This window comes from Ischnura elegans, chromosome X (assembly GCF_921293095.1).
Source record: "Ischnura elegans chromosome X, ioIscEleg1.1, whole genome shotgun sequence".
Taxonomy (NCBI): Eukaryota; Metazoa; Arthropoda; class Insecta; order Odonata; family Coenagrionidae; genus Ischnura; species Ischnura elegans.
The window spans coordinates 79,130,353-79,274,531 of NC_060259.1; the positions used below are offsets into that span (position 1 = coordinate 79,130,353).

The following is a 144,179-nucleotide window of genomic DNA, read 5'->3' on the forward strand; positions in this document are numbered from 1 at the left end:
ATGCATGCATGAGGCACAGAGCTCAGGGAAACATCTCTTAATAATCACCTGTTAAAATTGCCTAAGGTTGGAAAGTTTCCTTCATTTGATTAATAACCCTAATTTAAGCCAAGCTCTACCTGCTAGCAGCCTGCATCATAGTGGCACTCATAGCCTCGCACCAAGGTGGCCTAACACAGTGGCAGCCAGAACCAGAATAACGTCACACAGGCTTTTCCCAGCATTCATACTTAGCCATCGTGTTTTCGCGCACTTGAGAATTTTCACTTTTCGTTTAATCGCAAAAAATAGATATTGTCATTTTAAAATCTAATTAGTGAAATACATACTCCAGGAGTAATAATCTTTCGATTTAGGCAATAAAAAAAATAGGGAACCATCCTATTGCTCTCTGAGCCACTTTGGGCATGTGTGCCTTAGGCAGTAGCAGATTCAGAAAAAAAACTCAAGGGGGGAGGCCTTTACTTTTGTTGTAATAAAAAATAATCAAGTCACACGCAAATTTTAATGAAGTTTTATCTAAACTGATCGTACACATATACAATACAATACCATCTTACAATATAAAAAAAGTTAAAACTGTGGTTCTGCAGTTCTCGGCAATGTGAGTGGCCCCACAAGGGGGGGAGGGCGCACCCCATGAATGTATCCCATATGTATACATATGATTAGAGATGCGTGAAAATCGCAAATGCGATATAGATGCGATGTGCACAAACAAATGCGACATAGATGCAATGACAGGACTTTTATGATATTTTTATGCAAATTTGCCTTTTCGGAGGGAAAATTCGTAGTACATTTTATGCCAAGCACAGTTTAATTGGTCCACCGACACTCACCGCTTAAAGCATGTGAGCGACTGGCCAGCGGCTAGTTGGCTGGGACTCTACGTGGCCACGAATTATGTACAAGTGGGCGAGAGCAAGCTACACCTCCACCTCTACTATGTCTTATTCCCTAATTTATTATTGTTCTACAACATAATTATTTAAAATATTCTGTATTTTGTCATATAACTGTGTTTCACTACATTTTATTGTCATCTACCTCATTATGAAAATAAAAAATAGACGCTACAAAATGCGATAAACTGTTATTGAAAGTTCGATAAAATAAAAATGAAAGTGCGATTTTCACGTATCTCTACATATGATATATCCACCAATGGCCATAGGTTTGCTACCCCTGGCCTACACAACTGGAACATAGGTGGATAGGAAACCAAAAGTTATCAGCCTTGCAATGCTAGTGATGGTAAAAGGGCTAAGCATGCTCTGCTAATGAGTCACATCTCATTTCTTCATTGAAGCTTTCGCGGGACATCCTGCATACTTATTGGGTTTGTTGATGGATGTCTCATGGCCATTGCTGGTCACTTTTCTGAGGGAATTGGGATAGTTTTTTTTGAGGAGGGTTCATAGAGGGAAGGAGGTTGAAAGGGGAGGGTGTGAGGAGTTGTCAATTTATTTTATCCCTCTTATAGTGCCACCGAAATTTAAAAGAGTTTTGTAGCACTTTATGAAAAAACACAACGTGAAGTTACTATTTTAGATATCAATGTTATGTTTTTTTATTTCACTGAAAAGGAATTATTTCTTGATTATAATATTTTAATATATTGGATAAAGGATAAATTTAATTATTACAACAATATTAGTTTGAAAATCCGGTCTATGCTTGAGCCGATATATCGGCTCGTGGAGCAAAAGTCGATAAATCGGCCCGTGGCACTAAGAGGGTTAATACAACTTTAGAGCAGTATTCCACATCATCAACAGTTACATCTCAATTCACTTATGATGAAGATGACTCCTCAACTAATGCACACTATAGCTCTCTCACATGGAGTGTTAACTCAAAGCATTGTATTGGATGGTTAAGGATATAGCTCATCCTACAATCAACCACAGGTGTGTGAATTTCTGATTGTGAAGAGAGGGGCAGTTTCTTTCCGTGGAACAGGGTGCTCAACAGCTCAATCCAGATCCGAACCCAATACCATTTGATAGGTATCACAATGCTCCTCTCACTCGGTCACTGCACTGCTACCATAACTAATTCAAGGCCATAATATTTATGTACCAAACCAGCCCCATTTGAAAATTTTTGAGTCATTTTTATTGATGACCATAATATTACTTGGTAGCAATGGCGGATACACATGGAGGGTGAAGGGGGCCTCACAAGGGGGAGCCACGCTCCCCTTGTGGGACCGCCTGCATTGCCGAACCACAACTGTAACTTTTTTTATATCAAAAGATGGCATTATCTTGTATGAGTGTATAATAAAAGTAAGGGTAGCTCAAGAGATCTTTAGTGCCCCTCCCTTTAATTTTTTCTGTATCCGCCACTGCCTGGTCACAGGGAGAAAGTTATCAAGAAAAGTCGTCAGTGTTCACTCAGAGAAAGTCAAAGGAACTCAGACCAAGATAGCCATATAGTGTCAGTTGAGCATAGACAGCATGTCGACATTGATGGAAGATGGCATTTAGTCAGGCTAACAAATTCTAGGCAAAAGCATGGCTAATTCCAATTCCGAAAATTTCTATTCAGGATGTTGACTGTAGCTCCATGACACTGTTAGATAGATCAACTTTTGGATATCTATAAGGGATAATATACCTGTGATTAAAAATGAGACATTACTAATATTCAAAGCATGCTGAAGAAACTACATATATGAAATCTGTTTGCTTTACATTTATTTTGTGAATTCCTTTCATTATTCACAATTTATACATTACAACACATACACTGATATTTACATGGATTTTATTTTTTCTTGAGACAGCAGTTAAATAGTATTTGCGGACAGGTTTTCCACAAAAGCTTAATAATTTAAGTAAAAATTGCCATTTTTGTAAAACTTTTAAAATTCATAGCGAGATACATAAATATAAATTTTTGCAACAAAAGATCCTCCAATTATACCCTCATGATACACTTCCATTGAGAGTTGAAGTTCTATTTCTTGGGGTCCAAGAATTGGCCTAACTAAGGAAATGACAGCTTGATTTTGAGCGGTCCGGCGGAGTTTGAAGAATTCTTTACTTGCACGAGAAATTCCTGGTTCAGCCCTTGCATTAATCATATCGTAGTGAAATTGAACACTCTTCTTGCTATACAATGAACCAGTCATTGTAAACAAGTCAAGTTGGCCAGAAGAAGGTATAGGTATATTGGAAACAAAGCTGATGAAGTTGTAGACATAAGTACTCGGTAATCTTAGGCATTCAATATCCCCTTCTCGACAATACAGTGCAGCCCTTTTGCAGCGACTGGAAAGTAAAGAAAGTAGCAATGAGCAAGAATGGAATGAATTCAATAACAAGAGAAAATTTTGAGAGTAAAAGGAACTCTTGATATCGTTTGACTATTTCTATTCATGAAGCACAGGAAAAAACTGGTGATAATTCAGAAGTGAGTTCATCAAAATCATGACGAATAAATTTCTTGATTGATTTATTTCTTCGTAAAAGATCAATCAGGAATTCCACCTTGGTGTAACCCTTTCAGTACTGATTTTTTTCATTTTTGCACAAAAGCAATAAATACAATGGGTAAGTCAAAAAACCATTGGACCTTGGGAGAAAACATTGTAAAATTGTTGATTTAGATGTCTGTATTTTAATTCTAAATTACTTGACTTGGTTCGATTCACAATAAAAGCATTGTATGTACTTTAATAGGGTATAGCTTCTTTCATCAAAGATAACGAAAGGCATTGATTGCGATTCGTTACCCACCATTAGTGTATTCATAATATACAAATTATTTGGTTTTAGATATCCCAGGCAATGGTCAATTTTAACCTCATTTGAAAAAGGCCAGATTGGCATCCATGTGATGTCACTCCACGTGACGTCACAGGGACCTAGATTCTATACGAGTAGTCAGGAGTTTTACATCGTCTGAGATTACCAATGCATGAGGCACAGAGCTCACGGAAACATCTCTTAATAATCACCTATTAAAATTACCTAAGGTTGGGAAGTTTCCTTCGTTTGAAAGGGTATTAATAATCCTTTTTTAAGGCAAGCACTACCTGCTAGTAGCCTGCATTGTAGCTGCGCTCGTAGAGTCTCACCAATGTGGCCTCACATGGTGGCAGCCGGATCCAGAATGACCTCACTCGGGCTTTTCCCAGCATTCATGCTTAGCCATCGCATTTTCGCTCGCTTGAAAATTTTTACTTTTCATTTAATCGCAAAAAATAGAGATCGTCATTAAAAAATCTATAAGTGTGAAATACATATACTCTATGAGTAATATAATAATCTTTCGATTTAGGCAATAAAAAAATAATAGGAAACCACCCTATTACTACATCATTAAAGCATGATTAAGTTAAACAATTAGTTTTTAGTGAGCTGATATACTGCCTTGTCACTCACCTAGGCCCTAATACCTAACCTGATATATCACCACCATGTTCACATTGAATTACTAGACATGCAGTGAGTTTCTGTCACTCATTAATTTCTAATATAAGCAGCAATACTTGTCTCAGCCATGCAGAACATCTTCATGATCACCTCAATTAGGTACAGTGACATTTTGCAATATGCACAAATATTTGTGAAAATTGGTAGTAGCCATTTATCAACGTGAAATACTTCTTGGTGGTGGTTAAATTGCTACCCAAAGTCTTACATAAATCCTCATTCATTGAGCCCTCTCAGGCCCCCCTCCATTATACGTATTTTCATTCATATGAATAATGTTGAGTATGAAGGAGTATCACTGCATGCTATGGCCATACCCTTGCACAGATCTCGTTAAAATAATTCAGACTACAATATTTAATTATTTCTTTAATTTCCATGTTTCCGAGGGGGCTCTAACTTCTTTCTTCTTCTCCTCAATATACATGCACCAACCACCAGTGGGGGATAAAATATGAGGGAGCGCACCTCCCCCTCCCAAGTCCGCATCATAGCAGAACTACAATCGTAACTTTTTTATGTCATAAGATGGCATTGTCTTGCATGTGTGTAGTAAGTTTAAACAAAACTTTCTTAGAATTTGCATGTGACTTTATTATTTTTTTATTTCAACAAAAGTAGAGGTAGCTCAAGATCTTTTGCACCCCCTCCTTGAGTTGTATCCGCCACTGCTCATTACTTCAGTCCTAATATCTATATGTATATGACTAATAACTATAATAATTTTAAATCTAGAGCAAATTACTTGAAAGGATAGAATACATACTTTTTATGGTCCCTATCCCTGATATACCCAGGTGGGCAGATTATAGAATTACAGCGGTAGTCACCTCTCGTATCAATGCAAATTTCATCCGGAGCACATGGATTTCCAATGGAACATTCATCAATATCTAAAAAGAGATAATGGTGAGTGAGAAGATCAACAAAAATCCTATTCCATGACACAAAAGTAACAAATAGTATCAAATTTACATAGCATAAAATCATATTTTCATATCGAAGTATATAAGTAAACCTTTTTATAAAATATTGTATATTCTAGCATTGTGTATAGGGCTCAGATACTTTTACTCATGCATATTAAGTCATATGAAGTGTCCTTCAAGTATGGCATGTCAATAATAACAGTTTTAGGTTCACATCTTATCCAGTAATTACCATAAAGTAACTGAATTTGTGCCCACATGTCTGAGAGTAGAAAGAACTATGTACATATGTATTTTGATACGCTTCAGCATTTATGTATAATTACAGGTAAGAGAGATTCCTTTTGATATCTGACCTTGACAAGATCTCCCATCCCCCCCAAGTTTGTATCCACTTGGACAAGTGCAATGGTAGCTTCCTGGATCATTCACACAGTTCCCAATGCAAAGCCTGTTGTGTTTAAATATTTGGCACTCATCTATGTCTCTGCAAGTCCTATAAAAAGAAGAAAAAGAAATGTTGATGGATGAGCAAATTACCTCAGTGTCATGATACCACACATACCTAACCAAAACTTCAAGAAGCATTGGGATAAATTTAAAATTCCAAAAGTCACGTTTTCAATGATAAATTAGTTAATTGGAATTTAACCCAAAAAGCAATTTTGGTGCAAGTTTTTTTTTCCTTGACAAATTACGAAGCTTAATGATTCAACAATAGTAGAATTACTGTAGAGGATAAGGTTAAACTCTCCCCAGAACCCTAAAAATAAATAAATATATTCTAATCACACCAATCCTACTTATTTGAAATGCAGTAATTAAAAATTTTCATTTTAATTTGGCTCACCAATTTATCGAAATTAGTACAGTTGAGGACCTCAAATCCGGAAAGCTTGGGACCAAAGGATTTCTGGTATTCAGCACGCAGAAAAAGTGATACAATTTATTTTTGAGAATTTTAATTCAATAAAACCATAAACCATGGTCTGTCAACCCACATAGCACAAAATATCTTCTAGATATCTAGAAAATATCTATAACGTCTTCAGCTAATGTCTAGAAAATATCTTGTATTATCTTCTAGATATTTTGTAGATATCTGAATGTCCGCTTTTCTAATATCTACAAGATATCTTTGAGAATATATATCAATGAATATTGATTCAGTGTCTTGCATGTATAGGTCTTGAAGAATCCCCGCTCAAAAAGACATATGCTAGACATCTAATACATTTTTATAATAACCACGACGTTGAAGACATTTTCTAGACTTCTGGTATACATATATGTAAAATATCCAAGACATAGAAGATATTTTCTAGATATGTATCTAGTAGATATTTAAAATATCCAAGACATTGAAGATATTTTCTAGATATCTAGTAGATATTTAAAATATCCAAGACATTGAAGATATTTTCTAGACATCTAGAAGATATTTTGTGCTATGTGGGAAACAGCCCCTCAAAGAACATTCATCGCCTTGGATGAATTCAAGTACATTTCATTGAAGGAGGCAAAAAACTTTCCGAATAAGTCGTCAAATCACGACCATAGCTTCCGCAGCATAAACTGTATGCGCTTAGTACTGGATGAGAACGAGCAATAAATACATATTTTTCTTCATGCTTCAAATTGCTGTATTTGAAACTAAATTCTCTCAATTGCTAAGTCACTTTAAATGACCAAGGTTTAATTCTATTGGTAATAATCTATGAACAAAAAATAGGAAGGGGTTATTTAAAAAAATAAATACATGAAAATTACCTGTTATCAGAATGTAAGGTGAATCCAGGATTACAAGTGCATCTGTAAGACCCCCAAGCATTGAGACATTTTTGTTGGCAGACGTTACTATTTTCAGTACATTCATCAACATCTGAAAATTGAATCTGATTAAGTATCTATACTTTCAGGGTAGCATTAATAATATAACAGCCAGCCTTACCTTCACATGTGATCCCATCAGGACCCTCCTTGAAACCTGGTTTGCAGAGGCATTTGTATGAGCCAGGAGTGTTTTGGCAGACAGAATTAATGGAGCACACCTTGGATACAAAATATTTTAATAAATAATAGCCACTAAATTATGTTAATAATATGTATCTGTCAATAATCTTCCCAATAGGTACCTTATCAGCATATCTGGCACATTCATCAATATCCACACACTTTTTACCAGCACCTCTGGTAAATCCTGCAGGACATTGGCAAACGTACCCACCAGCACGGTTTTGGCAAGTTTGCTCTGGAGAACAATCATGAGTACCTCGGGCACATTCATCAATATCTGAAAGTTAAAAAATATATGGCTTGCCTTAATGAATGATCACCAAACCATTGACCCTCCCTTGTCTCACAGATGAAAAAACCACTGAAATTTTCATGGCATTGGTCTATATGCATATAGGTACATGAAAATCAATAGCAAAGATTGAGAATATTTGAATTCAAGTTAGATCTTCTGGTAACCAAAGTCAGCCAAAGCAAGGCAACTCCATGCAATGAAATCATTCCCAACTTACATCGCTGCAATTTTTTAAAATAAAAATTCCTCACAGTTCAGTTTACCAGCTCAGAGTCAAAGTGGCTATACGTATTTGAGAAAATATATTTGGTCAATGAAACAAAAAATATAGCTAAAATTATCCAGTTTTCAGAAAGTTTTGGACATTAGACACTGATCTCAGTCCACAATTTTTCATAACTATGAGGAAGTCGGGAAGATAGGTGCTCCTGACCTAATCGTCTCCAAAGGTAGGCAGTTTCCACAAGGGGAAAAATTTTGGAAATTCATGCATGCGAGCTGGTGACATCATGAGATTTACATTTCATTAACTCATTCAGGGAAAACTGCTAATTGAGGGAAGGAATCGCTCATAAGAGTGTAAACAGAAGATAATAGATGAGGTTGATGCCCAACGCTGAGGAGTATCTGTGAAGCAGTGAACTGCTAAGCAGGAGCACATAACGCCATCGACTTATCTACAAAAGTGCATCCACTTCTCATTGCAATTAGCTCTATTAGTAGGGAACACATCAGAATATGGAAAAATAAAGGTCTATTCATTTTACAACCTCTAAGGCAATCCATGAGAGCATGGTAGCTTAGTGGGAAGAGCACCAGGCTGCTGACTGAAGACTACTGAGTTCAAATCTCAGGTGAATCCTCCAGATTACCCCAAATAAAAATACACCTAGTATGAGGTGGCCCAGGGAAAGGAATTGGCCTATCTACCCCGAATATGTCAAGTTCACATGCCTGTGATTTAATTCAGGGTAAGATCTACCCTCAACTATCCAAGCCAACCTTTGGGTTGAATCACTGAGTGAGTGAGAGTACAATCAACAATGAAAAAAATGGTGATTGAGCCCATTATTTCATCTTGTTGCTTTAAATCCTTCATCAATTTAACTAACAATCCTAACAATAACATCAATGGCTTCTCATGAAGCTATAAGGGAAATAATGATAATACCGAGCAAATAAATACCATACCAACACAATGCGTTCCAGCTTCATTAAGCTCATGCCCACTTCTACAGCTCAGAAAATTAACACACTTGTAAGATCCCAATGTGTTCAAGCAGCGTTGATTGCGCTTGCAAGGATTTCCAAGGGCGCATTCATCAATATCTAGACAAATATTTTTAGGAAAAAAAATCAGGCAGATTAGACAAATAATTGGAAGATATCATTCAAATTGTAAATAATAAATCATTCATTTATAACCAAAGACCATCAACAAATACCCAAATACAAATGAGGTTATTTATAGACAGATAAATAAGGAAAATTTGCTGTTTTCAATTAGGTATAGTTTCTGCAACTGTAAACTGCTTTTTTCCCCTATCATATTTCAAGTGATTCAACAGCAGCAATTTCAGTACGAAAACTTGGAAATATGTATAATCCAGGGGCGCAGCTAGGAGTTAAGGCTAGGGGGCGTTTCAGGCACAACTAATACTGGGGGGCTTGGGGTATTGCATACCCCTTAGGGTAAGCGGGAGGAGCAGATAGGCCCTCCGCCGGAAAAAATTTAGATAAACGGTTCAAAATGGTGTTTTTACGGGCTTCTTAGGGATATTTTATTAATGCTCACACTATTCTATAACCAATATTAATCCAATTAAGTAAAATAGATTTAACTTAAAAAAATCTATGAGCTCTGGGGTGGGTTTTATCCCCCAAAACCCCCCCCTCGCTGCGCCACTGGTATGATCATCATACAATCTAAATTTAAACTTGTTAATACCTCAAGAAGGTGCCCTAAATGAACTTCAATAGTAACATATTACAAGTATTTATATTTCATGTTACCATTGCATTGTCCATCGCTAGCTGCTTGGTATCCTTTAGGGCACTGTACATTTATGCACTGCCCTGAATTAGACAAAATCATGTTAGGACCACATTTTTTTCTGTCACATCGGAAGGACCCAAGGGTGTTTCTGCACTCATAAAGAGGACCAAGAGCGGCACAGTTATCAGTTTTCAGACTGCACTCATCATCATCTGTAATTTGAATTATAAAATTTTAATGAACATGAAAATCATCATCAAGGTTTCATGGTTTTTTTAACCGGTAATGGTATTTCTTGGCACCAACATTTCCACAGTGTAGTCTCCTCTTGTCATCAGGGTTGTAGAGTATTGCCACATCAGAGTGACCCTAATGACCATGGAAGACTATGCCATTGAAATGCTGGAACCCCCGAACACAGTTAGATGTTTGGAAACCTGTTAACACGTTGCGTACCGGGGTATTTAAATTCCTCGGACTGCCAATTTGGAAATATGTGCCTATTAGGGCGTAATGCCGTTGGTTTAAACATGGTTAAAAAGTTAATGTTTAGAATATAACTTTACCCAATCAAATGTTATGATGCATAAATTCATTATGAATAACGAACAACAACGGAAAACGTACTGATGAATACATATTGTACGCTTTAAAATTGTTTAGGTTGACGTCCCTAAATGACAAGAATCTTCGTCATCCGTCCGGAACGTTCTGGAAAAAAATGACGAGAATTCTCGCCTTCCGTACGCAACGTGTTAAACTTACAATATCACAATAAGCCAGGAAAACCTAAAATTTTTCATGAAAATCATCACCTTGATTTGTTTAAATCAATAAAAAAAAACTTGCCTACCTTCACAAAGGCCAGTATGTGCATTAAGAGTATACCCCGTGCCACAGCTTGTAAATCTTATGCACTGAAAGGATCCAATTGTGTTATCACACCTCTGGCTAGAGGTACAGTCATGTGACCCTACCTGGCACTCATTGACATCTGGATAAAAGGAAATTTGTGATTATGCAAATAAGAGATCATACATTTGTTTACAAAAATATTGAATGAAACTAGGACTTACCAGTACAAGCTTGAGTAATGGGGTCCATTTGGAAGCCTCTTTTACACAAACAAATATAACTACCCGGTGTATTTTCACAATCTTGATTGCTGTCACATGGAATTTCACTGGCCTCAAGACATTCATTAATATCTATAAATGAAAATTTTACAATGCATCTTTTAAAATATCAAAACATCTATTAACACCCAGTGAGAAATGGGTGGTGGAATCCACGTGGAACCCACGTGGAGAATTAACGTGGATACCACGTGTTTTTGGTCGTGGAATCAACGTGGAACCCACGTGGAAATTTGGTGGAAAAATTAAAACAGCAGTTGGTGCTGTCCTAAAACCATTAAAACCTCAACCACTCTATATCTAAACCTTCTATATATGTGTCTACGATTTTTCATGTGCTCTCATGGCTGCCTTTCCACGAATTATATAAAAATAGAATGTGCGATACATTTTCACATAACTAGCGTGGTTTCAGGATGATAAATGACGCAATGTCACCAGAGAGTTAAGTTCCTCAAATTAGAAATTCTGTTTAACATTTTATGCTAATCACCACAAATCCACTTGAAATCAACGTGGATTCCACGTGGGTCCAACCACTCAATATCCACCACCACCAAATATCCACCACTCAACGTGGATTCCACGTGGGTTCCACGTGGATTCCACCACCCATTTCTCACTGGGCAGGTATGCAAAATTAACTTTCCACCATAATTACTGTTCAAGTTGAGTCATCACTGAGCTCTTATGAGAATGATTATTGGTGAATCAATTTGAAAACAATTTATCTACATTTACTATGATAAATTATTTTTCCACATGATAATCATTTAAAGTTTACAAAAAATAATGAATGCATGTGGATACATGATTGAACCAATGACTAGCTGACATGCCACCTGCTTTGCACACAGACTCTCCCTAGTGCACTAAGATTCTGTCTGCTAAAATTCCAAAGCTAAGAACAAAATATGAAGACAAAAAATCCACATTGAATGCTCCAAACCTCATAGCAGTTTTAGATGAGTTGTACTGCTTTACTTTTCTTTTTATAGCTCATGTGATAAGTGTCTCTGCCAAAAATCCGTCAATCCCCATATTTGAAATTTTAAGTACATACATACTATATATATCCTGAAATTTAGGCAGAAAATATGTTGGTATGTTTTGTGCACTGTATACATCACAGTTTCACAGAAAAAATTCACTTAATAGATTATGGAACCATAGTAAATTATTAAGTTTTATAAGCTGTGAAATTCTCAGGTTTCATGGTTTTTTTCTTACAAAATTGCTATTTTTTTATTACCTTCTATCTGGTTTTTAAGAGACAGAATAGCAGCAAAATCCATTTCTGTACATGCAATTTCCTTGAATTTTCCACAGGAGATCCCTCACATTACCCAGTAAAGTGGGCCACATTATGAGCCCCAGCCGAGAGCTCCCAATCACCCCAGACTGCCCCCGCTCACAGTACATGTTTAATGGACACGACCCTAGTTTCATAATGAAGTTAAATCTTCCATGGAAGATAGGATTTCATTATGAAACAAACATTTTAATAATAAAGTTTTCAAACAATGTAATACAAATGTAGATTTTTAAAGTCAAAACTCACCTATGCATTCTTCATATGCACCCAATTTCTGGTAACCTGATGGGCATTCACTTTCAGCATCATCTAAATTCTTGGAGGAACACCTATATCCACCAGGCTCATTAATACATATTTCTGTAGATTTGCTACACACATGAATGTTTTCACTGCACTCATCAATGTCTAGAAATAATGATGAAAATTACAAATATTTCAATAGCTTCAGTTACCCATAAATGCACACAAAACCATTTCATTTAATCTGGTTTACAGCAAAGACATAGTCTGCTACTCTAATTGTGGTAGATCAAATTGCAGACTGAAAAATAGACTGTTTTCCCCTCACTTGCCAAAATGGAAATTTTTAATGTTTTTTTGCTAGCTCAACTTCATGAAATATTTACTGAGAGAATTAATAACAAGTGGCAAACTTCTTAATCAATAAGTCACTCTTATCAATCTACCAAATATCTTTTTTTGAGATATAGCCATGATGGTGACCATTTCTTAGGTGCCTGTTGGAATTTGAAAACCCCTAATGGTTCATTTTTGTTTAGACCAAAGTAAAGTAATAGTCAACAGTAATTATTACTCCACATGAAATTACATATCTACTAATTTACTGATTTGAATGGCCCCCCAAAAGTATACTGATCATGAAGATATTTCTCATTTACTTACCCATGCACAACTGCCTGGGCACATTGTATCGAAACCCAGCAGCACATCTATTGCTGGGATCATTGGGTATCACCGGTGGAGAAACATGAGCAAGGCAAGAAAAGCTTCCATTGGTGTTGATACATACTTCTTTAGGGTTACACCTTGGAGGGCTATCCTCACATTCATTTATATCTGATTGGCAAAAGAAAAAAATAACTACCTTAGCATTCTTGGGCAGGCCTTTCCTTAAACATATTTCAAGAATAAGTTTTAAAATAAAATAAGTGAAAATGCAATTCCCTCAAAATTTAAACTTGCTACATGCTAAAGTTCTATATTAAAAGATCAAGGAATTCTGATTTTGAGTCCTTTAAAGGCAAATTCGTAGTTATTTTGGAAAGGAAGTTTTAAAGTTTCACCATAAAATGATATCAGCTGCAAGCTATTAAACCAAAATATTGATGGAGTTGAATTAACAGCACTTGATTTGCCAGCAGATGAGGACAAAAATACTTATGATGCAATTTCAAGTATTGATACTAAATATCACCTGGACCAATATGTGCATGATCAGGTGGCTGTATACACTACCTCTATCACTTACCTTCACAAGACTGCTGCCTTTCATTGAAAATGAAACCAGGATCACATACTGCATCACATTCATATGCACCGGCTGTATTGCGACAGAGTTCAGTTTCAGGAATACATCCATGAATATCCTCCTCACACTCATTGACGTCTGCATGATAGAAAGAGAGTGCAGGAATTAAATTTTAGCACAGGGAGAGATAAATTGACCTATAAATAATTCTGGTGAGGAGTACCATAAATATAGCACAGTATTATTGCTCTCTAAATATGTATGTATTTGCTAACTAAACAGTGTTACAGATAGAATTTTCAGCTTATGCATTAAGTGCTAAAGGTTGATGGGAAATATAGATTTTTTTGGGAAAATTTTCCCATGTAAAAAAGTTATGGGATTGAGGGCAAAAAATTGGGACCCCTAGGTCAACCCTAGACCCTCACACTGTGAACTTCTAGATGGTGGGGGTGTGAAAATTTATAAAGGCGTGATTTAATGATCAGTGTCAGAAGATTTTTCTAAGTTTGAGTCCTAGAGTAAGGACAAAAATTTGGTTCACATGGATATACATATTTGTGACCAATAAGCCACAAATAGACTACATATTTCAAGAGCTAGGGTAGAGGTCCTTAAGAACCAATATTTGCTATAAACATTGCAAGGACAATCGGCATGCTACCCAGTGAAATAAAGTTCTCATTTCACATACATCAGACTCCAAAAAAATCAGGAGGTATGACAAAACATGCCACCATTCCAGAAAAAATATGTAATAGGAAATAAGAAATGAGTGTTCACTGACTACAAAAACATACACACAGAAAAGAAAATTACACAGGGTCTAGTGGATAATATGCAAGGGTCGAATAGAGGCTAATAAGCAGCAAAGGGGCCATAGTTACCCAATAATTCATAACTAAAAAGATGTGCTACTGCAATGAAATGATGCTCATCCTTCCAATTAAAGGTTAAGACTATTCTCAAAGAAAAACTACCATCCCTCAGACTGGGTCTAAGGCAACGGGATGAGAAATTAAGCACAAATTATCGCGCATCCTAATCTCCATATTGACTTCAACTCAATGAGAAACTTGTGACTGAAAGCAATACCTACCTTCACAGTCCTTGGTGGCAGCATTATACTTGTATCCAGCAAGGCATTCAATCCTCTTGTTCATGTCCACACACGTAAATGACCCCTTCATGTTCATACAAAATTGTTGACCTCTACTACAATTGTCTAGCCCTTCTCTGCACTCATCAACGTCTGTAAAAATTAAATAATACATTAATCGAAGGTACTATTGGACAACAAAAAACAATGTGTAGCACAAAACAAGTCAAATTTATCAGCCTTCCGACAATTCATGAGCAATATTTTATGTGCCAAGCCCTTAGGTCAATTAGATGGGACTGTTCCATCATCTACTTGTAGAAATAATGCAGTTTTCAATTTTTTCAAACTTGCCAAGACTAAAATGGTACAGCATTTCAAAACTAGTCATCTCAATAAATTATTTATAAAGAAGTGGAAACTTGCATTTCATTCACCTTTGGATATGAGAAATATCTTAATTTAAATAGGTACATCTGAAGGGCTTAACTAGAGATAAAACCACCTATTTGAGGAAATAAATTGAATTCAGCAATTTTATTGATCAAATCATGAGATAAATAAAATATGTACTTATATTGCCCAATCATTTGAATTTAACCTTTAATTTCTGTTCCACTCAAAAACTTATCAATTTCCCTAGAATTCAATGGCATCACTAGTCCCAAATAATTAATTAGAGTGAAAAAAATTAGACACAAAGTAAATCTTGAAATGTCTTCCAGAAAGTCAAATTTTACAGCATGAGGAATTTTTCTCTGGTTCATCCATGCAACACGATGCCATCCAGCATTTTTTTATGACCCCTTCCAAGCCGGAAAAAGTCTTCCTCATACATTTCTGGAAGTGCACTCCAGCCCACAAAATATCCATGTTTATTCAAGGCAGTTGAAAGCATACTGCCCATGAGGGGTGATGATGGTAGCCTTTATATCTAACAACACCTGGAACATTTTATCCCATATAATCCCCTATGGGTTTCAAGAATTGAAAGCCATTCAGCCCACAGCTTTCCAAGGCTTCTCCAACAGTAGTCGTCACATAAATCAATTCCTTAATTAATCAATTAAGCTGGGTGAAATCAATGCGCAAAGTCAAGGGTATAACCAAATAAACTGTGATCATAATCTGGAGACACATTGTCCAGGGCTTCATATGATTCATAGGTTAATTCTTACCAAAGTTTTAAAACAATTTGACTATTCATCACCTTGACATGACATTCTGAATAACTTAAGAAGTCCTGCAAGCAATGAGATGCTTATTAGGGTGGGCCAAAAAATGAATTCTTATTTTTAGTATCAAATTTGCTCTCCCCGGGAAAGTTGACTACTTATATCAGGGTCTCAAATCTGAAATTTGTCATAATTGGATTATAGTAACCACTGTTGTCCGAGCCCGAAAGTTTAAAATTTTGTGAAATTCAGGTGGAATTAGGAGACAAATACCTAAGGAGAAGAAATTACAGCAAAAAGCAACACAGAATTTTATGCTTTTGACCTCTCAGTCTTCCACTGGAATCAATGGAGGCCTCTTGTTGTAGAGTCTTGAAAACTTGACGAGTTTTTGAATGGATATTGAAATAATTATGGAGTCTTTTGGATGACAGCCAATACCTACCTTTGATTCCAATCATTAGTAGAGGTGAAAATACCAGTATTTTTTCAGTACCAAGAATCAAATACAAATATGGTTATAACTCTTACCGATGCACGATCCACCCAATACATCATATGTATATCCAGGCGGACAGCTTTCAAAAGGTGTTCTTATGCATTTAAAGGAACCTATAGTATTTTGACAAATGTTATTTTCAGGGCAGCCATCTTTATTCCATTCACATTCATTTATGTCTGAAATTAAAAATGCAAGACTTTTTATCAATCAGTACTTGCATCAGTTTTGTTTCAGTGAATCATAACATATGAAATCGGGGCTTCTCATAACTTTGAGCTCGATAACAGTAAAATATTTCTTTATATCTCCCTTTATTATATGCATATGCCTGATCGAAGTTATCCGCTTCATTTAATACTAATTGAAAATTACAGCTTAGATAAGCTCTCAGAAAATAATTCAACGAAACACTTTCAATTAAGCAGAACTTTGAAAATATGCTACATGAGCTTAATACCCAAAGTGAAAAGGAATTACTTTCGCCAAAAATAATCATTTGAGAGAACAGTTATGTAGCAATATATAGCTATGTGTTGCATTTAAATGACATTCATGAGAAGTTGAAGATGGAATATAATTGAGAATTAGAATTAACTTATTTGCGGGTATTACTGAGAATTATGAATAGATTCTCATGATACAGGTTTTAACCTTATCCCTGTAATCAAGGAATTGAATACAATTTCATTTATTATCAAATGACCCTTAGCGAAAAAACTGTTGGATTTTAACAGTTATTGTTGGATTTTAACAGTTACTGTTGGATTTTAAGTTACTGTTGGATTTTCTACAGTAACTGTTGGATTTTAACAGTTACTGTTGGATTTTCAAGGTTACTGTTGGGTTCCATCAGTCACTGTTGGATTTTCTATGGTTACTGTTGAGTTACAACAGTTACGGTTGAATTTTCTACAGTTACTGTTGGATTCAACAGTTGTCCCAATTAACTGTTGAAATTTTCAACAGTTTTTTCGCTAAGGGGAGGCTAAAAGATTTTTTTACGTGGTAGATCTGGCAAGTATAAAATTGGTCACCAATCAATGAAAGCAGGTGCTATATGCATGTAACATCAACATATACAAATAGAAAAAATTCTTATTAATTCTGATGAATCTCTCTATGGAAACCCAAAGATTTCTGACCACAGCAGATAAAAATGGTATATAAATGACCAACATTGAAACTTTACCACAGTTTGCTTTTGAACTTACTTGAGCCCTTTAATTGATACTATACTGGCTGAACACATAAAAAGAAGGAACAACTTTGTTTCTGGGATACATGTTGAACTCAACAGATGCCTAATAACTAATATCACTCAGGTTTGAGGTGATTCCAGAACTGTTTTCACTGGAACTGATAAAAAATTGCTATTCCCTTACTCCTCATCCTTCATTTTTCCCTTTCTTTTACATGAGCACGCTGTTACTCTATCAACTGATTACATCTTTCGTAATCCACATTTCTGGCATTCAAGTTTTTTTGTGAATCTGCATTACCACAAAAGGTCTCTGCCAGCTGAGTGTAAATATATGCCAAAATCTAGAGTGATAGCTTCCCATTCAACTCCAATAACAAATATATTTCTCATCGCATTCTACGATCAGAATATAGATTTTATGCTTGATTGATATGAATCAGGCACTGTCACTATTATTTCCTACTTCGTAATTTGATTCAAAGGCAGAGACCATTGTGCTCCCTGTCTGTCTCTTCTACACTGAAGCATCATGGCATTTGGAGCGAGGAAAAATTGAATGAATACACTTTCAATTTGGAGCCAAACCCAATACTGCAGAGGTGAGTGAAATTGATGTCTTAGTCAATACAGCAGTCAAAGCATAGGCATACCCAGAGGGGGGCAACTCCCCCCCTAAAATCAAAAATATATTCAGTTCAAAACCAAAGTTATGAACAAATTTTCATTTTGAAGACAAATGATATTAGTACAAGACGTGGAACTAAAATAAAAATCATAATTTTTTCAAGCAAATAATTATAAAACTAATAAATTGCTGTCATAATTTCCTCAAAATTTTGGTTTCACCCCCCCCCCCCCTATTTTTGATTCTGGGTGCGCCTATTAGTCAAAGATAACTTTATTACATGTGTGGTGACTTGCGTTGGTTGTAATGTCACTCTCTGACATTATAGTTATGGTATAATATTTGGGAGTGGCAGCCGACAGCTGAGGTCATTTACATCATGATGTAAGGGTAGGGAGAGATGGGTGGAGAGAAACCCAGAATATGTATTAGCCTGCGCTCAACGAAAGGTGCCACGGGGACTACCGTTTAACGTCCCATTCAACGCATGCAGTGCTTTACTTCAAGTGCCCTCCACAATGCAATCAAATAGGGATCGAGGCAGTCCATGAAAAATCTCTAACATACCAATCGGACCAAAGTTAGAGGCCAAAATATATTTCCTTGACCAATTACACTTATTGTATTTTATAAACAATTAATTTTATCCAATAAACTGTTTGTTAGTATGGATGAATACTGCCCGCCTCTGCTCATCTACATTACAATTTTTCAATCCAGAGGTATTCTATGAGAGAGTCCAATTGGCAATCTAAGAAAAGATGCATGTGCAAAACCAAATGTGCTGGAAGTGAGGTAATGTGATCTACTTAAAAAATATTAGAAAATTTGAGCAAAGATTCTTGGTAGGTCACTTGAAATAATAGCCTCAAAGTTTTCAATGCAAAAGTTTTGGAAAAATAAATCTTTTTACACATGGACAGCTGCCAGTAAAACCAAATTAAATTGACAAGAATATGGCAACATCAAATGACAGACCAGTTGATAAACAAAGGCATCAGTACTTACCATCACAAACTTGAGAATCTGGGTTATAAATGAAACCAGGTGGGCATTTAAGGGGCTTGATTTCACTTGGCTGAGGCTGTGCATCTTGTTTAATCTCTGTAAATAAAAGCAGACGGGGGAACATGAATTGAAAGGAAAACAGAAATCCATTTAGTAAATACAAGTTTAATAATCGTTTTCAAGTGCCCAGAAATGCCGCACTTAAGTAGACCTTTGCTTTACGATCTTAATCCCTTTGAGATGACCGATTGTAAAAAGAATTCCATTTTGCTATGTTACAAAATATTCTGTACAAAAATAAGGTCTAGAATTACATAACTGATGACATAATGTGCAAGTTGTAGCTGGAAACTGTAAAATTTGAATACCAATTTAAAAAGGGCACAAAAAACAGCTCATACTACAGCTAAGTCGAATAAATTGTTAGTCAACCTCATCATAAAATAGGGATCAGCTATACTAAATATGTAGTTTTCAATCTTCTAACAAGAGACTTAAGTTATGGGTAAAAAGTGGAAGAAAAGTGAATTCCTTTAAAACCGCAAGAAGAGGACGGGGCAACTTAATAGGCCACATAACGAGGCATGAGTGCCTATTGAAGACAATCATAGAAGGACAAGTGGATGCAAAGAAAGGCAAAGGAAGGCCCAGAATAAGTTACAATTTGATGATTGATTTTATTTAAACTGTTTGACACTAAAAGATACACATTTCTAGCTTGTTTTGAAAATAGACTTCAAAAGTACAATCATAAATGATTTTGCACAAAAGCAATTCAATTTTTGAAATATCCATGAACAAGCTCACCAATGCAGCTACGTTCATCTGGACCCAATTGGTATCCAGGGTTGCAGGAGCATTCAATTGCAATCCCAGTATCGAAACATCTATGAGCACATGGACTATTAGTTTTGCACCTGAAAGCAAAATAAAAAGGTGGATGTAAATATTGATGAGGCCTTCTACAGTTTGGAGTGGTCGGTAAAAATGAATTTCCAGAAAGAAATTGTGTCAAAGTATGTTAACTGTGAATGAATGACTCCTATATGAAAAGAGGTTAATATCTATTTCTCACACTAGGGAGAAACCACTATGCCTAAACCTCCGAGAAGAAAGTACATACAGCTTCTTGCTCTCCAATATCTAAACCTCCATAACCTGGACCTTTTGTAAAAATCAAACCCATCTCGAAAAACTTATAATCTAGCAGGCCAGAATTGGACTCTTCCTTCAAAATTTTGGTCAACCTTACATGTTCCTGGAGTTTCTGATCTTATCTTTTAACATACATGACCTCCTGACTTACTACTAATTGATTGAAATGCAAAATGTCATTTTAGAAGATGTTAATCATTGTTAGAAGACCATTACACAATGGCTGACATAAAGCCTCAATAAACTTATCTTTAACCAATGATCCTTCTATAATTGAAGTTTCAATGACATACCTATCAGGGTAATCATTCTGCTCGCATGATTTTCCGTCTGCCATCAAAGTAAAACCATTTCTGCATTCACAAATGTAGGACCCTCGAGTTGGCTTGCAAATGTGTGCACAAAGCTGCCCAGGAAAACTGTCACACAAATTTATAAGGACTGCAAATTAAGAATACTATTTTAGGAAATGGAAACAAAGGCTAGAAGCAAAATTACATACCAGCATTAGTCACATTATATTAGAACAATAACAGCAAAAGATGTTCCACACTTGCCATATCAGCAATGTAAATGGAGAAAAATTGGTAGATCGAGATGAAATAAATTATCGAGGAATGACAGAAACTTCACGATTGAAAACTGAAAACTGTATAATCATGTAATCATTCTCCCAATATTGAGTGGAATCGCAGACTTAAAGGCAACTTTCAGTGATTTTGACAAACCTGCCACGATTAGACCACAAATTGATCACTAAGAACTAGTAGCTGCCTCGGCATGGGCACCTTCAACACAGATAGGCAGTAGATTTAATATATTGTTTATAAGCTTTATTATGTAATTTATACCTAAATTATATCCTTGGAGGATGGGCGTGAGGAGGGAAAAATGCATGGCTGGCATATGTAATATTAAATAACTACACACTACGATATATTACATTTAAAATAAATGTGAAATCACAGGATTGTACTGGTAGATAGATAGGAAGTACAATATGTACAGAATCTAGCTGCAGACAGCAGATGGCTTTAACACTAAAATTTTTCAAGTTAGGGGAGGGGGGGATCCGAACACCAGGGGCGCAGCCAGGAATTAAGGCTGGGGGGGGTTTAGGTGCACTAATACCGGTGTGTGTGGTGGTGTGGAATACCCACCAGGATAAGCGATAGGTGCGAGATTATTTAATTGCGGAATTTTAAGATAAACGGTTCAAAATGGTGAGTTTTACGGCTTTCCGAGGGAATTTTATTAATCCTTACACTATTCTATTCTGTTAGTAATATCAATTCAATTAAGTAAAATGGCCTAAACTTAAAAAAATTTCTGAGCTCTGGGAGGGGTTTTAACTCCCAAAACCATGTAAAAATGGATGTGCTCTCCAGGATTTGGAGTTTTGCCGAGGGCTATACATAATATATTTTTGGCTTAAAAAAGTTTTTTGAGGAAAGAAAAAGCAGATTTTGCCATACAAATCTAATCGTCGATATTCATCCTCAATTTTCACCATTTGTCAATGGCCACACCAAGGCATTTCAATTCTCATTTTGCGGCATATTAGCTTTTGGCTTATTGATACCTGCTCCGCCATTCTTTACTAACGCCGATGCTAGATGGTCAGATAGGCTGATGTGTTCGTATCTACAGATATTTTCCATTGCTTCTGGAGGGGTGGCTTGAGATCGCTGTTTTGAGGTGTCGATACATCACTTTCCGCGGCGCCTTGGAGGTATGCAATACCTATTCGTGATAATTCGACTAAGGCCCGATAAACTGAGACATAGGGCTCATAGATATCCATAATTAATTTTTAAATATTGTTTTTTTTCAGTTGCTATAAAAACTTTCATTGAAGAGATATATTAGATATTACCATATATGATATGTTTTCAACTTTCCTGAAGTTACGAGGGGGCGGCCACCCCAGACCTAATCCTCCACTGAGTTCCTGATACTGAGCGCAGGGGCGCAGCTAGGAATTAATGCTAGGGGGGGTTTCAGGCGCAACTAAATCTGGTGGGCCTGGGGGTATTGCATACCCACCAAGGTAAGCGGGAGGTGCAGGGGAATACCCACCAGGATAAGCGATAGGTGCGAGATTATTAAATTGCGGAATTAAGATAAATGGTTCAAAATAGTGAGTTTTACGGCCTTCTGAGGGATATTTTCTTAATCCTAACACTATTCTACAAGTGATATTGATGCAATTAAGTAAAATAGATTAAAATAAAAAATTTCTCTGAGCTCTGGGGAGGTTTTATTCCCCAAAACCCTCCCCTCGCTGCGCCACTGACTGAGCAAGGAGGCTTATCAAGGTCTTAATTTTTCTGGTAGCGAATTATGGGTAAAAAGTGGTAATCACAAATGCAAATACATTTAACCCTTAACCGGTGACGAGCAGTCTGAGAGACCGCTGCGTTTCTAAAATTATGAATATTTTCAAAATTAAGATTTCAAAATATCTATAATTCTCGTTAGATTCATATTTTTGCATAACATGGACATCCCACTCTTAAAATTTAACGTTCCTTTTATTAATTTCTGTAAATTTGCAATTGAACTCTATTAGTGGTCTGTGAGACCGCACGTCACTTACTAATTATGCATCAAGAAAAGGAATAAGCGGGATAAATTTCATGGCTACTCACTCCTTAGCCTTCCAACTTTAACATTTAAGGCCTTTTTTGAATCTAGCAAAATATTGATACATAAATATAATAATTATAATTCAAGTGTTTTTGGCATCAGTTTTTTGATCCTGCTTCAAATCACAATTTTTTATGACAAATTGGTTCGTATTGGGAGTGTAAAAATTTTAATATAAGTTTTAAAATATATAAGCATTCAAAGAAAAATTAAACAAAACAATAAAAATGGCGTAGCAATATTTTATGAGTTTTTGATTTATTGCGGTCTCCCAGACCGCACGTCACTGGTAGTGTAACAAGAATTGCACGTCACTGGTTAAGGGTTAACAAATGTGAAATTAAAAAAAGAAGGACGATTTAACCGGTAAATAGATAGAAAGTATCATACAGCTCCCACCTGCGAACAGCAAACAGCTTTAACACTAAAATTTACACTTCGGAGGAAGGATGCCTCCGAACTTTGCTTGCAACTCTATTAACGAGACATATATCGACTCTGCTTCTGTCTCAGGTAGCTTTCGCTTTCTTGTCAACCTATTCGTGGCGAAATATCGGGGGAGTTTCGCAGATAAGTTGATGACGTCACGAACTCCTACTGAGCGGATCACCCCCTCTCCGCTACTCCTCGGTCTCGTGTATCGGTCCACCATGGTTCGAAGTTGTTTATACTCTCGTCAGCGGTTATTTAACTAACAGGTTTCAATGCATGGAAGGATTAGGATGTCGGACGTGAAGAGGTTGCACAGAGTAGGGGATAGGATGGAGTCTTGAGGCATGCTGCCGAGGATGGGTAACGTGGGAGAAACGGAATGGTATCGTTCGACAGTTTTTCCATTATTGTCGACAGTCAGTTACGTCATTGCAAAATTAGCAGTGCTGGAACGCAATTTCGTTAACTTTCTTCGTAAGTGAAATATTACTTAGCGTTTTTCTTATTACAGTTCATTATTTACATTTTATTAATAATTTTTGTTTGGCTACGAATGCATAAATTAGAAACTTTGAGGCAAAAAAATTGATAAAAGTGTTGTTCGACTATTATGTCTTTCGTTATTCAGTGCGAGAACGGCGTTCCGGCTCCATGACACCACTGTCGACAGTGATAACGTTTAAAAAATAAATGGTTAAAAAAAGAGATTGAAAAACAACCTTTTTCCAAAAATTGATGACTAGGTTTGCTAGAAATGAGAGTAAAAGAGCCTGATAGATAGTAAGGATTGGCAACCACACTTCATTCTCCGAGTGTTAAAAAGCGTATGTTTTACAAGTGCCCAGTGAGAAATGGGTGGTGGAATCCACGTGGAACCCACGTGGAATCCACGTTGAGTGGTGGATATTTGGTGGTGGTGGATATTGAGTGGTTGGACCCACATGGAATCCACGTTGATTTCAAGTGGATTTGTGGTGAATATCATAAAATGTTAAACAGAATTTCTAATTTGTGGAACTTAACGCTCTGGTGACATTGCGTCATTTATCATCCTGAAACCACGCTAGTTATGTGAAAATGTATCGCACATTCTATTTTTATATAATTCGTGGAAAGGCAGCCATGAGAGCACATGAAAAATCGTAGACACATATATAGAAGGTTTAGATATAGAGTGGTTGAGGTTTTAATGGTTTTAGGACAGCACCTACTGCTGTTTTAATTTTTCCACCAAATTTCCACGTGGGTTCCACGTTGATTCCACGACCAAAAACACGTGGTATCCACGTTTATTCTCCACGTGGGTTCCACGTGGATTCCACCACCCATTTCTCACTGGGATGAGGCCTACTAGAGAAAGTGAGACCTGAGGCAACCAAAAATTTCCTCACATAAACTGCGAAATAGCTAATCCTATAGCGATGGCGCACAGGAATCGATGAGCCCCCTCCACCCAAAAAAAACAACCTTAATCTCGACCCCTGGAATGGACGGGAAAGGCTGGATGAGCTTCACTAGGCAGTGGCGCAGCGAGGGGGGGGGGGTTTGGGGGATAAACCCCCCCCCCCCCAGAGCTCAAGAGAAATTTTTAAGTTAAATCTATTTTACTTAATTGAATTAATATTACTAAAAGAATAGTGTAAATATTAATAAAATATCCCTCCGAAAGCCGTAAAACTCACCATTTTGAACCATTTATCTTAATTTTTTCTGGGGAGGGACTCCGCACCTCCCGCATACCCTGGCGAGTATGCAATACCCCCAGGCCCCCAATTATTAGTTGCGCCTGGAACCCCCCTAGCCTTACTTCCTAGCTGCGCCCCTGTCATTAGGTATGCAAGTAGGGTTATGTTCGCTAATTTGCGAAGGAGGCCTTTCTGCCAGTGGCGATCCAACGCCTTCTCCACGTCGAGTACCTCCGTAGCTTCACCTCTCTTTGCAAGGGGACTGCATAGAAGAAGGTCCAGTTCCACCCTCTAGAAGGCTGACTTCTTCAGTCGCATTTTAATTTGCTTTCAACAATGCTCGCGGCGCGGTGATGAGTGCAATGCGATCCACTTTCATAAAATATTTTGTAGTATAAAGTTTGCCTTTGCGAGAAATATCATTGAAAAAAGTAATGAACTTGATAGATCAGACTACCATGTGTATAAAATTCCGTCAATACCCCTAATTATACCTTACTTCCTCGTGAAACTCAGATGAATTTGTCCGTCAGCGACGCGAGTGGCGACTTTTGAAAACCCATTTAAATGCGTGTTGGGCGACAACACAATGTGAGGCCGACTTGAGGATCCTCTATTGTAATATTCGTGGTTCTTTATAATCCCTGCTCTACACTCCAACAAGCAAACAACCTTGTGGACGCAAGATTTTTTTCGGCGATAATCCATCTGTTAATTTGAGAGGAGGCGATCTTCTATCCACAGTCGTGTGCTGACGGCAATGGATGACTAGCTGGGACAACTTTCCCTGGGCGGAGCGGTAGAAATATGGGTCATTGATTCGAAATATTCGAAATAGGGTAGTTTCCTTCATCAAAAAAACGAAATACATTGATTGCTAATCGTTACCCTCCATTAGTGTATTCATAATATACAAATTATTTGGTTTTAGAAATCCCAGTTTAAACGAATGGCAATGGTCAATTTTTACCTCATTTGAAAAAGGCCAGATTGGCGCCCATGCGATTCCACTCCACGTGACGTCACAGGGACCTAGTTTCTACACGAGAGGATAGGAGTTTTACATCGTCTTAGATTACCAAAGCATGCATGAGTCACAGAGCTCACGGAAACATGTCTTAATAATCACCTATTAAAACTGGATAAGGTCGGAAAGTTTTCTTCGTTTGATAAGGTATTCATAATCCTTATTTAAGCCAAGCGCTACCAGCTAGCAGGGTACTCTGCTACCTGCTAGCATCCTGCGTCGTATCACCGCTCAAAGCCTCGCCCCAAGGTCACCTCACTTGCGGCAGCGGGAATCAGAACGACGTCACACGGGCTTTTTCCCAGCATTCATACTTGGCCGTCGCGTTTTCGCGCGCTTGAAATTTTCACTTTCCATTTAATCGCGAAAAATAGATATCGTCATTTAAAAATCTAAAAGCGTGAAATATGTACTCCAGGAGTTATAATCTTTCGATTTAGGCAATAAAAAATAATCGGAAACCACGCTATTCCATGTGAAATATGATTTTATGCTTTCCCTGCGAATAATGTGGGTAAAATTTTCTCGGGATTCCCACCGGGTTAATGTTTTTATAACGGCCAAAAACATTAACCCGGTGGGAATCCCGAGAAAATTTTACTCACACCCTATTCCTTGATAAAAACTTATTTATCTAAAAGTTATCTTTACTGGAAAAATACCAAAAATCTGTTGATAGTTTGCGGCGTAGCTTTGTGAAATCGATTCATTATGAAAAATGAAAAAGGAGAAACTTTGTGCTTTCACATGAACATTTATTCACACATTTACACGACCATGATTTCAACGTTAGACGTCATCATAAGGTCTGATGTCTGATCATGTCAGGTCTGATGATGACGTCTAACATTGAAATCATGGTCATGTAAATGTGTGAATAAATATTTATGTGAAAGCACAAAGTTTCTTCTTTTTCATTACTCATACCAAAATCTGTTTGAAATATAAAATACAAGATAAATTCAAATCGTGTGGTTGAAATACCAAATACAAATTACAAATGTATTCCAAATACATATTTTAAAATACTTGTGTTTGAAATACTGCCCAGCCCTGCCTGTTGCCTACCCTAGCCCCTTTCTGGATCCCCCACTGCCACGATCCCCTCTGTTACAGCAGACCAGACCCAATGTTGCTTCTAAGTAACATCAAAAATGAATACATTTTCAGCTCTATTCAGGAAATATTTAAACCACGAGTTTTTTTCAGCTGTACAGTGCAATGGCGAAATATCTAGCAGACCACAGTAGTTATGATAGAGTAAAAATTTTCTCATTTTTTAAATGAGAGGTCTTGAAATTTAATCCCTCCCAGAGGCAGCTCTGGGCTAGAGAGGATAAACCCGGACCACTTTAATATGCACTCATCTCTTTAAAACGTCGTTGTTTCTAATTTTTTTAATAAATTAATAGAAATTTTTGTACTTACTCAGGTATAATTGTAGTAATCCTTTTTAGAGTGATGCGCATGCGTGAATATAGCAACTTCAAAAACATGACTTCATTGAAACACAAAATATGTATAGACATTCTAAGATTGTAAAACATGCAAATTAAACAAAATTATACTATTAGTAATGTATGTCATTACAAATGAATAAAGCATACATGATTTAAAAATTGGCAAAAATAAAAGAAATCTACAGTAAAAACGAGAATAGGGAAAACTGGGTACGTTTGTGAAAATTTTCATTTGATCACCCTAAGTTCTGTAAGTAGGCTATTAAGCTGAACAAATGGTGTTTCTAAATGTAATTTGTAAAAAAACGTTTCACGACTGACCACATCCCAGGGGCGGTTGTGACATTACTTCGAGTCAGTTGTGATAAGTTTCCAGATTACCCTAAAATAGTCTGAAATCGCTTAAATTACAAGAAATATTAAAAATAATACAGCATAGTCTTATTGTGGAAAACATTACAACTTAATAACAAAAGAAATAAATTATGGGAACACTTCAATCACTCACAACTATTAAGGTAAGATCTTCACATATACTCTATAGTAAATGTATCAGTCTCAATTAGCAATTAGTTAAGAAGTTGAGAAACATTTCTAGTTATGCTTCGAAGGAATAGGGTAGTTTCCTTCATCAAAGAAAACGAAAGGCATTGATTGCGATTCGTTACCCACCATTAGTGTATTCATAATATACAAATTATTTGGTTTTAGGAATCCAAGTTTAGACGAATGGCAATGGTCAATTTTATCCCCATTTGAAAAAGGCCAGATTGGCGCCCATACGATGCCACTCCACGTGACGTCACAGGGACCTAGTTTCTTTACGAGTAGATAGGAGTTTTACTTCGCCTGAGATTACCAATGCATGCATGAGGCACAGAGCTCACGGAAACATGTCTTAATAATCACCTATTAAAACTGGATAAGGTCGGAAAGTTTTCTTCGTTTGATAAGGTATTCATAATCCTTATTTAAGCCAAGCGCTACCAGCTAGCAGGGTACTCTGCTACCTGCTAGCATACTGCGTCTTATCAGCGCTCAAAGCCTCGTCCCATGGTCACCTCACACGCGACAGCGGGAACCAGAATGACGTCATACGGAGTTTTCCCATCATTCCTACGTAGTCGTCGCGTTTTCGCGCGCTTGAAAATTTTCACTTTCCATTTAATCGCGAAAAATAGATATCGTCATTTAAAAATCTAAAAGCGTGAAATACGTACTCCAGGAGTACGTATTTCACGTATCTTTCGATTTAGGCCATAAAAAAATAATAGGAAACCACCCTATTCCACCAAAATATTAAGTCCATTAGGTGGTGGTCCAAAAGTAATTGTCTCCGCTACGTGTGAAGTATTTTGATAGCAGCTGGTCTTGCGCTGCCGAAAACACTTTTCTGTGAGCAATATACTCCATGATGACAATATGGTCATTTTCGCCCGCTCCAAGGCTATCGAGTTTACGAACATATCTTAGCAAAGACATGCGATTAACTCCGTGCATTTCCGCAGCCCTCCACAACGAAGTCCCGCATTTCACGTTGTGGGCGTATTCATATGGCAATTTGCTACACTGACCTCTTTTAGAATTTTTCACGCATATTCTGGGCATTTAAAACAAAAAAACTTTTACTCGTGTCACAACCGCACCTATAGCACTCTTTCGTAAAGTAACAAACGCCACGTCGATACAAGGTAACTTAATAACAAAGAAATCGCTACGGTTTAACCAATAATTCCTATCTTATATCGAAGTAAAATACTCAACATTCTATCTATATTCACATAACAAAACCATTAAAAGAAATCGAACAAAAACACTTAATTATGACAAATGAAAACCAATATCAGTGGCGGATACAGATGGGGGTCGCCCCTCTTGCGGGCCAGCCCGTATTGCCAAACATTGCAGAACCACAATTATAACTTTTTTTATATCATAAGATGGCATTTTCTTGTATATGTGTGTAAAAAATTTAATAATTATTTTTAAATTCTGAATATGACTTGATTATTTTTTACTAGGATAAAAGTAAAGGTTACACCCCCACTCGAGTTTTTTCTGTATCCGCTACTGACCCATATGGGCCCCTGCTAGCGTTTATGGCGCGCGACACAGGTTCAGAACGTGCAAATTGCTTCTGGTATGGTATTTGGAAGAGGCGACCGACAGCTTAGGTCATTTGCGCCATGAGGGAAGAGTAGGTAAGGAAGGGTGGAGAGAAACCCGGCGTCGGCATTAGCCTGCTCCTAACGAAAGGCGCCAAGGGGACCAAGGCTTTACGTCCCATCCGACGGACGGAGTGTTTCGCTTGAAATGTCCTCCACACAACATTCAAGCAGGGATCGGGCAGTATCCGAAAATTCTCTGCCACCGCCGGGATTTGAACCCGAACCCACGGTGTGGGAAGCCAACACTCTAGCCACCGCACCAACCCGATCTCCAAATTGCTCCTCTATCCCCTTGCATACTTAGCTATTCCCTATAATTTTGCAGACATGACGACTGTCACTACCGTACCCAGTATCTCCTACTCGTAATCCGTCCTAAAAGTATGACTAGCGAAAAACGAAGCTTCTCGTGATCCATAGCAACGTTTTAACTAACGTGCATTTCATCTCTGCATTTCTTCCGGGTTTCCTTCCGCGTCAGCTTGTTTGTAGACTTGCTTGTTTGTTGTCTACCAACAAGCTGACGCGGAAGGAAACCCGGAATAAATGCATTGTAGACTTGCTTGTTTGTTGTCTACTAACAAGCTGACGCGGAAGGAAACCCGGAAGAAATGCAGAGATCAAACCATCGCCGCGGAAACCTACGTTCTAACATAACGTGCATTTCGTTTGCCGAACACTATAATTTTGTGAAACTTGAACAAAGTTCGGGGGATAATTAGGCCCCATAGTATACTACCTATCTAAATATATATACAGTATATACATATTGCATATACCTAGTACTAGTACTTAGGTCACTGGCTGCGTGCCTGGTGCTTTTTCACTGACCTGGTGGTCGAGGAGCGATGGGCTTGCCTTTGCTGCCCGGTGGCCTCGTCACCAACGGAGGAACTGCCACTGGAGTGGTGGGTGCCAGGGGTGTGGTGGGCGAGGCCTCGCTGCAGCAGCTCGAATAGGGCAAATCCCACGGAGGGCCGAATGCGAAGTCCTTGAATTGGCATCCAGTGGCCATTGATCCAGAGATTAAACCCAATTTGCATGCCTCACAGCAATACTGGAAGAAGGAGAGATTTGATGGTGGTGGGCCTTGGGGACAAGTTTACAGAAAAATAAAATAAAAAAGACAAAAACTCCATAATATACACTAAAAAGTGAAAAAAAGTGATTTTGTTTGAAGTATACTGGGACTAGCCACGGTGATAACTTATACGGGAGTCACCCGCAATGCACAATCGTGCGAAAGATCCACAGAGAAAAAAGCATCCGCCTTGACCGGGATTCGTACCCGGATCCCCCGATTTCCGGTCCAGTGCTTTAGTCAGTTAAGCTACCAAATATCCACAGGTAGCTGAACTGGCTAAAGCACTCGACCGGAAATCGATGGATCCGGGTTCGAATCCCGGTCAAGGCGGATGATTTTTTTCTCTGTGGATCTTTCTCACGATAAGTGATTTTGTTCTCCGAGTGATGAAAAGCGTATCCTTTACCTCAATTTCGCAAAAGTCAGGCCTATAACGCCACCAAAAACGCCTCATATAAAATGCAAAACAGCAAAACATAAAATAATGGAAGACGCGTAGAGTCAACTTTTTTTTAAATTTTAAATACAAGGAAAACAATCGATATTTCCTGGATTCTAACCTGAACTCCACTGTTCCCTGGGCAGATGCGTAAATCGTTGCGCCAGATTTACGTGACTCCAACTGTGGCTAAAAAGAATGGAATCATTACCCTGCAGCTGCATGGGCATACCCAGCGAGGGGTATGGGGGGGGGGGGCTGCTCCCCCCTAGAAGAAGAATTCGCAGAAGTATTTAAGCAAAATCAGTACTGAATTGAAATGAAAGTATTCAACAAATTTTCCTTAAACCCGCGAAAAACGGGCGAAGTATTAGTATAAGATATATAACTAAAATAAAAATATTTTTCAAGGAAATCTCATAAACTAATAAGGCGCTGTTATAATTTTCTTAAAATGTTGGTTTCATTCACCTGTTCCATGCTGAAATGTCACAGCTTGGCTTGCCCCCCCCCCCCCAGTTATCATTCTCCAATACCAATGTTAACGGTCCAAAAAGGTGCGTCCCACTTTTCCTGAAGACCTATTAATAGTGTAAAAATACATTGCCATCTGGTTCTGATCAGTACTGAAAATTTCTATCCGATCCGACGATGGGAGGCTGGTTAAAAATCAATTACAAGTTCTCTTCATAGTTTCCAGGTTAGCTGCGTCGAAGTTGATTTCAGATGAGATGGCTCTTTTAGTTTACCCGACGTATTTTTGGCCGCAGCGGCAAAGAATCTCGTACACTCCTTCATATTGCAAATCAAGGATTCCGTCTTCACATGCAGGAAGAAGGTGCCCAATCTTCTTCATAGCGCTTTACCTCGGTGTTTTGCCGTGTCTTTTTAGAATTTTCCCGATCTTTCCCATGGTGCCGGCGATGAAAGGGATATCTGCAAATCCTCTTGGTTTTGCAGTCGCCACAATCTCCTTCTCTTCATTCATTTTTTTCACCGAGATATAGTGCTATGGAGAAAATTGGCCATCCACCTAAATACTACCTGGAAAAAGCACTCCAAAATCGAGGTCCTGTGCGTTGATTGATCACACTACTGGTAGGTCACCCGGAGGATGATATATATAGAGGGCATTTCCCAGACCTGATCTGAAGATGTGGCCAGCATAGGCCAGGAAACGTCATCTGAAATCAACTTAAACGCAGCTAAACCGGAAACTACGGAGAGAACTTCATTCCACAGCTGCAGAAGCCTTGAGCATAAAAATCAATTACAAGATTCCATCGATGAAAGAGACGAAGCAATTAAGAGCGGCGTACACAGAAAAAATCAGCGCGGAACCACATGAAATTAGCGATAAAATTAAGTTGGGGATTGTTAGATTGTGAATTGACTGGAAAATTAACGTGAAATTTTCGGAAGACGTAATGCCTCAGTTAATTTTTTCATGCGCAGTTATTTTTACCCCTGTTTCGTTAATTAAAACCATGATTCACGGAAAGCGGCATCTTGACCTGAAAAACAACATGGACTAAAGCCCGCAGTACTACTTCTGGTTGTGTTCGATGCATCCTTCGCGTCGTTTTCTCATTACCGTTCGTTGCGTCACGTCATACAATTTCTGTGGTTGGACATCCTGAAGGGTAGGCACACCTCTTGACACGCTCAAAGGGAAATAATGACGGCGTGATTCAAAAAAAGTCATGCCCACTGACGTCATGGCAAAATAAGCAGTGCCGGAACGCAATTTCCTTAACTTTTTTTTTAATAAGTGAAATATTACTCTGTCTGTTTTTATTAGAAGTTATTATTTACTGCTCATTACCAATTTTTTTGTTTTGGTCAGATGATTTACGGGCTCGCCAATAGAGGGACGAGGAGCGCCACGTAAGGGGCGCGAAAAGAACAGTTGGTTTACGGCTAGAGGACAGGCAACAAGGGTCGCACGTGCGTGCTACCTGAGTGAATATTGGCTGTATTACAGTGTGGTGTGAACATTTTTTTTTGGAGTCAATAAACTCCCGTTAAATTACACCGGTGTTTGGAGTCTGGTTAGCTCTTAATCACCCGTACTTCGAGTCTTACAATTATATACGGACACTCTTTGAGTCCGAAAATGGTCAAACCAAGATGGCGGAAATCTGACCACGCTTAAAACTCTAATAAAGCGCCTCCAGTGTATTTACAACCTTCTTGGTTTTCGAATATATTAGATATTTTGAGGCAACAAAATTGACAAAAGTGTTATTGAACTATTAAGACTTTTATTAACCAGTACTGGAACGGCGTTCCGGCTTGCTCCGGCCCCATGACACCACTGGTAATGCCTCGAGCGATCTCTCGAGTGAGCACCAAGATGAACGAAAAAAATGAACGTGTGATTCAGGCTAAAAATGAGCCGACTCTAACCCGGTTGAAACCTCGAGAGTGTTTCACCGGGAAAATCTGTAATATTTTATCCCGGTTAATGGGATTTTGGTGAGTACACATCCTAGAGAGGTGTGCTGTGGGGCGAGGGCCATTCTATTCCTTGGAGCCCGACCGTCGAGGGCTCTCCTATTGATATGCTCGGAAGGGTCGCAAAGAATAGAAAGACCAACTCTCAAGACACTTATACTTTTAATAAAAATTAATAAAAACCATCAATAGAATAAATTTTTTCGCCAGAACGAATTCTAAAGATGTAGATTTTTATTATGGTATGCCTTAAATTTTGGCATATAAAAACAAAGCGAAATTATAGCAATATACTGCAGTCAATTTATCAAAAAATTGGAAAATATTTGTTGAAATCGTTTTATAAAAACTTGAGAGAATGCTCTGGAAAAATGATTTATAAATAAAATTCTTTCATTAAAGTGTTCAATTATTGTTCTATCATTAGAAAATGGCAACGTTTTTTCCAAAACTAAAAGTGAAAAAAAAATTTTTGTCCAACTGTTTTCGATTTCAACCCACTGTGCGCCCCCTAGACCCACCCCATTCGAATGCGGTATCAAAAAATTTCCTTAGCAGATTGCAGTTCCCTTGGGCGGGGAATCGAAGCACAAAACTTTGGCTTTCGGGGCCTCCGTGAAGACCACTATACTATCTAGATTTCTTAAAATATGTTGGGAGTTAAGGGAGATGGATAATGTAGTGGTCTACACAATGACCCAGGTAGCGATTGGTCCACGGTTGCATTCCAGGCCCAGGAGACTATTTTTCCATGGTAATCAATGAGATTTCTCAGCTGATCACGTAGCTCTCTGTCTTCAACTATATCTCATCTATATATCAAGTGTTCAGGCTTCACTTGTAGCAACCACATATATATGGTGCGAAATGTAATTTCACTTTGATCTAAAACTTTTTTAATGTTCCACGAAAATTCATTATTCCGACCCTTAATTTCAACTACTAGATAATCATAATCAAGATAATTCCCTTGATAGAATAAGGCCTTGACTATCTAGTTGTTGAAACCCAGAGTAGGAATAATAAAGTATTGTGGAACATTAAAAAATCAAATTATTTCGCACTATAGATATCTCATCCATGCTCATGTAGCTGAAAATTAAATCAGCTTAGTAAAGTTTCGCAGACTTTCAGCGACACAGACCTTTATAATGGATGCAGCATAGATGAAACGCGAGTTGATATCATAACAAGTATGTGAAACTTCAACCGGCGTCATTTATTTTATTTTTCAATTATAAAGAAAATAATACAATGGTTGCGTGAATCAGAATATTTGATATCAGTGCAAACAGAGGCTCACCTTCTGGTATTCACCTCCCAGTTCTGGCGCTGACTTGCACTCCTGACCGGCTTTGGCTGCATTTTTCCCATCTTCACAAATTGAGTTCCTACAAAGTAGAGAAAAGAACAAATTTTACCTCTACGCGGAGAAAAGGAAAATCTTTAACGGTAATAATGGTGAAACTATAATGGTTCAACCGTGGTAACCAACTATAATGGTATAACAAGTTCCCAGCGACACTGCAACAGATGCACCGACCATTGACGACCTTCATGTTCCGTTTGATGCCAATAATTTCTTTTTTCAACACATCACTCCGGATGTTGCCCTGAAGTACCTTAAGAAGACGAAATCTAATTCCCCAGGTCACAATAATATTTCTATTATGTTTGTTCATAAAGCCACTCAGTTCCTACTTCCATTTATCCTTGAAATCTTTAATTATTCCTTATCCTACGCTCGATTTCCAGCTGCCTGGAAAAAAGGACTTATCACGCCCGTCAGAAAGGTTAACAAGCCCGAAAACCCATCTGATTTCAGGCCCATTTCTATTCTCTGTGCCCTCTCTAAAACACTGGAGAGGATTGTGCACTCTCAAGTCATGGAATTTCTAACATCATCTGCTAAACTAGACCCTTTCCAATCTGGCTTCCGCAAGGGTTTTAGCACACAGACTGCCCTGCTTAAAGTCACTAACGATATTCGTCTCGCCACCGACAAGAAATTGGTAACCATTATGGTTCTATTCGATTTTAGTAAGGTCTTTGATCGAGTTAATCACTTAGTTCTCTTACGCAAATTAAAGTCCCTCGATTTTTCCAGCTCTGCCCTAAACTGGTTTAACTCCTACTTGACGGGCAGAAGTCAAGCTGTCAAGGGCTCAGGTGACGAGTTATCCCCATGGCTCCCGATTTCATGCGGCGTACCTCAAGGATCCGTTCTTGGACCTCTCCTCTTTACTTTGTACACCATGGACCTGGCTAAGTCCATTAGTCACGCCAAATATATGCTCTATGCAGATGATCTGCAAATCTATATTCACTGCTCTCGTGACGAACTTCCGTTTTTTATCGAAACAATTAACAGTGATATTAGCTCCATCATCTCTTGGGCCAATATCAACTGCCTACAATTAAACCCCTTAAAAACTCAAGCAATCATTTTCGGAAATTCAAGACTTTTAAATAGCATCCATCATGATAGTCTTCCACCTATTCGTGTTCACACGAGCATTGTTAAATTCAAAAAAACTGTTCGATACCTTGGCATCACTCTTTCCACTACTTTAAATTGGGATCAGCATGTATTGGAAATGTGCAATAAGGGAAATAAAATTCTCTATGTATTGAAACTTCAAAAGAAAAATTTACCTGTCCACACGAGAATAGCACTTGTAACCTCTTTGATTTTTCCAATTATGGATTATTGCATACTAGTGTATTGTGATTTAACAAATGTTCTTGAAATACGTGTCCAGCGACTAATTAACAGCTGCATTAGATTTATATTCGACCTTCGCAGAGACGATCATGTTTCTGAGCACTTTGTTGCCTTGAAATGGCTGCCTATTGGCTCCCGAAGGAAGTACTTCCTGGGGTCTCTTCTGTTCCCCCTATTTCGTACACAAACGCCTGAATACCTGTATAACTTATTCACTTACAGGACTAGTATTTCCCTCCGAAGAACCCGGTCAGACCTTAACCTTCTCCATATACCCCAAGCCCGTACCAAACTATACCTAAATTCCTTCCAGATCACTGCTTCTAAGTTTTGGAATTCATTACCCCACTTAATAAAACGCTCCTCCACCCCGGAATCTTTCAAGAGTAAATCGTATGAATATTTAAAACCGTAAATGTATTGTTTTGAGTTGTACAAATCTTTGAGTTGATTAATTTTGTTTTTGTTTATGGTGTGCTATTTCATAATTATTGTATTTTTGAGCAGAATGTTTAATTGTATTTAGGTTTTTTGCTCTTATGGGTTTCCCAGAGCATCAAATAAAGCATTCGTTCATTGTTTGCTCAACTTCGTGGATTTTGGCCATGATGATGGGAGAAATACTGAATAAGTAGTTTTTCACACAACGTTTATCAACCCAACCGGTTTCGACACTAGACATTTGTCATTATATAGGGTGAAAATATAATTCAGCTTAGTAAAACCACTTGTCTGTTTCCACTCACTTTTTTTAAACCGACCATGGTTTCGGCAACTTGTGCCATTATCAAGGTTCGGCACAAGTTGCCGAAACCATGGTCGGTTTAAATAGAAGTGTGTGGAAACAGACAAGTGGTTTTACTAAGCTGAATATAAAAGATTTCCACCGTATCACGCCGGAAACTGTATCTTTTATGCAAATCTAATTAAAAAAAGAATGTCACATTTATACAAGTTCACGAGGAGGCGGGCTAAACGAAAGATGTCTGAGGGGGTGCAGCAGAACGGTCACCTAAATCCCTGGTTTCCAATAACCGCTGCGTAATGCTTGACGGCGTGTTCGCGCGCCATTTGACTTTATGGTAACTCTGTGTTCGTGGTTTCCTCACTTCGCGGTGCTCGATCGCGCTCCGTGATCACGGATCCGCGTCCCGTATGTAAGTAACTTACATTGCCTCAAGAAGTAAATCTTCAATGAGTCTTAAGGCCGTTTTACACGGGGCACGTACTTGCACAATCTGACGTGTGTACGAAGGCGCAGTCAAAATTGCGTCGTGTAAAGCGGTGAATTGCTAGATCACATGCGAGAATGCGTGGACGTGAGATGGCAAAATAGCCCGTTCTAATTTCGTTCATGCATTCGCGCAATTCCACGCCATTTTAGAAATTAATACAGTTCTAACCTGCGCAATTCCGTGCCCCGTGTAAAACGGCCTTTAGGTATGATTAAACCTCCTCCTAATATCTGGTTATCAATTAGCAGTTTTAACGTTTCTATTATCAATTGAAACAAGAAGAAAAAATTATATAAGTTTCATGAATTTCATAACAGCTAATTCATATTTAAAAAATAAGAAGAATATACAAGTTTGGTATTTTAAAAATATATATTCAAAATAAAAACGTCAATAAATCAATCTTTAATTTTATTATAGTATTCAATTACTTCTTCTCTGTATCAAATTATTAGTTTAAATTTTAATTTTCACACAAATAAAATTTTATCCCGACAACGCAAACATATGCGTAAATGTTCAATATATTTGTAAAGTGGCCGGCCGTGGCGAGTCAATGGGCTCACCGATGCACCGTTTGTAAACGCGTCTCCAGTGTGGCCACTGCATCGTGAACGAAGCCTTTGCATCCCAGGCAACTTGTGCGCGACTGCGCGGCGTGGTGCTTAACAATGTAGTTTCCGGCGTCGCGCCGTGATTTTTACGCATGTAGGCAAACCAGTTCCCTTGATCCGTGATCACGCTGCCGTGCATCGGGAATCACGCTACCACGGATGCGTGTACTTGGACACGAGGGCTTTCGGTGGGGGTAAGTTGATTTGGTGAGGGCTGATGTTGAGGAAGATGAATAGCCATCCATATCGGCATTACTTGGAAATAAATGAGCATTCTTCATTGCATTGACATCAGAAAGCCATTTGCCGCGAACTACAGGCAGCAATAAACGGTCATTAAATCTTAAAAGATACAGTGTCCGGCGTGATACAGTGGAAATCTTTGATATTCTGCTTAGTAAAACCACTTGTCTGTTTCCACACACTTTTATTTTAACCAACCATGGTCGGTTTAAATAAAAGTGTGTGGAAACAGACAAGTGATTTTACTAAGCTGAACATTAAATATTACCATAAAAATCACGCCTTGAATTACTAATGGGCATGGAAGAGGATAATTCCGCCGCAAGGGGCTATATACTTGAGAGATCAAAGGATGCATCTACATACTATCCCGCAAGCCGTCTAAAAAGGCAAGTGGCAGGAGATGCTAGTACATCAGTCATTGACACATAAAAAGGAAATCCTCTAAAGAAATTACGACTAGTATTTATTGAAGTTCTTCATTTTTCGGGGGAAAAACGTATTACCATGTCGATCCGTTCGGCTACATACATCCCTCAATTTATCGCTTCTTTTGGGCCTGGAAATATAGTAGGGCTCTAATATGAAGTTCTCCGTGTCGCTCTTAAAGATATCTGTTCTCGATTGCTCAAGAAATCTAATCCTCCGAGGCTCCCAGCCTAATTCGCTTAACATGTGTGTAACGTTGTCTACGTACGTCCGAGGCAGTTATTGACGAATCGCGCAGTTTTCCTTGGTATTTTACTCAGTTCACTCAGAAGTAAGTCTTTCTGCGCCAGTACCCACATGCTCGCTGCATGTTCAAGGCGTGATGGGACGAGTGCGAAATAGCACCGTTATTTTACTAAAGGACGAGAAGCCTTCGACAGATCTCGAAATGCATAAACGTGAAAATCTCGCACCTATTCTTCACCCAATTGCAACGGAAATTACTCCTTGAAGCTCATTCCTCATCTGTCGAATTCGACATCAACGGGCTGTGGGGGACTTGGTGATATTTCAACCCCTGCCGAACACCTTTTAGGCGGCGGGCAGGCAGGAATGTAACCTATGTAAATGCAGGATTGTAACTTGATCTGCACAGCTTCACCGATCCCCGTTCCAGCGAAGATATAGATGAACTAACGAATGACCTTGCTGCTATCCAAGCGTGGTGCAATGCATGGCAGTTAGAATTATAGTTTAAAAAAATGCGTCGTAATGAATTTCTGGAAGAATAATAACTCCCTACAACGTAGCTATATAATTCGGGGTACCCAATTAGAGACTGTTGAATCCGTGAAATATCTAGGAGTTAGACTCAATAATGATCTATCGTGGAATAAACATATTCGAGAAATAACCGACCAAGGTAATCGTAAAATGGGTTTTGTTCAAAGAATATTAGGAAAGTGTGACGACAAAGTGAGAGAAATTAGCTACTTTTCCCTCGTTAGACCACATTTAGAATACGCTGCCAGTGTTTGGGACCCTCATGAAAAAGGCTTAATAACAGAGTTAGAACACGTGCAAAGAAGAGCTGCCAGGTATGTGAAAGGTCGTTACGATAGTCTTTTTAGTGTAACTGACCTCTTAGATAAACTCGGATGGGAATATCTGTCGAACCGTAGATTGAAAAATAGACTAAACCTTTTAGATAAATTCAAGAGCAGTGTCTTTTCTAACGAAGTTAGCCATATCTTACGGACGCCAACATACTACGCAAGATCAGATCACACAAATAAAATAAGAGAGATAGATTGTAGAACAGACAGATTCAGAATGTCTTTTTTCCACGATCAATAAGAGATTATAACTGCAGCAATATAACTCATAAATAGATTAGATGACTTGCAGTGTAACCTACTAACCTATGTTAAACGTAATGCATGCTTCTTAATTTTGTTATTATTTCTAAATTGCTGCAATTTGTTAGTATACGTGACGTTTTATGGACCGTGTGGTGTGCATGTGGGAGTCCAATTGCATGCTGGTAATTGATCACCCCCTTCCAAACACCCTAGAGGTGGCTCGCAGGGTATTATGTAGATGTAAATCTGTTTCTTTCTGACGGAGGGCACCGATGAGAGACAGAGAAAGGCGGACCGGATTGCAGCTCCGCTTTTATTAGACGATGCGATTGAGGCAATTGCTTGCAATGGATCGGGTGGATGGCGAACTTGAGTGACCCGCGCCGTCGACAGACGCTCAGCGAACATGCGTCACTTGCACTTGCGTCGTGACGAAAGACTCCTCGTCATCCCTAGCAACACTTCATTGAAAATCACAAGGGGGATAAATTCAACGGTAACGGGCGATATACAGCACGTTCTGAAAAAAACATGCTTGCGCCATTTTCTTTTACAGCCACTCAGTGATTTAACCCGTCATAACCCAATGTTGCTTCTAAGTAACATCAAACATGTGTACATTTTCAGCTTTATTCAGGAAAATTTAAACTATGTGCTCTTTTGCGCTGTAAAGCTTAATGGCGAAATATGTAGCTGCCACAATAATAATTGATTATTAAAAAAATCACATTTTTAATACGAGAAGTCTTGAAATTTAATTTCTCCCAGAATCAGCTCTGGGTTATAAAGGGTTAACCAAAAGGCTAGTTCGTACACGTGGGGGTAGAGTTCATATCGGCTTAAGCAACAGGCATGTAGATTTCACACATTCAAGATAAGAGGGCCAGTTCCTTTCCTTAGGCCATCTTGTACATCGAGGATTTTTGTTTGGAGGTGTCCGAAAGCTTCCCCCGGGATCTGAACCCAGTACTCTTCAACCAGCAGCCAAGTGATCTACCGACTAGCCTCCCCCTTGGTTAATAGCTAGTGCCTTAAAAACGATGTATGTCATTAATACATTAAGGGCCGGTTTTATAATGTCTGGTTAAAATTTTTCGGAGCATGAAAACAGGAGTTAACTCATCTTTGCATTGGAGATCATGAGTTTAACGAAACGTTATTTTGAACTACTTTTACTTACTGTAACTTACTAACATTGTCCAGCTAGGTTTTGGCTGCACTATGTTCCAGTTAAGGCTAACCAGACATTATAAAACCGGCCCCGTATCATGTAATCGCTTTATGATTCAACCCGAAGGTTGGTTTGTAAACGTGAGGGTAGAGCTCACCTCGACTTAAGCCGCAGACGTGTGGATTTCACATATTAAAGATAGGAGGGCCAGTTCCTTTCTCAGGGCCACCTCGCACTTCGAGGATTTTGATTTGGGGTGTCAGAGGGATTCACCCGGGATTCGAACCCGTGACCCCTCGATTAGCAGCAAAGCGCTCTGCCCATTAGGCTACTATGGTCCTCCTTGGTTAATAGCCAGTGCATTCAAAACGATGTGTCTCATCAATAATAGCTAAGCTAAATCTAAATATAATTTTCACGATCAAGTATTTCTGATATACCTGCCATTTCACATAAATTCAGCCCTGAGGTTTGATATAGACGACAAGGGGGTGCGCTTGACACTCACCAGCATTATTCCGATGGGTTTTCATTACGAGCGGTTGATTCCGAGTGATTGTCAACACGATCGGACTTTGAAATGGCCGTTAACGAAAACGTACAAAAACCAACTAGTGGAATCAGGGGCGGATCCAGGATTGCTTTCTGGTGGGTCTTAAACAAGGCCGTATCCAGGATTTCGTTCAGGAGGACACAAGGATACCCCGTAATAGAAAACGAACACAATGATAACGGGACCGTATTAAAAATCTTACATATTTTGTAAGGTTCTGGGGAAGGAGGGGCACGTGCCCCGGTACTCCCCCTAGATCCGCCTTTGAGTGGAATAGAATGAGATACAGCAGTTGCAACCGCCGCGGAGGCCTAGTGCCCACCGGCGTGCTTCCTCAATTCGTCGCTGGACGATTTGTGAGGATTTTTAAGCCAAAAGGAATGCGGGTGAGTGAAAAAATACAGAGGGATTAGAATTATTTTGGTACCGCAGCGGATCCAGGGGCTATGCCGAATTTAAGAGAATTAATATAATAATAAAATGAAACGTTAATTTCACAGGAATTCAACTACGCGGGATCAGGTTGGTGTGGAGGCCAGAGTGATGGCCTCCTACCTTGAAGGTTCAGGTTCAAATCCCGATACTGGAGGAGATATTTCAGAGACTGATCTATCTGGCTTAAATGCTTTGTGAGCGGCACTGCAAGTAAAGCACTACGCCTCTCGCATGGGACTTAAAGCCTGGGCCCCTTGGTGCCTTTCGTTAATAACAGGCTAACACCGATGCTGAGTTCCCCTCCACTCTTATCTAATGACGCAACCAACCGTCAGGTTGAATCTCTCATGCCAGTAAGTGAAGTGGCGAGTCTAAATTACCTCGGCTGTTCAGGTTCTAATATTAACCCAGGCCGATACATGGGAAAGCATTTTATGGCTAAAACCATGAATATTAGGGGAGACTGGAGTAATGACGGTCACCTAAGGGAAAATGAGTATAAAGCTTCACTGTTTTGAATAAGGTAGTTTCTTTCATAAAAAAAAACGAAATACATTGATTGCTAATCGTTACCCTCCATTAGCGTATTCATAATATACAAATCATTTGGTTTTAGAAATCCCAGTTTAAACGAATGGCAATGGTCAATTTTAACCTCATTTGAAAAAGGCCAGATTGGCGCCCATGCGATTCCACTTCACGTGACGTCACAAGGACCTAGTTTCTACACGAGAGGATAGGAGTTTTACATCGTCTGAGATTACCAAAGCATGCATGAGTCACAGAGCTCAGGGAAACATCTCTTAATAATCACTTATTAAAACTATCCAAGGTCGGAAAGTTTCCTTCGTTTGATAAGGTAGTAATAATCCATATTTAAGCCAAGCGCTACCTGCTAGGAGGGTACTCTGCTACCTGCTAGCAGCATGCGTCGTATCAGCGCTCAAGCCTCGCCTCAAGGTCACCTCACAGGGTGGAAGCGGGAACCAGAAATACGTCACACGGACTTCTCCCATCATTCCTTATAATCGCGAAAAATAGATATCGTCACTAAAAAATCTAAAAGTGTGAAATACGTACTCCTGGAGTAATAATCTATCGATTTAGGCAATAAAACATAACAGGAAACCACCCTGTTGTAAGAAGAGTATATCGTCCTACATCCGGTTGATAAATAAAGATGCAATTATTATTAATACTATTATTAGAGGGTTGATTCGTAATCTATATATGGCCCATACTGCGCAAGTGAGGGTAGCGGACGGAGAATCTGGGTGGGCCTGCATGGGCCGAGGAGTGAGGCAAGGCTGTCCGCTGCTCTTTAACGTGTACGCTGAAGAGATGGTAAGGGAAGAGTGGGATGAGTTAGAAGCTGGAATAAAAGTGGGAGGAATGATGTTCAAATCAGTGAGATTCGCGGATGATCAGGCGTTGACTAGCCAGCCAGCGAGGGGGCTTCAGGCTCTAGTGGATGCATTATACGAGCGTTGCAAGGAGTATGGGATGAGGATTAATCACAAGAAGACCAAGGTTATGCGGTTTTGTAAAGCATCACGAGCGAGTAATGTGAGACTTAAGATAAAGGTGGATGGTGAAAAACTTGAACAGGTTGAGCAGTTCAACTATTTAGGCAGTACGTTAGAAGAAAACGGATACAGTAGTAAGGACATTAGGAAGAGAATTGCATTAGCAAAGGAGGCGCTCATAAACAGGTAGGGTCTTCTGAGAGGATCCTTATGTAAGGGTTATAGAAAAGTTTAATGAAGAGTTTGATCTGGAGTGTAGCTCTCTACGGTGAAGAAACGTGGGCACTGAGGAAAGAAGATGAGAAAGATTGGAGGGATTCGAGATGTGGGTATGGAGAAGAATTGAGAAGGTGAAATGGACGGAGAGGAAAAGGAACGACGAAGTGCAGGGAATGGTTGGCGAGGAGAGGCAGCTTTTAGATGAGATACGCAGGAGACAGAAGGTATCGATGGAATGAGTGCTTAGTGGGGAGGGGATGTTGAAAATGGTGTTAGAGGGTAGAATATTAGGGAAACGAGGTAGGGTAAGGAAAAGAATAGGGTTTTTAGATAGATTGAAAGGGAGTACGCCTAACGGCGAATTGAAGAAGGCTGTGCTGGAAGGAAAGGGAGGCTCCCAAATCACTGCTTTAGTACTCCATGGAAACCTACCTTAATCGGTAGGATACTATTATATAGGGATGGTCGGATCGGTTACCTCGGATCCAAATGTCCGCGGATATTGCCCTTCATCGGATAACATCGGGTCCAAAGTCGCGGAAGACATTTGCTCTGGATCCGAAATTTAAATAATAGCTTCAGTGAATGCAATAAGGGTGGAAAGAGTTCCGATTCTCTCTTCGAATGCGCCGTCGCATGCGATTCTTATCCTACTAATGTACCGTTTCGTTTGAAAGCTCTCGCAGAGGTCACGTGGGAGAATTTCAGCCGTGGAGAATAAAAAAGGCAAAATACGACTGGCACATGGTGTGACTCTTCCCAAGAGATTGAACAATCATCGGGGGAATCTCAGCGTCAGGAATTTGAAAATGCATTTGGATCCGAAAATATCCGATCCGAAAGATCTGGTTCCGAAAATCAAGGATCCGATCCGAATCCGGATCCAAAAAAAATTCTGGATCCGTCCATCCCTACTATAATAATAATTAGAGGGTGGATGCTGACCTGTGGGCCCGGAGGCAGCAGATGTCGACGGTGGCCAGGCAAATGCTCTGCTGCTCCGCCTGGACGCCGGCCACGGGCGAGGGGAAAGCCGAGCACTTGAGTCGCTCTCCCGCCCATGTCGAGCCCAGCTCACAGCACTGGGACAAGGTCGCCTCAAGGTCATCACCTGCAGAGGAGAAAAACGAGGATTACTAGCTGGAAGTACACTGTCAGGGGCGTAGCCACGGGGGTGGGGGTGGTTTCTGGGTTACAATTCCCTTTGAGTCTCATCTGGAGTATAGTTACGTAGCTGGAGAATAGGGACAGAGCTTTAAGTTCCAAGAACTTTTAACAGAGCCATAAAGAGCAAGAAAACGCTTCCGGAAGCGTATTTTTGCTCTTTCTAGTCTAACTGGAGTCGATAAAATTTCCGCAATTAATGTTGAAGTCGATTAGTCGAAAGTAACTAGCACAAAAAGATGTTAGTGTAAATCTAGCCTTTGACCCTTACAAGATATTTCAGAGCAGGTGTATGCAGATAATGTAAACTAAATCGTCACCTACCATTAAAATGCTTTTGAGTATTAACTATTGGCAAATTGGCCACAATCAGGGCGCGAAAAAAGGAAAAATTTCACTGTGGAGTGACGCCACCTGAAAATGATACGAACTATCGAAAACAGCCGGAATTTGTGGAAAAGTGACTGAACGTTTCATTACTACGTCACATTTCTACCAGATTACGGCTGAAAACAAGCTCTATATTAATTTTTTCACATTATAACGAGTCTGTAAACCTGCATTACCGATATTGTTGATTGCAATCACTGTTTAAAGTGGTTGTTGAGACGTTATCAAACGAGAGAGAATCCATTAAAAAATATATTGAGGATTTAGTTACGCAATTGTTTAGCTGGCAGCGACACTACTTGTCTTCTCAATCAAATATCAGTTTTTAACTTTTATAGCTTGCCCAATCTATTTAATTTTATAATAGTTTTAGCCCTGAGGATTTAAATGAAAGTGAACAAAATATTGGTGAAGGTGTACGTATATTCCGCCACAACATCTGATTGGCAGAAACGATTTTGATTATCAATCAATCAATTGAATTTCGTCGTTGTAGCGAGCGAAGTAGGTATTAATGACTAAAGATATAATTCCTATTCAGACCGAAGTGATAAATTAGTATGTTCATTCCATCACAGCGAAAGAGTGATTTGATTCCACGAGTTTTCATCCTTAATGGTATGCTTTTACCCGATCATACGTGCTTTGCGCGGAATCATACTTCCCAGAGCCTTCAGATAACAAAGCAGGGCAGATTTCGCGAAGTTTAATAACGCATTTTAACTCAATGTTCTGAGAAAACCGAGGACAAACCAACATTAAATCTTTCAGGTTATCGTATTGTAGCGATAGAATTAATTATCTTATCACTACTTACAGTTTTGTTTACTTTCTTTATTCTTCCTCTTTATCTTTTTAAGTACAAAAATTATATAATCTTCCGTGTTCTCTCTCTCGTCCCAAAATCAACAACAACCCATTACGGGTTTGTTCCACGACAACTTTATAAGTGGAGTTATTGAGGGTTTTCTATTACATTTATAACATACACGTCAAGGTCTCATCTAACAATGCAGGCAAAGTGTTCCATAAGAGTATTTAAAACTGTATACCGGGATACTCAATTTCTGGTAGGCCTTGAAAACACGCATTCTGCTGAAAGGTTTTTTCATTTAAAACATTAAGCAGCCTTGAAACATGGGATTTCATTCTAGAATATTTTATTTTTCCAATAAACCATGAGACAATATACCTTAAATTTCCAGTGGGTCGAACACAGCGGCTAGAATGATGAAACAAGATAGCATGTTGAAGAGAGAGAAATTAATTTTCGTTGACATTTATAGCTATGAAAAAAATTCTCTCGGCCGGTAACGAAGCACGGATTTCTGAAGATCCAATCCAAATCAAATTACTGACCTTCAGGACACTAACGCTCTAAAACGTTGGTTATATCCTCCCCATACTGGAATACTGCTCACCAATTTGGTCTACCGCCTGCCCCAGACCCCTAACTTGTTCAAATGCACTATCAACTTCTATGTCACTGTAGCCCGCCATCGAATCCCCACACTCAGAAACTATGATTCAATTAAACCTCCCTCAGGATTCCCCACATAATTCACCGCCGCGTCTTATCTGATTTGATGTTCCTGCATAGAATCTTCAGTGGATCACTGCGGACCAATGAAATTCTACCTCATTTTCGTGTTCCTCCTCACCCGTTACGTGACATATCTCTGCTTAATATCCCCCCGATTCCGTTTTTCCATCTCTCAACGCTCCCTTTTCTATAAAATCCCATTCTTGTTTAACTCCCTGACTTCAAAATATCCTTTTCTGGGCCTCTTTTCCTGCACCACTAATTTCAAATCCTTCCTAAAATTCCATCTGAACAATTCGCTACTCTCTAATCCATAATCCCTCTTCTTACAATTACAAAATTAAAAAAAATTTATTCTCTCAAAGCTGTTATTTAATTATTGAGGTCAGCCAATGTAAAAGCCTTTATGCCGTTTTTGGAAATGAAATAGATAAAGTATAAGGTTCGGAAAGGTATATGTTTGTGGTTTGAGTCCAGGTGCAGGGAATTTTTTTCCCATGACAATTAATGTGAATTTCACTGCCGTTCACTCGGAAGGATTCAATCATAGCGCATTCTTAATTTGAGATCGAATAGAATAATGCATGGCTGAGCCTTTGTCTTAGACAGCCCTACTATTAAGCATCTATAAGGACTGAAGGGGTTGGAAAGCGACGCAGGTTGAGAGGTATTCGTGAGGGCTGACAATAGACTCTTGTTTCTGTGACGGACAAAGTGAGTTTTAGGAGCCGGGTACGGATAAATAGGGGAGCGGAATCCATCTAGTAAAACTACCTTGCAAGAGACGCCAACATGATAGCAAACATTCCATGGCGGCGTCATTTTTGGCGATGTACGCCGGCGCACAGTGGGCTGAAATCGAACAAAGCTGGAAAAATCTTTAAAATTGTTGTTTCGAGTATGGAAGTTGAAACTTTACAGAGTTTTCAATACATTAGTACATGCTTTAACGCATACCGTGTTTCATAGGTTACTTTTTTCAACAAAAATAATGGCCTCAAAATTGAACAAATTTCGCAAAAATTGCCCGCGTGGGATAGTTTTCGAAATTCAGCACGTCAAAACTAATGGCCCACCTTTTTTGTCATTCAATCGTAACTAAAATTTTCAATGTTATTACACGGTTTGTTATTGTCACTTCTCATCAAATTTCACGGCTTAGTTGTTGTATTTGCCCATTAGTCACTAACGATCATAGCATGAGTTCCAAGTATTAATAAGCGCATAAATGAGATTAAATATTGATAATTTATTCCAGCACTGAGTATATTCTGGGATACAAACATTTTATTTTCGCCTGAGATGGGGACGCGGAGTGAACTCTTACTTTGTTTTGGAGACGCCCAACTCGAATGCAAACCCCACATTTTCGTTAGAAGTGAGCTCTGAAAGGGCCTCACTCAGTGATTTGATCTCAAGGTTATCTTGGATAAGACAGGGTAGAGTTCTCTCCGTATTAAGCTTGATGAGTGTGAAATTAACGTCAGGCAGGTCAATTCCTTTTCCCGGGAATTTTTAGGAATTTTGTTTCAAGGTGTCCGAGGAATAATTAACGTCTGTACACGCCATGCCTGCATAAAATCCATACTATATGGGCATGTAACGTCATAGATATGGGGACGGGAGCAGTGATATTCGTAGAATCGGCTATATTCAACAGATAGGGACTAATAAAGCAGTAAGCACGAAAGAGTGAAGGACGCAAAGTGCTCCTCCCATCGCGTAAGCAAAATCACAGCGCCTCATGCAGAACGAATAGACATTCCCAGTCGAACAGGTTTACATCGCCGTATCATTAATTACTAATTGCGGTCCATGAAGCTGTCACGCACGTAGTCTCAGATATTTACTTATTGGGGTGCTTGGGAGGTATGCGGTTTGCATACAAAGATATTTTTTGTCAATTGTCACACGTCAGAAAACCAATCATTTTAATAAGTCAGCTATATATTTTGTTCGTATGATGCTGCAATATAAATTCATCTTTTGTTAGTCAGACATTGTGATATGCAACTATATCGAAAAATTGAGTATCAGACGACAGACGCCCCTGGGCTACTGGTCTCCTTAGCGGGTGAAGGCCACAAGGGAATAATTTCGGAGGGGGGGGGTAGCCCTGAAAGCCCTCCCCCTGACTACGTGCCTGAAAGGTTTCCGTATCCGCAGTAAATGGTCGTGCGAATATTAACCCTTGCGCTGAAATGACGATTCTAGATCGTCATGAACTTCCGACGCCAAATCGCGCAATCACGAGTGTAGTTCAACAACAGATTTTCGTAATTTCAACATTATTTAAGGGAAAAATAGAAATATTTTTAACGTTTATCAATTTCAAAACATCCATAATGTACATAAAGAACTCATATTTCATGAAATATGATGCTTACGAAGTAATAAACTGATTTTATACGTGTAGCGATAGCCGTGTTCTCGTTGTATTTAAATAGATACTTTACAGTATGGAATATTTATCACTTTTTATTTCACTGTTCTATGTTAATAACAAACTACAAAATATCATTTCTACATCTAAATAATACCCCGCAAGCCGCCTAAAAGGCGTGTGGCAGGGGGTGTTAGGACACCAGCCGTTTACAGCTAAAAAAAATGAAGTTCTTTAACGAAGTTGGGACTAGCGTTTATTAAAGTCCTTTATGGTTCGGGGGAAAAACGAATTCCTATATCTATCCGTTCGACAAAACATCTCTCTTGATTCATCGCTTCTATCAGACCTGGAAATATAGTGTCGCTCTTAAAGATATCTATTCTCAATTGTTCAAGCAATCTAAGCCTAGCGCGCAGCCTCCGAGTCTCCAACGGCTCCCAGCCTAATTCGCTTAACATCTGGGTAACACTGTCTGTACGCCTGTAGCAGTTTTTGACGAAAAGCACAGCCTTCCTTTGTATTTTATTCAGTTCGCGGATTAAGTCGTTCTTAAGCACCGGATCCCATACGCTCGCTGCATATTCTAGGTGCGGTCGGACGAGAGCGAAATAGCACCTTTCTTTTACTTTCTCATCCAAAAATCTTCCCACAATACCCTGGAAGAATCCTAATTTCTTCAGGGCTATGCCGCAAATATTCTTAATGTGTGTTCCCCACGTGAGGTTCGAGGTTATCTCAACTCCCAGGTACTTCACTTCGTCTGTTGCCTTTATGTTAATACCATGCACTGCATGAACATGGTTAGAGTTGGATGAATTCCGTAAGAAATATACCGTCATGCATTTGCTCAGATTAAGTTATAGTCCCCGCTCTTGGCTCCACAAATGAACGTTAAGTCCGATGATAGAATTATTACCAACCATTCTATTTAAAAAGAATCACAGAAAAAATAAAGAGAGGATTGGAGCACGATATTCAGAAAATAAATTGAAATGGCTAATAAAATGAAAAAGTTACCTGCTGTTTAGCCTTGATTCTAAGGGAGCCATCGCCACGAACGAACTGATTACTTGCGTGGACGATGTCAGCATTCTCCCCTGCGGCTGATGACGACTGTGAGGATCCATCAAGTTCCCACAAGGGGTCGTCATCCGATGATAGTCCAATGTTCAGAGCGCATACACCTCGCGCTTGATTCGTCTTCTTCGGTAACGTGTAACTCGCGTAAAACATATGAAATCACCTTCAGGTCATATAGAATAAGCTCCGCAAAAGTTTGTTGATGGAGACTTTCGCGGGGTGGTGCAGCATGCGTAGCAAGGATTTCGGATTGACCTCCGCGTCGGTTCATGCCTTTCGTTTTCTTTGATGAAGGAAACTACCCTATACCTTCCACCAGAATGGGTACGGAGATCGGAAGATCTTTTCGGCCTTCAGAAAATCCTCCGAAACTGCAGAGAACTCGGTCATGAAGGAGGAACAACCTGACTGGTTCTGACAGTTATCATATTGGAAATTTCTAGCGAGCAACCAGAGTATTTGGATTTATGGAGGATCAAAGAACCAATAGCCTATGTGTGCACTTCATGGCTAGGGAGTCAAAGGAAACGGACGTGTATTATCATATGCGCATTCAATTAGTCAGTGAGTACCTAGTTGGAACTCGCGTCCTGTCAAATGCAGTCGGTCGTTGGAGTCTCCCGCGTAGGTGCGCCTTAGAACTCCCGCAGTTGGTACGCCCGCTTGCGACGGGCTCGCCCACCGACCCGCGTCGGCAATTATGGAATTATACACTGTGGAAATTACAGTGCGATCTCGTAAACCATATACATATGCAACCGTAACATGCCGGATTATCGAACATACCGGATTACTAGAAATGTAAAGGGAGGAAATAAAATTCGCCAAGTCCTTCATCTAAATATTTGTTTAAGAATTAAATGTTGTTCTGCATACTCATTCCTCCTGCATTGGATGAATAATTATGAATATCTATACTAACCACGGCTGTGAGTCATATCCGACCTTATACTGTAGCATAACATCGTTTTCCTTACTAGGCATAGTGTGTCTGCATGAATACCATTTTTCCAATGTTATGTTTAACATTAGAATAGATTTATGATTTCCGATGATTTAACGAAATAAATTTAAATAGAATACTATAATTAAATTCAAATTCTTGTTGAAATTCCTCGGTATATATCAAGAGGCATACCTCAGTTCACATCAGATTTACGTAGTTAAAAGGCTTGCTATCCAATTACAGGAGTGTAATTACTGCCCAATTTTCCAACGAAAATATAATCGAACTTTTAGCACGCTTTAGGGAGAATAATTACCTTTGTAATGATATAGTGCAAGTTAAAGAGAAGGAGAGCAATATAATTGTTAACTAGTCAGCGCGTGCCGTGAAGTGTGTACGGACCTGAAATAATTTTATTTAGAGGATGATATACCCGCTGTTGACTTTAATTCGTTCTCTGTAAAAATTAGCATATATTATGCTAGATTCAAAGCTGGATACAGTTGGCCTAATTGTACTTAGTTATCGCACCATTTCTGAGGAATGTGATACTTAATTGAATGATTAATTGAAATTGAAAATTACTGTTATTCAAAATTATATACTACTCGGTCTTGGTCGTAATCTTGGTACCTACAACTAACCACGCGTATTAAAACTCTATTTTTACGTGATTCTGGTGATGATGATTTCTCGTTAAGCTAATGAATAATCAATTAAAAACATACACAATACACTGAAATCGCTAAGTTTTTGTGCTAATGTGCAGGCGGGAAACGGTAATAGAATTAAAATTTCAAATGGTGCGCAATCGATATTGCCACTTACAATAATTAACACGACCATAGGGATAAAATCATGAAATTTGAAAATAACATAGCATCAGACAGGATTAGTGTTTCATCTCAGCTCACAGTTGCACTTCCTGTTTCACGAAATGCATGTTTTTCTTCTGCAGGGTTTCATAATGAAAAGCTGAAGAGAAAAGAAGTAAAATAACCTACCGTAACACAATGATTGAAACAGTTTCCACAAACCGTATCATTGACAAAATTCTAGAAAATCGATATTTTCAAAGGAAGTGGTAGGGAAAACGGCTGAAGGTCGATTTTTGAAATGCAAAACGATACCCCATACCCAGAAAATGATATGAGGACCAATCAAATCACTGCAGCGTCTCCTATAGCCCTATATAAAGTCGCGAATACCGAGATTTCCTCACGTTCCAGACAGGAGAGAGACAAGAATAAGAGCAATAATATTGAAGAATCAACGGCAGGCGACGTGATAGGGACAGGGATTTGGAACGCTTGAGATGTCCGATTAGGTCAAATCTACGGTAGCCAATCATTCGTACCCACTTTCCGAAGGAGTCTCCTCGCCCGGGGAAACAAGATTCGGTGTTTCGGCCTGGAGAGAATGGCTTCCGGTCTGGAGATCGGAAGTCGAGAAGACTTCGGCTGGTACACAAAGACCCCCTCAGTCGCCACCGACCAGTGGTTTGACCTGGCTGAGGGCCCCAAAAGCACACACCCCTGACCAGTGGCGGATCCAGGATAGGAACAAGGGGGGGGGGGCTAAGTGGGGGATAAAATTCCAGCAGTAGTGAGGGTCGGAAAATATTACCATTCTATCTAATGTAAATTGGATACCCAAGCCCTCCCCCATAGATCCGCCGCTACCACTGCACGCCTTTTGCACTCTTAAGGCAGGTCGGGAGTTTGAAATCAGAACCCCGTCCCACACGGACATCATGGATCACGGGAACTAAAGGTAGGCCATTCCTCTTCTGTGACGCAGATGGTAAGAAGGTAAGAAACACATTAATACAAAATCACCACAAGATTCTACCACACATTCACCACTGAACACACTCTTACACTCACGTCATGCGCTGACCCGTCGATATCCCAGTTGCAATTTTTTCCATATCCAGGTGGAGCAATACACTTCTTCATAATGCGCCACAAACAATTTACGTGTACTTCAGATGCACTATCCTTGTGTTATAGGATATTAGTTATAATTAATTCACTGGAAGAAAAAGGCGCAATGCTCCGACAGAAAATTCAACACTCTCATCACCTCGTCATCCGGCAACTGAGCTATCTGCGGTTCTTTCGTCCCGATCCAAAATTTTCTCAAACCTCGACTTAGAAATACGTCATGCCTAAGGCCAAAGACACGATCACTACCTCCGGCTAGTGAATGACCTCGATTCACAACGTTAGATGACTCTTAGCACTTGACATATTTCCTGTAGAATTTTAAACTACAACACGTGCTCTAAAGCTAAGGAATGAATTTTAACGCGTTAACCGTGTTTAAAGGCTCGTTCAATATCTCTATTCTCTTCCGTGACTTAGTTCTTTATGCTTTCGTAAAATCGTACCATTGAAAGTTGCGTTATAAGCAGTCGAGGAAATTGGAGACAAACATACCCACTCATCCGCATCACAATCCCATCGTATTTTGACTATCCTATCGTCTACTATCGCTCAGAATGAGCTGTTATCATTCAAAACTTTATCAATATGATTGCAATTCTCCCGCTCGAATGGGTTTATTTTCCTTTTCATCGTGACGCTAGCGAGGAGGGATATTCACTTGGTGGTTTTGCACGTAAGGCTGTTTTTCCAAGCGATTCCCTTGACCCCAACCGCTCGCTGACTATATCATATCAATTTTGAAGCAACAGATACATGAACGTTACTCTCAGAATACGTTTCGCTACAAAGTTAATCCGTATTTTGACAAATATGCTCCGTGAATGTTCTTGATTCATTTCATACAACATGTATAATAATGCAAGCTAAAGTTTGAAATTCTCAGATAAAACAGGAATTTGGTATGGAAATCAGGGAAAGTTCGCGGAATGTCAGATTCACAATAAGCGAAAATCTAGTAATGATAGACAAATAACTCCTTTTCAATGAATAAATATAAACATACGACCTAAGTTATTTTATGGTTGCGCAATTATAATGTTATGAAGAAGAATTTGTTAAACTTTAATTACAGAAAGCACTAAAAAACAAGAAACATAATGAAGATACACTTTTGAATGTTCCACAGAAGTTTTAATAACCGACCCAGGTTTCGACAGTACAATATCATTATCAAGGTAATGACAGTACACTATGTCATTATCAAGGGACATAGTGTACTGTCGAAACCTGGGTTATTAAAACTTATGTGAAACGTACAAAAGTGTATCTTCATTATGTTTTCTGTCACCAAATTCCACCAAGTATCGTCTTCCAGCCTTAAATTGAACTAAAAAACAAGTCCCGCTGCAACATTTGGAATACCTTTATAATTTTTTTAAAGAAGCGATGGCAGAGGCGAGGATACCCTAGTATACCTTTCGAAGCATAAATCTTTTCCCTGAACTTTGAAAGCGTGTTCAATGTTTGCCCGATGCCAAGCGACGGGGATTCGTATGAAAGGGTCTCTAAGGTGCCCGGGCCCGGAAGTGGGAAAGCGGAGGTTATAGAGGGTGGGAGAAAAGTGGGGGCCATTGTGTTCTCTCTATGCCGAAAACTATGGCTCGCAGTCAAACTGAATCGAATACACTGAGCTACTTTGGATGCAAAACAAGAACCAGGAGGAAGGCACGGGATACCTTATGTTGTGTGCGGAATAATATTCAGACTCAGTTATGAGGCACAACGGATTCATTTTGCCAGCAGCACAATAATTTTAGGTAACGCCAGGGCTCGCGTTCGACACCCGGAAATCACTACCGTCAAAATCAGTGTGTGCCCATCATATAACAGAAAAAAAAACACTGCCGAATATCCCTTAACCAGATGGCCTCATACAAAACAAGCATTTCAATTACAATAAAAACATTACAATCACATGCAAAATACATAACAACTCCTCCCAACTTTAAATATGGCTCATACCCTATGAATGCTCGAGACCTTTTCAAATACCAAACAAATTCGTATATAAGTCAGGGCATCACAAAAATTTCAATGACATTCCAAACATTACAATCGCATGCACAATACGCAACACCTTATACAAAGTGCACGGCCATCTTAAGCAGTAAAGCGGCGGCACTGATGGTGAATTCATGTGCTTAATTTCTGGTACATTACCACGATGAAATTAGCCGAAAAACTTCTATTTTTCCAATCAGTTATTTCTATCATTTCCTAGAGACCAAACAGTTTATTTAGAACGAGTAATGATGTTTGATGATCTGAAGGTTTATATACCACATTAGGTCATTCATTTCTCATTACTATGCTCCGACGCGCGACCAATCCAACGTCTTCATTCAGGATCAATGAAAAAATTATAACACCTGATGGCCAATCAATAATAGCGGTTGGTTTTAGATTCGAATTTAAGTAATATACTGCTTTCTAGTTAGCATAATAGCAGGTCTGAGGCTATATATTGAGTCTATGTATAGCTTCCTAAAAGCTAAGCAAGATCTGGATCAAGGATTCAACCCCTGAAGACGATGGTGGACTTAGTCATCGAAACTTTGGGACCTGTGACCCACATCTAAACTCGGTGGGAAACCCAATAACTATTCCTGCAGAGAATACGCCGGGAAAAACTCAAATTCTAAATATTATCATTACTAAAATAGCGGATTTTAGCAAACAGTCTCCTCCACTCCCAAAGTCATCTACTGCGTGGCGCAAATTTATCGATAGGTCTATTTGATAGGCTGGAAAAATGTACTCGACCTCCCAGTGACTGAAAGCTGAGGTCAATATTGAAATCACATAATTTCTGAGCAATATCAGTATCACTATGAATCAAAGAGGTTAAAAAAGGAACTAGTTCCCAGAGTGATTTGTTTTCGAACATTTTATATATTTAAAATAACGAAATTCGTGAATTTCACTGGTATTATTATCATTAGTTTCATTGAAAAACCGATCGACCATTTTTAAGGGGGTTTTGACACTTCGTACAAGGTGTAAATTGCTGAGTGTAAGACCAATATACAATCCAAGAAAGGATATTTTGGTTGAAGAGAATAAATAGGGAGGATCAGATTTTCCTTATTCGTGCAAACGTCTCATGTCCAGCCAATGAAAATGAGGAAAACCCTTCCATCCCAACCCTACCTATCTAACCATGCATCCCATCTACCTCAACCGTTATACCGCTCGGCGGAAGTGATGCGTCTTCTTAAGTCAGTTTCCAGTACGGAAGAAGTAAACGAATTAATCCCTTAAAAATAGATTCTAATCAAATCCTGAAACCTCCCCACCTTCGCCGGGCACGAATTTAATGGGAATAAAATTTGCACTATAACTAAACTATCTGCAATAACTCTCAAGATTCTATCGGAGAAATCCGTCTGTAAGAGGAGCACATATTTCTTTACCTAAATTCAACCTAACGTTATATACACAATGCTTCTTGATCTAAAGGTGTATAGTTCATTACGGGATTCGTGTCCGAAATCGAAAAAAGCGAAAGACAGCAATGAAATTATACAGTCTGGGTTGTTCACAAGACTAAGCATGGAGGATACTTTCCTTTAATTGTAATATCGATCAACATATGTATGAACTGCAATTTCAAATGCGGATTCCTGTTACTTTTATTTGTGAGAGTAACCTATTTGCAAATTCCTGTATCCATAACACCGGTTCTTCTTAATGGCTACTTAAAGTTACTCCCGTAGGTATGCAATCAAGGTTCCACACTGTCCAATTCACTTTTGAGAAATAAAACAATTTATTACCTTTATAAGCACATGTACTTTCCACCCCGGAAGATTCGGGAGATGTGGGGAAATCCGAGATCATTTAAGAACGAAGATTTCATTTCAAACCATTGTCGCATGAGGAGAAGCTGAATATCGCGCTCTCCTTTCGTTACTTAAGGTATGTTTACACTACATAACATGTTACATAAACAAGTTACATAAAACATATTTTACGAAAAAGTCACAAATGCGTGTAACAAGTTACATGTAACATTGTGTTACAGAACAAAAATTCGTGTTGCATAACAAGTTCTTGGTTTCCCGCACGAAGTGGGAAAATGTGTATCATGTTACAGAAAAGAAGTGAGGCGCATGGTGGGGAAAGCCAGTTGACGGGTGGGCTAGGACTGAATCTTTAACATGTCATTTGTGAACTTTTGGCTCCACTGGACTCTTGTTATAAAACAAATGTTTAAAAAAACAAATGTTACGAGTAACTTGTTACGTATAACATGTTTATATAACATGTTACATAGTGTAAACGTACCTTTACAGGCACAGTGATATTAATCACCTCCTATGGCCATCAAGGCATTGACACCAATAGAACTGAAGAAGTTCAATTTGATTCCTCTAGATTCGCGTTCCGCATTTTTCTTCGATTATGCATGGATACTCCCAAAGGCCTGGTTACACGTTACATTAACACGTACAAGTTAATGTGCGTTTGCGTGAATGATTTTGGTGGACCGGAACGGAACATGTACGAATGCATGAATCGAATCAGAACGGGTTCTATTTTCTGTACATGCATTCGCACAAGTTGGATGGTTACACGGTGGATTTTGGCGTTCATTCTCGCGTTCATACATTTAGACATTAACCCGTACGTGTTTATGTATCGTGTAGCCAGGCCTTAAGAATCGGTGACTTTTCATCAATGTAGGTAAAGCAATTCCTTCCAGTCGATTAAAACACGGGCATTTTGTGAAACAGGGTTTATTCCCAGACAAGTGCAAGTTACCTAAAAAGCAAATGCGACGACAATAAGCAAAGTAATGGCAAAGAAAAAGGATTCTAAAATGCCATCTGGCGTGCAAAAGATGCAAAAACCAAAGAACACGTAAATACAAAAGTACCAAAAACAAAACATAATCCCAATACTTCCAAAATTATTGGACAAGATTTGAAGCCTATCTGAGCATTTAATTCAAGTTATATCATGAAATTTGCAGATGCCCAAGAAATACCTCAGACTAATGAAAGATTTATCATTATGTCGCCTCTTTTTAGACTGTTTTCATTGCGCAAAATCGATGGCAATTTTTCTCGGACTTTCTAATTATAAGTGTGAAAACATCGGCCCTAAACGGTACAAAAGGAGGCGAGTTCCGTGAACTAGGCTGCACAACAATCGACTCAGCCTTTACTTGGTTACGATCCATCCATAAATGCCCGTTTCCTACAATCCCAGTCTGTCGGGCGTGGCGAAAAATCCTCTTCCTTATTCGTCTGGCGAAATAAACTTCGTATTCTGCGAATTATTACTATCAGATTATTCCACTTGATTCCATATCGGATTTCACTTAGTTTATCTAACTATCCCACTATCTGCCTCTTTATCCCTAATCCGCAACGACAATTTCTAGTCAACATGACTTTGGACTATCAGAAATGCTGACAGCTTTGGGCACACGTATAGATACTGAATTTCTGCGCCTCGGCTTTCTCGCGTAATATATTTCGTAAACGAAATATAATGTCTAATTTATGCCAAATTTCACGTGGAAAACGGGTAAAGCCATTTTGCGGTGCAAAAGCAGGCAGATGGGAGGCAACAATGTTAAAAAGTAATGGATAATAGAGGCAAAGCACCAGGGCAAAAGGAATATTGTGTTTTTTATTCAATTAAAATCATACCACCGCAACACCACCTGCTCAAATTCAAATATTTTCGGGGAAAAACGAGATTGCGCGTATTTATGAACAAATTGGTATTTTTTGGGCTACTGTGTCCAAGCTACGGGTTGAATTTATGTATAATGGCATGTAAACCCATTGTCAATATCCACGGAGAAAAAATTAGTATGCTGCGATTTGCTGACGACATAGCAGTCATAGTCGAGACAGAGAAGGATTTGAAGAAGACGTTGACAAACATGGAAAGGACAATGGCCAGATACCAGCTGAAAATCAACAAAAAGAAGACTAAGATATTAGTTTTCAGTAAAAGAGAGGAGGCTAAAACAAAAATCAACCTAGGAAAGCATAAGCTTGAAGAGGTGAACGAGTTCTCTTACCTGGGAAGCCGAATTACCAGCGATGGACGGAGCAAGAAAGAAATACACAGTAGAATAGCGCAGGCGAAGAGGGCTTTCTACAAAAAGAAGAATCTTCTTACAGCTGAAAATACCAGCATAGAAGTAAGGAAACAATTCATCAGATGCTACATATGGAGTATGTTTCTCTATGGAAGCGAGGCTTGGACGTTGACAGCAACAGAGACGTCAAGAGTGGAAGCATTCGAAATGTGGTGCTACCGAAGAATGATGAAGATAAAATGGATTGACCGTGTGAGTAACCAAGAAGTGCTAAAGAGAGTGGGAGAAAAGAGAAGCCTCCTAAAAACATTAAGCAGAAGAAGGGACAACTTGGTCGGCCACATTTTGAGTCACGATGGTCTGATGAAGACAATCGTTGAAGGACAAGTGGAAGGGAAAAAGGGCAAGGAACGGCCCCGAAAGAGTTATATCGGACAGGTTATAAAGGATGTAAAAGAGAATAAATACGTAGCTATGAAGAGATTAGCGGATAGGAGAGAGAAATGGAGAGCTGCGTCAAACCAATCTTAGGATTGTTGACTAATGATGATGATGAAACCCATAATCAGCAATCATTTAAACAGACCTTAGTTAACATTATATAGACGCTGTTTTATTTACACGGGGCGAAAGTTATTTCATTTACTGCCCGCCAGAATTAAAAAAAAATAAATCCTCAAATGTAATGAAATCCTTGTGTAGGCTTTCGCGGTGTGTTGAGGATTCAGCAGACTGGTTTTCGGGGTTACTACCGCGTAGATTCATCTCTGCAGACGACAGTTTCGCCGGCAATGCCGCAGGCTTCTTCAGGTCAATGAATTGGAGATCCGTGGTATCACCCGTCTCTCATACACCAGTATAATAGAGACGGGCGATATACCTAATATAAGAGGCGGGCTTATACACCTTATATACACTATTATATAAGGTGTACAAGAGACGTACGATACCACGGATCTCCACTTCATTGACCTGAAGAAGCCTGCTGCAATACCGGCGAAACTGTTGTCTGCAGAGATGAATCTACGCGGTAGTAAACCCCGAAAACCAGTCTACTGAATCCTCAAATTTAATGTTAAGAATTGCTAAAGACTGGCTTTTATCGCAAGAAATAATTGAAAATCTATTGAAAACACTCATGTATCATTTACTGCATTGTTATTTTTTTATTGGCATACATTTTGTTATTTGATGGTGGCTTAATTCTTGTCCTATGGTCTTGGAGACTACCTTAAGCTCCTTATCTCGTTATTTTTGTATTCAGATGTAAAAACAAAATGTAGGAGTAAATAAATTATTATTAAATTATTATTTACGGGTGTTTACGCTGAGATTTATTTTTTCTCTACGCCCAAAAAGCTATTTTGGACTCCTTTTCGGCGTTTTCCGATTTAAGTGCACTGCGCGACGATACGTAGATGATCTCGAAAGCTACACACCAACAGACACGGTAAAATTACACCACGATTATTTCGATGCTACCAACACACCAATATGACGCTAAAAGCTTATGTGGATGGTTTATCAAGCAACCTTAGAAAACGATTGTTAACTTCAGGACCGCTAAAAACTTCATTCATCTCTCTGATTGGTTCTCTCTCCTTTTTACCTGCTAAACTAAGCTTTTTAGGTAATATTTCGAAGTCTGCCGCATGGGCGGCGGTGAAATATATTATTTTTATATTTTTGTGAAAGAAGAAAAAAGAAATTTATTTTGTTCTGTCCATATATTATACTTTGTTCTTGTTTATTGAAAGTTATTGTCACATATATGTTTCATAATGATAATGCTTCAAAAAATTATACATACTTTCATTTTGTTTTCTGGCCTGCCTTGAATTTGATTTTTAAGATGGTAGCTTCCATGCTGGTTTTTTATTTTAACCATTGAAGCTACCTAAAGCTCCATTAATTTTGTGTTATTAAAAAAGTGTACATTCAAGGTTGGAGTAATAAATTCATTCATTCATTCAAATGTACATGACTTGCCATGAGAAAAAATTCCCCTGGACCGAAAATCGAACTTCGGACCTTTGGCTTTCCGGGCCAATGCGCAGACCACTACGCTATCCCATGGCAACTGTACAGAGGCTCGTGACACTAGATGTCAAGTACCATGTACATACCACATCGAGTACCATGAGCCTGGGTACAATTGCCTATTAATAATAATGGAAATAAGGAACCTGGATAGGGTAGACAGTGGTCTGCGCATTGTCCCGGAAAGCGAAAGGTCCGCGGTTCTATTCCCGGAAACCAAAGTTAATACGGCAGTCAATGTCAAATAATAACACAGGTACGAACGTCCATTGACAACCCAATAATAACCGGGGTCCCGCTTAATATCTACTTGAATAAGCACAATTTCTTGGCTTCACTCGAGAAAGATACTTATCAAGGTCCGTGGTTCGATTCCCGGTCCAGGACAATTTTTCCTCATGGCAATTCATGCATAAGCTTTTTTAAATTAATGTCGTAAAATCGATCTATTGTTCTAGGCGATCACTCTCCGATTGTATCGCAGTCAAATGCAAGAATGACACTGCGGAAGGAAATAAATAGTGGTTGTCGGAACACTCTAGGCATCCAGCCGTGTAGGTGAACTCGGATTGCGATGGAATGGCGACTGATTGAACAAAAGGGGCCGTCGAATTGGGCCGCGCCTTCAATTGGAGCACTTAAGTTGGGGCACGCGGATTGAAGGGCCAAGGCCTCCAGGGGCAAATCACTAGGCCACTGGTTCGTGTCGGGGCGAATTGATGTTTACATTGTGTACATCGATTTTATATCACGGGCGATCTCATTGGCATGAATTTGCATCGGGAAGGGGTCGCAGGTCAACGACTGATGTCATCTTCCTGCGTTGCACGCTCACTCCATTGGCTCAGGCAGAACTAGCAGCCACGAAAATAGAATATTTTTTTCTCTTTCCGAGAAGTCAGCTTGCAGCATATTTCGTATCTCAACAGACGGTTGGAGACGTTACATTTAAAACTTGAGCGGTTTTCCTCGAGCGGGATTATGCAATACAGTCACAACCAGAGGCGGATAAATACGGGGGGCGCGCCCCCCCTTCGCGCGGCCGCCGGCATAGCCCAAAATTGTAGCACCACAACTTATTAATGTCCTTATATGGCATTGTCTTGCATATGTGTGCAGTCAGTTTAAGTAAAACTTTCTTAAACTTTGCATGAGACTTGATTATTTTTTATTGCGATAAAAGTAAAGGTAGCTCAAGGTCTTCCCCCCCATGAGTTTTTTCTGCATCCGTTACTGGGATTCAGATTTTTCTCAAGTTTCGCCGGCACTGAAGGGGTTTATATATCAAGAACTAGCTATGTATGTTACATGAACGACACATTATTTGCATTGAGATCCTACAAAAAACACAAAATCGACATGAAGTGTGCGTGGAAAAACCTAAAATTACTCCAATATTAGTATATGCATAGACGTTTCGAATGATCTGCAAACTTCTGGATTTGGCATTTTTTACGATCACAGTTCCAGAAATTAATTCCAGACATAGTAATCAAGAACACCAGAGTGAAATCGTATAAATAGACTGCATTCATGGAAGTTATACAATATATTTTGGAAACTAGGAAGAACACCATTACACGCCGAGCGCAACCTGGAATCCCATTAGTTTTAGGATGAAAGTTGAGGTTCAATTTCTCCATACGCATCTTAATTACTTTCCTGACACATTGGGTAGTTTCAAGTTAAGAAATGGTGAAATCTTTTATTAAAGTGATGAAAGACAGGTATCAAGGAATGTGGACTTAACACTTGACTATCATTGATGAATGTTGGCACACAAGGAACCTTAGTAAAGGATTCCATGCATAAATTTTGGGCGCATTTGTTGTGAAAAATCTAGAGCTATTTATATATATCTGATGCATTGATTTAATTCCCAAGGAAAACATTTTCATGCGATAAAAACTTTTGGAGCAATGTCATAAGATTTTTGTTAGCTTTCATTATCGCGTTTTCCAAGAAAACATGACGTGATACAGAAATTTAAACATCGTTATCGGCAGTATTTACTCTTTATGCCTTGATTTCAAGATGCTGGAGTACGTTCTAAGCAAGAAAGAGGTGACGAAAAAGGATCGGACGAGAAGAAGCGATGCGTCCTTGTAAGCAGATTGAAATGAAAGGTAATTGCACTTTTCAACAAAAAGTACTATTCTACTTCTACTATTCCCACTAAATCACGCCTGAATCGGTTAAACTCATTGCTCGACCGGGGTTATGCAATACAACCACAACCAGAGGCGGAATAATACGGGGGCACCCTTTGCGGGGCCGCCGGCACTGTCGAAAATTGCAGCAGCACAATAGTAACTTATTTATATCGTTAAAAGGCATTGTCTTGTATATGTGTACAGTCAGTTTAAATGAAACTTTCTTAAACATTGCATGTGACTAGCAGGGCGCAACAACCACCCAAATCATGGAGGCTTGAAAACTCTATAAAGGCCGCTATACACGGCGAATGATTTCATTCGCATAATCATTCAGCATGATCATACATCGCGTATGACGGAACAATTCGCGAATGAACCTTTGAACCTTCATGCGCATGATCGTTCAGTGAAAATTAGAACATGTTCTATTTTTCTCGCATGATCCTGTGAATGATCACGTGATCATTCAGCATGATCATTCGCATGATCATTCACCGTGTATAGCGGCCTTAGGAGCTGGCGCAAAGAGTCGGCATAAAATAATCTCTGTAGTATCAGGCTCAATTTTGTGGAAGTTCATTCTGACAAATGAAAAGAACAAGCTATGTATTTGTCCACCAAGCGGCGTCATTATCAGGTAGCTGATGATGACGGCGCTGCGTCGAAACTAGTTGTACCACGAGAATAAATTGATGTATAAATACATAGTTTGTTCTTTTCATTTGTCAGCATAAAGTATTCAACAAAATCAAATATGACTCCAGGTCTTCTTCGCTCGTTCCACCGCTTCTAACGCAGCCCTCGATCTCGAATATTTCGTAATTTTAACATACTTTGCGATAATGTCTTGTTCCAGGCAACTCCGATTTAACAGAACATTGAGCTCTGCTTTCCGGAACTTAAGAGAAAGTCTTATAAAAGAGTTTAGCCTGGACTGCCATGCACGCATTCTGAATAAAAGTTACGGAAGCAGGCGAGATATAGTGAGCATATAACGAGCGTGTAATGACATTCAATTAGTATTGAAAATACAGAGAGATGGCACTTTTCCACACGTTTCTGACAGATACAAATGGTACTTGTTGGAAATTGCGGCTCCTTGTTCCCCTAAAGAATTAAAAATAGCATAAAAATGCATTGCCATCTGGTTCGTATCTGCACTGAAAATTTTAAGCCAATAGTGAATTCAGTAGTGGGTTAAATTTGAATAGCAAGATTTTCCCCGGAAGGACAAACTAAGGACATATAAAAAAAGTGACTGCAAACCGTGGTAAAATGAACAGTACTTCAGACTACATTGAGGATTAAAATATCATCAAAGCTAAAAAATCTCTATTTGAAACCTTACTAGAGACATTCTGACAGAAACAGCAACCTGTGGAAAAGTGCCATCTGACAGAAACCTCTGGAAAAGTGCCATCTCTCTGTTCTTTTAAAACTAATAGGATCTGAGGTTTCCACGGCGTTTCTTCGCATTGTTAACGCCTTTTGAGCGTTACTCCGCGTAGTCTTGCCTGAAGACGACGACAGTTTCCCCAGCCATCCACCTGGCGTCTTCAGGTCAGAGGTGTCAATGCGTTGAAAAAGCGTCTTCAGAATGAAGGACCAATCAGAGCCCACCTCCAACCATAGGATTAACCTGACCAATCAGAGTCGACCTACGACACGCAAGCCCCATAAAAGTGGGACAATTTCAACGTCTATACGCAAAAAAACTGCAAATACAATGTAAATACGTTCAACTGTATTAGGATCAATTATGTGGAAGTTAATACTCGAAAATGAAAAGGAGAATTCGTTGATTTCCACAAATTCATTTTGTCCGTACTACATGTTTCGAACCATAGAGGTCATTATCAAGTATCGACTTGAATGCATCGACACTTCTGAGCTGAAGGCGCCCGCAAGATGACTGGAGGCAGGGGCGCAACTAAGAATTAAGGCTAGGGGGGTTTTAGGCGCAACTAATACTTAGTAGTGTGGGGTATTGTATACCCTCCAGGGTAAGCGGGAGGTGCGGAGGCCCTCCTTCAGAAAGTTTTTAAGATTAATGGTTCAAAATGGTGAGTTTTACGGCTTTCGGAGGGATATTTCATTTCACCCTCGCTGCGCCACTGGATGGAGGAATTGTTGTCACCTTAAGACTACGTGGAGGAATGCCCGAAAGCCTTTACCGATGTTAATGCACTCAAATCGTTTATACCATTAAAATTCTACAATAATAGTAAATAATAACCATCGATAGATAAAATACTCAAATTCAGAGCATAGTCGCTAGGTATGAATGAGCATATAATTTTCCAAATGGGATCGTGTCCATTAAAAATGGAACCACGTCCTCTGATTCTGAGGGGACTAGGCCCCCTTCAATCGTGCTTAGTAGCCAATGTCCCTCACCCTGCCCCCCCTCGTTGGTATAAGTCGATCTTTAAGTCACCAAGTCACCGCTTTCGAGGTCTTCCTCTTAGTTTCTCCGTTAAATTTAATTCAAAAACATTTTGACTGCTTCGTTTTCTTTCACACGTTGCATTGTCCATTCAACGGTTTTCTTTACTTGTTACAGCTATAACGTTTGGTTCGCCATACATTTGTACATATTTCAGAACTTTTTCTTTTGCTCCATATTCCTACATCGACCAGGAAGCAGCACGTTCTTCAAAGATTATTACGTAAATCCAATTGAATCAAAATATTTCGAAGCATGGATTCTCAACAGCTAATGCCTTCATATTGTCCTCCTTGTAGAAAATTGATGGAAACATGGCGATCGGATTCTAATTTTTTTTCCATTTATTCAAGGATTCCACATGTGTCAAAAAAATTTTTTGACACATGTGGAATTTGTGACGCATTTTATTGTTACTATAGAGTATTACTCGCAATATTCTACACAGTGCATCTAGAATTCTACAATACTTATGCGTTAACATTACGAAAACCATCCATCACCTACCATGTCACGCTTATATCCGTATATACAGAACAAATATGTAAAGTAACAGTCTCGAGGCCAAAAAGTTTCACACAACGTCGAAAAATCTTAGTTGGAATGATTAGGAACCTCCAAGTTGTTAAAATTAGAGCTCGACCTAGTTAGAATTTACTGTGGCGGAACGTTTGTGCTTGACATGTAAAAACGTACTTACGGTTGATATGCTTTTCGCAGCATCTACGAATTCGAGATCAAATTGAATAGAATATATAGCATTACATACGTGACAATCGTAACTACTTAAAAGCATTTAAAAAATAATGATTGCACGATGAAGTAGTATTGTTTGGACAATTCAAGAATGTATCTACAGCGATAAAAAGAGGAAAACGTAGCATTAAATTAGGAATGAATTTAGCGTAAAGTTTCACATCTTTTTCATTCGCAGCACCATATTATCTTCCCCTAAGGACTATAAAACCAGCCTGACGGTAACTTAGGCGATGCTCAGATTTCAAAATCTCCCAACATGGCGGAAATTATGGCATACAATTTTTTGACGCTTATTACGAGGACCAGTAGGTATGTCATTTATTATATTTTCAAGTTTTCAGTTTCTCTATTTGTGATCAGTCATTTGCGATTTCATTATACTCAAAAGTTTTAAATAAATTTATTGATTCTTTAAATGACACTTTGGGCACATTATAGTCGGTTTACAAAAATGTCCGCGAGGCTGAGATGAGGTGATAGCAATGCATTTACTCTCAAAATTTAGTATACAATACATACAATCTCGAGGAATAGGAAAATGTACGAATGTGGTAGACCACATCGTAACGAATAAGGACATAAGCCCTAATCGTAGGTTATTTCTCCGTGAAATTCGGATCGCTCTGCTCGTCAGCGACGCGAGTGGTGAGTTTTGTAAACGCATTTCAATGCACTGAGGGTGACATGAGGGTGATCTTGTGGACGGCTGGAGAATCCTCCATTGTAATACCGTGCTCCTTACTCAGGAAAAATAGATGTCTTCGAGACCTTGTACAGGAGGAGAATGGTGAAGATAAAACGGACAGATTGGATGGGAAACAAGGAGGTATATAGAAGAGAAGGAGACACTATAGTTACGAGCGAAACATAATGGGAGGAAATTTTGATGAAGAAGTTCCCAGAGGAACACCAAGACACAAGGGCCTAGGACAGATCAAGAAGAATAGGGGGAAAAAGAGCCTAGGTTAGGTAAAAAAAAACTAGCTTGGGATAGGGAGACATGTAGGACTTCAGTCCTATCTTAGGAGAGCAACTCGCTTTCGCTCGCAAGGGGGGCTCTGACCCCCAGGACCCTTCAGAAAAGGCTTGAGGCCTTTTCTAGTCACTCAGCCAGTTTGTGCAATTTTATAAAACCTTAAGAATCGATTTATTTCGGTGATATATATCCTACTTAAATTGATTCTTAGGAATACCAAACAGTTCTTGTCTTAAAGGCTTTCTGACTGTCACAAGGTGTGGACTAATGGCTGTCGCAATAACTTAAGTGTCATTAACAATCTTCTACCCGATGTCCAAATTCCTCATTACCATCAATTTTTTGACCCTCAAATGACCCCAAAAAGTGGAGGCGTAGATGCAGTCGGAAAAATGTAATGAGAGAAAATTTACACCTTCGACAATTTTCCTAGGGTTTCAGACGATTTTAAAGAGGGTGACTTTTTCAATGACTTTTAATTGTTCAAACTCAAGAGCCGTTAAATCGGCCACTATATAGCATGCGCATTACCCATTGATAAATGATTTTCAGTATCGGCTGAGAGCGAGGTAACTTCCTCCCCATCAATCACATTGTTTAAGTCAAGAACTGCGATAAAGCCTGGGTATTGCGTAGTGAACAGATCGTAGAGTTCTGCAAGTTATTTGGCATAAAAATCTTCTTTGTCGTTGCTTGGATTCGCCATTTTAATTTGATCAGGAATCCTGAAGATTTTCAACATTTATGTTAGATTATAGTCGTCAAAAATAGAGTCTGCCACTAATCGCGAACTTAATGCAGTGGTAACAAACATTTAATCTGTCAGGAAATCGAATCTAGAGTCTTGGGTGTTTATGAATTGCTCAGGGTCCGTAAAGCGTACGGAAATTCGTCACTACAGGATACTCATGTTTATGATTTCCGTGGCCAACTTTGAAGTTTGCCATATGCTTTCAAAGAATTCTACAACCCCCCACTTATTATGGAGGAGGCAATTATATCATCCTCGACGGAGCTGGCGTAGGCACACCGGGGAAGTGTCGGCTGCTTGCTCTCTGTTGTTGTTTGGAATCAATTGATTTAAAAATGTCCTTTTTTGACTTCCATTAAATTTTCATTCTGATTACTAGAATATTATAATGTTTTAACTATTTTATTCCTACTTTTAAAGCATCGGATTTTTATTCATGTCCCTCACTGATTGGTGAGAATGCAGCCTATACATTTATGTAAATTTAAGGTATTTATTTTTTATTTTGCTTCAGTGAATTAATTATTTATTATTTATTTTTCATATACATATCGTATATGTTGGATTTCCTGAGATGAACTCGAATGATGCAAAGAAAAGACTTGACCAGCCCGACATCCAATGACCATTGAATGTCCAAGGAGTTGAACCAAATGTACTAATAGAAGAAAATAATACATACAGATATCATATTTTGTACTGTAAGAATGAAATTAAATACCTATGTAAAAGAGCCCTGGCTCGAGGGAAGAGGGGGCCGGATTGTGGCCTCACCCGAGCCAGGTAAAATAAAACAAAAGTAAAGTCTTCTCCAAAGCATGGCGCATTGTCCAACGCGCCAGAGAATAATACTTATAATCTCATATGATGAGTTGGCTATTCCGCCAGCCATGCGCCCAGTTCCTCTCAAATTTCTCCTCTTTAATCCGCACATAAATGTCACCTCCCCTATTTTACGCATCTGGAGTACGTAACGTTCTCTGCACTCCTTCCACTTGAATTGGTTTTACTGCCCTCCCGCTCACAGATATTTCCCAAATCTTCACTTATACATATAAAGAGAGGTATCCTGACTATTTCAATCACTCATTAAGGCATAGCCCCGGCTACGGAAGATGTAACCATGAAATGTTCAGTACATATTCACTGTGTCATAGGCGCACTAAGAAAGTTTAAAAAATGTATTTTGAGGATTAAGATTGGGATTACCAAAACTATTTTGCTTGGAAAATACTGGTAAATGGAGAAAGGGTAAGACACGCTGTTTAATGAGTTGGAGAGAGAGAGGCAGGACATTTTCCTAGATGTGTAAGAAAAAAATGTAAGTATGTAATGTAGGCATAACAGGAGGTGGGATGATTCTGCTTTTCCTAAACCAACTGTAAGCTGTAAACGACAACTTCAATAATTTTCAAGCCACAACTAAGTCTTCACTTGGTGCCAGTTTAATTCCAACGTGTAATTTCGCTGGTTATAAATAATTATTGAAGTTGACGCATCTCTACTGCTCAACTGGTCTCTGTCGTGACGTATTTCTTGTCTAAAGAGTAGGTATCACGAAAAATTTTCAAGGTATTCGCAGTTTCAAATACTCTCCGCGCCTACCTTTCCAACCATGGCATCTATTGCCTGTATCTCAAATTTGGAAATATTTCGTCATTACTTCCTCAGGTGTAAAAAGTTTACAATTTAGATATAGGCAAGCATTGATCAAGGTCCTTCTGAAAATTTCGAGTCGATAAGGTGAGATTTGGACGTGCGATTACTCGTGAAAAATACAAAAAACGACCGAACGAGAGGCATTCATGTGTCCCCTTGACTCAGTTTCGATTTCATGCCGGTAGAGTGCTTCCAATTCCATCCGTCATGCCAAACCCTAAGGTTTGACGAACAAACCCCACTGTAGTCATTTTTCAAATCCCAGAGTCAAATTTTTAATATGTAAAGTATCTCCGAAATGAAAATGTCCTTTTTTCTTCATTTATCGAACTTATGTTGTCCTTTCTACCAGTTTTGTGCCCAATGAAGCATTTTTTGATTTATCAATTAATTTAGGTTAAGAATGCTATCTAGACCATAGGAAAAAGAAACTACGGTCGCCATTTGCGCCCAACTACATGTACGAGGTGTGTTAAAAAAATATCGCGACTTTTGTGTTTTTTCAAAAATTATTTATTTATTCATGAATATCTATTTTGTCCCCTTCAAAGTAATCCCCATGAGATATTATACACTTGTGCCAACGGTTTTTCCAATCTTCGAAGCACTACAAAAAATCATTTTTAAAAATATTGTTCAGCTCCTCCTTCGATGCCGTCTTTATCTCGTCAATCGTAGCGTAACGTCGTCCTTTCATGGGTCTCTTCAGTTTAGGGAACAAGAAAAAGTCACAGGGGGCCAGATCTGGGGAATACGGTGGCTGCGGCATCATTAGTGTGTTGTTTTTAGCCAAAAAGTCGCGCACAAGCAACGATGTGTGAGCCCGCGAAAAATTCAAAATTCGCGATACTTTTTGAACACACCTCGTATAATTCTATCGGTACCTATTTTTGAGAGTGAGATACATCAGAGCAGATTTCGCATTTGTATATTTCTATGCAATTAAGCTAGTTCCAAGTTCTAAAGTGAATTATGAATTGGATTAAGGGATATAGTGTACATTAAAAATGAAATCAAAACAAAAATGCTTATCTCAAGCCCAACTATTCACTAGAATTGGAGTTACACAACGAGGCAGAAAAAGTCATAGATAAGTTGAAATTTTTTTTAGATGTTACCCTTTATTTCTTAATGCCTCATTCGTAGCTGTGGCTATAATTTCGACACAAAAATTCCAACTTCCGAAATAAAATTTACATCCAACCATATTTTGGAAAAAAATTTCGTTCTTCCTACTCCATCTACTTTCGAGGAATTTTCGTCTTTCTGCAATTTCTTTATACATTCTCCTCTTTCTGTGTTGAACAGTGAGATCGTTGACCAAGACTACTCACTGATTAATCTACAGCTTGTTGACACTAATTAATGGTATTTCTCAACTTTTATCTTTTTCCTCAGGTTCGTTATTCATGTTATTGAAGCTTTCCCGGGAGGGTCGCGGATAGGTGTCCAAGTATCCTCCTAATCCCTTCCATCAAGTTTGGGGCCAATGCAAAATTTCGTCCTCTCCCTTTCTAACCGATCCCTGATGGCTTCACGGACCTTCCAAGCAAGTGACAACAGTTTTTAAAGTTTTTATTTCGTTAGCGAGTTAGTGGCTTAGCCTGAAAGAAGAATTTAACAATTGAATTAAATTTAGCGATTAGGGCTTAAATTCTCAGATACATGGGAAAAATGATAAATTAACCAAAACAACTTTGTGACCTCATTTAAGAATTGAGAGCGTTGACTGAAGCTACTCACTGCTGAATCTGAAATGGGATCGTTGAGAGTAAACTTTAAACTTCTGAAATATAGATACTTTTTATCCAACTTTGATCTTTAGGAAAAGAATTCGCTCATCTGAATCTGGAATATATTTTGACCCCATGTAAAATGCATGATCAGATAAATGGGAAAAATGTAAAATCAACCAAATCGTCAACCTAAAACACGGAGGGTCTAGTTTACGGCCGTTTCCTTGAATTGGGCTTCTGTACCTGCAAACTTCATGTTCTCTGTTCATTCAATGAAAAACATAATTGTTTTGAGGAGGACACGGGTGCTCAAGCGAGAGTTGAGGAAGATTATAAAGGGAGAGCCTTGTGTATCGGAATATAGGCTAGGGATATGATTGGCCGAGGATTCATAGACCAGTTGTAAATATCTCAAGGTAACACAATGGCCCTTTTTTATAATCCTACATGGACACAAAGATACGACAAAAACACGGTCCGATATTTTGCGTAGTATCGACGACAAATAAAACAACTAAGTCGTGAAAATTACTGAGAATTAACGAGAAAAAACCATTTAATAATATTGTGAATATTTGTTGCAATTGAGTGACTACAAAAGGTGTGCCATTAGTTTTAACACGCTGACTTTCAAAGTTCAATGCGGGAAATTTTTGAGAAATTTGTACAACTTTGAGGCTATCTATTTGGTTAAAATAGTAACATATGAATATAGCATGCGTCAAAATATGCAATAAGGTATTGACAGAAAGTTATAAGATTGACAGAAGTTTCAACTTCCATAGTAAAAAAGAAACAATTTTGAGATTTTGGCCTCCTTTTGCATTTCAACCCACAGTACGGCGTACCGAACGACGGAAAATCTAGGCCCTCACTTAGTTAATGGTTATTTAATATTAATTACGTCGGTTAATTGAATAAATATTAATATGAATTTATCGACTGAATTTACTCATTTCATTAATTTATTTTGTGATTTATTATATATCACAGTTGATTATCTATTATATGATATTTTTTCGTCATTTACGCTCCCCTTAGATTTTATTTCACGAGTACCGCCCCCATAAAACTTACGATAGTGCACTCCAAGCTTTGATACCCTTCAAGGGACTTTAGCTTTAGAAGTAAAAAAGTAAAATAACTTCCTAAAGCTCGTTCTTAATTCTGATATGAAAACGCATTAATCTAGAGAAAAATAGTGAAAGAAGAAATTGATAATATTAATTCTATTTAGTGCGTTTTTAGCAACGCCGTAAAAGACATTTATAATCACACATTTAAATTTTTTGTTTAAATATTCCGGGACTAGCCATAGTAATAACTTTACGGGAGTCACCCGTAATGCAAAAATTGTGCAAAAAATTCACAGAGAAAAAAATCATTCGCCTTGACCGGAATTCGAACCCCGATTCCACAGAGAAGAATGACGCTTCGGTAGCTTAACTGCCTAAAGCACTCGACCGGAAATCGGGGGATCCGGGTTCGAATCCCGATCAGGGCCAATGATATTTTTCTCTGTGGATTTTTCCCACATTTTAATTTTGTTTATTGCGTTTAAAATTTGATTAATTCACCATTGAGTGGTGTTCTATTCTATTTACTCTATTGGTTAGACCCGCTCAGATATCCCAACGAAGGAGTAATACACTTCCAATTAAATTACAGGGCTGGAAAATACATTCACATGTATGCTATTTCGGGGAAGATAATTAAATTTATACAGCGCAACGACGCACATGGACGTGAAAATGGTATTTTTCAGGGTGTATTAAAATCATTCGTGGAATGACTAAAGCAGGAACGGAAAAAATAAGAGAACTTAAGGGATTAATTATGTGCTTGAATCCTTCGAAAGTCAATCTCGTATAAGAACTAATTTTCCGGAATTTACGCATTCACACATTACAAGTATTTCACTAATCTACGAAGCTAATTTGACCACCTATGCATCACAAATCTGGAAAAATCCTATGTACGTCAATTTAAACATACGTTGAAGAGGAATATAATGATATTTATGACAAGATTGGAGAAGTTTTAGATGCAAAAATAACCTGAGGATCAATGGGAGTCGAAAAATTAAGAAAATCATTCTAAAATGCTTATAAATCAGCACAGAAACATATACAAAGCACTAGAACACAGCGATAAATAAAAAAAGAACTATTGGAAGCACTTGAAAGAAGACTCACAGGGCAAATTATGAACTGGAGGGGCTCTGAAATACGTATGTCGTAAACAAGACAATCTGTCGAGGGGTATGGAAATAGAAAACCGACGGTCGGAGATTAAACTTCCAAGGCAAGTGCAAAACGTCGACCCTATAAATCGGTCAACACGCGTCCTTGCATTGACCCTTCAGTGGCATTTCTGCATGCATGACGAAGGAAAGGGCGGCCTAAATATGATCGGTATTTTCCAGGAATAGAAGAACAGGCATAGTAGTATCAACGGCGAAAAAAGACAGAATTCCGGTACTCAAGTGAGTGGAATTATACACAAAACCTTTGGAAATATCCGACCCACTAAATTTTATGGATTCACGCATCTTCCCACCCAATAAAATGCCTAGAAAATTAATTCCACAATCATAACTGGAGAGTAGTCACAGGAAATATATACCACAAAAAACATATTTATATTTTTAATACTTCCCACCACCGTTTTTCTCGAAATAAGTGAATAGATATACCGAGATAAATATTACATGAACTTTTAATTCGGTTCAAAGGTATTCAATACACTTTCCACTGAAGTTAAAAATGTTAATACTGATACTGATCAATGGTTGTAAATTATACGATACAAATTAAATGTATATTTTAAACTTTTTTCCATAGTGTTTTTGTTGCAAACAGCAGTTAATTTACTTTTGATGATATGCATTTTTATATTTGCCTGCGGGCCACTGTGAATCTCACATTCTTGAAGACCAACCAAAGCTCTCTTTATATTGCTTGCACCAAGTTAAACGCATCTCGTGGAAGTAAATCAAATATCGAAACATTTGCTAAATTGAGTAGGCCCCGCTACAACAGTCCATCAGTTAACCTAAAAATACACCGGGATGCTGGTGAGAAGGGCACGGAGAGCGTAGGAAAAGCCTAAATAAGTACACAGAAGAATACGGACGAGGAACCCAGAGAATATGAAGAACCACATGACACGATTCGATTACAGAGAATTCTAAATGAGATAGCGAGGTTACAAAGTAAAATAAAGTCATGAAAGCAAAGACAGTACAACGGCTTTACGAAAAGGGAAATTTTGATAGACGCCGAAGAAATATTAGTATGGCATGCATGATTCATACTTAACGTCATTTGCGGAGCGGAGCAGTAAAACTGAAGAATAAAATCGAGGAAGAATACAAGGGACCACGTTCTTTAGCCATTGGAACTAAAAACAATGCTTACTTCATGCTTGGAAAACTTTCAAATTTATATGTAATTAATATTAAAATCATGCAAATCCTATAAAATTGTCTGTGATGCACTTTTAAAGTTTAGTTACATTATTTATCTACTTCTGGCGAAAGTAATCAAGAAATTTAATGCCATCAAATGGACATGCTTCTTCACAAAACATTTTAATTCTATTTAGTATGTAACATGAGCTCTTAAACGGAACTTTTACACCCAAAACGTGCCTAAAGTTATTTAATAAATACACAAACACAAATTGTACAGATAAAATATACACATTCATTAGTAGAGAATACTCAACTGTTGTAAAGCCGAAGGATATTTTCTGGATATACTTAAATGTACCATGATGTCTCACGGATTTTTTCACCGCCAGTTTTCCATGGAAACTTACTTTGATCGATAGAATACTTTAATAATAATAGAAAACATCATTAATTACTTATGTTAGCTGATTCCTCTTCCATTTTAGGATGAAATGGAATACAATGAAAGAAATAAAAATAATTTTATCAAAAACAAATATTCTACTTTAAGAGTTCGAATTTTGATAAGACTAAGGTATCACGTAAAAATATTCAAGGTTTTTGTAGATTCAAATACTCTCCGCGCCTACCTTTCCAGCCATGCCATCTATTGCCTGTACCTCAAATTTGAAAATATTACGCCATTACTTCATCAAGCGTAAAAAGTTTACAATTTAGATGTAGGCAAACATTGATCAAGGTCCACACGAACATTTCAAGTTGATAAGGTGAGATTTGGACGTGTAATTCCTCGTGAAAAAGACAAAAAACGACCGAACGAGAGGGATTCATGTGCCCTGTTGACTCAGTTTTGATTTCATGCTGGTAGAGTGCTTCCGATTCCATCCGTCATGCCAAATCCGTAATGCCAAACCAAAAGGTTTAAACCCAAAGGTTTTAAAAAGAAGACCAGGTGGTAAGATAACTGGTGATATTGATACGCACTTCGAGCAAAGGTCCCGAACACAATTACATCGTACCATACCACTCGTAGAATTCAGTAAACTATTCACTCAACTGAGGTAAATGAGAAGGAATAAAATTTAGCTAAATCGTGACTAAAAATTGACCCTACGAGGAGATCAATATGATGAATCAAAACAGGGAGTGGCTCTGCCATTAACTGAACACACATTACCATGAATTAATATGAGAAGAGATCTCCCTTTAAATGAGCCATAGAAAATAAGGATCGGTACCTAGAAATCGTTTGACCATGATAACCCTCAGGAAAGAGAACAATGGAAATGTTTACGAAAATGTATATTACAATGATGAAAATGTTATAAAAATTGCAATGCACGTATAAAATATTAGTTTCATCGTATCACGATTTATGGATTATCCGAAAGGGAAAATGTAGCATTCGATATTAATAATACACTTAACGCAAATTAAAATTTCTACCACCAGATTGATCGGTGAGCGACAAATAGAAGCCTTGCATTCATAACTTCAAACATACAATCGTGAGATGCGTTGCTATGGTTACCTATTGGTCCCAGCATCAAAACCTTTTTATAAGGAGTTTGCTCTGGATAATTAGCGTCCCACACGCCATAAAGTCGTACTGCGCGTGCGGAATACGAAACTAGTTGAAAACCGTACCTTGGAAGGGCGCCTTAAGTAAAAATATCAGCAGCAAAAAAATTTGTTAAGTCAGTGATCCAGTTTAATTCAGAGATCAAATGCCGCAGCGGAATTACCTGTATGGAATCATATCGAAAGTGCTCGTAAAGTACGAGAAATCCAAAAATGGTAAATAATTTGTCTCGATCAAAAGTCAAACCCTGATCCCTCGAATTAATGCCAGATGCTTTAAACTTGAGGTACCTCGGTGTCGTTTTCCTTAGCGGAGATCTAATGTTATTAAAGTGAAGGTTTTAAGGAGTATACCTGTTTACGTACACGATTTCACAGTTCCGTAACTTGGAATATGCTTTTGGGGGGGGGGGGATAATGAGGCCTAGGAGGTGATTCCCCCTCCAGGCAACGGGGGTTTCGGGAAAATAAAAAAATGGCATACCTTGAAATATATTAAACATCATTTTGGCACTTAAAATATAACTTTAAGCAGATGCAGTTATTATACGTCAAAACAAGACAATAATTTTAAATATTTTTCATTTCTCTGAGGCTTTGGGGGGGGGAGGATCTACACCCTCATCCTCCCCATAGTTACGTCACTGTGATCTCAGATTCATTACCAGAATCAGTAAAGACAAATGAAAGTTTCCAAAGATTGCGTAAAACCAAAACCCGTATCCATTTGTATTTTTTTCAATTAAGGCATGCACTCACCCTTATGGTTGGTTAGGCTAGGCGAAGAAAGAGATCACCCTAGTCTTAGGGTAACATTTTGGTCTCAGCATCAAACATTTTTATGAGGAGTTTTCTGCGGACCATCAGCGTTACTCGCGTCTAATTAGCGTGATAGGAAGGGACCAGCTCCTTTCCCTAGGCCATCTCGCACAGCCAGGATTTTTCTCAGGGGTCCCGATTGCTTCACTCGAGACTCGAACCCTAGTCCATGAGTGGTCAAACGCTTTGCCCACTATACCACCCATTTTTAGCCATGCACTGCATAAACAGGGGGGTGAGCTCCATGCACTGAATAGGGAAATAGAAAATTAGCCTTTAATGGATGCAACGTTAAGGATCACATTACAGGTACGAGACCGATTACTGTGTTTTTTTTTGGAACGGGAGGATTCACAATGATTTACCCCAGCCTATGAATCGGAAACTCTTCACAAGCACTCATTCAACTGCATATCGATGGCTAAGTTCTAACGACACGTGTCTCAAAATTTGGCCAATATGACACAGGTGGTATCTTAAGCAAAGTGTAATAACATTAAAAAATAAAATTCAAGCAAAAAACAGCTCTTGGTTGGAAAATGTATGCATCTTTTTCAGTTTTATGAATTTTTGGTTTCTAATTTTAGCGCACAATTAGAAAAAATTAATCGTATTTTTTGCTCTCCTGAAAAGTGGCAATTTTTTTGAGATACGTGTTGTTAGAACTTAGGAATTGATATATGTTTTGAAGAGAAAAATATCAACTTGGCCGGAATAGAACCAAGGACCTTTTGCCCGTCTACGCAGACCTTTGATGCCACAGTTGAGCTATGGAAAACTATCGATCAAAATCGTTTCTTCGAGAAATCGATTTGTAATCGAAATGAAAAGCTCGACTTTTCAACACAAATCGAAATTTAACGGAGAGATCGATTAATCGAAAAAATCAACGGATCATTAAAAAAAAGTTTGTACAAAAACATGGTAATTATGCACACAAAAACACATTTGAAATGCAGAAAAACCCAGAAAATCTACCAGCAAATACAAGCGTGAATTATCAGTAGTAAAATTTTACAATTTCACGCACATTTAAGTATTGAGACCACCGCTTGGAACCGTTTGGCTCCTCTAAAACTTTTAAGAAAGATCAAATGATAGTGATTCTTCCTAGACGATAGAGGGCGTGCTTTCCTATTTTTCCAGCCTTTGAGAAAAGTCTTTAACGTGGGAAGGATGACATTATCATAGGCCGGTAGCGACGCTGCTGAGATCAAACGAAATATTCAAGATCGCAATTAAAACATCGAGTTTGCATCGAAAATCGAAGATCAAAGCTCGATCTCGATTTCCTCGATCATTGGTATTAAAAAATTCATTTTCGATTTTAATGGAAATCGATTTTTCCATCACTACCACCGACCCTTTCACACCCATGTCAGGTCCGAGTAAGACCGAGGATCGTAAGCTGGTTTCCTAACACCCCCTGCCACATGCCTTTTTTAGGTGGCTTGTATGTAGATGTAGGTGAAGATACGTACACAGCATACGATCTTAGATGGAGGGGATCCTAGAGTGGAGGTCTGTGTGGCATTGGCCCCGCTAAAACTCACACCTGAATGGCAGGTATGCTACTGTATGACTTAGTGGCCAGTGCAGTGTCTTGAGGGATTGGGAAGCCAAAGATTCATATAATAATCATGCGCATAACAAGTCCCTCGACTTTGCTCAGACTAGAATACTACATTAGGTGGTCCATAGATTTTCTCTGAGTCCCCAGCAAAACCAATTTACGAAGCATTTTTTTTCAAATTAAATTAAATTTTTATATAGCGAATTAGACCTTTTCGTTAATTTAGTGTGATAATGGCTCCAATAAACAGGAAATATGATTTATTATGCCTTTGAAGTTTATAATTTGGAAATAGGCTGAAAGCAATCATTCCCGACTGTGCAAAATATGTAGTAACTCTACAATTGAAAATGATTTACTTTCAGCCTCATCAAATTCATGCGACTGGTTGCACGTGACAGGTGTAATACGTGATCCCAACTGGATAGATACGCAGCGTTATATTTTTTTTACATATATTGAATAAGTTTCCACAATTTTCAAGGAGAGCGGTCGCTGGAGGATTTTCCCTTGTCCACTCAGGGATGAAGCGAATTACGTTTTCTTTGGTTCCCACGCTTCAATCTATTTGGAATAGCCTTACCATAGGTTCAAGTTGCCTCCATCTATACATAAATAGGGGTTTTCGATATGATATTGATCACACTAGGAGAACGTAGTTGCCCAAGGGGTAATAGGAATGAAAATTGCAGATACGATGGGAAAAAGGAAGCACTCGACATAGTAAGTGAGTGAATCATAGTGAAAAATGAGAAAAAAACTGATGCAAAAGATTTAGTTGGACGCAGGAAAATGATGGTAGTGATAGGGAGAAGTTGTAGGATACCATTACAAGCTGATGCTATTACGTTAGTAGAACGATGAAAAAGTAATATGAACGTAATGAATAGAGGTATGCCATACCTTATAAAAATGAGAATATAATCAAAGACTAACAGCACGCAGGCATGAATATTGATGTATATTGGCCCCATATGATATTACTTCATTAATCAGAGCTAAACCTCTAATAATAGGACAAAAAGGCACTCATATGCACCAACTAGTCACGATGGAAACAGCAGAACAATGCACGGCCTTGTATGACAGAGGCGAGGTTTCCTGAGAGAACAGCAGCAACGAATTTGAGGTATGTAAAGACTTCAAAGGAAACAAAGGCATCGGACGGATATTTTTCTTCTGAAAAACTGGAAAAGCAGTACTTCCGCACGCATTCACACGCATAAAATCGCCAAAAATTAGGACGATATTATTTTTATGAAACGGATACGTAGGCAAAATAGTAGCGTTCCCGTAGATAAACATAATCAAGCGTCAATCATTTTTTGTTTTTAATCCACTTCCCGATTTCTTATCCTCATTTTTTTCATTGGGTAATGCCATTAAAATTTTCCATACGAGTCACTAAAAAAGTAACGAGAAGAGTAGATTGCAGTAAACCTCACTGAAAAGATAAACAAAGCTGATAAATTTGGAAAAATGCTATTTTTCGTAGAAAAACGCTAGCACTTGTGTATAATATTCATCGTGCCATATTATTAGAGCGCAAAATTTTAAATTTTTCGCGAAACGATATTCCATTGCATTCAAATTGTAACCCAGGTCCTCGGCATACAGATAATAAATTTTTTTTGCTAAACGACTGAGGCAAAGATGACTGAAAAAATGGTAATAATTAATGATTGTGAAGTAGAGATACTCAATAGCGGGACTTATGACGGTTGAGATGGGCACGTAGAATTTCTTATCATACTAGTTCGTCAAAAACACATTTTATAAATGAAACAATGATAGTCGTGTAGCAAAAAACTGGCTGTAATAAAAAAATTATCGGGAAGATTAAAAATGATGTGAGATTGCCGGCCTCAGTGGCGGCGGGGTAACGTTCTCGCCTGCCAAACAAGAGGTCGCGGGTTCGAGTCCCGCCTGGGTAGGTTTTCCCCGGTCCAGGGCATGGTCGTTTGTGTACGTTTACTTGTTACATTTGTTGAACACCCCGGTGTAAAATGGCCAATAAGAGCTGTAAGATCGGTGGTTTGCGAATAAAATAAAATAAAAATAAATAAACATTATGCCATACTTAGATTATTTGAAAGCCACACCTGTGGTGCCTCGGACTAGTCTCTAGTTCGACTCCCGGTGAATAAGGAACCGCCTACTTCGATCATCGTGGCGTGATTTTGCAGCAAAACTTAACATCAAAATAAAGGAAAAATTAACCCCAATTCAGCATCCATTTACTAATTACAAACTGCATGGTAAAAATCTATCCTCACCAATGAAATTATCTTCAGATTGAAACACTAATGCAGTACAACAATTTTTCTTACACTAATAATAATAATATTGTATGATGTGTGGCACGATATGGTGGAAGTTATTAACATAAGTAAAATGAAACATTCAAAGTTAATACTGAATTTATTTGAGTGCGACGCGTTTATTCTATGTAACAAAACATTTTAAATTGGCACTTTATGAATTCAGTGGCACTTGAAAATGTTGATTTAATATAGTGCTCAAATAAATTCAGTGGTAAGATTGCGATGTTTCATTTAACTAATAATAATGGAAAGATATCTTTCAGATATTGCACGACTCCAAAGTAAGTGCGGTAATACTTGCTTTGAATCCTGAAAATCGCCCTCCTTCCCTTTAGTCAACAACCGAGAAAGATCACATAAACTGCAACCACGACGAATTTTTCTAGGGAGGTGATGTATATTCTACAACAGAGGAAGAAACAGCACAATATAGCTGCAGAATGGATAGTTCCCTTATCTAGAAAAAGAGTTTGATTGAATATGATATTTTACAGTAGATACGAAGAATTTTTATGGTATGAACCTGTATACCCGACAGCAGTACTGAATACTTAGAGAATGGTGCTCACAATTTGTCTCATTCCTCATAGCCGTGAGCCAGGCACATTGCCAAAAATTAAATTTTAAGCGGGCTGAATTAAATGCAAGGGAACCGTAACTTTTAATTTATCTAGCACATAAAACCACGTCATTGATATATCCGAATTTGTAGAAAACTTCATTTATAAATAAAAAAGTTTTAATGTCAACGATAAAACATAAACTAGCTCGGTGTTTAGTTCGCCAACACTATCATACTATCTTTATAAATTTTCGACTAAATCTAAAGTTTACTTTGGTTTTTAGTTTTGGTTTGGTTTGGCAACTCGGTGTTTAGTTAGTTATTTTTGGGAAAGCTGAAAATTTTTTGGGACTTCAGCCCCAGTAGGACCTTTTTAAGCTTCGCGCCTCCCGAAAGTGGAGTAGTATGGATTAGTCAAGGCACTAGTAAAGATGAAAAATAGTTTGCAAAGGGACTTAAAATAAGCTACGACCTTAATACGCGTTCCAATGATCTAGATTTGCCAGGTAACCAGTTGCAAAAATTCGCACGATGCGACTTCCAGGGATTAAAACCTTCTATATCTATCGTCAGTGGTCCAGGGAAATGCACCAGCCAAGCACCTAAAAAGTGTAAAATTAACACGCCAACGGACAAGAAAATGGTGACATGTATTCTCACCTCCTAAATCAATAATGCTTAGCGAAAGAGTAGGGGTTATTTTATTTTTTTAAGTTTTATTTTATTCCCAAACCACCGAATAAAGCTCATAATGGACATTCTTTCTCGGGATATCCAGCAAATATAACGATTGCACGCACGCACAAACAACCATGCCTTGGATATGGGAAGTCTAACCAGGCGGGACTCGAACCCGCGACCTCTTGTTCGGCAGGCGAGGACTATTTCCCGCCACCACCGAGGCTGGCAATTCAGGTGAATTTGTGGGTACAGCACTAGACGGTGGATACCAGTAAATAACACCTCGTCTAAAATCTTTGCGATGCTTTTCTACAGTAAACCGAATTTCGTAAAATAGTATTTGGCCAAGTTAAAAGTCCTTCCACCCCGAATGAGGAAAATTCTCACGCCTTAATTTGTCAAATATTTTAAAATGGGTGACTCAATTACCTCATGCATCACATCCAACTTCGGATGGATGCACAGAGTGGAAGAGAAGGCATACGTAAACCAATATAATAATTTGGAATTCGAACAACTCTCCGCATGCAAGGGGATGTAATCACTTATAGTGATAGCACCGACAAAAGATAATCTAAAGTTTAACTATTCACCAGTGGAACTCCAGAATAAGGGTCCCAAACGCAACGCTAGAAAACGCCAAGCGACAAATCGCTAGCTTTGGGTTTCCGGTTTTCTTTACTGAATGCGAGTAAATCAGACACCCAACGACCCAGAAGTGCGTGAGCTCTACCATGCATTATGAAATCATCCCTCTGGTTATAAAACCAAGAGCTTTGCCTCGTTCATATTACTTGATCATCTTAACTTGAAACTTAACTCTAAACTTACATCAAGTGAACGACCGTCGACATGTATTTTTTATTATGAAATCAAGAGATTCCAAGAAATTTTGAGATGTATACGCTGTAACGACGGGGTTCAGGGTTATGCAAATTAATTCCAAGCCGGAAAACGGCAACTCGTTGTCCCGGTTCCCTTCCCTGAATGCGTGAAATCCTAACTTACATAGAATGCAAAACAAAAAAAAATCTCTTATATTACAAAAAGTCACGAACTCGAAGCGAGGTTCTGGGGTACATAAGTAATTCCTAAAGGCATCTTTGAGTTTCCGCTCCCTGAAAGTATAGAGTCCAAATGGGCAGGGCTAGCGAAATCTAGATATTCCCTTAATTATCAATCTAGCCTTCTAGTGGATACCCAAAGTTACTGCTTACATTCATATAAGCATGGGAAACACCATCATACACCTATCTACTAAAGCAATTGGATGTCCTCATTTTCGTAGAAGGCGAGACCAAAATATTTTCTAAGTCAGAGATATTCACGCAGTGACAAATTTTAAGCGTATACAAAGGCATTATTAACAGCAAAGAAGTACCTACTCGCCTTCTACCCCGAATAAATGAAGCCCTCAAACCTTGATAGCGAAACCAAGAGAGTCGCTGAAGTTAGAAATTCATGAAGTGGCGGTGAGTTTCAGGGGTTTCAAATATAATACTAAGTGGCAACTGCGGGTTTCAGATTTCTGCAACCGCGAAGAACTCATGGGCAAAGGAACCAAAACCTTGTTCATCCCTTCAGTATAAAACTACCCTTCCAGTAGATACCCAGAGTAACTACCTCCATTCATGTAACCATTTAAAACTTCACCGTACACCAAGAAACACGAGCAAATAGATGTACCTAAATTGCTAACAATAAGATGCGAAATCAAAATATTCTGTAATTTCCAAACATTCACGAATCGGCTACTAGGCTAGGCTCAGGTAATACGAAATGATGTCTCCGGGTTTCGGCTCCCTGAAAGAAAGAAACCCTTGTGGGCAGAGGAAGTGGAACCAAAACAGTATCTGAAGCAAGATTCACACTGGAAGTGGCTACGAGGTTCAAGAGTTGTAAGGGAAGTGGAAACTACCAGTTCCCTGAAGAGGGAAGCTTTCATGGGCAGAGAAATTTTAAACTGCAAAGTAGTCCCTGTCCCCTAACCTGAACGAGAGAAGTCCTAATGACTATGGGCTGTGAAAGGAAAATGGTCTCTGAAGTTTGAAGCATTTAGGAAATTGCAGCGTAGTACAGGAGATACGCTAAGTGTCGTATCTGAGTTTCGGCTATCAAAGAAAAAACCGAGTATTCCCGAGTTAAAAGGCTCATCATCAAGAAGCCAAACTGGACTCACCCGCGGCACCCAAGTAACGCAAACCGTCCTCTCTGGGTTTTGGCTACCAAAGAACAAACCAAAGAATTCCCTAAAGTTCAAAGTATTCCCCAGTGACATAGGGTAGCTTCAAGCAGCATGACAGGACTCACCCGCGGCGGCCGAGCCCAGGAGCAGCAGCAGAGGCACGAAGATCAAGGGGTCCATGTCGAAGGGTGCGTCGGAGGTCTGTGTTGTCTGTTGGGCTGTTGCTCGCAGACTGTGGCGCGAAGAGTGTTCTCGGCGCCAGGCGGGCGGGCCGCGTGGGGGGGCGCAGGGTGGGGGCGGAAGGGCTTTCCCTCCGCCACTCGGGGGCTGCGAAAGAGGAGGAGTGGGCACGTGGTCTACCCCCGACCTCCCGCTGCTCCGCCCCCCGCCACCGCCAATAGCCCTCCAATCGTCCCGCCAAAGGTCGCGATGCGGGGAAGACAAAGGGCGAACGCGACGCCGCCCGCGGGAATCCCAGGCTTTACATCAGCGATGGTGGGAAAAGGGTTCGGGACGAATCAAATTGTTGTGTCATTACGCTTAGGATTGATTTGTAGGTTGGTTGAAAGTTCGCGGCCCTTCAATGGATTGCGTTCCCAGGAATAAGGAATTTGGAATGAATAGAGACAGCCTACTGGGTAGAGCTTAGTTAGCTACCCACATATAGCCCAGTATAATATTGCAGGTGACTTTATTTTTCAAACTCTAGCACTTCCGCCTGACTGTTTGAACGAATGAAAGCTGGATGACGCGAAAAGCAGTCTAAAATATTTTGGTAAATGAGGGAACGGTAATCAAAGAAAGGTAGAGAGAAACGTCGTCGGTATCAGCCTGACTTTCAGGATAGGTGCCAACGATACCATAGCTTAGGTACCATCCGGTGGACGGAAAACTACTTCAATATATTGCGTTCGTAGGAATAGTGAATTTGGAACGATTAGAGAATGCCTAGTGGGTAGAGCGCTTACAGATAGCGTAGTTTAAAAATACAGGTCACTTTATATTTCAAACTCAAGGACAACCACCAGACTGTTTCACTGAAGGTTGGAGGACGCGAAAAGTAGCCTAAATCTTTTTGGAAATGAGGGAACGGTAATCAAAGAAAGGTAGAGAGAAACCCGGCGTCGGTATTAGCCTGAATTTAAGGAGAGGTACCAATAATGGAATAACTGAGGTCCCATTCCACGGACGGAAAATTACTTGGAGTGCCTTCAACACAGTACTCAAGTATCAGACGACCAATGACAAAGAGATTTCACTTCCATTTGGGAGCAATATAAAACAGCACGGTAGCCTAGTCGACAGAGCGTTCGGCTCCTAACTGAAGGATGCCGGGTTTAAACTCCAGGTGATGCCTTCGGACACCCCCATATAACCCTCGAAGAGTAAGGTGGCCCAGGAAAAGGAATTGACCTACTGAGAATGTATGGCATTCGTACGCCTATCGTCGAGTCAGGGGTGAGCTCTACCCTATCCTATCCAAACCGACCTTCGGGTTCAGTGAGTGAATGGAGGTAATTTGGCTACACCAAAGATGGTATTCCAAAACCTAACTCAGTTTCACGTCCTCACTCCACTTCGGAGGTTCAGATCTCAAACTCAAGTTAAGTTTTATTTAGGTTCCGTATTTTAGTAACTAACTTCAACTCGAGTCACTTGGGCAAGATTAATTGGGGTAAAAGTTACAAAAGAATGAATTTAAATAACCTACTTTCATTCATGTTCTTCTGATCATGAAATACTGGTACAGCTGGAGTACAATATGAGACGTGACAATACTTTTGCGACAAGTACTTCATTTTAAAAACATGAGGCAATGACGTCGGACTTGGCGACACAATTTGAGTTGGGTTTCGAGTGAAATACCATAATGCCAACGGGACTACGGCGCCAAGTTCTGGATATTCATCCACTCAGCGATTCAACCATAATACTTGTTTGGACTAGTAAAGGTGGAGTGGATTTCACACATTCAGGGTTCCTTTCCTTGGTTCACTAGATAACGATTATTCCAGCATTCGTTGGAACTATCGTGCATTCACACAGCGATGGTTAAAACATGTGCTGCTCTCTAGTGCTGAATCTGAAGTGAACGAGAAATTGACGGTTAGCAAAGCTGTTGAGGTATGCAGGGTCAAGATATTACTGTGTTCAACGCGTATTTAACGTATAATTTTTCTTCCGCCCATATTATTCCTTCCTAGGACAAATCCATGAAAAAAATAGAGCTTCACGAGCTTTTCGTCTTTCTCACGTCGCTTCCTTTTCCGGTCTCCCAGCGCCTCACCATCGTAAAGTGGCAACGTTCGGAACTACGGTAACTATTGTCAGGACATGCATTCACACGGCTAGTTTGGCCAACTATCGTTAGGACGATCGCTCGGACAATCGTAATCTGAACGGGATAAAACATAGAGGATTAATGTTTGTAGAATCCAACCGAATAGAGCGCTTGGCTGCCAATCGCTGAGCCCTGGCTCAATTCCATGGTGAAACATTCAGGGACCCTAAAAAAACCTACCAGATAATATTAAAAAATTTCCAGTAAAAACCATTTGTAGCAAAAATTTTCCCACATAAAAATCTCTCCTAGACCAAAATTTGTCCGCACTCCAAAATGTTGAGATCCCAAATATTTGTTTGCACTTTCAATCCAACTGTAATGCAACCGTTTTTTTTATCCCGATTCCAAGCCTGCCCCTTATTTCTCCAAAATTATTTTTCTCAATAAACCCGTTCACATATCCCAAGTGCCTGTCCTTTGGTCTTCCACACGAAACTATCGTTCGATTTTGCCCTCCAGTTCGTACTCCAGCCAAATTGCTGACTCAAAATGCTTTCCTACTAGGTAGTAGTCTGCGAGGGACATGAAGTTGTTAAGCGCCCCCGAAATTTTCGGAATACGGGGTTTTAAGTGTGAGAACATTTTCCAATCCGAAGTTAAATGACATTCGTGCACCTGCCATACTTCAACTTCCGGAAGTTACGTAAGCAAATGAAGTTCCAATTCGCGAATGAAGCCAGGAAACGACAGAACCACAGAGTTTATAGTACTGTTTATATACGGAGTAATATTCGAGAGATTATCAACGCCATCTGCCCTTCAATGAAGCAAAGGACGATGGCATCTGGTTTCAAATGCAAAAAGTTTCTAGTTGGAATGTTTTCTTCCTCCCATTACTGTTACCACATTATATTAAGACAAGCGTGCTGCGCCCGTCCCCATCGGGCTTCCCCCGCTCTTTTCAATGCAGGTCCATAGAGGGATAGGCGCGTTTCTAATTTTAAAATGTAGAAAAAAAGGCAGGGTCTTATGTACAAATTTAATTGGAATGTTTATGTACAAATTGAGGTCAGAGGACCTCTTTAAACACAACATTGGAAGAAATTACACTATCCTCTGTTAAACGCACGTGATGACTCATACATACGTATCAACAGGAGACTTGAATGTGGAATAAGCCGCATTTTGATAAAAGTTATTTAAAGAATGCGAGATAATGTTGCAAATGAACAAATGTATCAGTTTGTGCGCCGTTAACGTCAGGAATATTTACGGCTTTTTTTGTTTTTGTTGTTTTTTTAAATTATTGAAAAACCAATTTTAGGAAACAATAGCAATATTTAGGAAGTGAGATATGCCGTCGCATATTCTCTGATAAATTCTGTGCATTTTGGTACCTCATTTGTAGAGTTTGCGTATAAGTTGAGAAAAAGGTATCTACACAGTAGAAATAATATAGAAGATTTTACACCGCAATATAACTCTGCCGAACATCCTATTGGAACTAATGCCTCAACACTATTCTTACGCAAAGTAATCCATATTCGACAAAAATTCCGTTGATTTCCGTGAGCCCCACACTTCACTAGCCAACGATGAAGGATATGGAGGAAACAAGGAAATGTATGGAAAAAGATAAATCTTATGCGCTATGCCAATAGGGTAGTTTCGTTAATCAAAGAAAACGAAAGGCATTGATTGCGATTCGTTACCCACCATTAGTGTAGTCATAATATAAAAATTATTTGGTTTTAGAATTCCCAGTTTAGACGAATGACAATGGCCAATTTTAACCTCATTTGAAAAAGGCCAGATTGGCGCCCATGCGATGCCACTCCACGTGACGTCACAGGGACCTAGTTTCCACACGAATAGATACGAGCTTTACATTGTCTGAGATTACCATGCATTATTATGCATGCATGAGGCACAGAGCTCAGGGAAACATGTCTTAATACCTATTAAAACTAGCTAAGGTCGGAAAGTTTCCTTCGTTTAATAAGGTATTCTTAATCCTTATTTGAGCCAAGCACTACCTGCTAGCCCAGCATCCATATTTAGCCGTCGCGTTTTCGCGAAAATTTTCACTTTCATTTAATCGCGAAAAATAGATATCGTCATTTAAAAATCTGAAAGCGTGAAATACGTACTCCTGGTGTAAAAATCTTTCGATTTATGCAATAAAAAAATAAAAGGAAACCACCCTATTGGAAAACACCCCTAATGAACCACCTTCCACCAGACCCCCCGAAACTTTTTCTGGTTACGATCTGGCTCATTTCACCCTCCTGCTATTCTATTTCCTTCTTTGTTTCACATTTAGTCGTCAATTCGATTAGTATTGATAGTTGGAGGACGCGAAAGGCAGTCTACATCACTTGCGAAATAATAGAAGGGTAATCAAAGGAATGTGGAGAGAAACCCGTCGGTATCAGCCTTATTCTCACGAGAGTTGCCTATGATACCATAAGTCTCATCTTACGGGCGGAAAACTACTTGAAGTGCCTTCAACACAGCCCTCAAGTAGGGATCAGGCGACCAATTAATAAGAGATTTACTGTCATCAGATCTTCGAAGTCAGGCAACGGGCGAAAGAAAAGTAACTCCACTGCTTCCAGATGGAGTGAAATTTCAGTTTAATATCGAGGAAATATTAAAGAAGCTTGCCCGGTCTCCTGCTGCGCTTTTCCATTTCTGTGCGAACAGTTTTGCCTCCGTTGCAGCAGGCATCTTAAATTAATTCAAATCTACATTGAGCTGAAGGTGTCTGAGTAATTAGAAAATCGTATGAAGAGATTCCAAGTGATCCAAAAGAACGATTACTTTTAAAAAAATAGAAAAACCCTAAAAATAGAAATAAAAATAGAGGCACTTAAGTCTTCTGAAGCATGATTACAATATTCATTACAACGTAATAGTCAGTAAGTATGAAAAAATGGGTTCATGTATTCATTACAACAGAGCAAAGGTATCTCATTAAGATTATGAATAGGATGATCAGATGATTTATAGAAATAGGTGGCATTTATCCTCTAAAATCATCCTCCAGGTGCTCAAGAGATGGGTGAATTCTCCTGGGGATATCAGCAGGAAGAGAAGTTCTGGAGTCGGCGCGCAGCATTGTTTCTATCGGTGCTCTTTTAACAAGAAATTGTATAGGAATAGTCACATCTCAAACTGTACCACTAAAGGTCACATGGCGGGTAATATAACAATATAATGAAATTAGTGCGTAGGTTTCCGCGGCGTCGTTCACGATGACTGCTAATTTCCGGGTTCTCCAGCCGCGTCTGTCGTTTATAGTTGACTACAGTTTCGGAAGCCATCCTGCTTCCGTCTTCAGGTCGAAGGTGAGAAGTGTTCATTTTTTGCCGTCTTATATAGCACTGGCCGATCTCCTCCTGTGCGCTGATTGGTCAGAACTCTCTTCCAAACGTTGCTGATTGGGTAGCCGTTGTCCCTGTTAATATTTTGCCTTTTGTGGATTTCAATCGCTTCCCTAACTGTAGTCAACTATAAACGACAGACGCGGCTGGAGAACCCGGAAATTAGCAGTCATCGATAACAATATAATGGCTACAGTGACAAACTCGGGTCTCGGATGGTGGAAGAAGGGTTTGAAAATAAATTAAAATAGGGGAACAATAAATAGTCTAAACCTTTTACAAGTATTCAAATTTTGGGGTGCAAAAGATAAAAATTAGACGGTTAAATTTTCAGAATCCTAAACAACGTAGATATAAAAGTTATTTCAAAGGGAAAACAGCATTGTAAGAAATTAGAATCAGAGGGATGGAAGACTGAAATAAACATAATTCATTAGTTACAAGCAACAATTAGACACTCAATAAATGTATATAGCCCTTTCAGGATATCCAAACGAGTTCCACCTACCCTTAAAATACTCCACATAGTTCGCGCAATGTGCAGTATAATATACAAAGGGAATAGACGTATCATCAACATGGAGACTCAGATTCAGGATTGGGGCAAAAGGTCAAAATTTTGTAGCGTTCAACTGTTTTACATGTTCATGCCGATCGAATTCTTTGTAAAATGCATCAAGATGGGCAACAAGTTTCTCATAGAGCCTACGAACTATTGTGGGAAATAAAAAATTCTTAGTCTTAAGTTACCCGGAAATGAATAGGTCATCAAGTACGGCGTCAGTGATTAAACTTTCCTTGTAGAATTAACTTAAAAAGCTAATTACGATTTTTCATGCTTTTGCGAATTGTTTCAACAATTTGCTCATAAAAAAGCGAATGATTGAGAAAAATAATTTAATAGTTTTCCCATCAAAAAGTTACCACGAATATTTTTTAACTGTAACTTTAAATAAACTCCCCGAATTTAAAAAATTGTTTTAAAAATACAACAACTATAATTATGTGAAATTAACAGTCCTTTCTTTTAATGAAATATTTACACCAAGCACACAAATTCCTCAAACCGTTGATTATTTAACTTTAACCTTGACGATTAAATTTAGCATTACAGTTAGCGCGAGTACATGGAAAACGTGATACACTAATGACTATGAATACATGAATAACTAAATAAATGAATGAAGAATATTCATCAAATATGCCCTCGTTATAGTAGTTGCTCAAACACTAAAATTTCAGGGTGAGAAAGCTTGCTGCCACATTTTTCCTCAAAGCAATGTATTCTGCAAGCGCCTCTAATTCGTTTAGTGACACAGAAAACGAGTCTCGAGAAATATTGATTGCGCTAGAGCATGGTCGGTGGTTTAAAAAAAGTGCACGAGTGAATAATGAAATTTTCTATAACTAATCAAATAGTATTAAATTTCCCTTCTGACAATTTTCATTTTTGTACATCTGACACAAGGCAAAATAATTCACTGAATCTTCACAGAATATATCCTGAGCATAGATGTTGGCGATCGTCTATTGCTCATTGTTATCGAAACTAACATTTACATCCCAATTCAAATGCCTCATTGTATTGCTTTTAGGGGTAATTGATATAAAAAATAAAAGTTTCGAACATCGTGGAATCCAATTGGCGCTATATACATTTCCCAAGGAAAGTTTTCATCATGAAACGATCCATCCCCGTGACCATCAAAAGCATATTGGTGGACTCGCCAATCACGATGATATAAGGATAAAACTTGAGGTTAACCCATTATGACCCAATGATGCTTCTAAGCAACATCAAAAATGTATAAATGTTCAACTGTATATAGGGTATATGTAACTTTCTCATTATTTTGTGGAATAAATTTTAATGACAATATATTTACCTGTCACGATAATTATGATCGAGTCAAAATTGTCAAGTCTTCAAATTGAGAAATCTTGAAATTTGATTTCTCCCTCAAGCAGCTCTGGGTTAGAAAGGGTTGTGAATTAAAACAAAAATGCGGTGGTGGACGGCTATGATAAAAAAAATATAAGATGTCAATTAAGATAAGAATTTCCCTAACGCCCAATTCACAATCTTTTTGAATTCAGTGCCGCACTCACGGGTTAAATTCTGAAGAGTGCCCTGCGGTACATAAACGAAGAGCAAAATTCAATTAAGCCTCACGCCTTACCGTTCTTCAGATGGTGGCAGAATTCCCGGTACTTTCATGGCAATAAAAACTGTTTAATGTCTTCCCTTCCACTTCGTCCAATGCTGGACGAATATCTGACCATGCTCTCAACCAGCGCTTCACACTCACAAGGGGAGACCACGAAACTTGCTCCTCCTTTTTCAACGCCGTATTTTTTATGGCCTTAGAAATGGTAAACACATCCCTGAACTAGTAGTGGTTCCGTTGAATGGGCCTTAGTTTGGCTGTAATTAATTAATTTTCATGCGGTACTTTTCACAAGCCAATTATAATTTCATGATATCGCAATACTAATCAGACGGGCCAGGTGGGGTAGTGGTAACGTTTCAGACTACCACCCGGGTACCAGGGTTCAGGGCTTCGTAATGGCTGTATATTTGGTTGTCTTAGTTGTGATCATACGGCGTCAACTTATTCATTAATTTTAATTGCGACAAGTATAGACATAAGACTATTTTTTTATTCTCATAATGGCGTTTAGGTATTTAAGCAGTCACTAACCACTACTTTTCAGATAAATCCGCGGCGTTTATTCATGCTAGAAACGGCTGTCACGTAGCGAGGAAGGACTCATCAGGGGTTGGTCACAAATTATTCACCATTCCCAAAAAATACAGGGTTATCATAATAGAACATGTTCTGAACATGGTTTGAATGAAGGCAGAATAAATTACAGTTTATGTTCTCTATTTTTCGAATTGGTCGTCTCAAAGTTTTTTTAAATAAATAAATTTTAATATGTGCGCCCTTAGTCGCACGACAAGAGTGAAACCCGGTTTCGACATTAACCTAGTCTAAATGAAAGGCACCAAGGGAACCACGGCTTAACGTCCCATCCGCCGGACGGAGTGCCGCTGCACTTGAAAAGCCCACACCAAGGGACTCAAACAAGGATCTGAAAATGATCTGAGGCCTCTGAAAAATCTTTGCCACCCTACCCCCACTTTCATAATATGAACAGGGTAGTTTCCTTCATCAAAGAAAACGAAAGGCATTGATTGCGATTCCTTATCAACCATTAGTGTAGTCATAATATACAAATGATTTGGTTTTATAAATCCCAGTTTAGACGAATGTTAATGGTCAATTTTAACCTCATTTAAAAAGGCAAAATTGGCGCCCATGCGCTTCCACTCCACGTGACGTCATGAGGACCTAGTTTCTATACGAGTAGATAGGAATTTTACATCGTCTGAGATTACCAATGCATGCATGAGGCACAGAGCTCAGGGAAACATCTCTTAATAATCACGTATTAAAATTGCCTATAGTCGGAAAGTTTCCGTCGTTTGATAGGGTATTAATAATCCTCATTTAAGCCAAGCGCTACCTGCTAGCACGGTACTCTGCTACCTGGTAGCAGCCTGCATCGTATCAGCGCTCAAAGCCTCGCTCCAAGGTCACCTCAGCTGGAACCAGAATGACGCCACACGGGCTTTTCCCAGCATTCCTACTTAGCCGTCGTGTTTTCGCGCGCTTGAAATGTTTCACTTTTCGTTTAATCGCGAAAGAATAGATGTCATTTAAAAATCTAAGAGCGTGAAATGCGTACTCCAGGATCTTTTGATTTAGGCAATAAAAAAATAATAGGAAACCACCCTATTACTGAAACCTCACCATTCTTTTATGATAACCCAGCACTGTGAGCGACCGACACAACTTTAGATAGCGTATTGTCATTAAAAAAATCGAAAATTTTAGTCACAATAAAATATTTCAATAAATTGGTCTCCCCGGACTATTATCACTTTCGGCATTTAAAATACAGACTTGAATTACAGCCTTCTCAACGCATTATGTGACTCGCCGCAGGCGCTTTATTGCTGTCCCGGTAAAAAAGTTCACCCTAACCAGCAAGTTTACAACACATTTTATATTGTGCGCATTTTATTGTGATGTGGGAGTAGCGTTGTGTTTGCGTGACCAGAAACTTAAAAAAATAATTGCATTGGATTTAGTGAACAGAATTTTATGTTTTTTAAAACTTTTTTCAGGATTTTTTTTGTTTGTTTCGTTTTTCAAATCGGTTTTTTAATTTGCAAGTAGCAGTTTCCTAAATGTAATATATTTTTTCAACAATAATATTTTTTTTAATATTTCAATATATAACATATAATTTTGAATCAATAGCTAATAATACATTAATAATTTACTTACTAATTCTACAAGAAGAAAAGACAGAAAAGGCTATTGCAATAACAAGGCAATATCAGTCAGGCAAGCAATTAGCTCATTTATTCATCATCCGTCCTACCATCCTGAACGGCTGCGAAATAGATAGTAATATTCATAGACGAGTAATCTATTGAGGCCATTTGTATGTAGTTGGAGTTCTAGGTCATAAATCCAGATGTTTGGCGTATGAGTAGCGTGTTCTGGGTTGTCCTGAGCCTGGAATTGAAGTTATTTACTAACTTGGAGATGAATTCGTTTACCTTGGGCAGCTTGTGAGCAGAGAGGACGTCAGAAATTGGGACAAGGCGTGGTAGGTTTAGGAGCAGGCAAAGGGGTTTATTTTGGAAAATATCTAGTTCTTTACATTACAGTTTACCGCATTTTGTAGCGTCTATTTTTTGCAAATATTTTGCAGCCATAGAGGATGGTAGGACGGATGATGAATGAATGCAATTTAATTCTGCAGCCGTGGGAATGAGGGGAAGTGTGGGAGAATAATGAGCTAATTGCTTGCCTGACTGCTATTGCCTAGTTAGTGCAATATTTAAAATGGTTACTGTGGGCTAGTGCTCTATCTGAAAGAGCGTCGAGAAATTTGTGCGTAGTTGCTCTTGGTATTCCAGTTTTGTTTATGATTGGTAGAGATGCGTGAAAATCGCAAATGCGATAAATGCGATATAGATGCGATGTGCGCAAATAAATGCGACATAGATGCGATGACTGGACTTTTATGATATTTTTACGCAAATTTGCCTTTTCGACGGCAAAATTCGTACATTTTGTACCGAGCGTAGTTTAAATGCTCCACCGACACTCACCGCTTTAAGCATGTGAGCGGCTGGCAGCTGCTAGTTGGCTGGGACTCTACGTGGCCGCGAACTGCGAGTGGGCGCGGGCAAGCTACACCTCCGCCGCTATGCGTCTTATTCCTTAATTTATCATTGTTCTACAACGTAATTATTTAAAATATTCTGTATTTTGTCATATGACTGTGTTTCACTACATTTTATCGTCATCTACCTCATTATTAAAATAAAAAATAGACGCTACAAAATGCGGTAGACTGTTATTGATATTGCGATAAAATAAAAATGAAAGTGCGATTTTCACGTATCTCTAATGGTTGGTGATGTCTGTGGTGAAAATCTGCCACGTGAAAAGTGTATGTGTGCACTTTTGTCAGCGTTTATTTGTATTTTCCAAGTGCGTGTCCATTTGTGGATAAGTTTCAGGTATGTGTTGAGTTTATTAATGTTCGTATCACCCCGCCATGAAGTAGCCCCATCCCGATATAAATATCTGACTTTCAGCCCGATAAACTGTTATCTGGCGTTCTCTCGCGTTCGTGCGTTTCTTCGTAACTACTGCTCGCCAGCCATTCTGCTCACGGTGATCCATCCATCCAGTGTGTATCTCTTTTGTTGTTAAGGCACGGGTCCCAGCCAAATGGCTGTTTCCCGGGAATTTCAGTAATAGTTGGTTTCAAAAATATATTGTAATCATGCTATTGAGTCATATCATTGCTGGAAGGTCTGACCGAGGGTGGGTGTTAATTAGGGTTAGGGACGTGGGAAGGATTTGAGGCACATTTTGGCAGTTTATACTTAGATTTTTCGAGTGGTATATAGTCCCAAGATTTTTTTTTTCAGATTTCATTATTCGTTTGCTTAAAAGATTGCGAAAATTTTATCAGTGCATGTTTTAGATAACTCAGAATTGGGTTAATTCTCATATCCTTTCTAATACGTTTATTGCTCACCAACCAGGATGGGTCCTCTAATGCGTCTAATTATTTTTTTCAGCAGTTTGAGTTCCTTCCAGATGGCTTGGAGTAGTGTTCAGACTGGCGGGTGATGCATAGTAAAGCAGGGTTAATGGTTCAATGGCGGAGGAGGAGTTTTGTTTTTAGTGGACTTTGGACTTGGTTTAGAGGTGACTTAGATTACAATAATGGTATCAGTGCCGCACTCCTGTTGATTTTTGAGTTAATTACCGGATATGCGATGGCACGATTTTTATCCATCTGGACGCCATTGAATCCTGACAGTTATTAGTCTAGATTCAACCAGGTCTGACGAGATGTCGTGGAGCATTTGGGCTCATGAGGAACAGGACTTCGTAATTTTTATTGGACTATTATTTGCACTTTTATCGTACCTAATAACGCAGAGGGTATTCAATAATTAAGTCTATCAACTATTCATCCCAGTGAAGCCCTCCATCTGCCTCGAAATGAAGACCAAAATTTTAAGCATCCGCCGCTCGGCAAATGTCAGCTGGATGAATGAAGAGATGAATGTCGTCCAGTAGCAAAAGTAACACCTGGATTCCGTAACAGCCAGAAATCTCCTCTATAACCTTTATGCACTTAGTTTTACGCCGTTAAAGCTTCTTATTATGCTATGCTCCTACATATTTTGCTTTGCATTTCAATTTTGGTTACCATCCTCCGATAAGCAACACGAAACTTTTAGATGTTTTATGGAGAGATAGCCCAGAACAGGTATTATAATTACATTAATAAAATGTAATGCATGCTACGTATAAGTATTAACAGGTAATGTCGCTGAAGTCGTATTATAATTTATATTTTTGAAAATTCACATTTTAACGATAAACTTTTTCGTAGAAAAAATAAAAACTTATAATTGCTATAAATATTCCAAGATGGAAATAAGTTCCACTGACGCTGATAAAAATGTTTAGGAGTCTCAGGGCTTACTCGTACTTGTCCTAGAACGGTTGTCCAAATCTATAAGCTATATGTGAGGCCTAAGCACTTACAATAGACGTAAGAGTTTACTGCATTAAAACAGAGAAGATAAAAGCAAGATAATCTTGTGTAGCATATACGAAAAGCGATTAATAAACACCCCTTTGAAATATGTTCCCGTGAAGAAAATGAAGAAATTCTGATACCTGGTTTTTAAAAGGCTTCATTTTATCATGCCCTGCCATATTTTCTTTGATAAAGAAAAGCATACGTACAAGCATAGAGTAAGTATATATAATATACTTACTCTATGGTACAAGTTACTCAAATTCCACGCCACTCAGCCGAGTCCTGCACAAAATAGAGCCAGAAATAAGTCATCATCCGGAGTCATTTTACAATGGTATTTATCCTTACCAGACTTACTTCTCTGGCTCCCTAACTCTACCTTCAAAAAGGAATCTTCTCAGGTATACAAAATCACTTAGGCTGATTGAATCATGTGCGAAATAATGAGCAGGATAGCGTATGTGAAAAAATACATTCGGCGGCGGAGTGAGCACCTTAGAGCCAGCCATGTAAATGTAAAATATGCGGACGATTATCTCATGGAAAGCGCCGGAAACGTGATCCCCATTTCTCGCTATTTTGCAGCTTCGTCAATAGCTCTGTCAACTTTGCGTCGTTCTGTGGAGAAAAAGGGAACGGACATTTGGAACGCCTTGAAATGTGATCGTTACAACCAATTGAACACTGAGAGTTCACATTGGCTGCGCAATAGTTAAACCATTGGACGATATTGAAATTACCGACTTCAACATTACTCTAGGAATGGTATATGGTATGGTATTTGGAGGAGGCGACCGACAGCTGAGGTCATTCGCGCCATGAGGGAAGGGCATGGAAGGTAGGGTGGAGAGAAAACCGGCGTCGGAATTAGCCTGCTCTTAACGAAAGGCACCAAGGGGACCACGGCTTAACGTCCCATCCGACGGACGGAGTGTTGCGCTTGAAATGTCCTCCAAACAACACTCAAACAGAGATCGGGCAGTCTCTGAAAATTCTCTACCAATGCCGGGATTTGAACCCGAGCCCGCCGGGTGGCTACTCTAGGAACTGGAAAAATTACGAACTAGAATACTTACAATGGATTTAATCAAAATTCATTTACCCCTTCTTTTGTTAAGATGTTGAATTGAATTGATATAAAATGTTCAATCGAAATAAACAACTTGAGAACAAAGTCACCACTTCAAGTTAAACAATGTTCTCGTCGGAATCAGACTATCGATATTCCTCGCATGGAACGGTCGGAGGAGGACTGACGATGAGCGATCACGTGATTACCATTTCAATCTTGCCTGCAAGCGAAGAATCCGAAAATCGCTCTTTCCAATCCTGACACTGATATAAGAATAGCATTTTCCTAAATTTAAACCTCCTTCTACCCTTAGGTTTGTAATTAACAATTTTAAATGTTTTAAGCTTAAAATAAAAACAAAAGAAGTATGATAAAAGTTACATGAGTTTGTCAATTACAAATCCATATTAAAAAAGAGAAAATCAAAAGAAAATACCAGCTTAGAATCCAAAAAATACATAAAAAAGAAAAACTAAAGAATCAAAGAATCATTCTACAATTTTAAAATTCTATTAATATTTATTCTAAATATAAAATAGTTAGATTAAAGTTTCCTTTCTTCACACAAACAACACGTTACTCCGCCAACTGAAAAATATGCGCAAAAACCTCATTAAGCAGTAAACATCGCATATAAAGGTCACGCCTGTAACGAAATCCCGCCTGCAACGAGGTGAGTTCCGGTCCTGTGGACATTCCTATGATCGCCGATGATAATTTCCTGTTTTCTCGCATGTAAGGAGCACGGATAGTACGAAATCCCCGCTGTTACGAACTATTCTTTGGTCCCGTGGGGAACTATTTATTCTTTTATTTAGGGCCATCTTCGCTACTTAACCGTCCCTTACCTTGAAATCAGTTTTCTCAAGTTTGGCCATTATCACATAGTTCAACTGTTGCTTTTAAAATCGTTCTCTTAACAGCCGTTTGATGGTAATAGTGGGACGATGGTTACTTGTTACGGATCTGTTACTTAAATAAAGACGATTTACGGCATATTAGGTGACAGTACTATCGTGTATGGGGCAAAATCCTTTACTATGGATATAACGAATCCCGTATTTCACTAAATAGAACGATGATCCCCAAAAATTCGTTAAAAGCGAGTTTTAGTGTATTTTTAAACTGGCTGATTTTTTGGGTGAGTAACTAGACTCACCGGAATAGCTTTTGCAAATGCGGTTCCGTGATTACAACTAGATCGTGATGACAATTAGATCGTATTTACATTATCCACAAGATAGCTACCCTTCAACCCGAGATGGAATTTACTGATTGCAACTTGACGGCTACCTGGTCTCACTACAGTAGGTTTGTTAAAAAAACTGACTTGGAAGTAAAGAAACAAAGAGGACTGCTGCCTATTTCAAAGGAAAGCATGGGTAACTTACGGGATCAAAATTTTCCGTTTTAGCAGAGAACTCGAAATATCTTATATATTTCAGACAATATGCATTCATCAAGAGACGTAGGATTAGACTTGGGACGAGTCCAATATTGATCTTTCCAGATTTCTTGGGACGGCACATCAGCATAATGACGCATCCTAGCTTTGATTTTTCACGATCCTTCGGACAGCGTTAGGGGGTGGAATGGTGCCCGAATCTAGAGCGTCATAAAACTCCATCAGATTTTATGAGCCTCCTGTAGCTGCGCTGAGATTCATGGATTATGAGCGAGGGATGGCAAAACAGAGATGGAGCTGAGCTCTCAGCTATGAGATAATACCGATGTGCCTGTATCACAGTCATAATCGGTTTAGTAGATGAAAGACATTTAGCACTACATGAAGCGACGCAAGTCATTTTAACACGTTACGTACGGATGAAAAGAATTCTCGTAATTTTTTTCCCGAGCGTACCGTACAGTTTACGAAGATTTCACGTCATTTAGGTGCGTCAACTTAAACAATTTCAAAGCATACTATTTGTATTTGCAGTACGTTTTCATTCACTTTTCGTTACTTATTATGAATGGACGTATAGCATTGTTTGACGGTAAAGTTATATTTTAAACATTATCTTTTCTAACCATGTTCAAACCAAAGGCAGTTCGAAAATTCCACAGAAAAAAAATTATTCGCCATGACCGGTATTGGAACCCGAATCACCCAAATTCCAGTCGAGCGCTTTAGCCAGTTAAGCTATAGAGGCGTCATTCCTCCCTGTCTGTGGACTATAGCGGACAATATGGCCTGGACTGCTGAGCATATGATGAGACTAGCAGTCCAAGTCGTGCGCACTGCACCACAGCCGGAGAGCATAGCCTTAACTTTGAACTCAAAGAGGTGTTCGCTCTTGACTATTTTAATTACGCAGGCAGTTCGCCCAAATTAACACATATTTTCAATCTCAACAACTCTACCCAGATACGTCGTTCCTCCTCGTTTAAAAACAAGGTACACAACGCGTTAAATTAATTGAAGCACCATACACCAAAATGAAGGACTTATGGTATTCTCCGTACTACAGGAATAAATATATATTTTCTACCGCTCTTTGCTGAATATTCGTTTCGTCCAGTTTTAACATGCAACCTTAGTAGCATAACACTTACCACGTGAAAAATCTACCTCAACTGATAATAGAACCACTGGCCATTTGATTTGCATGCTAATGCGTGCATTGCTACACTATCCACGATTTTGTGGAACGAGGTATGGAATACCCACCAGGATAAGCGGTAGGTGAGAGATTAATAACTTGCGGAATTTTAAGATAAATGGTTCAGAATGGTGAGTTTTAACGGCTTTGGGAGGGATATTTTATTAATCGCTACACTATTCTATTAGTAATATCAAACCAATTAAGTAAAATGGATTAAAATTGAAAATTTCTGTGAGCTCTGGGGTAAGGGGGGTTTAACCCCCAAAACCCCCTTCGCTGAGCCACTGCTGAGGAGAGTCCTTTTCGAAGATAGAGTTAGGGAGCCAGAGAAGTAAGTCTGGTAAAGATAAATACAATTGTAAAATGACTCCGGATGATGACTTTTTTCAGGCTCTATTTTGCGCAGGACTCGGCTAAGTGACGTGGAATTTGAGTAACTTGTACGTATGCTTTTCTTTATCCAAGAAAATATGGGTTACCGACATAGGGCCCGGCGCAGAATCCCTGGCGAAAAAAAATCCTGAAGACATAAGGCCCGGCGACAAAACCCACTCGACAAAATCGCCACAAAATCGGCGACAAAATCGCCACGGGAATTCTGTCTCGGGCTTTCTGTCGCCGCGGGGATTTTGACCCAGGCGTTTCGCCTCGGGCCTTTTGTTGCCGGGGGTTTTAGGAGCGGGCCTTTTGACTGCGACCCATTTTGCTCGACTTAAATGATCCGACATAGCGCAGTGGACTCTCAGTAGCACGGGTTTCGATTCCTTAATCAACTGGATTTTCCTTTACGAATAACTATTAAATTCGTGACAATACGAAAAAGATCATTGAAGGAAAAGAAAAAGAAAGAAAAAAGTAGAATAGTGAGGAAAAAAAGATAAATACGAATTACGAATATATGCGAATACGGAAAAGAAAGGTGGTGCACGGAAAAGTAGAAGCTACGAGAAATATAGTGAGAGAACACTTCTAAAAGTGGAATATGAAATTGAATGAAGCACAAGAGTAGAAATCATCAGTTTTAAAATGGAGTCGAGATACAGAGATGGAAATAGAAGGGTTGGAAACAGAAGGGAAAACCTTAGCTAGAAAACAACATCAGGCAAGAGAGATAGAAAAAGCGTGACGAAGGATTTCTATTCCAAAATCAGAATTTGATGCACACACTCACTCGTATTTATTTTTCTCGGAATGGTCTTGGGGTAGTTAATTTAAAATAAATATAAACCCATACAGAAACAGTTGGTGATGGTTCTCTCCCAGCGAAGCATCTCTGTAGGTAGCTTACAGGGTAATAGGGTAGTTTCCTTCATCAAAGAAAACGAAATGCATTTATTGCGATCCCTCACCCACCATTAGTGTATTCATAATATACAAATTATTTGGTTTTACAAATCCCAGTTTAGACGAAAGGCAATGGTCAATTTTAACCTCATTTGTAAAAGGCCAGATTGGCGCCCATGCGATTCCACTCCACGTGACGTCACAGGGGCCTAGTTTCTATACGAGTAGATAGGAGTTTTACATCGTGTGAGATTGCCATTGCATGCATGAGGCACGGAGCTCAGGAAAACATTTCTTAATAATCACCTATTAAAACTGCCTATGGTCGGAAAGTTTCCTTCGTTTGATAAGATATTAATAATCCTTATTTAAGCCAAGCGCTATCTGCTGGCAGGGTGCTCTGCTACCTGATAGCAGCCTGCATCGTCTCAGCGCTCAAAGCCTCGCCCCAAGGTCACCACACACGGCGATAGCGGGAACCAGAAGGACGTCACACGGGGTTTTCTCAGCATTCCTACTTAGCCATCGCGTTTGAAAATTTTCACTTTTCATTTAATCGAGAAAAATAGATATCGTCATTTAAAAATCTAAACGCGTGAAATGCGTACTCCAGGATTAATAATCTTTCAATTTAGGCAATAAAAAACAACAAGAAACCACCCTATTTAGATATAGAAAAATTGAACAATATGGAAGAATTGAAAAATCTGTGAGCCCAAAGGTCAAGGGTTTCTTCCATTCGGTTGATATGGCCAATATAATTTTTTTCGTGAAGCAATCATAGGGCATTAAATCCGAGGGTATTTATCTATTGACTTTTTTATCAACGTCAAATATGTTAAGAATCTGCTTTCTCCTTAACTCAGTTGGATGTTCCTGAGCAGCATTGTGAAAAATTTTATACCTTCATATTAATATTTCAGTAACTGCAAAGTAATATACATAGCCATTTCCCTAAATTGATACAAAATTCAGAAGCGGAATAGCGTGGTAATTTTATAAGAGAGTTCAGGGTCCTGAATAGCGCGATGGCCTTCGCAGATGAACATACGGTCAAAAGCCTGTGGTCCCATCCGACTAACTCAATATTAAAAAGGTGCATGCAATTTTAGCCAGAATTAGCCAATTAGCCCATTTGATTGAGGTGAATATTCCTGAACAACATCGTGAAAAATTTCTACCTTCATACTGAAACTATCGACTTCAGGTTCATTATTGGGATTATAGAAGAAATTTGTACAATATAAGTGAGGAAACAGGACGCTTTCTCCAATCCTAAGAAATGAGCATACAATGAAAATCTTAGAATAAAACAATATTTACATTTTTCGTTATAACAGACAACAACTGCGAATTTATAATTTAGCCAGTTCCCTAAATTGATGCAAACTTCTGAAATGGAAACGCGGAGTCAAAATTTATCTTTAAATGCATAATGATTCATTAAGGAAAGCAGCATTAGTAATGCGGCATACGCTGCAGTTATCTTTTCACATTCCTGGAGACTGCACATCTGCATTATGATGCATCCTAGAGTTGATTTTTCACGATCCATCGGAATCGCTTAGGGGATGAGGTGGAGCCCACATACATAATACAATTAAGTCCCGTTAGAGCCAAGGGACACCCGCAACTGTCCTTAGGATAATAGAACTATGGGCGAGAAAACGTGAAAAAAACTGTGGTGTAGAGCTCTTAACCTTGAAATGAACTAGAACTGCCCACATCGCAATTATTGTCACCTCCGAAATGTCTTTGGAGGATGGATAGAGGATGCTTATACTACGCAGATTAAGGAGGTACCAATGAAAAACGAGATGACATCGCATTTTCACAGAAATTTGAAAAGATCTTCAATAAAACATACAATTACGACTGCTTTTGAGAAAACTGAGGTTTCTATGGAGAATTTTGCATTTAAAAAACGTATTTACATAGGCTCTCTCAGCGATGCTGTTATAACAAAATGGAAAATGCTCATTACAGTAAGAACAACATTTCTGTGGTATCAACTGATGTAAATTCCAATCTAACACAAAACTTATGGTAAAAATAAAATTTAATTCACGTCACTTTAGGGGCGATTGTCAAACAAAATAGTGTAATTTAGTGCAAAAGACGTTTTTTTACTTGCAAAAGAGCACAAAGGTTGGGTCACAGATCTAGAAGAAGAAAATAAAACTACCAAATCGGATCATATTGTTTTTCTTTGATGGACACCATCGATGGCAGTCATCTTATTATCAAAGTATACGAAAGTTAGTTATCTAATTTTATTTCACTTTCCGCAGCGACTTGAAAATTTTTAATCCGTAAATTATACCACAAACGAGGATTCTTAAGGCACTAGGTTAATTTTTAAGTAGGTTGTGGGCTCTAAATAGCATGATGGTCTTTGCAGAGGAACATACATTCAAGAGCCTATAGTCCGTCCGACTACAGTATTAATCAAAACGTACGTGAAATTGGAGCCAGAATGTGCCTATTTATCTGAGGTGGATACTCCTGACCAACTTAGAAAATAGTTTCTATCTTGAGCCAGAATAAACCCATTAGTCCATTTAATTGAGGTGGATATTCCTGACTAACATTTTGAAAATTGTCTCCGTTCACGATGAACCCTTCTCGGGAAATCAGCCGAGTCAGGATGGACATTGCTGCCAACGTTTCGATAGCCTTCTCTGCCATCGTCATCAGGACCCTGCTGACTTCCCGAGAAGAGTACATTAGCAAGGTTCGCCGAGAAAGCACAAAATCCTTTCTACGTTCATATTGAAACTATCCACTTTAGGTTCATTATCGGGAGTATAGGAGAAACTGGCACAATATTAGCGAGCAAACGGAATTCTTCCCATATTCCTAAGAAAAGAGCATAGCATGAAATAGTATTTACATGTTTCGTTTTACCAAATATCAGCTGAAAATTTTTATGCTTAGCCAATTCCCTAAATTAATGCAAATTTCTGAAATGAAGACGCGTAATCAAGAAATTCTCCGCTAAATGAATACTAATTCGTCACGACACACACTATTAGTAATGCAGCATACATTGCAGGTATGTTTTCACATTCGTTGAGACCGCATTACGACGCATCCTAGGGTTGATTTTTCACGATCCTTCGGACAGCGTTAGAGGGTGAGGTGAAGGCCGATATATAATCTCATAAGGGTTCATAAGAATCAAGGAGATCTAGTAACTGTGCTCAGGATAAGCGGACTTTGAGCGAGAAAACAAGAAAAAACTGTGGTGTAGAGTTGCTTACCTTGATATAACATCGAACTGCCCACATCGAAATCATAATCACCTCCCCAATGCATTTGGGGGGTGGATAGGAGATGCTCGTGCTACGAAAATTAAGGAAGGATCAGGGAGGAACGAGATTAGATGGCATTTTTGCGAATGTTTGAAAAGATCTTCAACATTCAAGATTGAACATAACACAACGATTCCTGATAGTAAAACTGGGATTTATATGCAGTATTTTGAATTTCTAAATGATTTTTACATAAGATCTCATACCGATGGTGGTATAAATATAGAGAAATTGCTCATTACGTTTAGAAGAAAATTTATGTGGCAAAAACTGATGTAAATTCCATTATAATACAAAACCTATATTAAAAATAAATTGTACGCACGTGACTCAAGTCACGACACTTTAGGGGCGATTAGGAAGCAATAGGTTGGGATTGAATACAAACACATTTTCTTGATGAAAATTGCACTACGGCAGCATTACTGATCTAGAAGAATTATTATTTGTAAAATATAAGTACCGAAATGTTACCTTCTGCGTTTCCTACCTTGATAGTAACAATGGCTGTCATCTTATTATCAAAATGTACGAAAATTAATTATCGCGCTATGTTTCAATTTCCGCATCAACGTGAAAATTTATAATGCGTAAATTATGCCACAAATCAGGATCCTTAATGAACGTGGCAATTTTATAGGATGGTTAACGGTACTGAATAGTGTGATGGTCTTCGCAGAGGAACAAATATAAAAAATTCTGTCAATCCCTCTGACCACGCTAATAATCAAAAGGTGTACGAGCTTTGAGCCAGAATAAGCCAATTATCCCATTTAATTGAAGTGAATATTTTTGAAAACTAATGAGAGAATTCATATGAAATCTATAGCGTTCAGCTGCATTAGCAGGAGCACAGGAAAAACTTGTATAATATAAGTGAATAAACGGAACGTTTTTCATGTTCCTTAGAAAACAGTATAGCATGAACATCGTATCATGACACAGAATTTACATTTTTCATCGAAGTAGATAGCAACTGCGAATTTCTATTCTTAACCAACTTCCTAATGCAAGATTCTGAAATGAAGACGCGGGATCAAAAATTCTCTATTAAAGTAAAATAATTCATAAAGATATGACGCATCAGTAATGCGGCATACGCTGCAGTTATCTTTTCACAACCCTGGAGACTGCACATCTGCATTATGACGCATCCTCGGGCTGATTTTTCACGATCCATCGGAATCGGTGAGGGGATGGGATGAAGCACAGATACACATTGTAATTAAGTCCCGTTAGTACCAAGGGGCTCCCGTAACTGTCCTCAAGATAATAGAACTAAGGGCGAGAAAACGTGAAAAACAGTGGCGTAGAGTTCTTAACCTTGAGATGGACTCGAACTGCCCACATCGCAATAATAATCAACTCCGCAATGTCTTTGGAGGGTGGACAGGAGATGCTCGTGCTACGTAAATTAACCCATTATAACCCAATGTTGCTTCTAAGCAACATCAAAAATGTTTACATTTTAAGCTCTATCTAGGGAATAATTTAACTATGTATAACTAATAACTTCAGGCTTTTCTTTGTGAAACCTCTCCATATTGGAAGTAAGGAAATAAAACTTTGTAAGGTTCACTGTTATTTAATTATAGGCACGACCCGGGTTTCGTAACTTGGTTACATCGTCAGGTGACTGATCTTGCATGCATCATGCATTTATACACAAAGTAAACAAGTTCCGATAGATGTCCTCACTGTCACTTGTGTACTTTGTGTGTAAATGTATGATGCATGCAAGATCAGTCACCTGACGATGTAACCAAGTTACGAAACCCGGGTCGTGCCCATCATTAAATAACAGTAAACCTTACAAAGTTTTATTTCCTTACTTTTAACTATGAGTTCTTTTGTGCAGTAAGTTTTAATAGCGAAATATGTAGCTGTCACAATCATTTTGAAAGAGTGGAAATTTTTCATTTTTTCGAATGAGAAGTCTTGAAATTTAACCTCTACCAGGTACAGCTCCGGGTTAGAGAGGGTATAAAAGGGATCAGGGAGGAATGAGATAACATTGCATTTACATGAAAAGTTGTAGGATCGTCAATTGAACATATCAAAACGACTACCAATAGGAAAATCTTGCATGATGTTGGCCAAGATATGGTGGAAGTTCTTTATATTAGTAAAATAAAACATAGCAATATTTCCACTGAGTTTACAACATGAGAGTTACAAACATGTTGTTTGTAACGACGAAACACGTAGTTTCATAATAAAACCCAGTGGAAATATTGCAATGCCTCATTTTACCACTAACAGGAAAACTGAGATTTCCACGGAGAATTTTGAATTTTTAAAACATTCTTACACACGCTCTCTCAGCGATGCTGGTATAAGCATAGGGAAAATATTAATTTCAACTAAAACATAAGGGCTTTGGCAAAAACTGATGTAAATTACGTTATAACACACACCTTATGTTATAAATGAATTGTGTGCAATTATCACTATGGTAATTTTGTGGTGATTGGCAAAATAATTGTTCAATTGAATGCTAAACACATTAGTTCTTTGAAAATTGCGCTACGACAGGATCACAGACCTAGAAGAAGCATTATTTGTAATATGTATGTACAGAATCGGTACATTCTGCGTTTCCTTACTTGACTGCATCAATGGCTGTGGCCATATTATTTAAATACATTAAAATGAATGATCTAGTTTTCTTTCACTTTCCGCAGAAATACGAAAATTTGTGATGCGTAAATTCTACCTAAAACCAGGATCCTTAACGCCCGTAGTAATTTTATAAGAGAGTTTAGGGTCGTGAATAATGTGATAGTCTTGGCAGAGGAACATAAATCTAAAGGCTGTGGTCCACCACAATCAGCCCATTTATCAAAGGTGGATATTCATGAAGAACATAGAAAAAGGTTTCTACCTTTATATTAAAATTTTCAATTCAGCATCATTAGCGAGAATATAGGTAGAAAAAAAACTTGTGCAATATAAAAGAGGAAACATGGCACTTTCTCCAATCCTAAGAAATGAGCATAGCATGAAAATCGTATAATAAAACAATATTTACATTTCCGTTGCAAGAGACAGTAACCGTAAATTTATATTTAGCCAGTTCCCTAAATCGATGCAAACTTCTGAAATGGAGACGCGGTATCAATATTAATCTTTGAAATGCATGATGGTTCATCAAGAGAAGCAGCGACATACGCTGCAGTTATCTTTTCTTATTCCTGGAGGCACATCTGCATTATGACGCATCCTAGAGTTGATTTTTCACGATCCATCGGAATCGGTCAGGGGATGAGGTGAAGCTCAGATACATATTGTAATTAAGTACCGTAAGAGTTAATGAGCTCTGTAACTGTCCTTAGGATAAATCTGGACTTTCCTAACTTTTGGGCAGCTTATCCAAAACAACTCGTACGCGTCCTGCATTCAGCGGCAGATTTTATCCCCTTTCTTCTGGGCCTCAGAGATCTTATGATCTCATAAGCCGATTCGCCGAGTGTTATACCCTTCAGCCAACCGCGCTCCCATGTTTAACTACTATCAATAACTTATTCTATCTTCAGACTCTGAAAAGCTAGTGGAAATCGTGACTATAGGTACTTTTGGTAGAAATGCATAATCAACGCGAAATATCCCATCTCCCATGATGATTTTTCATTCCTGCTTAGTCCATACCATGCTTTAGGAAAGATCTTCTCACCCAATCAGTAGCGAACATGCACAGTTATAAGAAGCCAGGTGACACAGTCCGTCATGGCAATTATCAAGTCATAGCAAGGCAACGAATGTTTCTTTCCAATGTTTTAAGAGAAGCTGTATACACGACAAATCTAGCATAGTAAATCTATCTATCTCGTATAGCTTTGGCGGCCTCGCAAGCGGCGGGGTGAAGTGATGCAGGGCATGGATGTTCGCGTGTGTTTGTTAAGTGAACATCCTTTGATGTAAAAGACTAATGGTTTTGTTTTCGGCGTACAGGAATAAATAAAAAATATATTAAAGAAATGCCCATTTCCTGCAAAGAGAGGGCAATATGTCTAACTCTAAAGGCCGTATTACACGGTACACGGAATTGCGCAATCTCACGTACGTGCGAAGTCGCAATCAAAATTGCGTCGTGTAAAGCGGTGAATTGCTAGAACACATGCGAGAATGCGTGGATGCGAGACGGCAAAATAGCCCCCGTTCTAATTTCGTTCATGCCTTCGCGCAATTCCACGCCATTTTAGAAATAAATGCAGCTCTAACCTGCGCAATTCCGTGCCCCGTGTAAAACGGCCTTAACGATTTTCAAGCATTTTTCGCGTTGATTATGCATTTCTACTAAAAGTAAAGTCACGATTTTCTCCACTTTTCAGATTCAGAAAATAGAATAAGTTTTTGATAGTAGTAAAACAGGGGAGCGTGGTTGACTGAAGGGTATAACACCCGGCTTATGACCGACTAATCCCGGGATCAAATACTGCGTATAGACTTCGTACACCGCCAAACAGAAATCCTCGAAGTACGAGGCGGCCCAGGGAAAAATGACCCTAGCGTCACTTACTCAGTTACTCAACCAGGAAGTTCGTTTGGTAAAGGTGAGGGTAGACCTCGCCCCATACAATCTCAGCCGTAAGTACAGCTCACCTTCAGGGAAGGGTGCTACAGTTCCTTTTCCTGGGCCATCTCGGACTTCGAGGATTTGATTTGAGGCGTTGGAAGGCTCCACTCAGGCTATGAACCCGGGACCCATCGATCAGAAGCCAAATGCCCCACTCAATTGGATGCCACAATGCACAACCCTACCCCAGGCGAGAGAAATTAGCCCACCTGCGGCTTAGTATAGGATAAGCTCTATCTTCACCAAACTAAGAAAACATCTGAATGAAAAAACTAAGTGGTACTAAATCAGTTTCTGCTAAATAAATTGTAATGTGGAAAAAAATTCTTCAGACCACTTCACCGTGCCGCGGACAGCAGCAGAGATAACCTTCATACCCCGAGGTTTAACAGTAATTACGGGTCAAATACGATTAGGCGCCTCATGATATTGGAGACACCCTCAAGTAAAAGTAGAAGAATCAGGAGCACTACAACGGTATTTCGAAAACAATAGGGTGTTTCCTGTTATTTTTTATTGCCTTAATTTGAAAGAATATTACTCCTGGAGTACGCATTTCACGCTTTTAGATTTTTAAATGACGATATCTATTTTTCGCTATTAAACGAAAAGTGAAAATTTTCAAGCGCGCAAAAACGCGACGGCTAAGTAGGAATGCTGGGAAAAGTCCGTGTGACGTATTTCTGGTTCCTGCTATCGCCGTTTGAGGTGGCCTTGAGGCGAGGCTTTGAGCGCTGATACGACGCAGGCTGCTAGCATGTAGCTGAGTACCCTGCTAGCAGGTAGCACTTGGCTTAAATAAGGATAATTTTACCCTATCAAACGAGGGAAACTTTCCAATCTTATTCAGTTTTAGTAGGTGATTATTAACACATGTTTCCCTGAGCTCTGTGCCTCATGCATGTATTGGTAATCTCAGACAATGTAAAACTCCTATCCACTCGTATAGAATCTAGGTCCCTGTGACGTCACGTGGAGTGGCATCGCATGATCGCCAATCTGGTCTTTTTCAAATGATGATAAAATTGACCATTGTCATTCGTATAAACTGGGATTTCTAAAACCAAATAAATTGTATATTATGAATACACTAATGGTGGGTGATGAATCGCAATCAATGCATTTCGTTTTCTTTGATGAAGGAAACTACCCTATTAACAATCACAAATTTATTTTGAAATAAGTTAAAGCCAAAGTTTAAAATGCTAAGTTTTCGATATGCGACGAATGAAAACATTAAAACGGTTTTGAATACCTCCATAGTTTCCGCGTGCACTCCGACCACTGCCGGTGCTCGACTTTGGCCCAACTCCATCAAAGCGTCGCGACGGACGTAATCAGCGGGCAACTTCCGAAAATCCTGAAAAATTAAATTATATTAAAATAAGTATATGTTAATGCTCTATTAATTAATTCATATAAAAAACACAATCAAATTTTCAACCTCTGATCAAAATCGACGAGAAAATACAAAGTGCAACGAGCCAATTAGAGTGTGACTGCGTAGGTTTCCGCGGTGTCGAAGTTACAAAATCTCCATTCTCTCGCTGCTACCGCGTCTAGTTGTTTCTTGATGACAAGTTTCGCTTGCACTGCTGCCAGCGTCTTCAAGTCGAAACAGGAAACAACCGACGCGGTTGCACCGAAAGAATGGAGATTTTGGAATAAAATTCACTAACTCTTGGTTTACTTTGTGGTAATCCATTATAAGTTTTTCCTGGATGTACACAATTACAAAAAAATAAATAAGTGGTATAAGTAATTGTGTACATCCAGGAAAAACTGATTTTGGAATAGCCAATTAGAGTCCTGGCTGGATCATGATTTCAACCGGCTCACTGAGGAGGGACCTTAATTCCCGGAAAAAAATGGAGAAGGTGGTAATAATAAATTAGGTGGCTATACAGTGCTATTTTTTATTTCACCAGCTATGTCAAAAATGCTAAAAGATAATCAGAGAAAATCTAAATATAAATTTTTCTCAAAGCAAACACATTAATACTGAAAGGTGTTTCGACCAAGGCGTAAAGGAAAAAAGTGAACCCACATAAAACAATGGCATTAATCCGCTCCTGATGGGCATGGGATTGTGTTACTGTCCTGACGGAAGCTTACGGCGTCGGCGTAGGGCCTTCCAAGGATTAGATTCCTACGTTCTAAATACGTACCTCACAGCGGCTAACGCCTTCAAACATTCAAATTCATTGTCAATTTCACTTATTACAACGGATACGAGCAATCTTTAATCACACGGATTTTAAATATGAAATTAAAACACATTTCTTACTCCTATTCAAGTTCCTTGCTACCCGTCGAACCTAGCACTTCAACAAAATGGTGTAAAATACCTTTTATCAGCCCTTTATCCAATGTTGTAGCCTAAGCAATCCCTAAAAATAAATACAAGGTTGCCTTTTACAATAACAGCACCTTGGGAAAATGGTTAAATAATCCTAAAGATGTAATTGAATCCAGACTAAAATCTGGTAGTTATAAATTAAAGTGTAACAATTGTGATTCCTGCTATATAGGCCAAACGGGACGAAACTTTAAGACGAGGATGAAGCAACACAAGGCATGCTGGAAGAACAAGGATGATACCTGCGTCAGCCTTCGCCCGGCACCTCTTAGAAATGGAGCACCAAAGCAGTTTCTATTCAGAAATACTCCATTTTACCCATATAGGAAGGAGGATGGATGCCTTGGAAATTCGGGAGATAGCAACAAACGGAAACCTTGTTAACGACATAACCTTTCCCAACCCATCCCCTTATTACCCTTATCACCCTCCCTAATCCCCCACCTCCACAACCCTAATGACAAACTTTGTTTTCCTCCCTTCTCCTCCAGGAATTATCAATCGCAGCTCTGAACCAACCCCATAACAACACCAAATAACAACCAAAGTATATGTAAACCTGTCCTAACCATATTTTTTTATATTTTCCGCACATGATAATGGTGTAACATCCGAAAATGGTCAAAATATTGTTATTTTTTAATATTCGAGAAATTAGACAAGGGTGACGCCAACTATCGGCCGAAATTGGAAGTGGAGCTCCGAGGATACCTCGTAGTTACCTTATGAAACCACGTTGTCAAATCATTAGCATTGTCGGGTATTTTTTTACCTCTCTTGTTAATTTTTTATTGTAAAGCTTTCATAACGTCATATGTTATAAATTTTATGCATTCGTATTTATGTATAATGCCTTTCAGTTGCATTTATTACTAAAATTCATCACTTACTGTAACTGCGGTCTGTAACTAACGTATTAAACTTTTTATTTTCTATCCTACTAAGATTAGTGTTTTTTATCGGAGTCACGCATTTATGGCTATTGGAGACCCTTTCAATAATCGATGTGGACAAGTAGTGGATATTTCAGCCATGACTTATTAGTTCCTGAATCTTTATTGTCATTTGCCGTTGCCCCTTGGTATATAAATACCTCACCAAAACCTTTACAAATCTTCCTTAATATTGTCTACTTTATTTTTCAACGATTCATCCAATTACACCAATGTTATCATTACAGCACAATCCTCGATGCGTCGGCCATATTAGCAAATTTCGACAGCGCCTTCAGCGCCGCCATCGGTGATTTGAGCCTCGAATACTGTGCAAGCAACAAAGTGTCTGCCGTCGAAAACAATCAAGTTCATCGTAAACGTCATTAAGTTTTAAGGTGGAAACGAAAATCGTACACATTAGTCCATCGCACTACCCTTAACCGGCGACAACTGTCTTTTGAAAGACTCTTCCAGTTCTTAAGTTTTCCGCTGCTTTACGTCGCCACCGTAAGCTTGCGTCAGGGCTAACACAACTCCATGCTCATCAAGAGTGGATTAACGTAATTTTTCGTAAGGGTTTCACGGCTTCCCGTTGCGCCTTGGTGGTATACACCTCCTTGAAGCATTAATGAGCCTGCTTAGGGAATGGGGTTTTTTATATTCTCCGATTATCTTTCAACATTGTATGTTTAGCTGGTGAAATAAAAAATAACATTGTAAAGACACCTTAATAATTATATTTTTTTCGATTTTTCTAGGAATTACGGGGGGCCCACGTCCCCCCTCCGTCTCTCTCTTGATCCGCCCCTGATGCTCATTCAAATAAAACTCTACGAATGAGACGTAATGGATTTTGACAAAGGAGCAAACTTCCTCACGGTGCCACGAAGGAGTACAAGCTTTGCGGGAGTGCAAAGCAGAGACGTAGATGTAAACAATTAACAAAATTCAATAATGAAGGGTTATCATCAAAGAATAATGCGGTTTCAGTAATTTATAAGAAGATGGTAGTGATAGGGTGGCAGAGATTTTTCTGAGGCTGCCCGATATCTGCTTGAGTGCCTTGAGGAGGGCAATTCAAGTGAGGCACTCCATCCGTCGGATGGGATGTCAAGTCGTGGTTCTCTTGACGCCATTTCTTAGAAGTATGTTAACATTGACCCCGGGTTTCTCTCTTGACGAACGGCAAAGGGCGCACGTATTGAAATTTGTTGATAATGTAAAAAAACTAATCGAGACGACACATTCGAAAAAACATAAGCTGAAAGTAATTCTGTTTTCATATAAACCATGTTCAAAACAGTAACATTCTTTTATGATAACCCTTTACTGAAGGAGAAGGAGGCCTAAAATGTAACAGACTGTCTAGCAGAGATCTTTATTTATTTATTCATTTATTTCACATACCACCGAAAAAAGCACTATTCGGCCTTTATATCGGGGTTGATAACATTTAACAATCGATTGTGCATAAATACCCACGCCCTGAATAAAGGTAACTTACCCAGGCGGGACTCGAACCCACGACCATTAGTTTGGCAGGAGATGACACTGCCCCGCCGCCACCGAGGCCGGCTCTAAATTTCATCAGAATGTGCAACACAATGCATTAACGTCTCAAAGCCAATACTTAAGATGGATTGCATTAAGAGTTCAACAGTGATAAACGGCACACTATTATACAGTTAATTCGAGGTTCTATCGTGGCTAGGAAATCATACGTGTTCTCCAAAACCCCTTCTTCTGAATAACAACTACGAGAGGCCTTTAAATCCAAAAACGGGACTCTTGACCTTTATCCGTCAGACAAGACGTCTCCCTGTCTGCACCCCATCCCATCAGGGAACGCGAAAAAATCAATGTTGAGGTACTCCCGCTAGCTATTGCCGCATCAACATCATTTTATGCATTCACTTAGAATAAAGTTAGCACGTAACCCTAGATTACTAAACCTGGCTCAGAGCTACGTGGTCACTAACCCCTTGTCATTTTGACGCCGGTATTTTTTTACCATCAAATTAAATTATTTTTGCGCTTTAAACCAATTAAATTAACGGTTTATTGTTGTTATTGTGTATTTGTTTTAGTTTATGCCAAATGCCTTTGATTGAAAAAATTTTTAAAATTATTTTTACTAATATATATAAAAAATTGATGTGTGGTGCTGGGGAAATATTTAAAGTAGGTACCATAAAATACGTAATTTTTTATAAAAAATGAATTTTCCAAAACTTTGGAATTTTAATTTAGCGCGTCGTAAAACTTATGAATCTTAAGAGATCCAAGGTAAATAGGATAATATCATAAAATCTTCAATCCCAAAGTAAGATTGTTTGTAATGCATATAACTCACTGAGCTCAAAACATTATAATGCTGGTCGCCACATACCGCAAGGGGAGCGGTTGAAGCCAGGCCGAAGCCCATCTGGCAATTGACCTACTCCCATAAATTTGAAGGGGTAATTGTGCAAAACCAGACTAAAAGAACGGTGCAATTTGAGGTGAAAAAACTGCCATTTCGGACCCAAGTTATTCGGACATTAATCTCCCAAGTCACAATCTCATCTATAAAGGGTGGGAAAAAAATATGTAACGAAGATTTTAAAGATTTGGACAGCATATAAGACACGGTCTCAGCTGTTACTTTGTGGAATTGCTTCATTATAGAATAACTTTGATTTATTCCACATTTTATTTTAAATAGCACGACCCGGGTTTCAGCATCTGATGATAGCATTAGATGCTGAAACCCGGGTCGTGCTATTTAAAATAAAGTGTGGAATAAAACAAAGTTATTTTTATTTTATTCTATTTGGATAGTATGCCTCAAATCATCTTTAAAAACTAAAACTAAAAAAGACTAAACTTAAAAAAAGTAAACTTCGTCATCTGGTACAGGAAAAATTAGTAGACTTACTTCCATTTCTAATTTTCAGCGCCGTTTTCCTACGGATGACGAGAGATTTTGTCCTAACATCTCACTCACTCACTGATTCAACTCGTAGGTTGGTTTAGATAGGTAAGAGTACACCTCACCCCAGACTGAGCCATAGGCGTGTGAACATCACAAATTTAGGGTAGGGATCAAGATCATTTCTCCTGTCCAATGATATGTTATTGATATTATCTTATGATATGTTATTGATAAATATCTACGCTCAAACCTGAATTATAACGCAATGAAATACGAAACCAAAAATTTGGAAAAGATTACTTTACCTCAAGGAAGTAATAAAGTAATATTTCGATCAACTCAGGCTTCTCTTCAGGGTAATTCAAAGGTTTTTGAAGTAACCAGTATGATATAGGAGTGTTATTGAAGAGCTGAATTGGAATAAAGTTTTAAGATGCAATAAAATATAGGTACTAACCCAAATTCCACACGAGAATCCCGATGAGTGGTATATTTAATGCAAATCTCTGCATAATCGGAACGTTCGTGCATAAACTAAGCTACTTTCTACTTTCGAAATGAAGAATCAAAATACCCTAGCTAACTGCACCGTGTGCGGAAATGAAAGGCTAACATGATATTCTGGGTTTAGTGGTAGATTAAAAAATAACAAAATTTCCAAATAGCTTTGTATCATTTCTGTGAAAACTTCACCGTCATTCAATAAAAATATTAGTAACTCTATTTTGAGGTTTTAAGCAAATAATATAAAAATACTGCAGGAATAAATATTGTAAAACCTTTACCTTTTGCTACCTTTTACTTTTTTTAGCGTTTTAAATAATGATTTTAATGTTTGTACGCTTTACTTTTTATATTGATCACATGCTCGCTAACTTTTACATTTTTTAACACGTTAAATGATGCTTATTAATGTTTGTATGCTTCTTATATGTATATTATTTTATAACTTTTTATATTTGATCTCATGTTACCTTTTGCTACTCTTTACTTTATTAATGTGTTAAATAATGCTTATTAATGTTTATATGCTTTTTATACATACTTAATTATGTAATACTATGTGTTGCGTATTATTTCTCATAGTTTTCGTTCTTCAGTTATTATCGTCTGCTGTAGGCTTCCCCGTGTTCCCGAGGAGGGCGCTAATAGTCTCCTGGCGTTTTCCTTTGCGGAGAAGCAATCGAGTTCAGTCGTGCAGTTCAGTTGCAGTTGACGAGCAGTTGACGAATAAGTGGCCCGTGAGGCAGTCTCGCCTTTCTCCCTCCCCAGCGTAGCTGAGTGTTCCGCCGGACTGTATGCTGCTAGCCTACTCCTGCATGCTGCCCGCTTATCCCTGCACGTTGCTGTTCGCATATCTCCTGCATGTTGCTCGCCCTCTCCTGCATGCTGCTCGCCGGATCAACGCATTCTCACCGCTGCTCCGACTCTCCGTGACCTGTATTTCCAGGATTCTCTATTATGTATTTTTTGTGTTAATTGTTCATTATTTGTTTAATTGCTTAACCGAATTAAATGTGGGAATTGTCTCTCTTCCGCTTTATACAGTCCACTTGATTATTCTTTACCCCACACTATGTCTATATGCTTATTAATGTAACACTTTTTCTGTACATTGGGTAAACACCCGTAAGAATAAACAATTATTATTATATTATAAAACCATATTTTACTATATTTTAATATAAATTAATCTTTATACAAGGAAACGCTTATTTATTTAATTAATTATAGAAAAACAGGCAATACCGTCTTTACATTGAATATAAATTTTATAACCTGAGGCTTTAACAAATATAAACTGTAAAAAAACTAAGAAAGAATAAAACGTAGATATTTAGGAGACGATGACTTTTATAAGCTGCCTCTTCTGTCCACGGACTGGCAAACGGCTTACCTTTGAGGAATTCCTCGCAAGTGAACTTTAGTAAGACGCGTTACTCCCGCTCGAAACATTTTCATACATAACATGTACTCGTTAAAAATTCAATCAATCAATTTGAAATTTACAGGGAATGTAAAATAAATCTTTGTGAACCTATGGGTGCATCTCAAATCTAAAATTTTACGTCAGTATTTTCTTTGATACTAACTTTTCATGTTTAAAGCCCGGATAAATGCAAACTAAGCTCTACAACATAAACCCTGAAATTTTCAAGGTGATTACTTGGGTTTGACGAATAAATGCGTCAATTAAAAGGCGATAAAAGTGATGGAGAGATTGATGAATCCTTTAAATGGAAAAAAATCCACAGAGCAGAAGAGGTTTGCCTTTGGGAATCCAGTTGGTGTGGTGGCTAGAGTGTTTACTTCCCACACCGTGGGCTCGGGTTCAAATCCCGGCAGTGGCAGAGAATTTTCAGAGAATGCCTGATCTCTGCTCGATTGTTGTGCGGTGGCCATTTCAAACTCAACACTCCATATGGTGTGGTATAGTATTTGGAGGATGCGACAGACAGCTTGCGCCATACGGGAAGCTTTTGGAAGGAAAGGTGGAGAGAAACCCGGCGTCGGCATTAGCCTGCTCTTAACGATAGGCGCCAAGGGGACCACGGGACGGGACCACGCGTTCCATCCGACGGACGGAGTGTTGCGCTTGAAATGTCCTCCACACAATACTCAAGCAGGGATCGGACAGTCTCTGAAAATTCTCTACCACTGCCAGGATTTGATCCTGGGCCCGCCGGGTGGGAAGCCAACACTCTAGCCACCACACCAACCCGATCCCCCTCAACACTCCGCCCGTCGGGTGGGACGTTAAGCCGTGGTCCCTTAGGCGCCTTTAGTTAAGAGCAGGCTAATGCCGACGCCGGGTTTCTCTCCACCCTTCCTTCAATACCCTTCTCTCAAGGCGCAAATGACCTCAACTGTCGGTCGCCTCCCCCAAACACCTTACCATGCCAGGTTTTCCTTCACCGAGATACAAACCCCGAATCCTCAGATTCGCCACTGGTGTTCCACCACCACATAGAGAGGAAAAGAGCGCTTGTCCGCATATGGGGAAATTGAATACGAAAATTCATCAAAATATTCGAGCGTGAATGCACCCATGAATCTAATTCCCCGGAAAATTACAAGGGATAAAAGATGCCATGATATCTTAAATGCCGGTTTTCAGAAAAAAATATCAAAAAATTATTAATTTTTAATAGCCTCAAATTTAACTACATCTTGTTGTGTAAATAAAAAGTGCGTCAAATAAAGATGGGGATCTTAACCATTAAAAATGGATAAATGCTATTCTTAAAAAATCAGTATGATTTTCGGGGTAAAAAGGATTCTTCTAACTGGCACTTGTCAAAATTAAGCTATCTTGAACCTCACCTCTTGATGATGGTAAACTCTATGTGCATAGCGAAAAATTGGTCGGGGACATTAGTTTCCTTGATATTTCATGACCTCTATGACTTTTGACCCCCAATATGACCATCCGAGGTCAAAAAAGAACAATACGGATCTGTGAACTTCAAAACTGCTATGGCACCCTTTAAAACCAATGGTTCGACACGTTGGTTGCCATGGTGGACCGACGTTTACCTCTATAACCTTTGAACTCTGTATTAGCCTTAGAGGTCAATCAGTGAATCAGACAGGTATTTGGAGTATACCACAAACTTGGGCACCCATTAAAACCTATGTATCGACACCTTTTTGGTATGCTATTCTTTTTGCCACCCCTATGACCTTGACAGTGACCTTACTGGGTCAACGGTTGAATTTTGCAGATAAAAGTGTTATTTTCGGTTTTCTCGTGTCCAAAAGCCTAAGAATTGACATCTTTGTCAATGAAATTAAGACTTTCTTAACGAATCACGAAGGTCTCGAATTTTTTAACATCGAATCCCCATAATGCAAATTAAAATTTTTGGTTTGGACATACATTGTGAGGTAAAAATTGTAAAATTTTGCTTAAACTCGACAAGACTTAGAAACTTTCCTGACAAGTATGCCAATTTTCATGAATATTCCTTGAGGAAAAGTAATTAAAATAATAGGTAAAAAATGACACCAATATTATACTCCAGGCATATTATATCCCTATCTATTTTTCGGCAGACTTAGAGGCGCTTTCCTATATATATCATTACTATAGGACCGCATTCAAATTCACCATGTATGCCGCTAAGAGCTGTTTTCCGCTGTTTCCGGTCGTCACATTTCGTAGTCACGCCTCGTGCAGTGATGCTCCAATCCATTTTATGATCCGCAGAGCCGCGGAAGAAGTGATGGATCACACTCATATTCCCATAAAAGGAGAAATGGGAGCTTGATATAGTTATACTCAGCCTTAGTGCCACTATTTCACACACATATATGCATTTATTGACTTGCACATAATTTTTATGCAATATTTTGATAATATCTACGCATAAAGCAGATTTATAATGTAATTAAGTACGAAACCAAAAACTTGGAGTAGGTAGATCTTACTTTATATCAAGAAAACAATAAATTCAGCTATATTTCGATGAATTCAGGTTTCTCCTCGCGGCAGGAGCTTTGTCCTTTTCGAATAGTAAAGATTCACTACGCACTAGGACTATTTATTTGCGGTAAAACGTGTTTCTCGGTCTTATAGCGTTGTCAGTACAACCAAATGAATAAGGATTGCTAAAAAATGAGCCACCTTGGCAGCAGTTAAATGAAGTTACCATATTTTCGGAGAATATTAAAATAGAGTATTCTGCAGTAAAACTGAAGTAATCCGCCCGAAATTTAAATTAGTAGTGGTCCTATCTACCAAATTCGTACATTTTCCAACTCCCCACGATTTTAAGTATAAAGTCGTAAATTTAGAGAATAAATGGATCGTTCTTGCCACACGGACAAGCTTCGGACATTTTCTAAACCGATTAAAATGTGCCCAAATTGCCTACAAAATGCAAGTTTCAAAGGAACGGAATGGTACCACATCTATCAAGTCCCATTAGTATTTTCTTGAGTCTCGGAAGGAGGGAGATTCCACCCACATTCACACCTCCCACTAGGCCGGCACTTATTTTCATAAATGATCCGACTTTGGAGTCCTGGTCTCAAAATGTGCGAATTGGTAAGAAAAAATTATAAAAAAGTTCCAGGTTCGTGCGACGTCGGAGAGCCGTGCCTGAGACGCCTTAAGGGTCTAAATGCAGTTCTTTTGAATGTTGAGTTTTTCGATCCGGATTAGACGTGTTCTAGGGTAAATATGATAATACACAGTCTTATGGAGAAGTTTTCAATCGTTTTGTCGTATTTCGATTCCTTCATGCCGAAACACCGCCTCTAAAGTGACCGCCGCACTCCCTCCGCCTATTGTGAGAGGTCCTCCAGCAATGCTGTAATAGGGTAGTTTCCTTCATCAAAGAAAATGAAAGGCATTGATTGCGATTCGTTACCCACCATGAGTGTATTCATAATATACAAATTATTTGGTTTTACAAATCCCAGTTTAGACGAATGGCAATGGTTAATTTTAACCGCATTTGAAAAAGGCCAGATTGGCGCCCATGCGATTCCACTCCACGTGACGCCCCAGGGACCTTTTTGACGAGTGTCAGTTGAACGAACCATTTTTACGCTTAAAATATTTCTGGTCTTACAAGAATAACTTACGTTGTTAGGGTATATCAAGAAAAATACACGTAAAAGGTTCAGGATATGAAATTCACCAGAAGCTATTGAAAAAGAAGGAAGAGAATTGTATAATATTGTGAGTATGACAACATGACTTCCCTTCTGTTTAAATGGCAATATTGATAGTATTACTTCTTATCCCATATCGCTACGAGCTATCGGGTAATTCCAATGTGTTAGCAGTAGCATTTACTCTCCAATTTCAATATTTCACACGTTTACTTAAAATTTATTCTTGAGATTTAGCATTAATTATTATGCTGTACAAGTTACAAGTTGGCTATTTGCCAGGTGGTAACAGTTTACACAAAATAAAAAAAAACAAAAATATGGTAAATGAAAATATATCACCAAAATGAAGCTATTTAGTGAATATATAAAATTCAATGATATTAATTTTCCAATAAAAATCCTTTACACCTCTTCTTGAAAATCCTTACGTTGTTAGGGTAGGGCTTAAACAGCCTATCCGTCGAATCATACTTTCTTCCCATTAACACAGTATTCCCTAGGTCGGACACAACGAAATAAAAACTCGAAAAATTAACTACGCCTCGTTGCGGAAAATGAAGATGGGGATCTTAACTATTAAAAATGGATAACTGTTATTCTTGTAAGACCAGAAATATTTTAAGCGTAAAAATGGTTCGTCCAACTGACACTCGTCAAAAATACCAATGTTGGACCGAACTGCTTGGTGATGGGAAAAACTATTCGCGAGACCTTTGATACAGAGCTATTACAAAATCAAATGCACAAAATTAGGAAATATTTAATTTAGATCACAAATAAACGACATTATTTCAGTTTTTCACAATGAACGATAGGCATTTTCACTAATTGGCATAGGTCAAACTGAAAATACTTCGGTGGTAATATGATATAATATGGTGGTAATATTAAATAATGATGAATGATCGATATTTGTTGACATAAATTAACTTTTAACTGTCATTTATTTGTTTCCCATTATTTCTGGACTGTTTTTACATTTAAAAATCATGAGATCTCTTGATATTTAAGCGAGGAATCACAGGTATCCCTCAAAGTATTTCGTACCTAAAGAGTGTTCTGAATTTTTTGTCTCAACTCTATATTCCACGGTACAGCTGTCCTCTAACAATACATTTGTGATCTATTCGAAAATTTGATCATCATTTGTGATGGCTCCCTTTTTTTATCTTATCTCACTGCGAGTTTGGTCTCACAATATCACTCCTGCCGCCTCCAAATTTAACTGGCAGTGATTTTGATTCACCCAGATACTATCAAAGCACGCAAAACTAATTAAGTATGCTAATATCGAATATCTCACACGAATTATTTGAGAAAAACACATTCCCCACACACTTACGAAGGCTTCCGCAGTTAATGGTTGATGCAGTCATATTTTCCAGGCTTTCAACGCGTTTTCTAATAAGCCCAGTTGCCAAAACCAAAAACGAAGAAAGATTTCGTGCTTTCCCAGTGAATTGACTTGGTGAAGAGTTCTCGGGATCGCCACCGGGTCAGGAACTACATAACTGCCGACGTTTCGATGGCCGAGTCGGGCATCGAAACGTCAGCAGTTATGCAGTTCCTGACCCGTTGTTGATCTCCAGAACTCTTCACCAAAACCAAAAACAATCGGAAAACATAATTGCATATCTCTCTCATTCCCGCTAGATAACATTTTCTAACAAGATTTATCCAGTTTTTGATGGACGTGCTAAAACCTTTGATAAATGACGTTTATCAGTAACAGCACAAAAAACATATCACGGAAACAGTGTAGTGAAGTTTAACACAGGAAAAATATTGCATGGATGCATTAAATTCGACTCGAACTTTCTTGGTCTGACAAAGTTATCTTACTTAAGCTTGACAGCAAAATCTTACTACATTCCCTTAATATCTTCAGTAAATAAAAGGATTAAACATTTCAGAATATTGAATTCGCCTGAAGCAATTAAAAAAGGAGGAAGAAGAAATGTTAAAATTATATAGTATAGCGGCATGACTTTTCTTCCGTATGAATGAAATTATTGTAAATTACATATAACTTCTTATCGCGTTTCTGTACGAGCTATCAGGTAATTTCAATTCGTAGGGAATATGGTTTGTACACCATTTATAATATTTGACACATTTTATCAAAATCTATCTTTGAGTTTTGGCATGAAATAGGGTAAATAGCAATAGAAATAGATTCACCAGAGCTCCCCCCTCATCTTCATTCAAATTGAAAGAATTTTTCGAGTTTTTAATAACCAAATGCTTCTCCCCAAAGTAATTCGCATATGCTAAGCAGGATAGCGTTAACATAACCTTTATTCCTTTATAATAGAAAAAAATCCACTTCCTTTTGAGAGTTGAAGATGTTTACACATTCACTTTGTGAAACTCTTACACTTTTTTCCAAATTGATTATTTTGCACGACTGATTCAAACTCTGATAGGATCGTAACCAATGAAACACTCTTTGTCTTTGCGCTGTTCAAATAATACTCTATTATTGTTTAAGTATTCTACCGATAAAGGTAGGTTTCCATGGAGTACTAAAGAAGTGATCTAGGAGCCTCCCTTTCCTTCCAGCGCTACCTTCTACAGTGAATTGAAGAAGGAAGCGCTGGAAGGAAAGGGAGGCTCCTAGATCACGTCTTTAGTACTCCATGGAAACCTACCTTTATCGGTAGAATACTTTAATAATAACAGAGTATTATTTGAACTGTGCAAAGACAAAGAGTGTTTGCATTGGTTACGATCCTAGCAGAGTTTGAATCAGCCGTGCAATTTAATCAATTTGGAAAAAAATAAAACAGGACTAAATTTTCATTTTTGACCACAAAGTTATGACAACATATTTATTTATTCCAGAGCATATAATTTTTCAAAGTTCTGGATCGGGTTCGATCGAGGAGTCCGAAGTTTATTACAACCTCCTTGGGTCAAATCCGATACTTGCTAATTTGGCAACACAACAGTGCCGCAGCTGTAATCACAGTCGAGTGACCTGTATTTTGAGACTTCGGACACGACTCTCTGATTGTTATTTATTCAAGCAGCCATGAGGCTTACTTTAGAGGACGAATTTTCCTCAACACAGTGGAGTATTTGACTCAAAACCTGCCCAATAGTATTTACCGCTCAGAGATGCTAATCTAAGGTCTGAAATAAGTTGTCTAGAACTCAAAATTTTATACCAAGATAAAAACATCCAAAAATGGAAAAAATTATGTAAAACCGTTTGCTGTTCTACGGTTAATGAACTTACTTTACTTGAAAATCATACTGGGTTTTATGATCGCAATTTGCAAACTGGATTTCATGAGCGATTTTTGGGACAAAAATTAGATGATAGCTTGTGCCGAGAAAAGAGATAAGAAGTTATATTTCAGTTATCTTGTCGCTTACAGAGAAGGAAAGTCAAACCGTCATGCTCACAATAACGTATAATCTTCCTCCTTTGTTTTAAATAGCTTCTGGTGAATTAAATAATCTGCAAGTGTAATCCTTATATCTACTGAAGGGATTAAGGGATTTATATACGATTTTTTTCAAGTTTAAGTGAGATAACTTTGTCAGACCAAGTAGGTTTCAGTTGTCTTATATCCATGTGATGTTTTTCCTGTGTTTAACTTCACTACACTATTTCCGTGGAATGTTTTTTTTTGTGCTGTTAGTGATAAACGACAATGAAAATTTCACAAATCTTTTTACGATTGATGTGTTACCCACTTGGATCTCCGTCACTATGACAAATAATTGAAAAAGTTAATGATAGAGTGTGAGCATAATATCTTGAGATATCAATTCGTTGCCTATTACCATTTTTTTCTTCAATGAAATGTAAAATATGGCTGGTTAATATGGGACACGGTTGCAGGAGAGTCACAGATGAGGAGGAATGAGATTGAGGAAAGGTCGACCAGCTTACGAAACCTCAAGAAGCCATTTCATTCAGTCCAGAGCTAAGGAGAGTGCCATTATGGTCCGTCAATCATAATAGCGTGGATGCGGGTCGCATCAATGGGCGACTAGACTGCACAGACACATCCAGAAATGAGGTTCTAACCCCGTCACTCTCACTAGCTGCTGAGGATCGCCTTTTGACATGAGCAGACCGACGGATTGATCGCAGAGTGGAGGATGCAGGAAAACCAACGACCACATCTTGTTTAAGAGGATTTCGTCATGACGGCCGGCATCAAAGACAAATAAAAGTAGCGATTTCAATGGGATGATAATTGAAGCTTTACTGGGTAATCCGTCTCATAAAAGACAACATAAAATGTAAGTAATAGAGCCAACCCATTGCGAAATTATTTGGAACAGATACTGATACCAAAGCGAGTAATGAACTAAATCATCTTATAAGGAAGGATAATGAATTTTCATGCCAAATATCACTATAGAAGACTAAGGCACATTTTTAACTTAACTTGGTTGAGTACCATCGATTAGATGCAAAGTGATTGATTAGCTATTGCAGTAGTACATGGGAGCAACTTCTAGTTTATGTTAATGGCATTCATGACCGATTTTTATCCTGAAACTCTAAAATGTGTTCAGGGTTGTTTGCACGCATTTAAAATACAGTATGTTCCTACTCATTTGGGGAGATATATGTGGTAAGTTAGCGAGGAAGTACGCGGCCCTAAAACTTTTCGATGAACCAATGGAAAATTTACCCTTTAAAAAAGTTGGGTAAGATAGTGATTGCAATGAATAAGAAGCCTGTTGATATAAAATGCAAATAGCCTCCAAGTCTGATAGTTTTAGGTGAATTGTTATGATGGTAAATACGACATTTTTAGCAGCGTAGAATTAAGGAAAAGTATGGGCCAATAGGGGGGCCAAACCCCAATTAAATCCCCGTAACTATGGCTGAGCGGATTTGATCAATTAGTTTTAATCTCTCAAAAAATTCCCCAAAAAATGTTTCCCAAATTTGCAACTTAAACCACAGATGTCGAATGGGCGGCCCTATGACCAAATGACGGCTCAGAAAGGAAGAATAATGACATGGTTACGTTGTCATTCTGTGGAGCCTTGCCATGGAATTTAAAAAAAATGACGGAGTATCAACAGTTTTCGCCCAATATTAATTATTTACTACATCTAATGCCATGCGCAAAGTGACGAACAGATTAAGCAAGTTGTTTTAATTGGTCAAATTAATGCTTTGACGTGCATTTTCAACTTATTGGAAGGACTTAAAAAAAAAAAGAAAAAGGATACCTATATTTGGTGCTAAAAGTTCCATTTAAATCATTAAAAACATCACAAAAATTAATATTCCATCATAAAGATTAGTTCATAATAATAACCATATACTTCATAACTATACAGAGATAAATACTTGAACTTAGGCCTAAGAGCAAAAAACATGTAGGACTATGAAGATCGCAGCTGATTCCAGGAGAAGTGGGTTCCATCGACACACTGATTTACGCGAAGTGATACTTCAAGGGATATTGATAATCAACGGAGACGTAATTAAGCCTAGTCATTCAACTGATCACAATGGAGTAGTGAAAAATTTGTGAATTGCTTATCTTATGGCTAATGTTTGCAAAAGATCATCGTGAGAAGATAAAGCAACGGCGGGATTGCATCTGATCAGAGATCAAACTGATACGATACCGCATGCTTTTGACAAATTATCAAAGGGCATTGTCTTGGCCTACTCATACTTATCGTTCCCGCCATTCCCCCTATATATATATAGCAAGGAATGACGTCGGCGCTGGTTTCTTCCAGTTCTCAAGAACATGGACATTGGAATTTAGACGCCACAGCGGTGAATACTGCCCACTCACAGTAAACATAAACAAGAACAATTTTCGACCTTGTTGCATGCAATCAAGGCTGAAATGTTGATATCCCGGTTCGAGGGATCACTTCTAGGTCCAACTGGCTCATTCTGACAAAAGCGTTTATTTAGATGCAATGGAAACGAGACACCTAGGGCGGGCTCGCGGGTTACACTCCTGGGGCTGGGATTCTAAGCGCTAGCTTTTTTCCTCTGCCCGCAGGAGGGGAAGGACGGGAGGGATCAAGGAAGGGGGCGCCGCCGCGATGAGAGCCCGACGACGCCTCCGGGGAGGGGATAGGGAAGGACGAGGAATCCCGCACCGTCACAAAGGCGGGCGGGCCCTACTAACAGCGAAACCAAGCGAAACGCAATTAATATACTACCAATCCTAGTGGATTTCCCTATGAGGAAGAAAAATCCATCGATCGAATCGCTAGATTATTTAGATGCAGTTCATTTTAGTAGGACATTTTTTATTTCCATTGAATTCAAGAAAGACTCGGTGGCCTCAAGAGTAAATATGACCACGCTAAAGGTGGCCGCGCAGTAACCAAAGGCTATCCTGATCCTGTGCGGCGATGATAGTCTTTTTTTCGGAAAGAAGTTGTCCTGAATGGGCCAAACCGGGGATCTTGCCCCGGGAAGTTTTAACAAGTAGCGAGTTTCAAGTGTTTTAAACATTTAAGAAGAGTCATATGATCAACATAAGAACCATGATAACACAAATCTCGATATCTGGACACTCCGGGGAAAATCGGCAAGCCTGTCATTTCTTCCTCACACCCATAAAATTTTTTTGAGGGGGTTCGGGCCCCCTCAGGTCCCATGGAGTCGGCGCCACTGCTTCAGGTCGAAGGTGTCGGCTGTTGTCTACAAACAAGCTGACGCGGAAGAAAACCCTGAAGAAATGCAGAGATCAAACCATCGCCGCGGAAAACTACGTCCTAACATTTTAAGCTCAATGTTAGTATGTCAAACTTAATGGGTCGAAACTAATCCCTCTTCTCCCTAACCCCCAACTTAAGAGACCGAAACTTAACTATGAGCAGCAGAGGTTCGATTAATTTAGTTTCGTTCCCGGGAGTAAAGTTTCGCCCCGGGTCGAAACTAAACTCCTTGGTGATTTTAATGTCTACATCTACATAATACCCCGCAAGCCGCCTAAAAGGCGTGTGGCAGGGGGTGTTAGGACACCAGCCGTTGATAGCTTAAAAAAATGAAGTGCTCTAACGAAGTTGGGACTAGCGTTTATTAAACTCCTTCATGGTTCGGGGGAAAAACTAATTCCCAAATCTATCCGTTCGGCAAAACACCTCTCTTAATTTATCGCTTCTATCGGACCTGGAAATAAAGTGTGGCTCTAATATAATGTTCTCTGTGTCGCTCTTAAAGATATCTATTCTCAATTGTTCAAGCAATCTAAGCCTAGCGCGCAGCCTCCGAGTCTCCAGCGGCTCCCAGCCTAATTTGCTTAACATCTGGGTAACACTGTCTGTACGCCCGTAGCAGTTTTTGACGAAACGCGCAGCCTTCCTTTCTATTTTATTCAGTTCGCGGATTAAGTCTTTCTGCACCGGATGTCGTGCAGGCAGGAAACTTTACTTAGGCCTCGTATTTTCGTTTCTCTCCGGGTTGCAACGAAACATTTTCGTTACGCTTCTCTTGTCATCCCTGCCCACATGAGTACGAAGTGTGGTTGAATGGAGAAGAAGTTTGCCCAACCGTCTCTAGATGCATGGTGCACTCTTCCGCTCAAAATGCGCGACGCAGTATTCAGTCGCAATACGACGAAGCTAAATTTTGTTACCTCTCTAAATGCTGTCATGAAATGGGTCGAAACTATTCCCTCTTTTCCCCTCCACTCAATTTCTGGGATCAAAACTTAACTATGAGTAGCGGGGGTTTCGATTAATTTAGTCTCGTTCCTGGGAGTAAAGTTTCGTCTCGGGTCAAAACTAATTTAATTTCGTGCGGAAACGAAACTAAAGCTAGACCTCGTATTTTCATTTTCACGAAACGTTTTCGTTTCACTTGCCATCCGTGCTTGTATCTATGTGACCTATTTCGAAATTTTAGTATATGCGTAAGCATTTAAAGTCTTCATTGCGCTCCATTGTATTAAGGATTTCGACATTGAGAATCTCTATTTCGTTTGGTTTTTGAAATTTCTCTTTTTCGATTTACCTTACATTTCGGTTCTCCGAATTCTATTTTCATATTATAGTGAATTTATAAGTCATTTTTAGAAGCCCATTAATTTGCCATTGCATTGCGGCGCAACGCTTAATGCAACAGGTGATTTATTTTTCTATGGTGACCTTTTCTGATTTTTTATTTCATATCCATATTTTATCTCTTTTAGGATGTAAAATAGTTGATTTTATATTCGTCCTTTTCATTCAAAAGTTGGTGGCTTTACTCTTCCGCTTTGATCGATGTTGTGCTGTTATTATGAAGCGTGCTTTAGGACCATATTTTTCCCAATCTTCTGTTATTTTTTCTTTGGTTGGGGAAATTGCCCCTTTGAATTCCCTGTTTTATTTTTACTGTCATGAGTAGTTCCGAACATCGGGAAATGACATAAAATAATTAATTAATATCCATTCTACTTGCCCATTTGCACCTTCATGAGGTTGCTCACCTTTGATACAATACATTTTGTGGTTTTGTTGTGACGAAAACCCCAACGATGAAATCGTTGACATGGAAACGCATCGACCCGGTTGCTATGGGAGACGCTCCTTTCAATTCTGAACAGATTATTTGCTTCTTCACTCATATTTTTTTCCATTTATGAGTGCATTGATGATAAAATAAAGCTAAAATATTTCAATTTTATCATAGATTTTTCCCAATATATAGGAAACCTCTGATTGAAATGCACTCGCATTTTAGTAATTCAATCACTTCTCATATTTTCCCATAGGCAATAAATAAATGTCATAATAAAGCTGTTTTTCAGAGTGACTTTTATGCTTAATGGACATTCCAACAAGGCATAATAGAGCCACGTGCCGGTTTATCAGCTTTCGCTGCACGGGCGAAAGGTTCCGCGAGCCGATATATAGGCTCGGGAGAAGACCACATTTAAAATCAAAATAGATTAATAAATTTTGTTTTATCTTTTATCCAATACATTATAATATTATAACAACAACAAATTATTTCTTGCACGGTTGCAGGGTGAGGGCTGTGATTTAATAGAGATATTGGGTTTGGACAGCGGTTTAGTTGTTTTAAAAATGATGGCCAGATTTGTTGGTATTTTAAAGACGAGTGACGGGCATCGCGGGAAAAATCTAAAAATCTAGTCTGAGAGAATGGGGAAAAGGTCTTTTAGAGTCGTACGCAGTACATCCACGCCCGGAAAAAAGGTTGCGCCAAGGGAAAGAAACAGTGACGAATTGTCTCCGCCTTGTTGTTTCGGGTCAATTGTTTTTTTTTTCGGGTCTTGTGTCGAAGGAGGGATTCCGAATAACCCCTTCTCTGGAAAGCATGGCGTAAATTAGAAAGAAATCTATTCAGGGAGTCCGGATTATTGCATATTCTGTGACCACGGATGGAAAAATAGACATGGAGGTAGCGTTTCGTATATGTCGGATGACAGCTATTGTAATGCAGATATTGCTGTTTGTTGTTATTTTTAATGTGTACAGAGGTATGAAATTTATTGTTCGTGAGAAAAATGTCCACATCAAGGAATGTGGCACGAGTGGAGGAGGAATAGGATGTAAAATTTACGAAGGAAAATGAGTTGAGATAGAAGATGAAATTGATTAGGAATTCCATGCCATGTGACAACAGAAGGAAGATATCGTCTATGTATCTGACACAAAGGGTGGGTGTGAGTGGGTATTGGGACAGAAAAGACTGTTCTAGGAGGCCAAGATAAAGGTTGTCATAGGACGGACTGAACCGGCTCCCCATAGCACAACCCCTAGACTGGGTGAAGTGATCGTTATTGAAAGAGAACGAATTGTGTTTCAGGATTATCTCGGAGAGGTCGACGAGGAACTTTGTGCTCGGAATATGTGGAGTACAGGGTTTTTCAAGAAAGTGCGCGAGAGCGGAGAGGCCCTCTGTGTGTGGTATGGAGGTGTAAAGAGATGTGACGTCGATGGTCCCCATTATGACGTCTTTGTCTCCAGGGAGGGTGGTCGAGTGAAGGCGTTGTAGGAAGTGATATGTGTCTTTTATATTTGAAGGCAGAGAGTGCAATATGGGTTGGAGATAATGGTCAACAAAAGCAGAAATTCGTTCTGTGGGAGATTGGATTGAAGAAACTATCGGACGTCCGGGTTTGTTAGCTTTGTATACTTTCGGTAGGATGTAAAAATGAGGGCTACGGGGGTTGGGAGGTGAAAGTAATGCGATGTCTTGGGCTGGTAATCCTTCCTGTGGTCCGTTTTCCTCGAGGAAAGAAAGAATCTTCTCTCGGCATTGGGGATTGGGATCAGCAGGAATGGGTTGGTGAGCCGAAGCGTCTGACAACTGCCTAAGCGCCTCGTTATATATAATCAGCCGCATTCAGAAACAATTTCAAAGGAAACAATGTCAAAAATGCCATTGATCGATTAAACTTTTAAACCAATAAAGATAATTGCACTTTGAAATTGTTTTTATTTATTTTATTGATGTGGCGGTAAAGTGACGTGGAGCATTTTGGCCCTCCGGACGATGTGAAATCGATTTTTGGTTCTTGCTTGAAAAAAGATTGAAGACCCATGATCGAAACCGTTCAGCAAAGTTCATAGCCGATGAAGGTAGAGTGAACATTGCGGGAGAAAAAAACGAACCTCAAGCAAGTTGTTGAGAAAGAACCCTCGACATATTTTTCAACAACTCTACCATATAAAAAGGCTGTCACCCTAGGATATGTACCCTGATAATGGCACCAGGTGCCGAAATCATGGTCTGTTTAAATAAAAGTGTGTGGAAAAAGTCAAGTGGTTTTACTAAGCTGATTATCAAAGATTTCCACCGCATCACACCGGACACTCTTTTATTCAAAGTGCTATTCAAGTAGATAAGGCGTACCTGTTCCTGAAGCTTTCAGTCAAGCGTCGGGTGGCAAGCCTCAACATATTTTTCAACAACTCTACCATATAAAAAGCCTGTCACCCAAGGATTTGCACCTTGATAATGGCACCAGTTGCCGAAACCATGGCCGGTTTAAATAAAAGTGTGAGGAAACAGACAAGTGGTTTTACTAAGCTGAATATCAAAGATTTCCACCGTATCACGCCGGACACTGTATCGTTTATAGAAAAAAAAACGAAGTCGTATCGCAGCAAGACAACAACGTCACCTAGGGATAGGGTGATTACCAAGCTAATAGACAGCGATTCCAAATCTTCCGCGGCAACCAAGCAAACCGGAAATGGGGTTCTTCACTCAGACCCAAGATCGGAATATATTTACATAATTCGCTATACGGAAGGGAAAAATGAGTGACGACGAAAAAAAGGTCTTCCTCATTCAGCCATCCTCTTATAACTTCAAAATTAAAGCAATAAAATGTTACCGCACCCATATTTCATGAGTTGGTGACGTGATTCGAAAGTTGGCTCAATAAGTCGTTCAGAACCCACCCAGTCCTTGACGGAAGGAATCGCTCACTAGAGTGCTGATGGCAACGAACCACGTAAGAACCAGGAGTAGCAGAGAAGCGATGAGCAGTTCATTAAGAGACAGTGACGTCATCAACTCATCTACGAAAGTGTTAAGGCCGAATAGCTCGAGATGTAAGCGTCATGACGGATCGATAAACGGAAAATAATGAGCCTTTTATTTACTGACTATATCGTAACGGAAAACAGAAAATTGGTTAAGTTAACCTTCCGGAGAGATACTGTGGAAAAGCATATCGAATGACACACAAAGGTATCATACTGCCCACTAATTTTATTGAACAACTCAAAACACGTGTTTCGATTGCCTTGCAATCATCATCAGATACTGATACCGATATCAGATGCTGATGATAATTGCGATGCAATCGAAACACGTGTTGTGAGCTGTCTAATAAAATTATTGGGAAATACGATACGTTTGTTTATCATTAAAAAATTGGTGTTTGAGACCCATATGATCAGTATGCTTCTCCGCAGAACGAAGCGGAATCCATTTTGTATGCATCCTTTGGACTCGCATAGAATATTCATTACGATCTCTATAGGCGTGGTTAAACAATCATTGAACACATACAAGTTGATGTATGAGTGCATGAACGCGAGAATGAACCCGGACAGGCGCCGTGAAACCATCGAAATTGTACGAGAGCATGGATAGAAAATAGAAACCGCTCTAATTTGGATCACGTATTCGTACACTTTCCGCTCCGGTCCACGAAAATCGTTCACATATTAACTCGTACGCTTTGATGTATCGTGTTATGAGGCCTTAAGAGTTGATTCAATGCGTACATCCTTGCATCTACAGTGTGTTAGAATAATATCCTTCTTGCGGGTGGCTCCAGACATCATACAATTTATATGACACATATTTTACCTACACAACGAAGAGGTGACAAGTTATCCTCATATACTGATAGCGAGTGTGGATCGAACTATTTATTTATTCATTAAATTATTCAAAAACAGCCAAAATGGCCTTTACATTGAATACAAAACATAAAATCTGCAGCTTTAACAAATATAAACTATAAAAAGGATATAAAAAAGAAAAAAAGGGATTCAGAGGATGGTTTTTCGAAGCTGCCTCTTGAATGATCTGATGGGCATTGAAAGATCCAGGGAAGGGTGAGTACTCGAAATGGTATTGAAGGAGGTAGGGAGTCTGTAAAAAGGTGATCTCTGAGAGAGAGAAAGACGGAATTTAGGTTGGTGTAGTAGGTGGTTATTACGGAAGGAGCGGGTGGGAATGCGGAGTGAAAAGAAAGGCAGCATATCTGACGATCGGAACTTGCCATTTAAGGCATTGTAAATGAAGGAAATATCATGGAAATTCCTACGGGAGGATAGTGGGACCCATGAAAGGGCAGAAAAATTTAGGGAATTAAAAATTGATACAATTTGATTGAGTAAGGCTGCAGGGTATTGGGTGATTTGACTCTAATTTTGGATGCACTTCATGACAATTATATTTCTGTGGGCACGAGAAAATGAGAATGGGAAAAAATATTTTATTTTTAACTCCAGCTTCTACATAAGATACCTACTTGATGGTGATCAATTAGCTACTGACGGCAATATCGCGAAATGGAAAGAAATATTTCACGTAGCATTGCCGTCTTGTACTTGTACGTTTCACACTGGTGTAATGGATTTCAGGAAGTTTCTCATTAATAGACTCTGATGTTGTAAGCCAGCTTTTCTTAAGGCTGAATGAAATCACTAATAACTTCAAAAACTGCTCTTAATTTTTTTAGGATGAAAAATGTTTTAAAATTTTCCACAAAATTAAAAAAAATTAATTAAATTAAAATAAAAACATTCTGTAGAAAAACAAAGTTTCCTTTTTTCACAAAGTACCACCAGAAACCACCACTGTTCTTAAATCCTCATCCCAAAGGATAACTACCACTGACAGCGTCAAACACAGCGTAAATATACTCATCGGTGGAGACTATAGAGACAACATGATGGATAAGATTATAATCCATCAAATAAAGAAGTTCCATATACCTTCACACTAATCTAGGGAGTTAAGTTCCACGATGTGTCTACTATCGCAACAGGAGAAAGCTTTCGAGAAAAGATATATGTGTTTACCTTTGTGCTCCCCGATTCCTCCAGCTTACTGCAATAGCCTATACGAACATAGACTTAAATCATGATGAATCACCGAGACTCTGTGCGCATATAGAAGCTTGAGCTCAGGGGGCCGGCTTTATTTTCTCGCTGATAGAGGTTTCTCACTTGAGGCCGCTATACACGGTGAATGGCCATGCGATTGATCATGCCGAATGATCACGTGATCATTCACAGGATCATGCGCGCAAAATAGAGCATGTTCTAATTTTCACTGAATGATCATGCGCATGAAGGTTCATTTGCGAATTGTTCCGTCATACACGGTGAATGATCATGCGCATGATCATGCTGAAAGACCATGCGAATGAAATCATTCGCAGTGTATAGCGGCCTTTACAAAAGTTCCGGAAAGACCTCTCTCAATTATAGAGGTACAAAGAGGAAGTAGGGGGAAGGAGTGTGCAAGAAATCCACAATTGTACACTTATTATGAATATAACTAGCTGACCTGGGAAACGTTGTTTTGCCATATAAATTATTTCAAATGTATATTATGGTAGTCAAATTAAAAATAACTGACTTATTGCAAGTGTGCGGGGATTTGGTATATGACTAAAAGAGGAATGCTGCGCTGTGAACGATGACGACCTATAAAAATAACCAAAAGCCAAGCATTCTTTTTTTATTTAATTGCACTTTTATTATATTAATCAATAAATTTCAAATTACATCTTCAAAAAAGAAATATTATCAGTCTCTTAGTGCAATGGAGTGAACGATATTTTTAGCGAGTCCATCTTTAGCCAGCACAAACAAGTCGGATGTTTTACCCACGTGAGTACGTCCCGCGTATAACTGTCCATGTGAAAAACACGGTGTACCCATATCTAAGCCACAAACAGACATCGTTTGGCCTTGAGACTTATTGAATATCATTGCGAATGTCAATATAGTCGGAAATTTAACCCGTTTGAATTCAATTGGCACATCTGTCGGAAAAATAGGGATTCGTGAGAGCAATACATCTTCTCCTTAGAACTTTCCATTCAAAATGACATCGTTTCCTTCCACATTCCTTCGACATTGTTTTTCATCAATTTTTAATGACTAATCGCGTGCCATTGCATATTCGTGGAGGATTCAAATGACGAAGCAAAATTACTGGAGATCCAACCTTCAGTTGCAAACGGTGCGATGGTATGCCTGGCAAATCCAATGAGTTAAAAAATTCAGGTGGATAATGTGAAGCTTCGCTGGTATCGCAAAATGTATCGATAGATGAGATGTCAAACTACATAAACAATACTGACGGTCGTCAAGGGTACAGTAAGCCAAAAACGCTGAAATTTTAGCATTTTTATTTCTTTATTGAATTATTCAAAATCAGCCAAAATGGCCTTTACATTGAACACACAACATAAAATCTATAGCTTTAACAAATATAGGCTATAAAAACAAACTATAGAAAGGATATAAAAAAGAAAAAAAAAAGGGATTCAAAAGATGGCTTTTCGAAGCTGTCTCTTGAATGATCTGATGGGCATTGAAAGATCCAGGGAAGGGTGAGTACTCGAAATGGTATGTATGTAGGTATGTATGTTTTATGCATTGTTTTTCGAAATCCGCCGTGAATTACGTGAAAAACGAAATGTTTGACTGCTAGAATAATAATGTTTATTTATTTTTCTTTCCAACGGTATATGTCTCAACTAAATGCAACCATTATCACTCATTTAAATACACAAAAGGAAAAAGGTCTGCAGTCACTAAAAACGAACTTTACATGTATTTATTATGGAAATGACTCAGTTCCCATTCCAGGACCTCATGGGCCCTGGAGAAGAGTGAAAAATAGTTTACAACATATTCTCAGTCCCACTGAGCACGAACCAAATTTCATAGGAATTGGTCCAGCCATTAAGGAGGAGTTTAGAATAAAAAGCATGACACGAGAATTTTTATATATTAGAAGATTATTTTTAACTTTATTTATTTATTAAATTATTCAAACACAGCCAAAATGGCCTTTACATTGAATACAAAACATAAAATCTGCAGCTTTAACAAATGTAAACTATAAAAAAAACTATAAAAAGGATATAAAAAAGAAAAAAAGGGATTCAGTAGATGGCTTTTCGAAGCTGCCTCTTGAATAATCTTATGGGCATTGAAAGATCCAGGGAAGGGTGAGTACTCGAAATGGCATTGACAGAGGTAGGGAATCTGTAAAAAAGTGATCTCTGAGAGAGAGAAAGACGGAATTTAGGTTGGTGTAGTAGGTGGTTATTACGGAAGGAGCGGGTGGGAATGTGGAGTCAAAAGAAAGGCAATATTTCTGAGGATCGGAACTTACCATCTAAGGCATTCTAAACGAAGGAAATATCATGAAAAATCCTACAGGGATACATTTGCGAGCATAGTGGGGCCAATGATATGGCAGACATTACTTCAGAGCGAGAATAATTACGGAGGTGAGGAACACGGTGTCGGACTACTGAAATAAAGAAATTAACTGGGCGTTCAAGAATTTTAAGGTTGGAGGGGTTGGCAGTGGAGTAAATGACGGAGCAGTACTCGAGGATTGGGAGAACGCAACCGGTGAAAATAGCTCTCATGGCGATTGGATCGGTAACAGAGGTGAGTCGATAAAGAACTCCGACAACTGACATGGCTTTGGATTTCATTAGGTTGAGGTGCGGAAGAAAAGTAAGTTTGGGGTCGAAAGTAACACCCAGGTCATTGATGGAGGAAGCAATCGGAACAATTTCATTAAAAATAGTATATTTATGAGGAGTGAGGGTGCGTTTTAAAGAAAAAGGTATGTATTTTGATTTGCTTGTATTAATTTTGAGTTGCCACTCAAGGCACCAGGCCTCGAGGGAATGAAGGGAAGACTGCAAAGACTGAGAGTCAGAAGTATTCTCAACTCTTTTGAATATTTTGCAGTCGTCTGCAAAGAGGAGAATTCCGCATGCGTTAGAAAGTGCACAGCTCGTAATATCGTCAATGAAGAGGGAAAAGAGAAGAGGTCCGAGAACGCTGCCTTGAGGGACGCCTGAAAGGATTGGGATGCTCGGAGAAGACGCTCCGTCAAGAACAACTCGCTGAGTGCGGTCGGTTAGGAAATTCGATAGTATAGATAGGAAAGAGCCGTGGATATTGTGGCGATGAGACAGTTTGTGGATAAGAAGGGTGTGATTGACGGAGTCGAAGGCTTTAGCAAAGTCAATGTAGCAAACGTCTAGTTGAGAAGAGGCTTCGAAAGCAGCGGTGATATGCTGATGTAGGATAGATAGGTTCGTAACAGTGGAGCTAGCAGGAAGGAAGCCATGCTGCTGGGGTGAGATGTAAGCGATAGTAAATGATAGAAGTCGGTCATGAATAACACGTTCGAATAAAATAGAAAGAATCGGGAGGATAGACACAGGACGATAGTTACTTACATCATCTTTTTTGCCGGATTTTAAAATGGGAATAACAAGTGCTGTTTTCCAAGTTGAAGGAAATGATCCCGCTGAAAAGAATCGGTTGAATAATTTACAGAAGGGGATGTGGAGAGTATTAGCTGTTCGGTGCAGAAAGAGTGATCCGAGGCCGTCGGCTCCAGTGGCTTTGTTGGGAGGCAAAGATTTAAGGAGGCGTAGTCTCCTCAGGCGTAACTGAGACCATGGTAAGTGAGTGAGAGCAAACCGGATTAAGTGTTGGAAGTTCGAATTGTGGAGTGGGAGTGGTGAAGTTTGAGGAAAAGTATTTGTTAAAAGCCGAAGGTCGCTCAACCCCCGAGAAAGACCCTTGGTCTGATTTAACGATGGATGGTATTCGGGCTGATTTCCGTTTCGAGTTAAATAATGACCAGAAGCGTTTAGGGTTAGAAGCCATGTCATCTGTAATTGATTTGATGCTATTACTATAATCGCGGCGTAAGAGATTCCGGGACACTCTTCGAAGGGAAGAAAATGAGGCATTTGTGTGGGGATTGGAAAAAGACTTCCAAAGCTTCCAAGCAGCTCTTTTGTTTTGAAGAACTCGGGAGGTTTCAGCTGTGAGCCACATGGGTTTTTTCTTCGATATTCTTCGGGAGGGAACGAAGTCATTGGTGACACCGTGCACAAAGTCATAAAACACTTCCATAGCGTCATCCGGGGACCCGCTCTCCAGGAGACCCCAGGGCAGGAGGGAGAGGGTGTAGTTGATGGATTCCCAGTCGGCCTTCTTCCAAGCTTTCACTGACCGCGCTGGTGGCGAAGTTTGGGCAGAAGTGCGGTGGGGGAGGGACATGGGCAATGAGAACTCGAGCGAGGAGTGGTCGGAGTTGAAAATATTCCTGCATGTGGTGGGAGAGTTTACACTGAATGAGGAAAGGATGAGATCCAAGGTTGCCAAATTTCTGGTGGGGAAAGGGTTGCTCTGGAAAAGGCCCATACCGTCTAAAAAATGATCTATAAGAAACGTGCCATTGTTGTCGGCACTGATGCCGCTGGTCTGGGAATTCCATGTGATCGGGAGGTTGAAATCCCCTAGTAGGATTAGGTCACCATGGGTGTGAATGCGGAGGACCGACTCAAGGCATGCCTCCAACACTGATACATCACTTGAAGGGGGACGATAGAAGCAGCCAATGAAGAGTTTTTTCTTCCGGATTCCACAACCATCCTCAAGCCGAATTTCTACCCACACTATTTCGCACTCAGTTTCGAGATCGAAACGTCGAGTGGCCGGGATGGTGGAGTTAATCGCCAAAAGTACACCCCCACCACGAGAGCTCCGATCACGTCGAAATAACTGGTGACTGTGTGCTAATTCCAATTTACTATCGCCCACTCTATCGCTGAGCCAGGTTTCACACAGGGCTATCACGTCAAAAAAGCAGAGGTCGGAATAGTGGGAGGAAAGTATGGAGAGTTTGTTCTGAAGACTCCGAACGTTCTGGTAATATAATTGAATATCAGGGCCAGGGTTGAGGCTGACGTCCCCGGCTAAGAGAACAAGCAGGGCGAGTAGGTTCCACACAGAGAATGACTTACTCGAGGCAGCCCGACGGGAGCGTCGCGTCGTCTCGGCGGGCGACCCAGCGGCTGCTGGCGTAGTTGGAGATGGCGGACGTTGAAGCCACATGCGTAGAAAACGTTGAAATGAAAATCACCATATCTGACACAGTCATTGGAAAAACCAATCGTTTCGAAAATATACGGGAATGGGCTGGGTACACAAGACGATACACACCCTGAGAGCACCACAACAGAGAGAATTACCACTGAAAACAACACTATTATATTAGACCTAGGAGTACGTGGGTGGATACCGGCGGCCATCTTGCCCTAAATTTACATTGTTTATTTAAAGAAAAAATTGATGTCTATTGAGATTCTCGTGTATAATTATTAATGTTTTAGATCATATTTCTCCCATCTAAAATAGATTGTTACCTGATGTCTCCATGCTTCTGGGTTTCACCGCGTGGATTTTCTTTGCGACGACAGTTTCTCCGGTGTTCCAACCGGCGTCTTCAGGTCAATGTCGGGATTCAATTTTTGGTGACCTATATAGTGCACTCTTGGCGCCAATTTTTTCATGCTGGATGCTGATTGGTCCACCTTTTTTCTCGTATGACCCTCTTCCATGAGTTGTGGAGAGGGTAGCCGTCTTCTCTATTCATGTTTTCAGGAGCCTTTAATATTTCGATAGCCTCCTATATTAGCCTGGGATAATATCTATTTTCTTTTGCTACAACTGTTGCTTCGTCAAACAGTATCTGGTGTCCGGGTTCTCTCCAAGCATGCTCCGTAATTGTGGAGAGCTGAAATTGCTTATTTCTTGTGGCTCTTCTGTGTTCCTGGATGCGCACTTTCATTGGTGTACAAGAATGCACTATATAAGTCAACAAAAATTAAATCCCGACATTGACCCGAAGACGCCGGTTGGAATACCGGAAAAACTGTCGTCGCAAAGAAATCCACGCGGTGAAACCCAGAAGCATGGAGACATCATCTAGACAACGCCGCGGAAAACTACGCATAGATTGTTACCTTTTATCCTTTAAAGGACGGCTTTTAATCCCAGATGTATTACTGCATGGCCTAGGTTTTAATATAAGCATCTCTCCAGTTAACGCTCGAGCGACGAAACTCATTATAAGCCGATTTTAAACGAAGTGTGTCTCAGTGGTCCATAACCCTTTAAGGTCTAAGGGAAATATATGTCCTAAATTTTTGATATTCTCTCAAACTTAAATGAGAAGGTTTATAATAGGGTAGCTTCCTTCATCAAAGGAAACGAAAGGCATGATTGCGATTCTTTACCCACCATTTGTGTATTCATAATATACAAATTATTTGGTTTTAGAAATACCGGTTTAGACGAATGGCAAGGGTCAATTTTATCCTCATTTGAAAAAGGCCGGATTGGCGCCCATGCGATGCCACTCCACGTGACGTCACAGGGACCTTGCTTCTATACGAGTAGATAGGAGTTATACATCGTCTGAGGTTATCAATGCATGCATGAGGCAAAGAGCTCAGGGAAACATGTCTTTATAATCACTTATCAAAACTGGCTAAGGTCGGAAAGTTTTCTTCGTTTGATAAGGTATTAATAATCCTTATTTAAGCCAAGCACTACCAGCTAGCATGGTACTCTGCTACCTGCTGGCAGCCTGCGTCGTATCAGCGCTCAAAGCCTCGCCTCAAGGCCACCTGACACGGCGACAGCAGGAACCAGAATGACGTCACACGGACTTTTCCCAGCATTCATACTTAGCCGTTGCGTTTTCGCACGCTTGAAAATTTTCACTTTTCGTTTAATCGCGAAAAATAGATATCGTCATTTAAAAATTTAAAAGCGTGAAATGCGTACTCCAGGAGTAGTAATCTTCCGATTTAGGCAATAAAAAATAATAGGAAACCACGTGTCCCTGCAGAAAATAATGGAGCGAGAATTACTATTATTTCAGGTTACGAAAACATTAGGAGGTTCCTTTAGGGACCGCGATGACGATAAAGGTAAAAAAGCGACTCTACAACTGCATGTTTTGATTCACTGGAATTGAGGATGCAGCAATGTTAACTGCTGAAACTTCGTGCGAAAGATCCACAGAGAAAAAAAATCATCCGCCTTGACCGGGATTCGAACCCGGATCCCCCGATTTCCGGTGAAATCCATATTCATACGAAATCGGTGGATCCGGGTTTGAATCCCGGTCAAGGCGGATGATTTTTTTTCTCTGTGGATCTTTCGCACGAATGTGCATTGCGGGTGACTCCCGTTAAAAGTTATTACCGCGGCTAGTCCCGATGTACTTTTAAAAAAAATTCTGAAATTTCCTTCGAAAAAATATCACTGCCTTCCTGTCTTACCTACGTTAAAGTGTGTGTTAGGAATTGATGGAGTGATGAGGAAGGCGTTCCATTCAAGTAAACGTAAACTAAAATGTGTACATATCTGAATTATGAGTGCGACATTGGCTTCTCGTCATCCATGTTGAGTCAGACAGCATGCATATATTTCCTCATCTAAAGTCGGCCGAAAAATATCTCGTTTATGGCGGATCCTAGATTCTCACTTATCGAGGCTTTCAGGGGTAATAATTACGGGACTTGACAATAAGTATCACTCATACAGGTTTCTCACTTATCCACTTCTCAGTTATAGAGGTTTGACTGTATATTAGGCCGGCCCTTATTC

General features: G+C 39.0%; 1 protein-coding gene across 2 annotated transcripts; it reads right to left on the bottom strand.

Moving 5' to 3' along the window:
* Positions 1–2,688: 2,688 nt before the first annotated feature.
* Positions 2,689–85,724, bottom strand: LOC124171024 (fibulin-1-like). Of its 2 annotated transcripts, XM_046550161.1 has the most exons (22): positions 85,612–85,724; positions 45,250–45,415; positions 35,097–35,184; positions 30,645–30,870; positions 20,686–20,833; positions 20,045–20,154; positions 19,238–19,333; positions 16,433–16,579; positions 14,727–14,879; positions 13,628–13,765; positions 13,042–13,215; positions 12,382–12,543; positions 10,761–10,892; positions 10,538–10,678; positions 9,702–9,896; positions 8,880–9,017; positions 7,513–7,670; positions 7,329–7,428; positions 7,148–7,259; positions 5,734–5,873; positions 5,215–5,341; positions 2,689–3,281 (listed from the first exon to the last, which is right to left on the bottom strand). In XM_046550161.1, the coding sequence occupies exons 1-22, from the start codon at positions 85,664–85,666 to the stop codon at positions 2,873–2,875; spliced, it is 3,315 nt and encodes a 1,104-aa protein (XP_046406117.1). In that variant the 5' UTR covers positions 85,667–85,724; the 3' UTR covers positions 2,689–2,872. The 2 variants fall into 2 exon arrangements, with proteins under 2 accessions (XP_046406117.1, XP_046406118.1); XM_046550162.1 differs by lacking the exon at positions 16,433–16,579.
* Between the last annotated feature and the right edge of the window lie 58,455 nt (positions 85,725–144,179).

Bases quoted from the DNA above. Each gene is read 5' to 3' on its own strand.
- LOC124171024 (XM_046550161.1), bottom strand. From the start codon at position 85,666: ATGGACCCCTTGATCTTCGTGCCTCTGCTGCTGCTCCTGGGCTCGGCC. The intron at 13,766-14,726 runs GTAGGTATTGCT...TCTATCATGCAG, and splicing joins TGCCACCAAGGACTGTGAAG to ACGTCAATGAGTGTGAGGAG. The intron at 10,893-12,381 runs GTGAGTTTTGAC...TTTCATTTATAG, and splicing joins TGCATATGAAGAATGCATAG to ATATTAATGAATGTCTTGAG.